This window comes from Telmatherina bonti (assembly GCF_933228915.1).
Source record: "Telmatherina bonti genome assembly, chromosome: 17".
In the NCBI taxonomy this organism is placed as follows: domain Eukaryota; kingdom Metazoa; phylum Chordata; class Actinopteri; order Atheriniformes; family Telmatherinidae; genus Telmatherina; species Telmatherina bonti.
The window spans coordinates 30,955,868-31,100,046 of record NC_136615.1 but is presented as its reverse complement, the minus strand read 5'-3'; the positions used below and the strand labels follow the sequence as shown (position 1 = coordinate 31,100,046).

Here is a 144,179-nt window from a genome sequence, read left to right as displayed (position 1 = left end):
AAAGAAAATTTACATATTAGTCGACTATTAAAATAATAGTCACTGTGGACTCTTTTTGGGTCCTTTCAGGTAATTTTTCGTTAGATTTTCAGCCATTCTGGTGGTTTTTCACCGAATGGGATGTTTCTTTTTTCTGTTGTTTTTTTTTTTTTTTAATAAGAAGGTTTTTATTCAAGAAATTTCAAATTTCTATTTAAATTTTATTCTATTTTACCTTTTTTCCTCAAAGGTCAACAGGTCACTCAGGACAGGTTAGATATTTGATTTTAGGTTACATGTCTGACAATATCGACCGATATCAACATTAAAACGTGATATTGGAAATTATTGGTATCGGTTTTTATTGTTTTAATAACTAAACTTTTACACAACTTGCACATATTTAATATCAAACTCTTGAGCTGCGTCTCCTCTAACTAATTTCAGAGATGTCATGTATTGTTTTCAGATTCTTTTGGAGCATGTAGGACACAAATGGTTGATATCGGTTTTGGAAATTAAGAGTTGGACAAAATCGATATATCAAATATCAGTTTAAAAAAAAAAAAAAAAAAAAGTTAATATCTAACATGCCTCGTCATTACTGCACCAAAATGTCATCTTTGAAATGATTTTTTACTGCTTTAAATCAAATCAAATGTATTTATAAAGAGCAAACAACAGCTAGTTGACCAAGGTGCTTCACAGCAGCATCATACGAGCAGATAAAAACTTTCCAGTTGATGAATTTACGCTGAAATACTCGCACATCAGAAAAAGGTAGAAATCTGGACGCTGAAAGCCAGAGTAAAAAATTCGGTTTTAGGTTGATTTGAACTGGATTACAGACTGACAAGATCTTACAGACAAACTTTTCCACCGTTTAGGAGCCGCAAAAGCTTTCCCCCAAATCTTTCCCTTAACTTTAACACTGTAAATAAATACCTAATTAGTCATTTTCAAATTAAATTGACCCTAAAAATGCTAATTTGACCACATAATATCAGTTTCTATTAAAAAGACAGTGTCTTGTCTGTTATGTGGATTGTTTTTAAATAAAAGAGGTTAAATAATGAAATGTTAAAATAATGCAAATTATTTTAACCTTTTAATACACAGAGTTATTAAAGGGTTAAAATAATTCTAGTAATGACATATTTGGTGGTTTTGATCAGGACTGAAATGGACTGGAAGATCTGGGAAAAAGATATTTATACAACTTTCTTTTTAGGACTTTTTTTTTTATCTCCAAAAAACTATTAACTGATTAATCTGACGTATCGGGACAGAAAAAACACGATGCACCAGATTACATTTTGTTTTTTGTAAATTAAAGGCTGATGGCAAAATAAAATCTCCAGCTACTGAACATTTAATCTGAAAATAATTCATTTTTTATGTTTTTTTCCCCCTAAAACCAGTGACACCATGTGACCAAACTGGTGTTAAAGTGTTAACTTACTGGAGGAATGACATATTTTCTATGTTTGCTCGAGTTGAAGTTGATTAAAAGACGTGAATAAAAACAGCGACCATTTATCGGAGACGTCTTTTCTGTCCTTTAACAACCCCAGACTGCAGGACGTTGAAGTGTCCCTTCAGGTTTGGGAACCAGTATAAACCAGTCATGTTCTCATAACTCGCTTTGCTCATTCTGAAACTAAAACCTGGGTCGTCTCTTCCGGCAGCTTCACGTCGCAGAGCATCCAGCGGGACACCTGGTGCTCCGGTGGCTCATCGAGCAGGACGTCATGCTGGCGGAGGCCGGCAAGGAAGGTGAGTCCACGACCTGCACACGGATCAGATCAGATCCCCAAAAACCAGTTCTCCCACTGTAGGGTTACCTCTCCAGTCTTTCATCGTTATACCTGATAGATGATTGACATGGTTAGGTGGGCTGTAGTCAGCCTTCTTTCAACTGGAAGGCCGGTGGATTGATTCCAGGCTTCCCCTGACTATTTGTCTTAATGGGCAAGACACTGAACCCATTATTCCCCCTGGTGTGCCTATTTGGGGTGTGTGTGTGTGTGTGTGTGTGTGTGTGTGTGTGTGTGTGTGTGTGTGTGTGTGTGTGTGTGTGTGTCTGATAGGGCTGTGACGATATGCTTTTGTCCCGATTTTTTTGTGTGCCAATTCGATTTAAATTGCGATTCTCACAATTCTTCAATATTGCTGATTTTTGTAAAAACAAAATAAATGAAAACAACTTTTTCATTTTTCTTGATTTCAATGAGGAAAAAACAACCCAGTAGCCAGATCATCATTCTGCTGCTATAATGTCCAAGAAGAAAAGAAAAAAGGTCAATAAAAACAATAAAAATGACAAAAATTTTATAATGGATTATTTTTAATTATTTAAAAAAATATATTTTAAAATTGTGAAGCAAAAAAAATCCTGATTTTCGATTTTTCTATTCGATTTTGCCACCCCTAGTGTCTGACATGTAGCATAAAGCACTTTGAGTCATCAACATGACTGGAGAAGTGCTACAAGAACATTTACCGAATCCAGGCGAGCAACAGGCAGACGAAGCCGTCCGAGCGACGCGTTTCCACAGTAACGCAGTTTTCAGACACGCAAATCCGACTTTTAGTGAAACATCTTCCAGGGTGAAGATTTCAGACAATCCAGCTCTGATATTTCCGTGTAAAAAAAGAGTCGAAGTGGCGTTTTTGGCTCACAGCGTCATGATGCTCACCGCCATCTTCGTCAATACCCCATTGGCTCCTTCGTTTCCATGGCAACGGCCAACGTAACAGAGATTGTGGATGAGCGGATCTGAACAGGACGTTTTACGTGGTTTTATATATAACTATACAGCTAGTGGCCGAGTGCACTGAAGATTTGTTTTGGTCATTCCTCTGATTGGCCGGCAGGCTTCAGGGGGCGGGGCTAGATCTGTATCAGTCAATCTGATTAAATGCTGACCACGCAGCAGGGATGGAGTGATGAGGCAGAGGGTCTTACAGTCTGCAAAGTCCAATAAAACAGCTTCACGGAGATAAAAGCTGCAGTCAGATTAAAATTGCTCTGAACTTTGGATGAAAAGGAACGATGAAGTTCTACCTCCCCTTTAAAAAGGTGAAAATAGTTGAGTCCAGACCGGCGACCAAACGGAGTCATGCAGACTCTGCTTAACGTGATCTTACAGCCAGAGGAGGCAGGAAAAATTCTCTCACCAAGAAAGTAAAATCAGGCTTGTTTGTCTCGTTCGTTCATTCGAACAATAAAAAATAAAGTTTTCAGGAAGTTTGGTTCCTGTTTATGTTCATAAGGATCATAAAGGTTAAAGCAACAGATAGCAGAAGCCGGCAGCTTGTCTTGCAGGAGATTTAGTCGTTTTAAGGCTGGTGTTAGGAAACATTTTGGGTTTTCTGGACGTGAGACCAGACGATACTGACAGCATGTAGAAGCCGTTTAAAGCTAAAATAAAATGTAAAAGTAAAACTACAAACATGTGACAGCAGTTAGACGAGCTGGTTGTCCCAGACTGTCGCCGACACACTTTCTGGGGATTCCAGGCAAACAATCAAAGACAACATGAAAAATCTTTGTGTGTTGGATTTATTTACAGTTTGACATAAATAAAAAAGGTGGAAATTAATTTGTTTTGTTACTTGAATGAATGGAAACTGAATGGAGCGTAAAGTAGAATAAATGTAGCAACGGAGTGAATAAAAAAAAAAACCTCAATAGGGGGAAAAAAGCATTGAAAATCCCAAAAACTGTAATAATAATTGGCTTTTAACCCAGTGTGAGTCTGCTCCTGGTCAGTGTGATATATTTTAGTTTTATTAAGTCTTTATTCATTTTGTTTTATTATTTTTTATCTTTTTCATTCCTTGTATGATCTATTGTTTTATTTATCTTGTAATTTTTGGCTCATCTACAGCACTTTGTCCCAACTTTGGTTGTTTTAAAGTGCTTTATAAATAAAGTTGAATTGAGAACATAGGCTGTATATAAAGAGATGGACGAAGCCTCCTTGACGTCACCCGTAGGTTTCTGACAAGCTGAATTGAAGCTCAGTGGGCGGTTCCTACCATCGCCATCTTGGCAGGGGCATGCGCGTCGTCTCACCCGGAAAATACAAACATGGGCAAAGAGGTGGAGCTGAGAGGGGGGGGGTATGAACGTCATGGTGGATGATTGACATCTAACGAACTCCGAGCTTTCTGTAGCTAAGAGCTAACTGAGCTAACCCGGAGATAACGGGAGCTAACCAGCTAACGGAGGTAAGTGGGCTAAAGCTAAGTCACGTTGTTAACCGGCTAAAAACCGCGGTTGTTCTACGTTCTTCTGACTTGAAGCTAGAGATTGGTACCTGTCAATCAAAAGGACACGCCCCTAAATTTGCCAAACTTCGAAATTAAATTACTTTTAAATGGGTGAGTTAGAAAAAAATTCACCCTCCCACAGTTGTCATGAAGGTAAACCTGACCTATAAAGCTAAAATGGATTTTTGAACCAGGCTGTAAACATGTTTATTTCTGCAGTGAAGTTGGTCTTTTTAACATGGGAGTCTATGGGGATTCGCTCTGTTTTGCAGCCCCTAGTGGATGAAGGGGGAACTGCAGTTTTATGCACTTTCGCATAGGCTTCACTTTTAACTGCCGGAGGTTGCCGGAGGTTGGTTGAGAACCGTGAATCTGAACCCTGCAGGCCCAGAGGAAGGAGGACCATCAGTCAGAGCGTTTCCAATCAGATTGATCGGTTATATTTGATTAAACTGAGGGTGTGTCTCTAGCTACTCGTCATAACTCAACGCTGTTGCAGTCAGACGAACCCAAACTGTGCTGCGAGGAAGAGGAGGAGTTGTCATTACCAGTTTACCAGTTTAAATGGGGAAAAGAGCGACAGTGGTTGTGTTACTGGTTGTTGCTCCACCCTGCTGGACCAGTTGCATCTCCGTGGTGACGGATGTTCTCCTCTCCTCTTCTCAGAGCGGTTCGGCAGGATTCTGGTCGACACGGTTGGAACAGACACGATGAAGAGCTGGGTGAAGGTCAACCGAGGAGCCTTGGTGCTGTGCAGGTCAGTGCGGACCAACACACACACACACACACACACACACTAACGTTAAGCCTAACGCCTGCTAACACGTTGCGGATGTGTGTGTGTGTGTGTGTGTGTGTGTGTGTGTGTGTGTGTGTGCAGCCTTCTGAACAGCTGTGACAAATCCGTGTCTGCGGAGGTGAAGGCGGCGCTCAGGTCCATCCAATCAGAGCTCAGCAGCATCAGCAACAATAAAGGCGTCGAAATCCTGCTGGAGAATCTGAACAAGTAGAGATTTAACTTCTAACAGACTGAAGGTGGGCAAAGCTTCGCTTTATCTGCAGCAGGAACCAGAACCAGAACCAGGACGAGGCTGCAGGAAAGCAGAACCTCTCAGGAGGGGGAGTCCACCTGAAACTCTGCTCCGGGATTTCAGCCTCTGAGTTTAACGGGATGATGGAGTCTGGATTATTCGACACACAGATGAACTTCACCACGTCTGTGTTTTATATTTGCAGAAGCAAAATGTTTGTAATTGAACCGGAAGGCCGAGTATGGACATGTTTACCGGGTCGGTTCTGGTTCAGGTCTTTGTAAGAGTTTCTATGTTGATGATTAAAAAAGTTTATCATCTGAAAACAAACTATTATTTTAACAAAAAGATAATTATTCATCACAATCTTTATTTGTAAGGTTTGCTGGAGGAGATTTCATGTTTTCTCTTGTCTGAACCAGAAAACATGAAATCTCCTCCTGGACCGGGACGGTTTGATCTGTGGTTAAAAGCTTTCTGCTCCATGTTGACATGAAGCATCATGATGAGAATCTCCCGTTCCACCACATCCCCAAGCTGCTCTGCTGGATGGAGATCTGCTGACTGGAGGTTCCTGAAGCAACGTTTCTCCATCTTCTGTTGTCCAGTTCTTTTTTTTTTTTTTTTTTTTTTTGTCTTGTCCAGCATTTAAGCAAGCAGACTGATGTTCTGGATGCTGTGTTCTGCTGAGCAAATTTATTTTGCCAAGGGGAACTTTTGTAGATGTAATGATCCCCTTGTATTTCTTGATTCTTATTTTATTTTTCAATTTGTTTTGGATAATAGCTTGTATTACAGAGTTTATGCTGCTGGACCCGACCGGAAAGGACAGGAAAGGGGCAGAAAGAGAACAGAAAAGAGAACATAAAAAAAAAAAAAAAAAAACAACCAAAAGAAAGAGATCAATGCATACATGTATATGCACATACATACCCACCTACATATATATGTATATACACTCGCACATACATTATATATATACATATATACATACATACATACATATACACATGCATACACACACATGTACACATACATGCATACATATAGATATACATACATACATACATATACACATACACACACATACACATACATATACATACACATACACTCACACATATGCATACATATATACATATCCATACACATACATACACACATAAGTACACACACATACCCACCCACACACATAAATATATACACCCACACAAGCCAACTCTAGATTCGTGGAGAACAAAACCGTTGACAATCATGAGGACCAGAAACTAGCAAGTTAAGTCAAAAAGACAGAAAGAGAGGTACCTGCTGTTAGTGAATAAACTTGCTGGATGACTCAGTGACTGTGACACATGCAGAACATTCATGCAGAACATTCAGAGTGGAACGTGTTTAGAGAAGAGTGATCATGCCAATGTGACCCCGCCCGCCTACAGCTAGAGGAAGGCCAGGAGAACCCAGAGACCCGGGTAACCGACAGTCACCCCCAGGTACAGATCCCAACCCCCCCACTCCAGAGCCAGCCATGCATCTGCCCAGGAGGTGGCGAAGGAGGTGCCCAACCAGAGTCCCCCGCAGTCAGGGGGAACAGGCCCCAGCAGGCCCAGGCCGGCAAGGGCCGATCCCGCCGGGCACCGGCCACCTAGGGCAGACAGAGCGCAGGCCCCAGGGCCCCAAGAGCCCGTGAGCAGCCCCCCGCCCCCGCAGGCAGAGGGCACAGCCCACACCGACGGAGGACCAGGATCCCTAGACCGCCACCCAGCGGCAGCCAGGTCGCACCCCAGCGCACCAGCTGCACCCCCGGGTACAGGACACCACCCCCCCACCACCAAACCACACACACAGATACATGCATACCCCCCCCCCCCCCCAACACGCACTCCCCTCACACATATACATGCATACCCCCCCCCCCCCCCAACACGCACTCCCCTCTCAACCCCCATCCACACAACCCTCTGCAATCCATGCACATCATTCATCGCATATACAACCCCACCCCACCTCTACTCACTCACCCATACCAAGTCACACGAACCCCAATCGCCCCCGCCCCCACACACGCTCACCCCCCCCCCCCCCCCACACACGCTCACACCCCGCCACCCCATCCCTCTACTTCTACCCAACCACACATGCCCCACCAAACACCCCTCCACCACCCATAGCCCCCCTCCAAACTTCACCCTCACTCACACATCCCATTCCGCATATACACCCCCCCCTACACACACACACACACACACACACACACACACACATACCCTCACTCCTCCAACACAGGCACACCCCAATACAACCCACGCGCCAACATACCCCTCCACACACATCCCTATCCCCTACCCACCTATACTGTTGTCCAGTTCTGGTGAGTCTGTGTGAACTGTAGCCTCAGTTTCCTGTTAGCTGACTGGACTGGCACCCGGTGGTCTTCTGCTGCGTTCTGGTCCAGACAACTGCTGCTCGCTGGATGTTTTCTCTTCTTCAGACCTTCTCTGGAAACACTGGAGATGGTTGTGTGTGAAAATCCCAGTAAACACTCAGACCAGCAACCATGCTGCGTTCAAAGTCCCGTAAATCTCCTTTCTTCCTCGTTCTGATGCTGAGTTTGACCTTCAGCAGGTCGTCTTCATCGTGTCTACACAGCCAGATGCATTTGGTTTTATTTTTCCTGTGAAAATGTCCAAAAACAAGAAGGCAGAAAGTAAATCAGGCCCGTCAGAAGACAGTTTGTCTTAAAGAAAAGAAAAAAATCGGAGCACTTAAGTGAAGGTTGGATCAGATTATCCAGGAGAAAAGTTTGATGCTGAAATCAGGTTAAATTACAAATCCAGACTCAGCTGTAGGATCTGGTGTGACATTCAGTGTTGCAGGTTTATATTCGGTGTGAGAACTTCAGCTGCAGATGGTTGAGGAGCAGATTAGATCCACAATTCAGAGTAAGATTGCAAATCTTCTGAGGTCAGGAAGAAAAAGGATTTGGTGCTTTCATCAGTCTGTTCTACATAAAGCACTTCCCTCAGCGGCGTCTGTAGCCGTGACATTCCCAGATGAGGAGGGACAAGAAACAAACATCCACTGGAACCTTGAACTCTCAGGGTTAAAGCTGACCTTTGCTTTACGACCTGCTGAAACGCGACTCTGCTGCACAGCTGTGTGACAGAGAGATGAAGAGATGTAGGTTTTTTTTTTACAGAGAGGCCAGATAAACACGTCTCTCTGGTCCAGATGGTGAGTCTTTAACTTCTGATTTATTTCTGCACCGTTGTCCTTCACTCCTGAATCCAGGATTACATGTGAGCCTAACGCGCTGATGGAGTGTGGATGGAGGGAATGCACAGATTTACCAGATTAAATAAACAGAGGATGCTCCAGATTCACTCCAACTGGTTACATAGAGGATAAATTTAGTGGTCTTACTGGGAGAATATGGTCCTTATCACATTTCACACAGATATTTCAGGGTTATCACATTTATTTCAGTCCTGTTGGGGCTCAGAAAAATGGTTTAAAGTGGGGGGGGGGAAACAGCTCACACAATAATATCAGCATTTAAACAAGGTTGAACCCCAGCACACTGAAAATATTCATGTAAATTACTTGTGTGGGTCATTTATTACAGGAAATGTCATTTTTTCTGGTTATTTGCACCAGTTTTCCACAAACATGCTGGCAGAAATCCCACCATGTGCGGCATCGTGGGATTTTATCGCAGAACTCACCAAGATGGTCGATCTGGTTCTTTTTACTTGAAAAAAGAAAAGAAAAAAAAACAAAGGATGAAACTTGCTTTATTTTTCAGTATTCAGGTATTTTTATTTAACACTGAACTGCAGCTTTAAAATATTCTTAGATAAAACATCAGTTTGTCGTGTGTGTGTGTGTGTGTGTGTGATGCACAGTTCATAATCCAACATGAAATCTCATCGCTGCTCAGTAAAATAAAACATCTAGAAACCATCTTTCTATGCGTAACGCTACACGTCTAACCAGCTAAATGTGACTTTCTACTGTTGTTTTGCTGCTCATTTGTAACAATAAACAAACCTTTTCTTTTAAAGAAAAACCTTATTGCTAACCCCCCAAAATGAAGTCATTATCCTGCTCCCGAGGTGATGTGATTGGTTCTTTGGGTTTATGAGTGAAAACAGGATCACTTTAAGACAGTCTCTGGTGGTCTGAGGTGGAAATGTTTGACCTGGAGTCACTTTCTAACTTTTCTCAAACTAAATAAATAAAAACTGAACCTGGATCATGTTGTGAGTTTTTACTTCACTTTGGTCCAAGTGGAAATCCAGGTAGAGAAACACCGGTCGGCCTTCACCTGCAGCTTGTTTATGTCTAGGAAAGAGGATGTACGGCGACTTTTCAGAAGCAGGAGTGAGGAATTGTTCTGTCCTGCTGTTTGGTCCCGGCCCTGCTGTTTGGTCCCGGCCCTGCTGTTTGGTCCCGGCCCTGCTGTTTGGTCCCGGTCCTGCTGTTTGGTCCCGGCCCTGCTGTTTGGTCCCGGTCCTGCTGTTTGGTCCCGGCCCTGCTGTTTGGTCCCGGTCCTACTGTTTGGTCCCGGTCCTGCTGTTTGGTCCCGGCCCTGCTGTTTGGTCCCGGCCCTGCTGTTTGGTCCCGGTCCTGCTGTTTGGTCTTGGTCCTGCTGTTTGGTCTTGGTCGTGCTGTTTGGTTCTCGTCATGCTGTTTGGTCGTGGTCTTGCTGTTTTGTTCCGGACCTACTGTTTGGTTCTGGTCTCTCTGTTTGGTCCTGGTCAAGATGTTTGGTCCCGGTCACGATGTTTGGCCCTGGTCCTATTGTTTGGTTCCGGACCTACTGTTTGGTCTTGGTCCTGCTGTTTGGTCTTGGTCCTGCTGTTTGGTCTTGGTCCTGCTGTTTGGTTCTGGTCTTGCTGTTTGGTTCCGGACCTACTGTTTGGTTCTGGTCTCTCTGCTTGGTCCTGGTCAAGATGTTTGGTCCCAGTCATGATGTTTGGTCCCAGTCATGATGTTTGGTCCTGGTCCTATTGTTTGGTTCCGGACCTACTGTTTGGTCTTGGTCGTGCTGTTTGGTTCCGGACCTACTGTTTGGTTCTGGTCTCTCTGTTTGGTCCTGGTCAAGATGTTTGGTTCCGGACCTGCTGTTTGGTTCTGGTCTCTCTGTTTGGTCTTGGTCCTGCTGTTTGGTCTTGGTCCTGCTGTTTGGTCCTGGTCCTGCTGTTTGGTCCTGGTCCTGCTGTTTGGTCCTGGTCCTGCTGTTTGGTTCTCGTCATGCTGTTTGGTTCTGGTCTTGCTGTTTGGTTCCGGACCTACTGTTTGGTTCTGGTCTCTCTGTTTGGTCCTGGTCAAGATGTTTGGTCCCAGTCATGATGTTTGGTCCCAGTCATGATGTTTGGTCCTGGTCCTATTGTTTGGTTCCGGACCTACTGTTTGGTCTTGGTCCAGCTGTTTGGTTCCGGACCTACTGTTTGGTTCTGGTCTCTCTGTTTGGTCCTGGTCAAGATGTTTGGTCCTGGTCCTGCTGTTTGGTCCTGGTCGTGCTGTTTGGTCCTGGTCGTGCTGTTTGGTTCTCGTCATGCTGTTTGGTTCTGGTCTTGCTCTTTGGTTCCGGACCTACTGTTTGGTTCTGGTCTCTCTGCTTGGTCCTGGTCAAGATGTTTGGTCCCAGTCATGATGTTTGGTCCCGGACCTGCTGTTTGGTTCCGGACCTACTGTTTGGTTCCGGACCTACTGTTTGGTTCTGGTCTCTCTGTTTGGTCCTGGTCAAGATGTTTGGTTCCGGACCTGCTGTTTGGTTCTGGTCCTGCTGGGTCAGTCCAATGAACATTAGAGGTAGCGTGAAGAGCTCGGCTGCTTTCTTTCCTCCACATTGTTGGCAAACCACACCTTGAACGTGATTCTGGGTTTTGAAAAGCTTCAGGATGGCGTTTCCAGCAGCATCTCGCCATCATCCTCCTGCAGGAGGTCAGACAGGGAACTAATGTCACCTTCTGCAGAATCCAGGCTCAAGAATCTGGATTCAGAACCCAGGCGGTCCAGTTTTTAACCCATCGTAGACTTGGAATTTGTCGAAGTGGCCTCCTTCCTGCAGCTTGGGCTGCACGACATCGTCGCAGCACTCTGCAAACCTCTTGGCCGCCCGCTTGATGAAGCGCACCTTCCCGCGAGCCTTGGAGACCATGGCGTACTCGTGGGACTTGAGCTTGGCGTAGTAGTCGGAGAACTTGTTGTAGAGGATGGAGATGGGCATGCCGTTGAGGATGATGCCGAAGGAAATGCAAGCAAAGGCGAAGACGCGGCCAAGGTTGGTCTCGGGGAACATGTCGCCGTAGCCCACTGTGGAAATGCTCACCTGGGAGTGGAAGGGAGGAGATAGCAGCTGGTGGGAAGACTGGAAAACTTTGTTGTTCGCGTTAATGTTTCACTTTGTCAACTTACAGTTGCCCACCACCAGGCGTGCGGCATGGAGGTGAAGTTGGTGCTGTAAACGTCGTACTCCACGCTGTACACCATGGCAGAAAACATGAAGATCCCCATCCCGATGAAGAGCAGCAAACAGCCCACCTGTACGGACATTTCCCAGCATTTTCAATACGTTCTCTCTTCTCTGCGCCTCCGTCTGAAAATACAGCTGATTTAAACTCTGACCTGCTGGTAACACTGCCTCAGCGTGAAGCCGAAGGCTCTGAGGCCCGTTGAATGACGAGCCAGCTTCAAGATCCGGAAGATCCTCATCAGACGCATGATCCTCAGAACCTGACCCAGCTACAGAGAGAAGAACCGATTTTGATGAATCTTTAAACCTCCTTGAGGTTTGAGGTATCCAGTATAGTGAGCCTCCAGTCCTCGAGGCCCACTATCCTGCAGGTTTTTCATGTACTCCTACTCCAACACACCTGACTGAAATGAATCAGTCATTGTGTAGAACTTCATAGGCTGTTGGATCCATTTAATGTGAGCCAGGTGTGTTGGAGCAGGGATACATGAAAAACCTGAAAGACTGATTTTGGACACCCTTCATGTATGTGGTAACCATGGCCATGCCATGGAGGAAAGACATCAGCAATGATCTCAGAGAAACAAATCCAGCTGCTTGAAAGTAATTAAACCGTTTCCAAGTTCAGACCCAGGCCAGGCGGTGAGAGGCTGATGATGAGAAGGACGGGAGCTTCATCTCAGACTCTCCAGGCCTCACTTAGCATGTTATATGTTCAAATTCACGACAGGTTGAACAAGTGTGACTGGTTTGGAAAGGTCGCACAAACCTTATCGGAAACCTTGTTCCAATATCGGAACAAGCGCCTCATGCTAACGGTAAACCACAGTGGTGGAGGAGTGATGGATGGGCTTTGTTCTGCAGCTACAGGACCTGGACACCTTGCACTTACTGAGTATGAGAATCTTCTCTCATGAGGCGTGTAAACTGGGGTTTAAACAGTCAAGATGTGTGGAGTATTGTGTATGCGTGGTTCTCTCCGGGTACTTCAGCTTCCTCCCACCATCAAGATGTGTGGGTGGGTTAATTGCGATAAATAAATGATCAATTCTGTAAGTCATGTAAGTCACTCTAGATAACAGCGTCTACCAAATGACTGTAGAACATAACAGAACAGAATATAACAGAATCATGTTAACTCCTTGTTGCTGTTGTACGTGACGACATCAGCCACGCAGTTGTAATGATCCCGTCACAGTCCAGACAGACCATCATGAGGAAGGCTGATGATGATGGACAACAACTTGCATTTTAATTTAACTAGACTTCTTTACCCTCTCTGTTTGTTTTTACATGCTGTGACTGAATTAGACTGAACTAAATCAAACTGAACTTAACTGAACCACACTTAACTAAATCAAACCAGACTGAGCTGAACTGAACCAAGCTGATCTGAACCAAACTGAACTGAACTAAACCAGAGTGAACTAAACCAAACTGAACTGAACTAATCAAACTTGACTGAACTGAACCAAACTGGACTGAACCAAACTGGACTGAACCGAATCAAACTGAACTGAACTGAACAAAACTGAACTGAACTGAACTAAACTGAACTGAACTGAACTAAACTAAAACAGAACTGAACCAAACTGAACTAAATCAAAGCGGACTAAACTGAACCAACTGAGCTAAAATAAACCAAACCAAACTAAACTGAACTGAACCAAACTGGACTGAATTAGTCTTAACTAAATTAAACTGAACTGAACCAAACTTGACAGAACTGAACTAAACTGAGTGAAACTAAACTAAACTAAACTGAACTAATAATTCCAGGTCGTACTTATGACTTCGCCTACTAATGACCGCTGTCACCTTTCCAACGCTGGCGACGGTCTCAATGTCCTCAGAGTGCTGGTGTATGTCGTCATCCTCGAAGTGCTCCAGGATCATCTGTAGGTAGTGCGGCAGGATGGCGATGAGATCGACGGTGTTCAGCACGCTGCGGCCAAAACACTTGATGTCGGGGGTGGAAATGAGGCGCAGCAGGTACTCCACGGTGAAGAAGGTGATGCAGAACGCCTCCACGCTCTCTCCGTAGAATCTCCCGCTCGGTTGGCCTGACGCTGTCTGCAAACACACATCAAACAGGAATCCTGTTCACCTGCTCAACGCCATCAGTTCCAACACCTCAGCATCACACACACCTTGTACTGCATCTCATCTACTGTGTTGAGCGTCATGGCAACCAGGGACACCAGCACAAAGAAAGAGGAAGCCACGCCCACCAGCTTGGCGTTGATTGAGGAGAACGGCTTCTCCATCAGGTTCCAGATCCTCTTGCGGGCGAACCCGAAGGCCATGTGGTCGTACACCCCCTCGTTCTCCTCCATCTCCAGCTAGAGGTCACAGGTCAGACAATACAAGCCACAGATGTGTCGTTATTACACAAAACGTCACACATTTAAACACATTTCAATATAAGATCCACACAAGGCAGAAACATCTGTCTGAATGTGAGCCAAGAGGAATCTTATCTCCTCCCATCTGGCAAGACCGATTTATAAAGTAGGTCAGATAGACACGGGGTCAGCCGGCAGATTAGGCCAAGATGTGCTCAGAGATCTCTGGATATTTTACTCTACAGCACTGCAACACAACAGTGACTAAATACATCACTGTATAATTTACACAGTCGTATCAGTTGTATCAGATCTCAGGTGACGTTAGTCATGAATTAAGGGACAAAGATCTTTGATTTGTTTTATAGACAGTCTTTAACGTGTTAAGTCCCTCAACATGTTCTGGATGTTGTAATTCCTGCAACGGGGCTATAAGATCAGATTTCAGATTTTCCTTTTTGATAAAGTTTATATTGTATTGTAGGTTGATGAGCCTCACGCGTCCTGTTAGCCTTCTAATGGTGACACGCATTCATCAAAATAACAGATCATTTCTTCTTCAGGACATTTAGAAAGGAAACGTGTTTTTTAGTGAATATGGAAATAGAGTTTCATCCATATCCATTGTGTTTTGACTGTGTGAATGTACACATACATTTATACTGGACGCACAAGACGGATACACAGACAGACAGACAGTTTTGTGTCTTTTGTCTTAAGCTAATCATCCCTTGACGGAGCAATACCACCTGGAATCATGGGAGCAGTGTTGAGTTGTATAACTGATACAAAACCAGTGAAAGATACAAATCAGAGAAAAAGAAGAAACTGACAAATAAAGAAAAAAAAAACACATGAAGAAGACGCAGAAGTTGAGAACAGCTAATAAAATTGTGGTTTTATTGTTCTTCTTCTGTTGTTTTCAGACAGTTCTAAACAACTTTGTAGCGGTACATTACTCTGACCTCAGCGCTGCCCTCTAGTGGATGAACTGCGCCGAGTCAGCTTCTTTGATTGGAATCAGAATTCGTCTTGAGCGTTCACATTTCCCCAAACAAAGCGGATTTTAAGAGCAAACAGACCCGGATTAAAATAAAAACAGGATGATGGAATGCGTCCTAAGATGTAAAATAAAAAAATTAAAAAGAACCAAGACAGTTCTTTGTGTGTGTTTGCATGGATGTATGATTGATGATGACTATTACATGTATTACATATGTTATTTCTTTATTTTTTATTTTGTTCTTTTGTTATTTATCTATTTACTTTTTCTTTTTTTTTCCCCATTTGTAAATTTCTTCCTTTTATTTTTGTAGACACTGCTGCTCCTGTTTTGTGTTACTTTTATTGAGAGGACCCCTTTGAAAACAAGACGCTGCATCTCAAGGGGTTATTCCTCTTATCAATATAAAAAAGGTTAAATCTTAAATTATTTAGTATAATTTACATTATTATTTAGCAGCAATCAGCCTCCGGAACAAGACCTCGACAAATTAATAATTATCTACAACAATATTGAATTTCCCTTTGGGGAAATGAAGTATTTTTCATTCATTCATTCATACAAAAGTACTTTCATTTTTTTAAATCAGGATCGCTCAACAGATCAAGTCAGGAAACTGTCTCAAGGTTTTTGTGTGCTCAACGTTGATGATCGGCTTCAGTAAATAGATGACATCACCAGTAAGACTGGACAGACACAATATTTACTGTTTGACTCGACTCACACAAAGAATAAATACTTTGCAACAGTAAATGTCTGTTTCTTCACTTTGTTTTCTTGGTGTTTGGAAGGAAAATGTTCAGAAGTTTATTTCTTTACCGACATTTTTTGTTGTCTCGTCGTGATCTTTCATATAAAAAGTGAATAAATAAAAAGCCAGCGGGCGTCCCACCTCTGCCATCAGCTGCTTCTGTATCTTCAGCTGCTCGTTCAGCTCGTCCTGCCGCTCTTCGAAGGAGATGCGGCAGCAGCGCTGGCTGTATTTGATCCTGACGCCCCAGTAGTGGATCTCCTCCAGGAAGTTGTAGGGACACAACTCATCTTTGATGCACAGCACTCCAGTTCTGGCCGAAACAGGAACACAGGATGGAGAATTATTCTCACAGAAAAACACGACTTTCTTCTGTTTCCTCTCATGTTTGATGTCAACCTGTAGAAGTTAAAGATGTTGTGGAAGATTTTCGGGTCTCGGTCAAAGAAGAATTCCTTGCTGTGAACGACGTAGTCGTCACACAGGTCCAGCTTCCTGCTGTGGTCCGTGTACGTGGCCAGCCGGCCGATCCGAGTCTTTGGGTACCGGGCGGCTAACCGGTAGGGCAGGAGGTACACCTGGAGGGAACAAGTACAAGTGTTTAAACATTTAGAAAACGCTAAGAGCCGTCCAGAGTACAACCTCAACTCCAAAAAAGTTGGTACACTGTGAAATGTGATAAAACACAAATCCTATAAATCCATATTTTATTCCTAATAGAACAGAAAAAACAAACCAGATGTTGAAACTGAGACATTTTATCTTTTCATGGAACATCTGTAGCATCACCACCATACTGCTGTGATGATGCAGGATGTGGTCCAGCATGGTGGAACCTGCAAGGTCTTCCCTGAAAGAGACGTTGTCTGGATGGGAGCAGATGTTTCAGCATTGATGGAGCTTCCCAGATGTGGAAGCTGCCCACGCCATCGGCACTAATGCAACCCCATCCCATCAGAGATGCAGGCTGATAACAAGCTGGATGCTCCCTCTCCTCTTTAGTCTGCAGGACACGCCGTCCATGCTGTCCACAAACTATTCCACATCTTCATCCAGGTTTCCACTCAGAACATTTTAGATGAGCTTTGGTCCAGAGAAGACGGCGTGTTTCTGGATCCTCTTCACATATGATGGAGCTTTAACCTGCATGTGTGGATTTCAGGATGAACTGGGTTCACAGTGATTTCTGGAAGCTTCCTGAGACCATGTACTGGTTTCCAGTAGAAAATCTTGTCCTGGTTTAGCTTTTGACCTTACCGTGTCCTGTGCATACAGAGATTCCTTCTGATTCTCTGAATCTACACAATAGATTTCAGGATCTTTAAATTCTTCACAATGTCATGATGAGGAACAATTTTCTGAAATTATTCCACAACTTGCAGTTTGTCTCAGATGGATGTAGCTCTGTCCATCTTTCCTTCTGAGAGACTCTGCCTCTCTGAAATTCTCCTTTTAAACCCGGTTATGTTTCTGACCGGTTGCCAGTTACACTAATAGTTGTTTTTATTAGTCCTAATGACTTTTCCAGCCTTTTGTTGCTCCTTTGCTCCTGTTTCATTCAAAATAAGCTCTTATTTCTCATGAAATGATAAAATGTCACAGTTTATGTTGTTTATGATCTGTTGGGAATAAAATATGAGTTGATGAGATTACCAGATAAGTTCATTATGTTTTTATTTACATTTTAGCATCTCAGCTCTTCTGGAATTGGGCTTATGAGCGTAACTTGAGTAACTTAAAGCAGAGGATCTACCGTTCCACCAACGTTGATGTTGAGCGTCAGGTGTTTGGTGGGAGAGCGCAGCACACGCGAAGGCGACACCGGCAGCCGATCATCCACCTCCTCGCGCTCATACTCAGCATAAAGATCGTAGATATCTCTGCTCAGGTCCTTCACAGGAAAATAATCAGCATCAGTTACATCTTCTACACGTGTGAATTCCACAGCATGAATTCAGGACTTTCTGTTTGCAGTCGATTACTTCTGGATGTTTGAGATGTAAGACATCAGCTGGGATGTCATGCACACTGGAGAATCATGTGACCTTAATGGTGCACTGAAACGTTTTATTATCAACTGAAACATTTTATTATCAACAAAACTAAAACGTTTTATCATCAACAGAAACGTTTTATAATCAACAGAAACGTTTTATTATCTGAAACGTTTTATTATCAACAGAAACGTTTTATTATCAACAGAACTAAAAAGTTTTATTATCAACAGAATTAAAACGTTTTATCATCAACAGAACTAAAAAGTTTTATTATCAACAGAACTAAAACGTTTTCTCATCAACAGAACTAAAAAGTTTTATTATCAACAGAACTAAAAAGTTTTATTATCAACAGAATTAAAACGTTTTATCATCAACAGAACTAAAAAGTTTTATTATCAACAGAATTAAAACGTTTTATCATCAACAGAACTAAAAAGTTTTATTATCAACAAAACTAAAAAGTTTTATTATCAACAGAACTAAAAAGTTTTATTATCAACAGAACTAAAACGTTTTATTATCAACAGAATTAAAACGTTTTCTCATCAACAGAACTAAAACGTTTTATTATCAACAGAATTAAAACGTTTTCTCATCAACAGAACTAAAAAGTTTTATTATCAACAGAACTAAAAAGTTTTATTATCAACAGAACTAAAAAGTTTTATTATCAACAGAACTAAAACGTTTTCTCATCAACAGAACTAAAAAGTTTTATTATCAACAGAACTAAAAAGTTTTATTATCAACAGAACTAAAAAGTTTTATTATCAACAGAACTAAAACGTTTTCTCATCAACAGAACTAAAAAGTTTTATTATCAACAGAACTAAAACGTTTTATTATCAACAGAATTAAAACGTTTTCTCATCAACAGAACTAAAAAGTTTTATTATCAACAGAACTAAAAAGTTTTATTATCAACAGAACTAAAAAGTTTTATTATCAACAGAACTAAAACGTTTTCTCATCAACAGAACTAAAAAGTTTTATTATCAACAGAACTAAAACGTTTTATTATCAACAGAACTAAAACGTTTTCTCATCAACAGAACTAAAACGTTTTATTATCAACAGAATTAAAACGTTTTCTCATCAACAGAACTAAAAAGTTTTATTATCAACAGAACTAAAAAGTTTTATTATCAACAGAACTAAAAAGTTTTATTATCAACAGAATTAAAACGTTTTATCATCAACAGAACTAAAAAGTTTTATTATCAACAGAATTAAAACGTTTTATTATCAACAGAATTAAAACGTTTTATTATCAACAGAATTAAAACGTTTTATCATCAACAGAACTAAAAAGTTTTATTATCAACAGAACTAAAAAGTTTTATTATCAACAGAATTAAAACGTTTTATTATCAACAGAATTAAAACGTTTTATTATCAACAGAATTAAAACGTTTTATCATCAACAGAACTAAAAAGTTTTATTATCAACAGAATTAAAACGTTTTATTATCAACAGAATTAAAACGTTTTATTATCAACAGAATTAAAACGTTTTATCATCAACAGAACTAAAAAGTTTTATTATCAACAGAACTAAAAAGTTTTATTATCAACAGAATTAAAACGTTTTATTATCAACAGAACTAAAACGTTTTCTCATCAACAGAACTAAAAAGTTTTATTATCAACAGAACTAAAACGTTTTATTATCAACAGAACTAAAAAGTTTTATTATCAACAGAATTAAAACGTTTTCTCATCAACAGAACATTTTCCAGTTAAAGCTCTTCATGCCATCGGTGCTCATATCATTCCTGCTCAGATTAAACGCTCGTTGAGTCAGAGGTGTTTTTACTGGATCCTCCACCAACTCATCTTTATTTTTATATCAAATCTGTCATTTATTTATTTTAAGTAATTGATTTATCAGTTAATGAGTCACAACTTCATGGTTTACCAAAAAAAAGGAAATGTTAAAAACTTAGGTTAGCACTGTGATCCTTGGAGCAGGCCAAAGTGTCTGACAGGCTGGACACACAGGTCTACATTCAAGGCAATAAGCCAAAAAATCATTTTTCTAAATTCTACACGAAGCCAATGCAGATTATTTCGGAAGCATCAAGCCACGTTTCATTTTAGTAGTATTTTTATGCAGACATTTTTTTTTTTTAAATGATTTTAAAATGCATAATTTTTTTTTACTACTTAAAGCACTTTGTGGTATGAAGTGTTTTATAAATACAATCGAATTTCATTTAAAATTCAATTAGTCAGATTTGTCCCCCTTTTTTTTTTTTTTTTAACATTTTGCACCTTTTTTTTTCAGTCTTTGGACGTCAGCTATCAAAAAATGAAAATAAACAGTCATATTTTTCACATTTTGCTTCCTAACTAAACCAGGGATCCTGAACCGTGGTCATCAAGGATCGGTTTCCTGCAGGTCTTCCTGCTGGAACACACCTGACTCAGACTCAGACAAGCTCTGCACATGTCTGGTAAAAACACATTGATTTGGATCAGGTGCGTTGCAGCAGGGACACTTGGAAAACCTGCAGGAGGACCAGGATCGGGGACCCCTCAACTAAACCAGATGGGACACGTAGAAGTTAAAACACCACCGCAGCGTGACGCTTCGTCGTCGTCATTACCTGCATGGAGTTCCATGGTTTAACCAAAGAGCTGACCAGGTCCAGATCCTGATCTGCTTCCTGGACCTTTTCAGTCTGGCTGCCAGGTTTGTAGCTGGAGAACAAACTCCTGCTGCGAGCTCTGAGGTGGGTGAACATGTTCGCCGCTCGCCGTGTGTGCCGTCTACTCAGCTGGACACGCCTGCACCCCCGACACCATCCGTCCCGCCGTCCAGAGAAAGCATCCTGATGCGTGCGGCGAGACGCAGCGGCAGACTGATGGATGAGATTCTCATCATCTGATCTGGGTGCTTAAAGTTTTAAGCTCCATTATCCTCTTCTGTCCGACTCTTATCTCCTCCCACCGACTCCAACAGCTGCTAAATTGGGTTTACGGCGGCGTGTTGCCGTTTTCCTGCGTGTTCAGGAGATTTCAAACACTTAGACGAGTTATTGGCACACGTTAAGCCGTTAAATGCTTCGCGGGTTTGCATCCAGAATGAAACTCTGACCTTGCAGTTTCAACGCTCTCAGGTCAGGTTAAACTTTGTCACCTTGCTGGATGAGAAAGGCTCAGAGACTGTTGCTAGGTTACGGCAACATCAGCACCACCGCTGCCGAACTTGCAGCTGAAGCATCAGAAGGGACCTGAAGCTTCACCTCAACGTGGAGGAACCTGTCCCACCTGACAGCTTGTGTGAGACGTCTTGTTTCCGTGACGACTCAGAGAAGTGGCAATTAATCCTCGCTGCTGTTAAACAGGGATGATGAAGGGATGGAGCTCAACTCCTCCTTAATAAAAGAGCTCATCAGCTGTCTTGAGGTCCTTGGAGGTCTTGACCTGCTTCCTTCACTTGGCAAACATGGCGTCTTCTGCCCGTCCTCCAGATGTCTGAATCCAGCTGAGACCTGATGGACGACTTGCTGCAGAGAAAAACTGAGCTGGATGCAGAAGGGGGGGGGGGGGGGGGGGGGTCCGAAGAAAACCTTCATGAAAAAACGACTAAAAACACATCGGTTCATCTCTTTATGAGCTATACACAACTTTTGATCGGATGTAACCTCAGCTGGACACAAAACAAGCAAAAATAAATAGCTTTAAAGAGCTTTGAGCTTTAAATTTAAATAGTTAAACTTTGACATTTCTGAAATAAGCATAAAAAAACTTTCCAATCAAATATACATGAAATATCAGAAACAACAGACAGGATTATGCAGCTCTGAACCTGGATATGACTCACATGAAGCCGGAACAGATCGATGATCCACATCCAACCTCCATGACTCTGAAGGTGCCAATCCTGCATGAATTTAATCCCAGTAAGCCCAGTTAGACGCTTGTGGGACTGGAGGTGAAATAGGTCCGTTTTCATTAATACTTTATACTCAGCAGCCACTTCATCAAGCCCATCTTGTGAGTACCAGGCTGGACCCCATTTTACCTTCAGAACTGCTTACAGAACATCATGATGAGAATCTCCCGTTCCAAAGCTGCTCTGCTGCAGTGGTTCCCAACCCAACCCATCTCACTCAAGGTACCCCCTTATATGCATACTGAAAGACCATGGACCCCCCCTGCCCCACCCAGTGCAGAGACCATGCTTGGCTTTATGCTTTCAAAAGTAAGATTTTTATCATGATTCTTGTATTCTGACTTGTCCTTTAACAAAGCCAAAGAAAAGTGAACAGAAGACCTTCCTTTCTTTCCCTTTAAAAGACAATTTGTCAACATTAATCCCAAAAGGCTTCATGTGTTCAAAGCCTCGCTGAACCCCTCTGAGGGAGTCCAGGACCCCAGGATGGGAACCACGGCTCTGCTGGATGTAGATCTGGTGACTGTGGAGGCCGTTGGAGGACAGTGAACTCATCGTCATGGTGATGTGAGCTTTGTGACATGGTGCATCATCCTGCTGGAAGTTTCCATCAGAAGATGCTACACTGTGCTCAGAAAGGGATGGACATGGTCAGCAGCAGGACTCAGGTAGGCTGTGCTGGTTAAACCAGGTCATGTTGGGACTAAGGGGACCAAAGTGGGACCAGAAAACCTCCCCCCACCATTCCACCAGCAGCAGCCTGAAGCGTTGATCCTGACGGCAGGATGGATCCATGTTGTCATGATGTTTCCAGCAGATTCTGATCCTACCATGTGAATGTGGAGCTGAACTGGAGACTCATCAGACCAGCAACGTTTCTCCATCTTCTATTGTCCAGTTCTGCTGAGTCTGTGTGAATTGTAGCCTCAGTTTCCTGTTCTTACTGACAGGAGGGAACCCGCTGTGGTCTTCTGCTGCTGGAGACCATCTGCTTCCAGGCTGGACGTGTTGTGTGTTCAGACATGATGTTCTGGTTGGAACCAGTTCTTACTGGACTTCCTGTTGTCTTTCCATCATCTCCAACCAGTCTGTCCATTCTCCTCTGACATCAACCAGACATTGTGGTTCAGACGACTGCAGCTCGCTGTGTGTGAAAATCCCAGTAGACCAGCCTGCCTGGTAAGTGGTTGGTAAGTGTACATCCAGGTTCTTAAACCGATGTTTCACTTCGGTCATCTGAAGGGTGAAAGCTGCTCTAAGTGCTCAGCAGGTCTGTGGAGTTTTCTCTTCACACGTCGCTCCTCGTGTGCAGCAGCTTGGTGTGTGTGTGGAAGCTTTGTCCTTTGTCTGAACCAGCCTGTCAAGAGTGTCATCCGGCTTAAAACGGTTTTTAGTTGGAGATTCTGCGACACTTTGACCACACATGAAAATACCTCAGGAACTGGATTTTGTTCAAACTTCCAGGTGGGATGAAGTGATAAGTAATTTATCCACACTAACAGGGGTACAGCTCCCACTGGAACCTACTGAACATCTAAATAATGACCTGCAGATTTCCTTTACAACTAAATTCTGAAAAATGTGGCTAGCAGGACCAGGGCCGGATTAAAAGTGCACAGGCCCCTGGGCCCAGAGTGTGCCATGGGCCCCCTTCCCCACCGCAACATTGTGAATGATTCACTAGTAAAAACAACATTTCTAACATCTCTCAGCCAGTGGTACCAACAGCAACACACTAGACACTGTGGTGTAACTACCTGGTTTTTACGTACATTTTATTTCATGTCCAAACTGCTGGTGTTTGCCCAACATGGGCCCCACATGGCCCCCTGCCCATAATGCCCACTGGATAATCCGGCCTTGAGCAGGACCAACGGCAGCAAAGACAGCCATCATTCTGTGTTGGAAACCTCACGACATCTCGGAAAGCCACTGGCTTCAAAGCTTCCGGGATATTCCCTCCCTGGAAACATGGTTTCCCATCCAGACACCATTACAACGTGGAACAACCAGACGTTTGACCCAACAGAACTTCAGCGGAAATGGAAACATGAAGGCCGACTTCAAGCCAAACTGGCGTCCGTGTTTAAAGACAACATTAAACCAGAAAAGGTTTTTATCTCTTAATACGACACATTAAATCTTCAAAACATAAAGCTACTGACTGTTTTGTTTTATTTCCATTATTTTCCTATATTGACTGTTTTATTACATTTCTTGCTCCAAACTGAGTTAAAATTTAATGAGAAAAAAAACTTCCAGGTGGTTTCAGGTGGCAGAAACGTCTCCAAGACCAAGTCCAGGTACCATCGTCTGAACCTCCTCGGATGACCGAGAATCTACAACACACAAGTCGCAGCTCGGAACTCGTGTAAATCTCGTGGTTTGTTGCTATGGAAACTGAATGTGTGATGCAGAAGGAAACAGTTAAACGTTGAAGCTGACTCTTGTGTTGTTGCTCCATCTTATCTCATTTCCAGTTGAACTCCCAGTGAGATTCCCCACTGGTTTATTCATTCCAGCTGAGCGGCATGGAGCATGACGATGTGGTGGCCAGTCAGCGTGACCAGACCATGATGGACACTGTGGACATCGAACGTCTCCTCACAACTGCAGGCTTTCAGCATCTGATGCATTCAGACTTGCAGCAGGAGTCATGAGGGGGTGCAGCATCAGCACCAAACAGGAACGTGTTTCAGCAGCGTGTCGACCATCAGCTGCTTGAGCTGTTGAACTGGGATGTGTCAGGCTCTGCAGGATGCCAGTGGTGGACACAGTCAGTGTTCCAGACTTGGACTCTTTATTGTCCCTTCTTTCCTAAACTCTTCAGCCTATTCTGACATGTTTACAGGAATGTTTATGTGCACGGTCCACATTTATTCCAGACAGAAGCAGCAGAACCAGATATTACTCAAATGAAGCTTCTTTCCCAACATGTTTAGAAAATTCCACTCGCTCGCTCGGTGTTTCTTCTCTTGGCCATGACACTAAAATATACACTGCTCAAAAAACCTAAAGGGAACATCTAAACAACACAATGTAACTCCAAGTCAACCACACTTCTGTGAAATCCACTTAGGAAGCAACACTGAGTAACAATTCCACATGCTGTTGTGCTAATGGAATAGACAACAGGTGGAAATTATAGGCAATTGGCAAGACACACCCAATAAAGTTCTGCAAGTGGTGACCATAGACCACTTCTCACTTCCGATGCTTTCTGATGTTTTGGTCGCTTTTGAATGCTGGCGGTGCTTTCACTCTAGTGGTAGCATGAGACGGAGTCTACAACCCACACAAGTGGCTCAGGTAGTGCAGCTCATCCAGGATGGCACATCAATGCCAGCTGTTGCAAGAAGGTTTGCTGTGTCTGTCAGCGTAGTGTCCAGAACATGGAGGCGCTACCAGGAGACAGGCCAGTACATCAGGAGACGTGGAGGAGGCCGTGGGAGGGCAACAACCCAGCAGCAGGACCGCTACCTCCTTCTTTGTGCAAGGAGGAACAGGAGCAGCACTGCCAGAGACCTGCAGAATGAGCTCCAGCAGGATACAAATGTGCATGTGTCTGTTCAAACAGTCAAACAGACTCCATGAGGGTGGTCTGAGAGCCTGACGTCCACAGGTGGGGGTTGTGCTTCCAGCCCAACACCGTGCAGGACGTTTGGCATTTGCCAGAGAACACCAAGATGGCTCCCTGTGCTCTTCACAGATGGAAGCAGGTTCACACTGAGTACATGTGACAGACGTGACAGAGTCTGGAGACGCCGTGGAGAACGTTCTGCTGCCTGCAACATCCTCCAGCATGACTGGTTTGGCAGTGGGTCAGTAATGGTGTGGGGTGGCATTTCTTTGGAGGGCCGCACAGCCTTCCATGTGCTCGCCAGAGGTAGCCTGACTGCCATTAGGTACCGAGATGAGATCCTCAGACCCCTTGTGGGACCATATGCTGGTGCGGTTGGCCCTGGGTTCGTCCTAATGCAAGACAATGTGAGACCTCATGTGTCTGGAGTGTGTCAGCAGTTCCTGCAACATGAAGGCATTGATGTTATGGACCGGCCCGTCCGTTCCCCAGACCTGAATCCAGCTGAGCACATCTGGGACATCATGTCTCGCTCCATCCACCAACACCAAGTTGCACCACAGACTGTCCAGGAGTTGGCGGATGCTTTAGTCCAGGTCTGGGAGGAGATCCCTCAGGAGAACATCCGCCGCCTCATCAGGAGCATGTCCAGCTGTTGTAGGGAGGTCATACAGGCACGCAGAGGCCACACACACACTGAGCCTCATTTTGACTTGTTTAAAGGACATTATATCAAAGTTGGATCAGTGTGTTTTTCCACTTTCATTTTGAGTATAACTCCAAATCCAGACCTCCATGTGTTGATACATTTGATTTTCATTGATAATTTTTGTGTGATTTTGTTGTCAGCACATTCAACTCTGGAAAGAACAAAGTATTTAATAAAAATATTTTATTCGTTCAGATCTACAACGTGTTACTTTCGCGTTCCCTTTATGTTTCTGAGCAGTGTACTTGAAAGGCCCATTTCTGAATATTTGTCTGAGCGGCGCTGCCTGATAACCGCTAAATCAGCCTCCAGTTACCTCTCATCTCTTCTCTGGGCTCTTTCCAGCCAGTAAAAGTCGGTCCAATGTCGACTTATCAACGATGTGTTTTCTTTGCAGAGTCATGATGGGTTGCTATCCAGTTGATTTGTGACGCTCCAGGCTGGAAATAGAGTGAAATCTGGTCTCCCGGCCTCAGAACGCTGCAGGGAAACGACTCCAGGAATATTTATAACGAACGTCTACGTGCCATAAAACGAGTCAGAATCTGGCGCCGTAAAACTTTGTAACATGCTTGTTACCACAGGATCCTGTAAGAGGCGCATCAGTGATCTTTGACTGGATAAAAAGGTCTATTCGTGCACGTTTGGTGGTTTTTACCGTCAACCCAGTGACCTCTGACCTGCTCTGGTTGGTCTCTGCTCTGGTCATACTGGTTACTTGGATACTACAAACTGGCAACATGTAGCTGGCATGTCTGCATCCTTCAGCCAGGAATCCAGTCCACCCAGTACGGTGATCCTCTAAAGGAGACTCTACGGCGTTGCTGTGGTCTTACGCCCATCTTCACTGTAACCATGGTAACAATGGTAATCCGATCATATCAGACTGGGAACAGACCAGAAAGGACGCCGTACTGTGAACAACACTAGATTAAGTTTTAATTCCAAAGTGATTTTGTGAATCAAGTTTCCTCACAGATACAGAGCTTTTAAACTTTAATACCCCCCCCGCTTCACTGTACAAGGCTATAAAAAGTTCACAGCAACAGCACAAACATACAAAATAGTTTTTACCAAATTCAGTTGTTCCTCCTCTTATTTTTCCTGTTAAATACATCTGAGCTCTGGTGAGACCAGCCCCCCCCCCCCCCCCCCCCCAACGCCGTAGCAAAAGAGATCAGCTTCAAGTCAATGTATACAATCTTATTTACACAAGGAACACTGATCAAAGTGCATCGAAGAGTCCTGATTGACAGTCATGTCTGAGGGGTGAATATTTACACTGTTTACAAATGCTGCAACCATGGCAACGGCAATAATAATAATAATAATAATAATAAATAATAATAATAATAATGATAATACTGTGAGAAAGCGCTCCAGGAGGTGGCGCCGCCAACATGGAACAGAAAACTTGGATATATTAGCTTTCAAAACAAGAGCATAAATATTCACATGGTTGAGCTGAAGGAAGAAGGAGGAGTTAAAGCCTCGGCTCATGGCGCCCAGAAGCCCTCACGCCGCCGTTGGGTCCTGAGAACTACAGACGCCACATTCCCCGCCTTTACCGCCCAGTCCGAACAGGAAGCCAGGAGAGGAGCCAGTCGGAGCGAGGAGACTCGTCTGAGGAAGCCGGCTCGAAGACGACGGAGGAGAAGATGGAGGAGGAGAAAAAGATCCTGAACGCTTCGGCTGCTGAGTGGAAAACTTGACAATTCATGAAGGAATCACGAGAACTTCCTCTTCATCACGGATGATGACATAATGCACTTCAGAAGGCATGTGGTTGCACTGTAAGGGCTGCTGCTGCTACGGACAACCGTTGGCATGGTGATGAGGCTGCGCCACGCGGCGCTACAGGCAGACGTTCGAGGCGGGGGGGGCGAGATGGAAACTCCGGCAGGATCAGGATAAATCGTCGTCTGTGCTCACGATGGAAATCTGCAGACGGGAGGAGCAGAAGGAAGATTCAGACAGGTGTGTGTATGAGATGTGTGTGTGTGAGACGTGCAGCTGCGGGGGGAAGGGGGGAAGGGGGGCTGGCAGCGGTTCGTGGTCATCTTGTGACCATGCAGGCTTAAATTAATCCGTTTAATCCCAGAGAAACTCGGATTACGGCGGCCCACAAGGTGAGGGAGAGAGGAGGTCAAACTCACCGCGGGGTAGGTGTGTCCCACGCTGGCGCCGTGCCGCGTGATGTCAATGTTCAGGTCTTCTTCTGTGGTCTTCAGGTAGACGGGGTTGTCGAAGTTCATGCTCTTCTGGTTCTTCAGCTGCCAGTTCCTCCACATGAGGTATCCGCCGGCTCCGGCCACGGCCAGCAGCACTGCAGAGGAAGCAGGGAGCGGTCAGGCGGGCCAAAGACGGCTCAGACGTAAACAAGCAGCTTGTACTCACACACTGGCAGGACGGCCCAGGCAGCAGCGGAGCCTTTGGCTGTGGAGTCCACCTGGATGGACGAGCTGACGTTTGCTTCTGAAAGAGAGCAGAGAAATGGAAATTAAAAAAATGTCTAAATTCTTCTTGACAATATTCTAGCTGGAAGATTCCTGGCAGAGCCGCCACGAGCCTGAGGAACGTCCACACTTCATTACTTCACAATTCCAGCATTAAAACCGGGAAAAAGTCGCTTCCAGCAACCTGAACCGTATCCGCCGGTCAGTAAAACATCTGGAAGCTGCAGGAGAGACGGAGAGGAGAAACACAGAAGACGAAGAATAAAGGCAGGAGTGGAAACAAAGCTCCATGTCCTGTTACCATGGATACAAAGTGTAAACAACCTGGTTACCAGTCTGTCTTCTGCTTGGGGCACGTGGGCTACATTTCAGCCGCCCCCCCCCTCTCCCGAGGTTGCTTTGCCCAGTATGTCCTCCTGGTGGGACACACCTGAAAGCATCACCAGGGAAACATCCTGATGTCCAACCCTCCTCCTCCTGCTCCTCCTCCTGCTCCTCCTCCTCTCAGGTCTTCTCTCAGAGAGAGAAGCTCATTTCAGCTGCTTTCAGTCCCGCTCCGGTTCTTTCAGCAGCTCCTGACCGGAGACGACGGCAGGAAGACGACCAGTAAAGAGTTTCTCCTTCAGCCAGACTCCTGCGTGCGTGTGCGTGTGTATAAATATGTGAACGTAAATACAGATAGTAAATTGAAGTAGTATGTTGTGACGTGCAGCGACAGAATGGAAAACTAGAGTAGGAAGAGGTGGGAATACCAGGTTTACACTTCTTCCCACTTTTTTTTTTTTTTTTAACTCCTTTTATCTCACGAATTATCAATTGATGAGGAATTATTAATATTTATGATTATTACTTAATCAGTATGTATATGTGTGCATATACATGTGTATGTACAGGTAAATGTATATTTTTCCTTTTCTTTCTTTCATTTGTTCAAAATAAACTAAATTCTTCTCCAGGACAGAACGATGCAGAGTTCGGATGTCTGATGCCGTCACACCGCTACATCCATCCTTCCTGTTAAAAAGGAAGATTTTTCCCTTTTCACCATCAACCCCCGCATCATGCACCCCCCGCCCCTGAGTCTGTGTGAAACAAACGAAGCTGACTGAACGTCTGCTGGATGCCGATGAAAACCATCCGGTTGTCTGAGACGCCGTTTTAAACTCATGTAAACGTTTTACTTCCCTAACCGGTGCAGAGCGGCTCGTCCGTTTCCAGTTGCGTCTCTTCATCTGCATTCATCTCCACCTGATAAGTTCTTTTCCCAGCGTCTTGTTTCCTTTGATGCTCTGCAGAGGAAAAACAGCGCGCTGCTCCCCTCAAACCGAGAACAAACAGTAAGAACAGAGGAAAAGGTACAGCGCTGCTAACCTGAAAGGTTTAAGCTACACGTCTCCTAACTACATCCTCCAAACGTGCATCTCCTGGTTGTTACCAGCAGGAGCCGCTGCAGAGCTGCGTGTTAGAAGTTCAGCTTTCCTTTAACAGAAGCAGACGGAGTCACGCCATCAGGAACGTCGCAGGAGGAGGAAGAAACGCCGACCAGAAGGTCAGCCTGAATAAACGTCACATGAAAAGCTGTTTTTAGAACAATCAGACACTCGGAGCTCCTCGTGTTTCTGATTAGACTCACTGCAAACGGTTTTCACCTCAAGAATGCAGCTGGTGAATTAAAGTTAATAAACCACGTTCTGCAGCCAGTTCAGTCACATTTTTAGTGTTTAAAAGCTTCACTTCCACATCAGAGCTCCTTTACATTCATAAAACAATCAAGGATGAAAATCTCCTCCGAAACAGTTACAGGAAACATCTGACAACTCACAGCTGGAGAAATGCAGATAATTCAGCTAGCAGCTTACTAAGACTGAGTCGGAGCGGAGCAGCAGGGGTGGAATCAGCCTTGAAACACCTCGAGCTACGCAGCCAGTTGTTACAAATTAACTTCTCCAGGTGGGTTATCTGCAGTGCAGCGAGGCCTGAAAGACGTGTCGTTGCCACAGAACAGAGAGGTACAGGCGGGGTTATAAGGACGGCCTGGAGGTTAGAGCACCACGCAGCACCACACACACACAAGCACATCATGCTTTAACCTGGCAGGAGAGCGTTACAATAAATAAAAGCTCCTCTGGAGTCTGCAGGGAGGAAAACCATCCAGCATGCTTGCAGAGAGGAGTCAGGCTTTTACCTTGAGCTGGCTTTACCAGAGCTTTCCTAGCATCCTCTGAGGGGCCGCTGGAAGAGGCGTCTGTCACAGGAAAGAGCCCAGAGTCACTGAAAACATCCCTACATCCACAGGAGCAGCTTTCTGAATGTAGACCGGATCCCAGGAGACGCAGCAGGAAAGCTGCTCAGATGCAAACTGCGTTTTCCTGAAGCTTCTGCTGGTTTACAGGCTGCAGAAGCTGCATGCGGCGCTGCAACATGTTTCAGGATGTTTCCAGCAGCATCAGCACCACCGGCGGCATTAAAACCCCCACAGCCGGACAGACGGACCAGAGCGGCAGACAAGCAGCAGATCGGCTCCTTTCAGGTCAGAGCCAGAGAATTATTCAGTGTGAATCAAGCTGAGAAGCAAAAGCTTCAGCTGATGCGACTCCTGAGGTTTCTGTCTGAAGCAGCTTCAGATTCTCATCCAGCTCAAGATTCACCAAACCAGTAGCCGACTGGTGAACCAGTTACCTTTTCCAACCCAGTGATGTAAAATCCAACGTGCTAAAATACAGGAACTGACTTGAAAAGTACTTTATGCTGCATTCCTTCCATCTTGTTGACAAATAACCTCCATGCTGGGAATGTTTGTATTTAAAGACCCGTTACATAACCTAAAACTCTGCGCCTTGGACGATGACACGGTGACATCAGGTGCATTTCTAGCGCTGTTGCTGCCAGCAGCGTACCGAGGCAGAGATCCCAACACTATATAACTTTTACATCCGTGACGTGACGTTTCGCTTTACGGTATAATAAGGAACCGGCCGTTTTAAAAACACACAAAGTTGCTGATTCAGCAAAGAAACACAAGATTAAAAGAGAGAAAGAAAAAGTCATGGCTCTCTCCAGCCAGCAGAAGACCAACAGGTCAGGTAGGATGCAGGATGGATTAGCCATCGATGGGGGGGGGGGGGGGCATCCTGATCACAGGTTTGGTTCTATAACATGTAAATATGAATAATGTGATGTAAAAGTTGGTTTCCACTCTTTCAGTATCGTTTGTGCTTTTTGTGTTAAAGCTAGCTTGATGCTTTTCCAGCGTCTCTACTGGGGTTAACTGGTTTCCTCCCAGTCCAGCAAGAGGTCCTGAAACCTCTGTTAGGTTTCTGAGAGAATTCTGGAGTTTGGCATTAAAATACAGAAATAAAACAGACTTTTACACACTTCAGTGTTTCACACACAATCAGGACTTTTTTTAAAACTTAAAATTTGAGAAAATCTAAAATCTGTGACGTTTGTGTTTAGTTAACCTTAAACTAAGTAGTTTTATTTGTTATGCAGATTCCTGGGCCTGAAGCTGTGCTGGGGCCCCCGTTGAGCTGAGATCCTGCGGTTCAGAACTCCAACCTGCTTTTTGATCCACGACACACACCAGCCATGATGAGCGTGAGTGTTTGTACCAGCAGGACGAGATCAGCCGGATTCTGCTGCTGCTCCGAGGAAACTGAATAAAGCAGGAGGACTGGACTGTGAAGTGCACATTGGGATCATTTGTCCCGTCTGATCCGTCTCGACCCCCTCTGGTCCTCGAGGATGATCCTGCAGATGTTTCCCTGCTGCAACACACCTGACTTAAACATGAGTCGCTATTGTTTGATCCATTTGATGAGTCAGCTGTGTTGAAGCAGGGAAAGACTGAAAACCTGCAGGACAGCAGCTGGACACACCTGGCTGTAGATTAGAGCTCGACAACAAGCGGCAGCTAACGGGACAGAACACGTCTCTAGAGTCACTGTCTTCCAGCTCCAACGCATGCTGAAGCGTTTTCACCGCAGCTTGTTCATGTTTGCAACTAAATATATCCAACATGCTTTGCTGAATGATTCATGCAACATGTTTACTACATTCTAATTAAAATATAAACAGAAGATTTAAAATGACTTTTTGGTTTTTGTTGAAAATGATCCTAAAGTCCCATTTCTGATGTGTCCATGGCAACAGCGTTTTATTAAACTTTAATCACATTTATTCATTCTGAACTTCTTTCAGTGCTTCAGATAAGATTAAATTTAAATAATTTCAAATTAAAATGTGACAATAAGCCTTCACAAACCAAATTAAAATGATTAACACACTTGTGCAGATAAACACAAAGACCCCCACCAGTCCTATTTTACAGGCGGGTTCAAGGCTTGTCCATATGTTCAGAAAAACAAGAGACCATTTGCTCCATAATGATATCATTCATGTTCCCGGCGTCTACAGACATGTTGGGACCTCTGAATTTATTTCCAGCATCAAGCATGTGGCGTCCGTAACTTCGCCCGAGTAAATGAATAAAAACGGGAGAATTTAGGTCAAAACTTTGAGCAACACGTAAAAATAAACTGGATTTAGTCCGGTTGTCCTGGACTGGACTAAATCCAGCAAGGCTTAGACTAAAATTAGCTGTTCTGCTTCTCTTTGTGTCAGACCAGAAGGAGGTCCAGCCGTTTGCATCGGATGTAAACTTTAAAGGTCCTTCAGGAGGAAATCTGACCCAAACTGAGCGAACACCGCAGCAATCAAACTGCAACACAAACACTCCAAATGCCGCCCCAACAATCCCTCTTTGGTGGTTCTGAGGTTCAGACCTGCAGCGAGGAGCCAGTTACCTTCTCTTGCTAACAGGATTAGAGCTGGTCTACAGACCCATTCAGTCCAGCTGAGACGGCAGCAAGATGGGATAAATACAGTGGCTGGTGGTGTCGCAACGAGCACTGAAGCCCTCAGCAAAAGGCTCAAGTTGTAGGAAAACTGAATGACAGGCGCCCATTTCAACCCCACCATGTGTAAACAGGAGAAATGTGCAAAATAAGTTACTGAGCAGCACCTAAATAAGCATTTACTGAAGTCATACTTCATAAAATCTACATAAGAGTTACAAGAAAAGACTGTTAAGCTGAGGAAATGTAGCTTTTGCCCCCCCAGCAGTCTGGGAAGAGCCTGGAGGCAGCTCCAGATTCCCAACAGCCTGCGAAGAGGCGAGGCAGGCTGCAGCAAAGCTGGAACATTTCTGCAGAGCAGGCAGGTTGTAATCACCACTCGACTGCAGCTCAGCTCTTCTGTTCACTGATCTGGTTTCACTTCCAGTCCTACCAGAATCAACCCAGTTCTCTGCTGGTGAAGATAGTTCAGCTACAAACAGACGGCGATTTAGATGCGTCGTCAAGCACAAGTCATCCGTAGAAGTTTCCAACTCTTCTGTCTGGACGTATCAGAAACTAATCCTGCCAGCAGGATAAAGGAAACAGGACTGAACCGAGGCCACTTCATTCTTATTTAAGGATTTTTCTCTGTGAAAAAGTCTGCAACACTTCAAATATTAAAGCAAAAATGCAGCAAAAACAGTTAAAGTTAACTCATTTATATCAGACAGCAGCTCACCAGCATGTTAAACAGATCACTAAGTAAAGAAAGTTGTATGCATGGTCTTAGGAAAGTATCGATGCAACAGATGCTTGTAGGAAGAACTTTTTTTTTTTCTTTTACTATATATTAAAAAAAAAAAAAGCAAAAAAAAGCAGAAGCAACAAACTTTCTAACGTATACACCAGATTTACATCTTTCTAAATAAAAAAAAACAAAAACTGGCAAACAGTTTTGTCCATCTCAGCGTCTGCAGTGGTTACGCACATATTTGGTCAGTTTCAAAAGAGCTCATCTATCTGGCAACCGGCGAAAGGAACAAACCAGAGAAGACAACGCCGAATAAAAGTAGACGACGCAGAAGTTGACGGGACCACTTAAAAACCAAAAAAACCAAACAAAAAAAAACAAACAAAACAAAAAAACTCATTTTTCTGGTGTTTTTGGACATTTGTAAACAACTTTAGCTGCACATTACCGCTACCAGCCGGTGTCAAAAAAACAGAAGTCCACTCTGAACTCAGCATTGCCCACTAGTGGATGAACTGACATAATTAAAAGTATGGAACAAGTATGGACTGTATATTAAAAAAAAGTATATAAAAGATGGATAGAGACTACGTGACGTCACCTGTAGGTTTCTGAAGAGCTGAATTGAAGGTGGTTCCTACCATCGCCATCTTGGCAGAGGCATGCACGTAGTCTATCCCGGAAAATACAAATATGGGCCAAGAGGTGGAGCTGAGAGGGGGGCTATGAGCTAACCGAGCTAACCCGACTTAACAGGAGCTAACCAGCAAATGGAGGTAAGCGGGCTAAAGCTAAGTGATAACCGGCTAAAAACCGCGTCCATTCTACGTTCTTACTTGAAGCGGGATATCGGGTACCTGTCAATCAAAAGGACACGCCCATAAATATGCAGAATTGAGATTACTTTTAAACAAGGAGTTTGAAGAAAAAAATCACTCCCCCCACAGTTGTCATGAAGATAAACCTGACCTGTTAAAATAGATTTTTGAACCAGGCTGTAAACATGTTTATTTCTGCTGTGAAGTTGGTCTTTTTAACATGGGAGTCTATGGGGATTTGTTTTGGAGCCCCTAGTGGATGAGGAGGGAACTGCAGTTTTATGCACTTCCACATAGGCGTCACTTTTAACCGCTGGAGGTTGCCAATTGATACGGACGTAAGAGGGCAGCAACGTACGACAACCTTTGAGACGGCCGTCTGTGTTTACAAACATATGGGAGCAGAAATGAACCTTTGATCTGTCATTTCAAGACAAACATCCCATCCTGGATACAAGTGGCTGCAACCTAATAAGCCGTGATAGCTGGAAAATCTACTCCATGATGAAACCCCTCCCCCTCCCCTGCTCGCAATCAAGGACAAAAGTTCGTTTTCCACTGGGACTGAATCCCAAGCCTCCTCCCCTCCCACCCCCTTCTTTTCAGACATATCTGTGATACAAAGATGAAGCAAAGCGGTAACAACGTTAGAGGATCTTTCCACAGAAGCGCTGCACAACCTGCAGGAAGCCTCGCGCTCGAGTTGAGCTGAAAACTAAACGCTTGTCCTCTGGAATACGGCGGTGCAGTTGTCAGGGTGATGTTCCCGTGCTCTCTGAATACCAGCGTCTTGGTCTTAAGTTTGAGTCCAATTAGGAGGGTATGTGCAGTGAATTCAGCTGTCAGGTTTCTGTCCGACGCCGCTTCAGTTTGAAAAGGCTAATCTGTGGGAGAACAGAAAGGAGCCGGACGGCTGGAGACCAAAACAAAGAAGGCAGCGTTTCCAAGCAACCTGCACCCAGCAAAAACCGGGAAAGGAGGCATAATGAGGACAGGTCTCCCATTTTCATTTACATGCTTTCAACAACAAACACGATGAATTTATCCTGAGTGAGCAAACCGATACGTCCCATCTACGGGCAACTTAAACTCGTTTGTATCAGTTAAAGAAAAAAGTTAAGAGCCGAGAACAGATAGAAAAACACACGACTATGCTTTAGAGTCAAAGTGTTTCTGCTTGTTTACAATATTTACGCCGTTTGGCCCAAACTTCTGGGCTGCTGTTGTTCTGGATGGCCCAGATTGAACAAAAACAAGTCATCAGACCAGAACTGTGTCCGCAGTACAACCAAACCCTGCGAATACACAGCGAGCCCCAAAGTCCCACAACAAGAGATAATCAGATTATTTACCCAACTTTTGGACTCGCTCCTGTTTCAGACTCCCATCTGGACACCAAGTTTGGTAAGGCTGTCAATTTGAACAAAATTTCAAGTTTTTGTTCATTTGCAGTGTATGAACACACGCACACACACACACACACACACACACACACACACACACACACAAATATGCACGCTACCCACCAAACGTTGGGGAAATGCAACTTTCTGCATGTCAGATTAGGTTTATGGATCGGAAAGCTGATGCCAGAGTCAAACACCAGAAAGGTGGATCAGCTCTACTCTGCAGCTGCTGGTTCATAAAAAGCTCTGAATGGCCAAAGTATGTCAGATCTCCTCGTAAAGTACGACTCATCAAGGCCAGGCTAGCTTACTGTTCCCAGAGCCAAGATCAACCATGGAGGAGCTGCTTTTAGTCTCAGTGGGGAACGCCCCCCCCACTGAGACAGTGTTCACACTGCGGGTTTCATGCTCTAATCACAGTTTCCAGTGGTTGTTCGCATCATTTCAATGTGACCTCCATCACTCTTCGATGTGAAGTGCACATGGCGTTGGAGTGCGGCCATGCACAGAGGAAGACGGGACGTCGCATGCAGCGTTTACAAAAGGTAAATATGTCTAGTGTCTCAGTTTAAATTGTTGTGCAATCAGAACGAAAAACAATGAAGCTAAATGTTATGCGTTTATTGTTTACATTTGATCAGAGCCCCGCCCTTTTTTGCTGTAGAACTGTGACGACCATTACGATAAATCACATAGAAGTCGTAAGAAATGCCGAAAGGCCGCTCAGGCTGAGGTGCTTAAACAATGAGATATGCATCTGTTTCAGAACCGCATGAGAAAGCAGCCAGAGTTGGATTTAGAAAGAAATAAAAAGTCTGATGTCAATCATTAAAATGGAACAGAGCATATTAACGTACGTAATGAACGGACTTAGTAAGATGCTGATTTCCATCTGTAGTCTATTAAAGTAAATCTATAACAATAGATACAGTTGTGTTCATATTTATTCATACCCTTTCATTGAAAGGAAAAAAACAGCTGCCTGTAAAATAAGCTGAAATTGACTAAAAATTTTATGAAAATCACTACATTTTCTAATTCTGGTTCAACAGAAATTTTTTTAAAAAGCAAACAAACAAGATAATTTATTACATATTACGTCACTCAAATTAATGTTATGTTGAACAATCCTTTAATGTTTCCGCTCCAGTCAGGTGTTTTCTGTTCCTCTCAGTCAGACTTCTGCACCTGTTGACAGGTATTTTGTCCCACTGTTCAACAGAAAAGTCTAATTTGTCCAGGACCAACTTTTTTTTTTTTTTCTTCCTTCCCCTCTTTCTTCAACTCAATTAAATTAAAAAAAAGAAGTGTCATATTTTTTAGTAATTGTTCCTTTCAAGTCTCCAGTTTGACTGTTGTAAATTCAGCCTTTTCTTTAATGAAAGGGGATGAATACATATGAGCACAACTGTATATAATACTATAAAATTAAACTTTAAAATCCCCAAATCATTTTAAACATGCACTTTCTAAGACGCGATCTGAGTCACATCTGGGCAAAACGTGCGAGTTTTGACTCACTTTGCCTGCAGTAGTAAAACAACCTGAACGGCAGTCTTAAAACTCATCTGCTGCAAATCAGTCTTATTTTCTATTTTATCATCCTTAAACTTGTGTTTAACACTTAGCCTGGACTTCATCCTTGTTTAAATGAGTCCAATTAGTCTGTCTAGTGTACAGCTCTGCTTTTTCTGTATAACATCAAACCGCGCTGATTGCTTGGGGGTTGTCTTAGCATATAGTAGTAAATGTTTTTCTGGGATCATCTTTCATGAGGTTTCACTAATGCATCAGTAAGACATCTGCCTGACTCCAGCCTTGCTGAAGCGCCATGATCACCACTGATCCTCCATATTTAGGCATTTGGCTCGAGACGCTGGAGCTCGTCGGCCCCTCCAGGTCTCCAGAAGACTGTTGAGTGAAGCTGAAGACTGGATGCAGAGGATGACCTTATTCCAGTCTTCTGTCCAGTCCCTCCCGTCTGAGGTCTCTGCTTCTCACCGGTGAAGGTGAGTTTTAACTGACCAGCCCTTCCTGTGGGAGCCGTATCCAGATGTTTGTGCTGTGAACTCCAGTCTCAGTCTGCTGCTGTGTCGGAATACCAGAAAACACGATTTATCCCAGAGAGAGACGAGCCAGACTGTCACTATGTCATCTTCTGGCTCATGAGTGATGCAACTTCACTTTCAGGTCTCAGTAGTTCCCCCTTCTGCCAGATGGAGCATTGTCGTCCTCACAAAGCAGAATAAGATGTGCAGGAATGGTAGTAAAACTCAGATGCTGATTTAAGAATCAACAGTCGTTTGTTTCCCAGAGTGGTATGCGTAGCTTAGAGGGAGAAGCTCCTTTTTAGTTGTTACACACTCCGCTATGTGTTTATTTCTGGTTTCTTTCTTCATTTGCGACCCGATCACTGTTTAAACACAATTACTTCAGTCTGAAACGTTCTATAGATAAAGTTTAATGAATCTGCTCCTGTAATAATCTGGATTCATTTTCATGTTCATCTCCAGGTTTTCTGGATTCAGTAAAGGCAAAGAAATCTTTAGTTTAAGCAGAAGATTAGTGCCATTATAAAACATCTTGGCCATCAGAATGCAATGATCTCAGCAGACCAGATGACTCGTTATGAGGAGGAAATCGTCTCATGAAATGTTCTGAAGACATGGATGCAGCGTTTACAAATAGGAAGATATCTGGAAAGCTGAACATTTGGCAGCTCAGTGACTATTTGCATTAAAATCTACTGTGGAGACAGAGCAGAGCATCAAACCATCCACCTGGTGGTTGTTACCTGCAGCAGAAAAGAACTAAACTAAGCGCTTGTTTCTGGGGAAGCAGAAGTTGGATCGACAACATGAAGGCCGTCTCCTCCAGCCTGGTGTGGAGGAACCCGACAGATCCCAGACAGACTGGGACACTAACCTGCCACAGTGCAGGCAGATAACGGCTCAGCGACAGGCACAGTCGTCGCACCGCTAATGGTAACTCAGCTGACGACACACACCGACACGAAGGCTAAAAAGGTGACTCAACAGCAAACAGAGGAAGGATCAAACTGACAAAGCAACAGTAAGGATGAGGCATCGAGGAGAAAAACTGGATCCATCACACTGACTCAGCAACAGTTAAGCTGTCAGACGAGCAACACAGAGACGGCTGGGAGCTGCGTGGAGGAAACACACACTGCACCAACATGCCAGAGCAGAGACGGCCTGAAAACACACCACAGTGCAGCATCACAGCAGCTGTAGCCTCCGTTTCTGCTCCAGTGCCAAACCAGTTTGAGTTATGAAGTGGACAGATGGGTTACTGATCAGCTACTGGAAGTTCTACACCTCAGAGCTGATGTCTATAAACGTAACCACGGAGAGGTGGAGCTCGCCCAGTCCTGCAGCGAAGCTCCACTGGTGGATTCCTACTGATCCCAGTCGCTGGGAAGATAATCCGGATGATGAGAGAACAACTGAACATGCTTCTAAATTAACGTTTTCATTAAAATGCTGATCAACTGTTTCCCAGCAACAACAACCAGCCCCGTTTAGCTGCTGCTCCGCAGCACTTCGTTCAGGCTGGAGTTAAACCGCGAGGAGGCAACGGATACGGTTACGCCATTAAACCGGGTTGATGGGAAATGAGAGGAGAGGCGGCGCTTACGGCTCCCAGACATCACCAACCATCACCGAGCTTCTACTTTAGTCCAGTTCGACATCGATGCTGGTTATACTGGTTAGTTGGTGGAAAGTTTATTCAGCGTTTTCATTAAAGCTTCTTTTAACCTGAATTTTTTTTTCTGCCTAATACGGGTTTATGTCCAAACCAACTATTTTACTGGAAAACTTTTACTGAACCTTGGCTGATGCAACAGGAGTGTTTTTGTTGCATCATCATCTTCATCTTCATCTTCTGCTGGAGTAAAGTTTGGTTTCCTGACTCTACAGTTATTGTACCTTTTCATTCGTCTAAAACACGGGGATTAAACCCAGTCCTACGACGTCTGCAATGCAGCAAGTTCTCCGTGTGTCCTTGCTCCAACACAGCTGACTCCAACGAGTCTTTCTGCAGAACCTCAGACCCATCTAATACGATTCAGGTGTGTTGAAGCAGGAATACATGGGAAACCTGCTGGATTGCGGACATTGTGTTGTAGGAACCAGATAAAAACCTCTGGTCTGTAACAAAAGTAGACGCAAAACACTTTCTTCTGAGTTTTCAAATAAAAAAAACCTTTTAAACCGTGTAGGAGCAGAAATGATGCAGTGTGCATGCCGGGCCTCTAGTGGGCAGTGAAACTCTGCAGGCACACACCCAGGTGAGCGCTGTGTGCAGACCACCAAGTCATCTATGCATCCTCTCTGCCGGTATAAATATTCTAACAAAGTTTTTCTCTTCAGCAGACCAGATGAACAACATGGAGGTCCGCCGTTGTTGCTGCGCTTTTCCTGCGTCCAGTGAAGTCTGAGTGGAAGACGACGCGAAAGACGTCACTGTCGCCCAAAGATTCCAGTTCAGACCAACAGACTTGCTCTGCGGTGAGAAAATTTCACTCCGAAGGCCGCTGTCCACTCTGTTTCCATGTCAACGAGACGAAACCTGCTTTCCCGTCTCAGCATTGTGTAAACAGCCTTCAGGTGGAGGGAACTTGTTCTGTTGGCTCTGCAGCGCTCTGAGGACCGCCACTAGCGATGACAGAGGATTTAACTGGCTGGTTTTTAAACTGGTTTAGATGGTCTGATAGGAGATCATCAGTCAGCGGTGGAGGGACCAGTTCCCTCTGTTTTCGTGAATGATGGGAATGAAGCTGAACAAATCAGTAAAAAGTCTTTCGGCTGATCCATGCTCCTACTTTCACCATGAAGTTTGAGTAAAACATCAACAGCGTCCTGCTGGGCGGTAGGCAAGTGTAGAACACAGTAGAGGAGACACTGGAGGTGGGCTGGGAATACTGGGAGCCTCTTACTGGAGGTTTATGGGAAGAGCCAACCTCCTCTAAAAGACTTCAGCCCTCAGATAATCTGCCCAAACCGCATTTCATGAGAAAAAGAGAAAGCACTAGCAAGACGTTTTGTAATCTGATACCAATCAGAGAAATTCAGAGTGAAAATCGGTAATTTGAACGGAGGAGCCCTCAGTTTCCGCTCAGCTTGATGTGAAAACAGATGAAGCTCAGTCGTCTTCCAGTTCGTGGTGCTGGCAGACTGAACGAGTAATCCAGACGTTTGCATCCCGCGTGTGTTTTACGCGCCGCCACTCACCTGGTCTGCATCGTAAGCCGTCGACCGCCAGCTCCTGCCCCTCCGGACACACACAGGAGTATTTGGGCGAATGCTTATTGATCTGCGGCGCGGGGAGACACATGTAGCTGCAGCCTCCGTTCTCACCCTTCTCTGAGCACCAGTTCGTTCCTGCAGACAAACGCTCCGATCAGCTGAACATGCAGACGGGAAATTAAGCTGAAGAGTGCAGAAATGAAGGATCTTCTTCACACTGACCAACTTCAGTCACTCTGGGATCAAAAGCTTCCAAAACTAAATGTTTTAAGCTGATCAGTGGCTTTTTTACTTGGAGGTTGTGTGACCAAACAGCTTCACATGGATCCGACCGGCACTCAGCAAGTTCTTACCGGACAGCTGAATCAGCTCGTGGTAGACGATGATGTCCTGGGGGTCGTTCAGATTGCTGGCCAGCGTCACCACGTCAGAGCCGGTAAACTTGTTGGCGCCGTAGATGGCTTCGTTTTCTCCGTCTGTCCAGAATACTCGGTCCTAGATAAGGAATGACACAAATCTTTTCTGTTAGGCACTGAAAGGCACAAGTCTCTGCACAACATGAAGTCCAGATACGTTTACAGGTTGAGCTAAAGATGTTCATCCCAAGGTCAGCGCTCATTTCAGCAAAGCCGTCACATTTAAAGCTGGGGGAGGAAATGTTGTGGAGCTAGCAAGATGTGAAAGTGGCGCCCTGTCTTGGCTCCTCCTCTTCTGGTTTTGCTCCTTGTGTGATCCAAGGCTTTTTTCTTTCTCGGCTGTTTAGCAGGAGGAAGCAAATAAACCAAGCCGGGTCGGGAAAACCTGTATTTTCTCAGCCATGTTTCCCTTCAGAGTTTCCTCTTCACTACTTTGTATTTTCATCCTAACACGCTGTTTATATGCAGGGTGTGGCTATCAGGTATGCGCTGCTGGAGGGGGAGGAGGGGAGCCGGGAGAAGAAGCTTACGAAATAAGAAATGAACAACTTTATTTCAGCCTGAATGTTTGGATTGGTCAGAGTTTCTACAGATTTACAGTAAACTGAGGGGTCTGACTATGTTTCTTATTGTTCATGATTACAGAATGTATAGACTACTAGCAGGATGAGGAACCACTTCACCCAGAGTAAAATAAAATGTCTGAGCGACACTACCTAGCCCAGCTTTAAGTCTGTGGTTTCAAACCAAGTGCAGTAAAGGTGTGAATACCTCAAAAACTGTCAGAGCGAAGGGATGAGCCAGGTAGTCTGGAGACTGCAGCACCTTCTTCCTGTTGTCCCCGTTCAGATCCACGCTGCAGAGCATGTGCAGCTTGGAGTCAACCCAGTACAACCTGCCTTTGATCAGATCTGCCAGGAACACGGAGAAATAAAGGAGAAGATCAATTAAATAAGACGGGGGAATGAGAGAGAAAAGGAAAAGAGTAGATGGGGCAGAAAGTGAAGAAGAAGATGAGAGTTAAAATCAATACAACATTTGGCTAACAAGGACAAACCAATTATTTCTAACTGGGAGGATGATACAGAGATCCAACGACAGGACGCTCAGTCGCTGACGGGTGGGGTAGATAAAAGCTACATCAACACAAAAATCTGGATCTGAAGATGGTTTAATAAGGGTGGGAATCGAATAGAGAAATAAAATCTGGATTTTTTTGTTTCACAATTTTGAAAATCAATATTTTTGTTTAAAAAAAGTTGGATTTTTTTTTTCGCCAAACAAAAAAAATTTAAATTAAAAAAAAAAAAAAAAAAAAAAAAAAGTCATTTTCATTGTTTTATTGATCTTTTAACTTGTCTTCTTTGGCATTATTGCAGCAGAATGATGGTCTAGCTACTGGGTTGTTTATTCCTGATTGAAATTAAGAAAAATGACCAACAAAAAAAAGTTTTGTCGTAATTTAAAATCAAATCGAGCCGAATAATTTCTCAGTTCTTTCTAGCTTATAGAAGAATGAAGTTAATTAGGAAAGAAGCGCCTTTTGTTACTGAAGTGTGATGAATCAAAAATCTGTGAATTGAGAATCGATTCAGAAATCGAATAGTGAAATGTTTTCTGAGTTTAAAAGCTGCTTTTCAGTCGCTGATTACAGATTAACCAAAAGGAAAACATCTCCAGTGTGTGTGTGTGTGTGTGTGTGTGTGTGTGTGTGTGTGTGTGTGTGTGTGTGTGTGTGTGTGTGTGTGTGTGTGTGTGTGTGTGTGTGTGTGTGTGTGTGTGTGTGTGTGTGTGTTCCTACCCAGCGTGATCCCGTTAGGCCACTGGATGTCGGTGGCGACCAGAACCTGCCGGTCCACTCCATTCATGCCAGACTTCTCGATCTTGGCAGGCTCACCCCAGTCAGACCAGTACAGAAACCTACAGAACCAACACACACTTTTATAACTGCAAATGTGCTCCGTCGACCGTAGAGCAGGAAGGTTTCACAGATCTCCCACACACCCAGACAGTGGATCCACAGCGATGGAGGCTGGTTCTTTCAGGCCTCGCTTGAACAGAACTTTCTGTTTGGTTCCATTGAAGTTGGAGACTGAAATGGTTTTGGTGGCGAGGTCGGACCAGTACAAGTTCTTGTAGATCCAGTCCACTGCGACTCCCACAGGAGTCTGGACGTTGTCTATGACTTTCTTGTGGGTCCCGACGTCACCGCGTTTGTCCAGAACCGTGCTGAAGAGGAAAAAAACAGTCAAACTCATGACGACTTGTTAAGTTTTGCAAACCAGTTCAGGTTTCTGCACAGAGTCGCATCAGAGAGTCAAAACCAAACTCACACGATGCCTCAGGATGTTTAAGGCAAATAAAACCACCATGTGGTACACAGACACTGATCCCTGCTGGTCTACGAACCCCTCAGACGGGTGGAGGCAATGGTGTAGATATGGCAGATCAGAAAGACACCATTATGCCATTAAATATGAGGTTTGATCATAGACTGTGTATATAAAGATGGGCGGAGCCTCCATGACGTCACCCGAAGGTTTCTGAAGAGCTAAATTGAAGCTCTGTGGGCGGTTCCTACCATCGCCATCTTTGTTGGGTTATGAGTGTTGTCTTAGTTGGAAAATACAAATATGGGCAAAGAGGGGGGCTGTGAGCGTCATGGTGGATGACTGACATCCAGTGAACGCCGACCTTTCTGGAGCTAAGAGCTAACAGAGTTAACCTGGAGATAACAGGAGCTAACCAGCTAACGGAGGTAAGCGGGCTAAAGCCAAGTCATGTTAACTGCGGTTCTACGTTCTTCTGTCTTGAAGCGGGAGATCGGGTACCTGTCAATCAAAAGGACACACCCCTAAATATGCCAAACTTCGAGATCGTCACGAAGGTAAACCTGACCTATTAAACCTAAAATGGATTTTTGTACCAGGCTGTAGTAAACATGTTTATTTCTGCTGTGAAGTTGGTCTTAACATGGGAGTCTATGGGGATTTGCTCTGTTTTGGAGCCCCTAGTGGATGAAGAGGGAACTGCAGATTTATGCATCGGCTTCACTTTTAACCGCCAGAGGCTCCGTCCATCTTTCATGTATGGTCTATGGGTTTGATCCCAGTCGGCCCATCTAGGAATACACAAAGAAATTCAGCCAGTTCTGCGAATCCTGCACTGGGAAGTGTCGGTGACACTTCCCAGCGCTCCTCCATGATACCAGATAAACACAGATTATTTCATAAAGCCTTGAATTAACAGGTTAATCCCACTGAGATGAAAGAACTTTGCAGGGAGACACGTCCAAGATGGCAGCAGCACTGTCACGCTAGAATAAACACACCAAGTGCACACTGGGAAGGAAGGCAACAACGCCACCACAACTCTTTAAATTCAAGCTCAAATTGTGGTTTATTCCAAGAATCAGTCACTGAAACACCAAATGTCGTCTGGCTCAGTTCAGTGTGTACTTCGGGGATAGCTTGCGGCTTGTTCGACACATCCACACCTTCTTCTCATGGGGCTCGGAGAAGTATTCTGATGCTTGAGGTGGACGGCGTTCACAAAGCGGACAGTTGTTGCTTCTGTAGGTTTAACTGAGTTTTAACAAAACAGCTGATCAGAGTGGTGAGAAAGTCCAAACCTTTCCAACAGGTGTTGCGTAAAGACACGGACCCGGCCATGTGCACAGCTCGACCTGCCGCAAGTTTCTTGCGGGGGATGAACAAACCAGACGGAACTTTGCTTGTTCTCGCTTCTCATGGAGGATGGAACGAGCTTAACACTTCCGCTGCGTTGGGGGAGGGGTTTAAATCATTTGGCTACAAATCCGCTTCACATACAGGAGGTCATAGATCAGGGATACTCAATCCTGGTCCTCGAGGACCAGTGTCCTGCAGGTTTTCCAACACATCCAATTCAAATCAGACGTGCAGAGCGAGTCTGAGTCCGAGTCAGGTGTCTTGAAGCAGGGGCATTTGGAAAACCTGCAGGACACCGGTCCTCGAGGACCAGGATTGAGGATTCCTGTTATGGATCCTCAAAGCAGCCGTCCCAGGTTCGTGTCCCAGACTAGGGTGTGTTGCTGGGCGTCATACTCCCACCTTCTCCCCGTCTCCCCCCACCTGCTTCCCTGCCATGCCACTGCCATAAAAAGACCCAAACAGCTAAAAGCATTTGCTGCGTTGACCATAAAAAACGGAGATAAACGGTTTTATAATGCCAACAACGCGGTGGAAAAATCCTCCAATGAAGCATGTTTCTACTGCAACATAGGAGCAGAGGTTGAGGAGAGGATGCAGATTAAAATTATCTACTCTGGTTGGGCGATATGACCTCAAATCAACGTCACCATTCAACATGTTCCCTCGATTACAATCAACTATTTGAGTATCGTTTTATTGTTGGCGCCAACAGCCCAATAACTTAACTGGAAGTTTTGGTTGTGAAATATTTTAACAAGTGAATAGTTCAGTTTTAAGGGTACATGAATAGGATGAAGAGAAATATAAATACAACAATCCTGAACTGGACCGAGCTGCAGTATAGAAAACAAAGAATCTGAATGATTATTATACGAGTTACTGGTTCGGTCGGACCTCTGTGACTGGCTTACTGGTGGTGTTTAACCCGACATGGAGTTCCCAAGAGTCCCAACATAAGAACTGCAGGCAGCTCTCTGCTCTGCAACATTCTGCAGCTTGTTTTTAGGTTTTGTTCAGTTGTGACAACCGCTTCTCTTGCACGCCGTCATTTTGGCTTCAATAAGATTAAATTGGCTTTCTGTGTCCGTTCCTGCAAAACCCACAAACCAGATTGTGACAACTCTGAAAGATCAGAACAAAAATAGACTAAATTTTCCCCTTTTTTCTTCTGTCTGATCCAGGTTTCAGCTTTAACACTCCGCAGAGGTGAAACGCTCTCCCACTGGAATATAATCGGCCTTAACAATATTTCCAAAATTGGAGGGGATTTTGCAAAAACATCAAAGCAACTTTTTCTATAAAAGCTCTGGCTAAACCCTGAAGGAGCTGAAGAAGTCTACCTGAAGATGGCCTTCTGGCCCAGATCAGCCCAGAAAATCATCTGCTGGTTGAAGTCTGCATCTAAAGCCACCGTGTTCCTCTGCTGCTCCACGATCTGCGTGTACTCCTTCCTCTCCAGACCCAGACGACGAATATCACGGCGGTTGGTGAAGATCAGGCTGGGCTCCTTACCTGAGGACAGGAGAGGCTTTAAGGCGAGGCAGCCAACTGGATGGGATGTGTGGAAACTGAACATTTTATGGACCTGCTGCAACTTTAGTCTCACACAGAACCCCGCTGGAGCAGTTTGCAGTGCATGACAGAGACTTTGAGCAGCACAATGGTTCCTTTTTAACCACAGAAACAGACAAGACAAAAGGATGACAACATCAGCTGCTGGTACCCAGAAGCTTTCATCCCACTGTAACCAGTAACCGCACCATTTATTTCAGGCTTCTCTGTAAAATGTTGCCGTTTATAGATTGCTGTTGTAAGTAGTTTTCTGGTTATGATTGGCCAGACTGCATCAGCATTTCTCCTCACCACACACACACACACACACACACACACACACACACACACACACACACACACTTTTCCACACGCAGCACTTCCATCTGCATGAAACATTTGCAGCAACTTGCAGAAGCAGATTTATCTCATAAAATAAAATCTTTATGAATAAAACATTTTGCTGGCTTTTATTCCACATGAGAGCGGAAGCTGAAATCTGCTCACATCCACGGTCCTGATGAAAATATGCTCACTAAATACTCAGAGGTCCACCTGATGAATTACTCATATCAGCTCAACACATCCAAGTCATGCAGACATGGTGAGACGACTCGTTCAGGTTCAAACTGAGCATCAGAATGAGACACAGGAGATTTGAGGTGACTTTAAACACATCATGGCTGTTGGTCTGAGTGTTTACTGGGACTCCAACGGCCTCCACAGTCACCAGATCTCCATCCAGCAGAGCAGCTTTGGGATATGGTGGAACGGGAGATTCTCATCATGATGTGCAGCAACTGTGTGATGCTTCATGTCAACATGGAGCAGAATGTTCCCACCTTGCTGGATATCTGGCAACATGAAAGCAGCTCTGAAGGACAGACGGTCCAACCTGGTACTACGTATGAAGGTAATCTCCAGCAGCCTGAAGACCTGTGCTACCTTCACAGCACATCGTTTCATTTCTGTTCAGTCTTTCAGTATCTCCTCAGCAGGCAGACGGGGGAAATAATGTGGTTGGTTAAAGTGGTGTAACTTTACCATCTCACCAAGCCGAGACGTGCACTCACCAACAGCTTTGCAGACACCGGACGCCGGATCCATCTGGTAGCCGTTGTGGCATTCACACTTGTATCCTCCCTTCAGATTGATGCAGATCTGACTGCAAATGCCCGGGTTCATACACTCATTGACGTCTGTGGACACAGCAGAACAACAAAGAATGACAACATGACAGGAGGTACAACTAAAAAGATGTTCAGGTAAAGCCTACAAAAAGGTTGGTTATATTTTATCAGAACAAAATCCCAGGATTCTTAAAACTCTGCTTCTCATGAGATTAAATCAACATATTTACACATTTCTGCTGATCGCACATCTGGGATTGGATTAAAGTGCTTTAAGGCAGCCTGGAGGGTTAATTTCAGATGGGATTACAAACATGTAGCAACGTTTGAGGCCAGGATTGGCTCAATAATCCAGCTGTGTCTGATCAGCACCTCCTCAAAAGAACCTGGAGGATTTCCACTTTCAAGACACAGATTACTGAACAGCCAAAACGCACAACACTGAACAATTCAGAGGCTCCACAACAACAATATGGATGAGTCCGTAAGCCTGAAACCAACCAGCTGCATCTGGGAGTTCTTGGACATGAAGGAAACAAGATATTTTCTGTGTAGCAGGTCTGAAGGAAAAACCCTCAAAAAGTCTGATTCTCCAAGTATGTAATGAACTTTTTCTGAAGATCTTAGATTTTTTGAGAATCTTGTTAAATTAGAATCTCGGGATAATTTGAGAAATTACTGGTTTAGCTGCTGTTTTTATTCCTGCTAAAGGAACGTTAATTCTCCCCAGCGTACCTAAATGTTTAAATACGTCACCGCTCATACTTCCACATTGTTTACGTCGTCATAGTCAGTTCATCCACTAGGGGGCAGTGCTTAGGAGTTCACTTCCATATTTCGACATGGTGATGTAGCGGTAATGAGCCGCTATAAAGTTGTTCACAACCATCCAAAAACACCAGAAGAAAAAATAAATAAATAAAAAATAAATAAATAAAAAATTCTGTTTTGTTCAAGTAATTTTTATATTTGGCAGTTTCCATGCCTTCTTCCTGTTCCTTTTCTTCTCTGGTTTGTTCCTTTCGGCAGTTGCGTGTCACTTATATGGGCCAATACCGCCCCCCCCCCCGTCATCTCCGGTGGTATTACTCCATTCTGTGTCAGGCGACGGATAACCAAGCTCCCTAAAAAAATCTGACTAAATTCCCCACAAACGTCTTCTGCATCAGGCATAAATCAGCTTTAACTAGAAACCTGGAAGTCCTCAGGATCAAACCTGATTCAGTATTTCTAGGCTTCAGATCAGGTCCAGTTTTTTCTACAGATCACTCACCGCCACAGGTCTTGTGGTCGATGAGCTGCAGGCCGGGCGTGCAGTCGCACTCGAAGCCGATCGCCATGTCTTTGCAGATGTGAGAGCAGCCGCCGTTGTTCATGAGACACTCGTTCAGATCTGAGAGGAGAAAATGTGACAAATGGATCAGTCTGAATCCAAACTAAGGAAAATGAAGACAAACTGTATAAAAACGGTGCAACCAGAAGCTCTAGCTCGACATACGAGTGTCAGACACTCCATTCATCCACTCCAGCTGCTCGACTTGTCTGCAGATAAACCAAACCCTGACAGGAAGGTTGAAGAAAAGATGCCAACTGAGATATTTCATGTTTAAGTTTTAACAACGTGAAAAACTATTTCCAATTATTTCTAAGAACCTTTGTAATAAACCTATGCTGTAAACACTTCAGATGAGACTTAGCTCACTGCCAGCAGGGCTTCACCGATATACTCAATATTTTCATACATCATGACTTAGTTGTCCTCTAATTTTAAAACCTCTCAATGACGTTGAGTGTCCAGCAGGATGAAAAGCTCATTTCCTGACTCGGACTGTCCGCCACATGCAGCGTCTGGCCTGCTCCCAAACAACACGAACCGAGATGACTCCCAACTCGCTGTTGTGACTTTGTGGATTAAAAGGCACAAACCTTTAGTCCCTGAATGAACTCTCACGTGGGAGGAGGCCGAACAACTGAGGGAGGCATTAAAAACAAACAGGAACCAGCATGAATGAGACAAATACTCAGTAGAAAAAAGGTTTGTCATTTTAACTGTTTAAACTTTAAGATGTCGTTATATAAATAAAATTAAAACATGGGTTTAAAGTGAAGAATTGGGAGATATGGCCAAAATCTATAACTAATTTTATATCCCTATAACGATATACATGATATAAAACTGTAATGTTGTGTCAGTCATCAGTTATGTGTCAGATGTTGCTAGGCAACAGCAGCAGAGATCTCCTTCCATCTGGGGGAACTCTGGCCGTATGACGTTCCACAGTAAATTCCTGCTGCAGCGTTTGGTCTGGAGTTTATTATGAGCTTTCTCCTCCACTTAATGTGCAAAAGCAGAGTCGACTATTTATTCTGTATTCTTTATCCTGATTCCTGCGCAGGTGATGAAATGAGTTAGTTGTGTTGGTTCCACTTTTTATATCCAAACTGCATCCAGACAGAAATTTCCCCTCTTCTGAACAAGCTCAGTTTTGGTTGGCTGGTCATCTTTTAGTGAATTATCCTGCTCTGAAACATGTCTGCTACCGTCTTCCTCCATGTTTGTTTATATACTGCAGTGTGCATGTCGTGAAGCACATCTTGACGTAAAATACTGCAGTAAACCCCCCTATTGTGGCGGAAACGATAGAAAATGTCTACCGCTTCTTGTGAGGCTCACATCTTGCTCGTCACATCGCCCAGCCTTATGCAGAACCACAGCGTTCACATTCAGTGGGATGAAGACTTTAGGAAATGTGGCGTTTTAATATGCAGTTGCATCATTTTGTAGGGACCAAAGGTACATCTTAGGTGACACTTCAGGCATTTCAAGAGCTGCATGGGTTACCAGGCATAAACTTACTTTGCTTAAGACGTAATTTAACAAAACAGCTGATTCAGATATATTGCTGCTCAATTAATATTAAAAACCAACAGTTTAGATGAGAAATCTGGCTTGAGATATAGACTATACTTGATCACGCAACATTTTCACATGCCTGGTGTTTAAAAAGCAAATAAAAATCTGCAATACTAAGGAATCCCAATTTAAATTGAGTCGCATCCAAAAAATGTTCAAATAAAACCAAATAGAGAAGAAAGCATCCATATGCCCCAGCATGGAGTCTCTCATGGAGCAAAGGTTTTCCATGCTACAGCTACAAATGGGAGAATCCATGTCAGTGACCTGGGATCAAACTGCTTCCGATGAGCCTGAGACGTTTTAAAAACTCACTGCATTCCTTAATGGGCTCGTCGCTCCAGTCGGGACAGTCCCGGACCTTGTTACACACTTTGCTCATGTCGATGCATTCCCCGCTGCGACACTTAAACTTCTCTGGACCGTTGCACTGAGTTGCTGTAGAGAGACATCAACATGAAGCATCAGTTACAAATACCATGAAATTCTAATGTCTGTCTGTCTGTCTGTCTGTCTGTCTGTCTGTCTGTCTGTCTGTCTGTCTGTCTGTCTGTCTGTCTGACACACACACACACACACACACACACACACACACACACACACACACACACACACACACACACACACACACACACACACACACACACACACACACACACACACACACACACACACACACACACACACACACACACACACTATAAAACCGTTCACAGAAGAGTCACCACCTGGATGCAACCAGAATATGGAAATAATTTCCTGTTGGTTCATTCCTGCACCGACATTTCAGCTGCATTTGACGTTAAGGAGCTTCTCATTTGTTAAACAACCATATTGGGAAACATTGCTGCAAATAAAGACTTGTTACCAACTTGGCTCACAGTGGTAACAAAAGAGAGTCAAATATAGGATGAAATATCCCCACTCTTTATTTACAGAACTTAATCAAAAACAAACTCATAATGGGGTCTGAGTGTGTAAAATATCAGTAGCGAAATGCTGTGAATGGTTGTGTGGCCATGTGTGCAATGTTGTATAAAAATGCAACCCAAAGCTTAACAAATCATAATTACTGTGATGGGGAGAGAAATGCTGCCCAGCCAGAGGAAAAAACCCAGGGAGTGAGTCTGGCAAAAGCAGGCTTTATAAGTTAAGCCACTCCCACCTCTGCAGGTGCATTACATTCTCTCCTAATCTAATACAAACTAAGATGGCAGGCCATCACAGACTGCTTTTAATAGTGAAATTAACATGTCCACATGGAAAAGCGTGAACTCAGGGGATTGGGAGTAAACAGGTGTGTATCCATAAGAAAACCACTGAGGATAATGGGAGAAAAGGACTTCAGTTTGTTGGGAGCACAAGGACTAGAATCTGGAGCTGGGAGAAGGTTGTGTGGTCTGATGTGTCCAGGTTCATCGTTTTTCTAGAGTGATGGAGCATAAAAGTAGGAAGCAAGGCCAATGAAGCGATGCTGCCATCATGCATGGGGTCTACTGTACGGTGGGGGGGGGGGGGGGGGGGGGGGGGGGGTCTATGATCTGGTCGGTTCGCACATGTACTGGTCACCACAGTCCACCACACATGGGCCGGAGACAGCTTTGTAGTGGTTGGACTTTCCCATCATCAATGCAAGATGAAAAATGAAGACACACTGGAGAGAAACAGTGATGTGGGACAACGAATGTATGCCGTCAAAGATTCAGGTGGCCGCACAAAATCATCAGTGTGCGTGACTTTATTGTAATCTTACACAAGACTCCATCTGAACGCAGCGAGATTAGCTCTCCCAGTGTTCAGGTGCTAAACAAATAATATGAAGTCTTGAACTTGCTAAACAAACGTTCACAACTTGCCACAGACTCCTGCATTCGGACTGTATGGTCAAGGATCCTCTTTGGCTCTCATCTATCATTAAAAATAAAACTTTATCCATCAATCAAACTTGATTTATGAAGCGCTTTTCCAACATAAAATGTGTGACTCAAAGCACTTTACAGTTTAAAATGAGACAAAATAAACGGACTCATAAAAAGATGAAACATTTAATATCTAAGTCCGAACGACAATGTCTTCTCCAGGATGAAAACGAGATCCTAGATCCCTAGTGGAGAACTAAAGTATCCCAGGGTTCAAGTGTGGGAAAGATGGATGGATAGATGTAAAAACATCTGGTGGCATCTCCAGTGCTGCAAGCTCTGCATCAGTTCTTCTGCAGGGTGTCTGGGTTTCTATGTGAGAACCTCAGAGCAGAGCTCCACACCAATGGAAGCCAGATTAGCCAGGTTGGATATCTGGTTTGGATGCCTCCTGGACTTCCTTTCTAAAAATGAGGTCGTCAGGCACATCCCACCAGAGAAGACTCAGGTAACGCTGCAGGGACTACATCTCTTGGCTGGCCTGGGAATAGTTAAAGGTCCCCCCCGATGAGTAGGAAGAAGTGTCTGGGGAAAGGAAGTTTGAGATTCTCTGCTTAAGATGCCGCCCCTTGACCCGACCCCGGATAAGCAACGGAAAATGGATGGAATCTTAATTTACCCAAAGCCTGAAGGCTGAGATTAAATTCCTCAGCACACCACAAGACTGTGGGGTGGGGGGGGGGGTGCAGTCTGAGAAAGCAGACAGACCCTGATGAAGACCTAGCTGGTCACAATGCATTGTTTTTTTTTGTTTTTTTTAAAAACAAAGGCTTTTAGTAAAACTTCCAAAACTGAGTAAGTTCTCATGACTTCGGCTAAAGCGCACAACTTTGATTCCAGCCGTCGCCTATTTCCACCCAGAGACGAGTTTTAGCAAAGTTGTTCATGGTTGGAGTCTGATCATTTCACTAAGTCTTCAGCACATCCAAAACATTCTCTGGGGTTTACATCTCTCAGACAGCAAATCTGAAAATTGCAGGCTCCCTGAACCTCTCACAATCCAACCCTGTTGAATCACTGCATCGTAACCTTAAAACGTTTCTATATCAGGAAAGAGAAACTACTGATGGCAAAACCTGGCCATCTGGTATTTTCTGTTAGTTGATCATTTAACACATGCTACTGAAACTAAACCAGACAAAACAGCTAAACTTACAGGGTTTTTTGTAGTGTCCATGTTTGTAAAGTGTGTGTTTATGTATTCATCCAGTGTTTGAAGCTTTTTTCATGTGAACATCCTGGAAATTACACAAAAAAAATGAGCGATTCATGTGCAAGTATACCAAAAACATTGTTTCCTGCATGAGCAAAAGGATAAAAATCAAGCTTATTCTCTGCTTTACAGCTGCATAGCATGTCCCAAGTTAAACACACCTGCAGAAGGAAAACAGTAGCACCTTATTAACTGAAAGCAGCCATGTTTAAAAGCCCGTACCGTTTTTGCAGCTGGCTTCGTCTGATCCGTCTGGACAGTCTCGGATGCTGTTACACTGCCTGCTGCCCAGGACGCAGCTTCCATCATCGCATCTGAACTGTTCCAGCCCACAGGTACGCACAGCTGCTGACAACACGCGAGATTACTTCAGTTACACCAAAAGTGAGGTAAAACCCTCAACAAGCACTTCAGTGCAGTCTGTAAGAAACGGTAAAATCCGTGTGTACGTACGACAGTTGGCTTCATCGCTGCCGTCCTTGCAGTCAGAATCTCCGTCACATCTCCACTTCTTATGAATGCACTCTCCTGAACGACACTGCATTTCACTGGCTGAGCATTTGGCGGGCGGCGTCGGGTGACGGCCGCAGCGAGACGGAGACTCGTCGGACTGATCCTTTAAGAAAAGCATGACCATTTCAGTAACTCCATTCCCTTGAAAACATTAAAGTTACTGCTTCTCCATTGTTTTACAGACATGTAAAGGTTTGAGCAAGTAAAACAAAATGAGCTCCAAGAAAAGAAAAAAAAGCCTAAAATGACACGCTTTAAACATTTTAATTAATATAAATGTTTTATTTTTGTTTTGTACTGTCGTAAAGGAAGAAAAAAACATCTGCAAAAGTATGGGACACCTAGGATATTTGTTGGGTCAGTCTGTTGGGGTTATGGCTTGTTTCAAATCATGTAAGCTGATGTAAATATTAAAACTTCTCCTCAGACTCTAACTTTGTCCCAACATGTTCCTCTAACAGTCCTCTGAACATCAACACTGCTGAGGCCCAAACAGAAATCAGGCCGAGCAGCTCATAATGTAATTGGAAGTTCACAGGAACAGCAGTGGTCTACAGGACCAAGACAGAGGACTGCCAATCAAAGCCCTCGTCGTGCTGAAAGGCCCTTCAGGAGGATTCTCAGTATGTTGCCTTACTGTGCAGGACACCTGAACAAAAGACTTTCACTGAAGAGCCAGCAGAACAAAACCTCTGTATCCTTACCACCAACTCTGAATCAGAACTTTACAAAAACATCAACAAGCTGGATGCGCTGCAGACCAATGAGGTCACAGTAAAACACTTTCGCCGTTATGAGAAACATAAAAACCAGCCTTGGGTGGATCAATCCTACTTGGGGCAGAGTTGCAGCTAACGGCAGAGGAAGCTACAGGATAGAAACTGCAGTTCATGCTGCAGTCATCTGATTAAAGCCGCATTACGGCTGGTTTATGACCTCTTACAATAAAATGACTCCATGTAGGCTAACTGATCCTGGTGCTGCTGAAAGACTGACGGCCACAATGTGACCAGAACATGAATACATATGTGTTAGCAGACAGAGCAGCGTTGGCCATTTTTTAAAGGTTATATTTTAAACAAGAGTACTTCCTGGAGTCCTACAATCTGAAAACAACTCCAGGCAGTTCACTGGACCCACATGAGTTATCCAAACACACGCAGTTCCTCCACAATCATCTGATGTAGATTTACTGTCAACACAACCAAATGAGCGTGAAACTGGTTTCCCACAAATAAACACTGCGGGGCAAAGCCTCGACGCATCACGGCCCCGCCTCCACCACCTGACGTGTGATCTGGGTCCGATTACAGCTGAGCGACATGGATCACAGATTACATACCTTTTTTTTTTTTTTTTAAAAACCAAACATACTGCTTGATGTTTTTCGCCAAAGATTTCACATCTGTATAAGTTCACTCTTGTGTCACTGATCTGAGGTTTTTAACAGCTGTATGAAGAACTGAGCACTAGTTTGTAAAACAAGCAAGCTTTAGAAGCCTATTCTTTGTAAATAAAGGACAAAAATAAAGTACTGAGTTAAAAGGGAGATTTTTTTAAACATTTTTTATCATTTTCCTCTGTGAAAGTATTTTTCGTCAGGAACTGACTTGTACGAAGCCTCCTTGTAGTTCCTCATTCAGCTCATTTAAAAAGGTTCAGTAAAATATGGAATACCAACCATTTTCTAAACACAAAAGCTTTTATGGAAATAAAACAAAATGTACTTAAACCATTCCCAGCTACTACATCAGGATATAAAAAGGAGCACGGAGACATGAAAGAAGAATCATTTGGGAAATGAGAACTCAGGACACCGAACCAAAAAGTCTAATATTTAAAGCGTCGGTCTCCCATCACTAGAATATCGTCCTGCTGCACAGTCAGACCAGGATAATGTCATAACGCTGGACTACAGCTTCAATAACAAACATTTTACACATAAGGCATGTGTAAAGAGCTTGGCATGTGGTTTGTTTCAGGGTGGGAAAGGCTTTACAGTGTTCAACTCTTCATACTGAACTTTGCGCTGATTAACCACTGTAGAGATTAACCATAGACTGTATATAAAGAGATGGACGGAGCCTCTGACGTCACCCGTAGGTTTCTGAAGAGCCAAGTTGAAGCTCAGTGGGCGGTTCCTACCATCGCCATCTTTGTAGAGTCATGCGTGTCGTCTAAAAAACACGGTTCTACGTTCTGACTTGAAACGGGAGATCAGGTACCTGTCAAAAGGACACGCACCTAAATATGAAAAATTTCTAAATTACTTCTAAACGGGCAAGTTGGAAAAGAAGTTGACTCCCCCACAGTTGTCATGAAGGTAAACCTGACCTATTAACCAAAAATGGAATTTTGAACCAGGCTGTAAACATGTTTATTTCTGCTGTGAAGTTGCTCTTTTTAACATGGGAGTTTATGGGGATTTGCTCCGTTTTGGTGCCCCTAGTGGATGAAGGGGGAACTACAGTTTTATGCACTTATGCATAGGCCTCACTTTTAATTGCTGGACTTTGCTGGTTGGGTGGAACAGATCAGTCATGAACAGTTTTAAAGTTTTCTCTCTATAATAAATAAAATAAAATAAAATAACCTAAGCTACCAGCTCCAGAACTACCTTCTAGTCTGGGTCCGTCTCCATGCTGCTGCTACAGGACTGGGTGGTGGGGAAGAGGGGGGGGGGGGGGGAGTCTTATAGCCAAGAGAAATGGGGAAACTCATGGCTACAATTGTGATGCAACATGAACCTTTTAGCATGATAAATATAGCCAAATCCTAGATTTCCTGTAAACTTGATATAATTTAAATCTCAAGTCATCATCCAGATGGCAGATAATTAACTCCTGAATCTGAATTAAAACGTAGGTGATCAGGTCAGAATGGGATCAAAAGGCATCAGGAGGGACTTTCTCACACTTTCATCATCTCAAAGTCACAGACTCATGTGGGACCAGAACAATGGAGCGTGAGAATGTGCAGACTGGGGTTTCACAGTAACTGAGTTTGAGGAAGGGAAACTATCTCCTAGTATTATAAATTATCTGTAGGGGGTGTCGTTTGGATCCATTTGTAAACACAACTCACAGGTAGTGTGTGGAAATGGTTCATTCAGTGAAACCTGCTCTGCTGTGTTTCAATCTGAACTAAATGAAGCAAAAAACAAAAAAACAAAAAAACAAAAAAAAAAAGTTTGAGTTTAACTACAGTATAAACAGGTTAGTTGAAAAGAAGCAAAGCTGACTCATATGAGGGGCCGTTTAGGACATTATTCAGAATTAGCCTCCCACAGACACATGTGAAATTTAAATCATTCACACACTATGGTGAAACCTCTCATACATTATACTGAAATCATTCACACACTATGGTGAAACCTCTCATACATTATACTGAAATCATTCACACACTATGGTGAAACCTCTCATACATTATACTGAAATATCCTCTCACACACTATACTGAAATATCCTCTCATACACTATACTGAAATATCCTCTCACACACTATACTGAAATATCCTCTCATACACTATACTGAAATATCCTCTCATACACTATACTGAAATATCCTCTCATACACTATACTGAAATATCCTCTCATACACTATACTGAAATATCCTCTCATACATTATACTGAAATATCCTCTCACACACTATACTGAAATATCCTCTCATACACTATACTGAAATATCCTCTCACACACTATACTGAAATATCCTCTCATATGATAAACTAAATTCACTGTGTTAATTCTTAAATCAAATTTCAGTACAATGTGTGAGGGGCATTTTACTAGTGTGTGTGTGAGAGGTAAATTTCACTTGAAAAGGAAGTTATTTCAGTTGAAACGGAAGTCACGTAGTAGAAAAATTAGCGCAATTTCAAAACAAACCGTCGAAGAAGAAGTGGTAAGCGAGTAAGTAGAGAAAACGCAAATGCTCGTCAGATGTCTGTTCAGCAACCTGCCAACAATCTTAGTGAGGCAGCGGCCTTACTGAATACTTTACTGGCTTCAGCAGAGAGTATCAGAACTCTGTCTAACGCCACAGCAGCCGGACAACCGACAGCAACTCGGAATGAGGACACGCTAACTAGCCATCTAACGTCGCTGTTTCCATCCCGCCAACAAAGCAGTTTATCAGCCGCCTCTTCAGGTCCAGTTCCATTGAGGAGAGAATGTGGACCTCGGTATCAAGCTCAGCAGTGCTTCACTAAATGGTCATCAGGCATGAGGAGAAAAAGGTAAATATTAATTTTAACATCTAGACAGGGAAACTATAAACCACCCCATTTAAATAGAACTGTGGTGTTGCTTTTGGTGCGTTATTGTTAGTACTTAGACACATTATAATATTAGGAATAGTATTGTTACCCAAAATATATATAATTACATATGTAAAACCGTACAGTTTTTTCAGTAACTTGCCTTGTGTCTAAGCTTTGTTCATGGCCATGCAGTAAAAGTTTTTAACTATCGGGTTGCACCCTAAATGTTGTGAGTTTTGTTTGACATTCTGTTAATGTTGTCCTTGACTTAACATGAATGGGTTGTTTTCATGTGTTTCAGAGCCAGGGATCAGCAGCATAATCACTATAACAAGGACATCATACTACTGCCAAATCCAACATGGGACATTGTTTGCAAACAAGGTCCAAAACAATGGTTGCACACACACGGGCACATTCTTAGTGCTTTTGAATTCAGTAAAGCTTGGGACCACCAAACTGTATTAAAATGCATCAGGGAAGGCTTTGGAGACCACATTCCAGAAGATGTTAGGTAGGCTAATGGTCTATTTTTCTCTAACAAAATCAAACGTACTGCAACATACTGGTGTATTTTTTGATCAAATGTACAGTTCACCCCGAAAACCACTTTAAAGAAATCAAAGCATGTTGGCTTCTTTACAATTCATAACAACATTGCTGATTCATATCCATTCTTTGTAGCCTCCAGTTTCTTATGGCTTGTGGAAATAAACTGGTGTCCCCTAAGATCCAGGAGAACCAGGAACTGAATGGATTGCTATTACATAAAGTTTATAAAACAAAAGCCCTGTATGTGAGACCATCAAAAACACTTCTAGTAAGCAACTTTATTCTCTTTACTAAATAATTATGCTTAAAACATTGTACTTTCTAGAAATTATCTTCATATTGTGTATCCAGTGTACATTTGATGAGCATATTAACATACTTTTAATGACTATAGGACAATTCGGAAGACAAAGATCATTCCTGTTTTTTAATATGTGTTTTGTACTGCTATGTGACAGTACAACACACCTATTACACAGTAAGAATTCTTGTACAGTGATGTAGCAGTACAACACAAAAATTAAGTAATAGGAATGATTTTGAATTGAAATTTTCATTGCAGTCAGAGCAAAGATGATTGACAATTTATTCCTTTCATCAATAAGTATTTCTTTTCACATGTTTGTTTAGAGTAATTTTGGTTGTTATACATTTTTTATATTCTGTATTTCTCTTTAAAAGACTACAACTGAAGAAGAAGAGTCTTATATTCCTCCTGATTCAAACTGAAGTTTTGGCACAACTGCTAATGATAGTAATGATGACCTTTTTGAAGTGGATGCTCCACAGAACCACACGGGCACAACGAGCCGCATAACCACAAGAGCTGTTGCACGGTTAAGAAGTCAAAGTGAAGATGGTAATCCTGGCATCACAAACAGCTATAATGATGGGTATGGAACTGACCCCACTGCTGTTAAAAGAAAAAATGTAATGGAGTTAAATGATGAAAACTCTGACAGTTGTGGCAATGACAAACAACCATGGCCACAGTGCAGGCACAAGTGTTCCTGATGATGGAGGTAACCATGCAAGTAAAGATGACATTGCCAGCACAAGTAGCCACAGTGAAAGGAACCATGCAAGAAGTAATGGCGGTGCAGTCCCAGGCACTCAGAGAGCTGATGTAGACTATTCTTCATATTTAACACTTACAGCTACTCTTTCCGATGACTTTTCTGAGGATGAAGACCTCAATCTAGCTATTATCACCAGTTTGGAGAGTCAAAAGTGAGTAACCCTTTCATAAAATGTAAGGTACATGAATAGAAAATTCTTGATGACAATTTTTTTTCTCTGTGTAATCACATTGCTATTATTGCTCTGTAAAAACAGACTGAATCTAGCTGAAGTTTCCCAGTATTACCAGACTAGTATTTTTTCAGCTCATTATGGTGGCACACAGATGTAACCTGCTCAACAGTGGTCATGCTTAGAGGATCAAATGACAATATTTTTCCAGGCAAATAATGACTAATAAGATTACCAATTATACTGTGTAATTTGTCATACAGGATATGACCACAGACATATATTTTTATTTTAAATTTATTATTGATAGCCGTTCAGTTGTTTTACTGTTTCACATTTCCAGTTGGTCAATCAAAAAGTATTACCTATTCATCTCTGCATCTTTTTGCTTGGTATAATTTTCGTGGTTATGTCACATATGTTCTTTACTTAATTGGTTATTGTTTTGCACTCAAACCAGATTTACCTTAATACCTGACTGCTTCATATCATTCTGTTATATTTGTTGTTCAAAGTTTACTTATGTTGCTTTTCATATTAAACTCCAGAACTCCCTTAACAAACTGCTGATAGAAAGATAAGAAGGCTCATGTTTCACAGGGTAATTTCATGACTTGGATGCTGATTCAAGCAGGTAATCCTAAAAGAGCCAGAATTTGTCTAACTTTCATCACTATACTGACTCCTGATCTTTTTGTTAACATGACACAATTTGGGTTAACAGATAATAATCATTGCAAAAATTCAAGAGTTTTTTTTTTAGTTTTTTTTTTTTTTTTTTTTAAAGTATTTTTTTGCGCCATTTTTCTGAATCCTCTTTCTTAGTTTGTTCTTTTTTTTCCCTCTTCAATTCTTTTTAAACAAATGCAGTGCAGAAAAGATTCCAGTTCAAGAGATACTTATGGAACTTTCCAGCAACATAAAGCCAAATCAGCAGTGCAGGTTTAATATAAATCGTTCTGCTGTCTGGGAAGGAGCTGTACGGGGCTTCCGCCGGGTATCTTATGACCCTCAATCGATGATCTATGTAAAATTCTCAGATGACATGGGAAAAAGTGAGGAGGGAGTTGATTTAGGAGGGCCAAGGAGAGAATTCTTGAGACTACTGATGGAGACCATTTCAAAATCACCCATGTTTGAGGGAAAGGAAACCAGCAAAAATTTGGCTCTTTGTAGCACAGGTAATGTATGGTTTTTGTTTTTTGTTTTTTTTTACTGTTCTTGACTGTTGAAAAGATTTTACTAACATTTGATAACACATTGAAATTGCAGTATTAATATAGTTGTCAGTTGTTGTGTCTTTATCAATATTATTACATTGTTTTGCAGCTCTCAGAGAGGATTGGTACTATATTGCTGGCAGAGCCATTTCAGTGAGCTTGGTACATGGCGGTCCAGCACCCAACTTCCTCTCACCAGTGATGTTTTCTCTTCTGGCTAATGGCACTGCAAAGCCTGTCCTAGAAGATATAGCTGACAATGAACTCTTGGAAAAAGTTCAAAAGGTCAGTTTTGGTTGCTTTCTTCTGTTAAATTACATTGATTATTGGTTAATACACTGCAAGGCATGCTACCATTTTCTCCCTCTCTCTCTTTATTTAAATGGACTATTAGTTGAATCCAGAATTACTATTGAAAAATGACTTACATTAATTGGCTACCTCATATCTTTTTTTGTAATTGCTGTGCTGTAATTTATATTTTACAATGTTAAAGTTTCTTGAAAAATTATCATAAGGATAATAATTCTACCATATGTGAGTAGATATACAATACTGGGAGATGTATAATATATGCAACATTTAGATGCTGTTTTGCCCATTCATTTTAAATGGAGCATTAGAGCCACCTCTTTACACAGCTCTTTGGATTGTCCCAGCCACGTACTGTAGCATCTGCAATGAAAACACAATATTGTTACCTTTATTAAAATTTGCAGATATAACACGGTGAAAGCAAAATTCTTGGCAGAACTACATTTTTGAAATGGACATTACATTAAGGATACCCAGTGTACTCTGTTTAGTTAATTATGTTGCTGTAGAACGACTTTTTTATTTGTTTTTTTCCGACACGATTTAGAAATTGAATTGCATAGTCATTTTATTTATATAAAATCAGAAAAATACTGAATATTTAAATAAAGATGATGCTATTTTAATTGTAGAAACATTTGAATTGTACACATATTCTTTAAACAAATTTTATAAACACAATACAGTCTCCCAGTGATGGTTACTGTGCATGCTGTCCTTGTCATGTATATCCTCCCTAGGTGAGACTAAGACAACAACAACAAAAATGCAACTGAGTAATATAAAAATGGTACAATGCTCCCTGGAAAAAGGTCCACCATTCTGGGGCTGCTACCTCAGTCTGCTGTACAGGAACAATTTTGTTGTGCTGGGAAGCTGGCTTAATGACATTAAATCAGATTCTGATTCTGATTTCATTCAGTATCCTAACATTTTATTCTACAGGCGTAACTTATTAAGTGGGAATTAAAAATTGTTTCTTGCAGTTCTTCGATGCCATTGTGTTGTAGTGGTGTCAGAAAAACACATTTTTCCATTTTTTTTTTTATTGCATTTTTAAACGTTAAAAATATTTATATGTTTGGGGTTAATTTGTGTATAACAGATTTTGTATGTGGCTGCAGTACATGGCATCTCACTAACAAATAGCCTATATAACAAGTCTCTACTCCTTGTGATGCCAGGTGTCTGAAAGTGCAACTCTTGAAGAACTTGAGAAGTCAAGGGCACCTCTGTTTGACTACTTGGCCAATGCAGGATGCCTAAGACCTATGCATTCAATAAGAGACAGGGATCTGCTGGTACATGACATAATCATGTTTCAGGTCATCCACAGGGTTCAAGGTCCATTTCTGAGGTATTCAGTACTGTCAGGTTACTCAGAATAGTGATCAGAATTGTACCTGGTTCATGGTTATTTACATTATCTTAAAGACATATAACCTCTTTTTCCTTATTGCCGCAGTAATACCTCTAATTACACATTATTGCAACAGATTCTGTGAAGGACTGAAAACACTTGGGATATTGGAGAAACTCCGAAGCCATCCAGACAGCTTTCGCCCCTTGTTCTGCTATGAACCCAACACTCTGACTGCTGACCAGATTGATGACCTTTTCAGCATTCTTCTGTCTCCAGAAGGTAGCAACAAGAGAGCTGCTGAGGAGCTAGTTGTTACATTCTGGAGAGACTATCTCCAGGATGCACAAGGTATTAAACAGTTCTGTAATAAATGACTTCATGTGTTTCTTTTACTTTGTTGGTCCTGAATTTGGTATGTTGGAAAATATAACCATTGGACAACCAATCAGCAATGTTAAATACCTTAAAATATCCTATTGGGTTGGCCATCTAATAACCAGGCATTAAATTAAAGTATTCATTTGGGGCTTGTTAGGTTTCCTTTTAGAGTCACTCCCTAAATACAATCTTTAAATCTAACTTTGCACTTTTTTATTGTGAGAATGCTCACATTTTTTTAATTGACTGTCTTGACATCAACAAGTGAAATGCAGGCTGTATTATAAAATCATCTTGGTGCTGAAAACAAGTACTACATTTTTAATTATAATCTAATTTTAAAAGTGTGGAGTGTGAGTTGTATTTTACAGGCTGATTAATTTAGCTGTAAGGGTCATGTGATGCAAGTCTGTATAACAGGAAATTGTGTGTGGGATCACAGGTTTGGGTTAGGCCAGAAGAAACTGCTTTGCTTGGTACATGCTGTCGACACGCAGAATGCAGTTTGTTTACTGATATGTAGGAAAACAAACTGGAAAAAAATTGGCTTTTAACTGCAACTGGCAGCGTCTGGACAGTTTATTACAGTATCTATACCAGGTATAAGCATATCAGGAAAAACTTCTGGATCTTAAACATTCCAGTGTCTTAAAGTATTGGCTTCGCCCCTTCATTAGCAAAGAACTGTTAAAAAATATGTGAAAGATAATAAATGTTGTATTAAGCCAATATCATACACTTTTGTGGATTACTATTAATAATGTACTACTGCTGGCAAACTTGTCACTGTACTCCTGCCACAATGTCACCTTGTCACCGTTGGATTTTTAAACACAAAATTATATCTTTATCACCCCAAATCACTGAATGTTTAAAGCTTTGTTTTAAGAAATACTGAAATGAGTTTGTAGACAAACTGTTAATCATGTTTATTTTCTGTTTTTGTACAAGATGAAGAAGGACAGTCAAAACTGGAGAAGATACTGGCCTTTGCAACTGGTGCATCAATGGTACCACCTATTGGCTTTTCACCAACACCTTCTGTTCATTTCATTCATTGTGGCGATGATGACTTCTTCTACACACCAATGTTCCCGATTGCAAACACGTGTGTTAACTGCATTAAGTTGCCACTACATGTGTCATACCAGCTGTTCAAGGAAAAGTTTGACTTTGCATTAGGAAACACATATGGCTTTGGCAGAGCATGAACATATTTGGTTGTTCATGGAACATAAACTTAAAACTTCTATGGTTTTGTTTCATGCATTTACTTGTCTAAGGTTATAGTTATTTGAATAGTTATGAAGACCTTTGATAACAGGTCACATTCACAGTTGTTTAACATATACTTAAGACATATTAGGAAGATGGGGCCCTGTCATGAATCTCAATGGTATACTTTGTTTTTTGTTTTTTTATTTTTATTAGACTGTCTGCATTTCCCAGTCATTCCTCAGTGATTTTCATTGTTCATCCTTTGTGTACTTTTCACTTTTCTTTGAAAAGAAAAATTACTTTTAAAAAACAAGAAAAGAAATAAGTTTATTTAAATGTTAAAAAAGAGAAAACCACACTTTGGAAGAAATTTCCCATAGATCCGTTATCTACTGCAAAAGTGCAAAAGTGACAAAAATACATCTATTCCACAGTTACCATCATTTTCAAGTGGATTAACTTGCTGGATAATGTTCATTGTGGTTTCATTAATGTTTATGTCAATGTCAGGAATTATGACATTGTTATTGGTTTGTAGTTGTGGTAATGGGCCTTCTTCATCAATACCATAGTTATTATCTTGAAGAACATCGTTTATGATTGGATGAATTCCGATCCTGTTAATGACACCTGTATGCCACAGCTGCAGAGGAGTCTGCCCACCTTGTGTGGACAGGCCATGGTTGTTCCACGAGTTTACAAATTCTGTTACTGCACGCTCAATTCTGGGTAAATAAACATAATGCAAACAAAAAAGGTGTAGTTCATTCAAGGAATCTAAAATGCCTTCTTCCTCCATGAAGTTAAAAATGTTTATAAATTGTCTAGACACAACTCTATTGAGTTCTGACCATAGTCTTTCTATTCTTTGATTGTGTACCGAAACACCGGTAATAACACTGTTCAGTCCCCTTCTTTGCAACATAAAATGAGCAACTTGAATATTCTCCATACCATGGTCACATCTGACTCTTAAGGGTAAACCAAATGTCTGTACTCCCTGTAAAAATAATGTCAAGACACTTGTGGCTCTGTTGTTTGAAAGGCACCTCAGATATATTATTGTACGACTGAAGCCATCGATGCAACCGTGAAAAACCATCCTCCATCTGACGAGCTTGTGGTTCCCATCAAAGTGCCTGTTGGAAGAAAGAAATCAAAATCAGTTTGTATCATCATGTATCTCATAATTTATCATTTTAACAATACTGTTGAAATTGAGAATTTGCGCATAATATTAATATGCTTTTCTTTACTAACATTTTAACTGCCAGAGAATAATTTTCACTCCATGAATACAGCATAACAAATAAAAATTATATTTAAATAGTAAATGTTGCCTTTCCAGCCATTTTATGACTCAGGCATATACAAAAGCCAAAACCCACCAATTAAGTCCTGAGACTTTGAAATTATTTCGGGCTAATATTTCAAAAAATTATTTTTGCACAAAATGAGTCACTAAATTGCTAAAAAAAACAACAAAACAAAAACATTCAAACACAAGCACATTATAAATTGAAGTCGAAATCAGTTTGGTTAAATTTTTCAATTTCCTGATTTTTCTCAATGTAAAATCACTAGCTGAATAAAATCCACTAAGTTGCATCTGTCAGTATCATTTCTCTGGACCTAGACTGTATATAAAAGGAAAACCTTCGTGTACGGTCTATGGTCTGGACAGGACCGCAATACGGTTGCCTAGCAACACTGACGTTGCGACATCACAGCTGATAGCAGCACGTTAGTTTTCCTTGGAAGCAATAAAATTTTCTCAGCAGATGTAGTTATTATTAATACTAATTTAAGTTATATAAAAAACCATCTCTAAATTTAGATGATTAAGAATATGGTAATTATATATATATATATATATATATATATATATATATATATATATATATATATATATATATATATATATATATATATATATATATATATAAGAATCAGGAAATATTAGACGCATAGAATTTAAATGCAAAGAGAACCACTGGCGGTTCTAGTGTTAATGAACAATGTATATTTGAAGTCATTCGAATATCATCGCTTACCATAAGTGGTTGGGGGCTTGAACACTGTACACTCTTCTGTGTATAGCATGTCGCCGTCTGAATGATCGCCCAATCGGATCCACTCTTTGCAGACTCTGTCTGACCCTCCAGCGTTGAACCCTTAATCCACGTGATCTCAGGCTGCCAATAACGTACGCTTCACCTGCGTTTGGTGTGTTCTCCAGGATAATACTCACAGTACTGTCTAGGTCTTCATTTGACAGTACCGCATATGTTAAAGGCCGGAGTCCCAGAGTTTGTCTGTGCCGGTATAGGGTTCTCCGATTTATTCCAAAGCATGTTGCGATTCCCTGCCACGTCATCCCAACAGACACGCAGTGATGTATCTGCTCCGCGGTGATGCTATAATGAGGTCGACCAGGACCTCCAGTCTGAGTTGTTGGTGGTGTCAAACTGACACCTACATCAGTGGATCTCTGCCTGGCATCATATTCTTGCAATAAATTTCTAAAACATCCATACAGTGATTCTAGTAGGTTACTGGTATTTCCATGGTCCTGGTCATACATGGACACGGCTGCAATAAACGTAGACAGAGTCCGTGTGTGGTCGTCCAGCAATCTATACAGCCTTTCTTGCCCAAAAATGTCTTCATTTTGCAAAGACTCGATACACCGTAAAGCACAAGAAAAAAAACTTGTAATATCTTCTTCATTTCCTCTCACCTTAAAACATGGAGTCTGAACTTGGAGAAGAAGAAGAATCAAATAAATGGACATTGTGACCAGTGCAATCAGACACTTATGGTTTGTGTTGGATTTCAAGAGGCCGCAATAAAACTCTCTCGCTGGTAGGATGGAAGTAGCTACACAAGCGGGCTATTTAGCATGTCCTGAAAGCGTTTGTTTTGAAATTGCGCTCGTTTTTTCTACTACGTAACTTCCGTTTTAATTGAAGTTACTTCCTTTTCAAGTGAAATTTACCTCTCACACACACTAGTAAAATGCCCCTCACACATTGTACTGAAATTTGATTTAAGAATTAACACAGTGAATTTAGTTTATCATATGAGAGGATATTTCAGTATAGTGTGTGAGAGGATATTTCAGTATAGTGTATGAGAGGATATTTCAGTATAGTGTATGAGAGGATATTTCAGTATAGTGTGTGAGAGGATATTTCAGTATAGTGTGTGAGAGGATATTTCAGTATAGTGTATGAGAGGATATTTCAGTATAGTGTGTGAGAGGATATTTCAGTATAGTGTATGAGAGGATATTTCAGTATAGTGTGTGAGAGGATATTTCAGTATAGTGTATGAGAGGATATTTCAGTATAGTGTATGAGAGGATATTTCAGTATAGTGTATGAGAGGATATTTCAGTATAGTGTGTGAGAGGATATTTCAGTATAGTGTATGAGAGGATATTTCAGTATAGTGTGTGAGAGGATATTTCAGTATAGTGTATGAGAGGATATTTCAGTATAGTGTATGAGAGGATATTTCAGTATAGTGTATGAGAGGATATTTCAGTATAGTGTGTGAGAGGATATTTCAGTATAGTGTATGAGAGGTTTCGCCATAGTGTGTGAATGATTTCAGTATAGTGTATGAGAGGTTTCACCATAGTGTGTGAATGATTTAAATTTCACATGTGTCTGTGGGAGGCTAATTCTGAATAATGTCCTAAACGGCCCCTCATAGACTCAAGCGAAATCATCTAAATCAGGTTAAACAGATCAAAGTTTCTCATGCAGCCATACATGTGCATTTGTCCTCTATATGCAGCTCTTTCAGCACACGGGGACAGCGTGTGCTTCAGTACCTCGTCCAAGGACATTTCGATGCATTGGGGGTGGATGGGAAACACTTAGGACAATCTGAAACAGCTATCTCAGGCTGGTTGTACAGCAGGGGAAGGTGAGCTATAGCACTGATCAGGGTCCTATATACCAGACAGCACTGCACTTCCCAACCCAGCATTAGGAGATAAAACATATAAACACATTTAAACATTTCCACTAAAACTCCTGAATGTAGTTCGGCTAAAACAAGTCAGATGGTAAAGCTCTTTCCTTCCTCCTTTTCTGTTATAACTCCTTCATGAAACGTAGAGAAACGTGCAAACATTTCTTCCAGAGTCCCGATCAGAACACTAAAAAGGAAACTTTACAGGTAAAGTGGATCTTCAGGCAGAAATGAAACTAAAATAATAAAATTTGTTCCAAAACCAGAGACTTGTTTGCAGGAGTTGTGTTCTGAGTAACTTGTCAGGCCAGAATGAATCCTTGTTCCTTCAATTATACAAAACAAACTCCTCTAAAAATCCAACAGCAGTTTCTTCCTGCTTTAACTTTCATTTCCAAGTGTCAGCTTTATTAATGGACTTACTGCATTTAGGAGGAAAAGAGATTCTAATAAAGCTGGGGTAGGTAATGTTGGAGAACTAGCAAGATGTGGCGCCCTGTCTTGGCTCCTCCCCCTCTGGTTCTGCTCCTTGTGTGATCCGAGGCTTTTTTACTCGCAGCTTTTTCCACCAACGATTTTCTCTCTCGGCTGTTTAGCAGGAGGCGGCAAATAAACCGAGCCGGGTCGGGAAATCCTTCCTGTATTTTCTCAGCCATGTTTGCCTTCAGAGTTTCTTCTTCGCTACTTTGTATTTTCATCCTAACACACTGTTTATATGCAGGGTGTGGCTATCAGGTATGCGCTGCTGGAGGGGGAGGAGGGGAGCCGGGAGAAGAAGCTATGAAATATAAGAAATGAACTTCAGTTTGGTCCAAACATTTGGATTGGTCAGAATTTTTACAGACTTACAGTAAACTGAGGGGTCTAACTATATTTCTTATTGTTCATGATTACAGAATGTATAGACTACTAGCAGGACGAGGAACCACTTCACCCAGAGTAAAATAAATGTCTGAGCAAGATTACCTACTATAGCTTGAAAGAGCTTTCTGCTGACATGATGGGTTTCAGGAAAGACTCCAAATGGTTTGTGTTGGACACATCTTTGTGAAAAACAGTGTTCAGAACTATGAAGCCTATCGATGGCCGTTGGACTGGAAACAAGTTTATGGTGGCATTTGATCCAAAACTCAATTTATCATCAAATTGACCAGATCATGTTTACATGTCAGCGGGGATCTTTCATTAGACAGATTTCAGATGGAAGATTTGTCCATTTAGGGTTTTTTTTTGGGCAAACAAGGTTCCCAAAGGGAATCTGACTAGTTACAGTATTAAACAGTCACCCCGACCATGTTTTATAACACTGATTTTTCCTTTGCACAGTAAGAAAGTTCAACTTTTTTTTATTCATTTGTTCATCTAACAATTTAAAGCTCAAGCTGGGCTGTTTGTGTTCGGCGTTTTCTTACGTGGCAGTCGACGTCGTCGTCGCAGACCCAGCTGGACGGGATGCAGCTGGAGTTCCCACACTGGAACTCACTGGGTCCGCAGGAGGACGGGCTGCATTCCAACTCATCCGAGCCGTCTCCACAGTCATCCTCTCCGTTGCACACGAAGTTACGGGAGACGCAACGCCCGCTGCTGCACGTAAACTCGTTCAGGGCGCAGGTGACGTTACCTGGAGACGGGAATACAACTGAGCCTTAGATACGCCTTTGTTTTGTTTGTTTTTTTTAAACAACTTGCTGCATGATACAGGTCTAATTACCCAACCTGAGCTGTGACCTCAATGGCATTTAATGCCACTGGATTGATCTTTAACACTAATCTCCATCATTGCTGAACACTAATGCTTTTGTAGCCAAATAAAAACAGAACAAATCCCAGCAGCCAAGGTCCAGAATCCAGTGGGAAGTCTCTAAGAGCCTTAGGGGCACATTAAATATGCCACATGCAGCATGTCCAACAGCACATCGACCTCTGTGTAAAAACACTGAGCAGACTGTTGCCTTGTTCATGTCAAGTATCCCACAACAAGACCAAATCCAACCAGTCGGCCACCATTTCATCTCTGGAGTCTTTTCTGCATGTCTGCTTTCCCTGATAGAAAACATTTTGATTTACATGCTTCTGCTGCAGCTCGTCTTAGAAAGGTCAGCGCCTAAACAAATGCATCACACTACATGACATTAAATCATCTCGGCACGCAGCTAGAGCAAGACCGTTTCAGGTTTAATGTGGAAAACAAACGTCTGATAGTTCTCAGCAGCCAAGAAGAATGAGCATCTTCCATTGAAGACTTGTGTTTACGCACCCAGACAGTCTGATTACACACAAACATGACACATGAAACTCAAATGTTAAACACATTTCAGCACCAACGTCAAGTGAAGAATCAGGGCAAACTTAAAGAAAAAGCAGCTAAAAAGGGACCTAAAAGACAAATTCTTATAATTTACTGTATTTGCTCCATGTAGATGAGGGGTGTCCCAAGTCCTGCAGGTTCCTCGTGTATCCCTGCTCCAACACACCTGCTGACATTAAATGGACCCAACAGCCAATAAAGTTTTGCAGCAGAACTGATTCATTTGAGTCAGGTGTGACTGGAGCAGGGAAACATGGAAAACCATGCAGTATTGTGGCCTTTGGGGTCCAGAGCTGGACACCCCAGATGTTGAGCATCACGCTCCACATTAACATGTTTATTCAACACACATCATGGATCAGGGTTTTCTGACAATGCTGATTTTAGAATTATTTTTTGCCAGTAAAATACTTTATGCAGTTGTCCTTAAACTTTGCGAGTGTATGATCACATTAAAGCAGATCCAGAGGAGCATAATTAATCATCGACTGATTAACAGATCCTCAAATGTCATTGATTAAACTCTTAAGTCAATAAAATGAATGCATCTTTAGAAAGATGTGGAAGCTGCATGTGAACACATTTTCCAGCGTAACCAGTGAATGAATCCAACTGAATGCCACCACAGTTCATCCTGTAATAAAGCTCTAAACGAGGAAACAATTTACTTTTACAACTTTAAGTCAATAAATGCCAACTTTTCATAATAAAAAAAAAAAAAAACCCAATATAATGCCAATCCTACAAGCAGATGTGATGTTTACAAAACAAAAAACACACTGCTACCAACAATACTTTAAAGTCCAGCTCTGAAACAAATACTTGTATCCCATCAAAAGGCAACGGGACCAGTCAGAACTGGAGTCAAACTATTTTGAGCCATAGAGTCTTTATTATTAATGTGTGCATGATCTGACCTGCATATAAACATCTCTGCTAATAAGGTGAGCTCTACAAGCAGCAGATAAATAAACCAGAGCTTTCTGACTCACACTGAGATGGTTACAGGAAGTTCAAGCCAACATTTCTCCATCTAAAATGAGTCCAAAACTGTTGTGGAGACTACTTGTGTAATAAATGCCTCAGTCTGGTGGTTCAGGATGCTGGTTTATCCCAGTAAACAGCAAGCAGAGGAGAACACAGATCTACAGGAAAATTTGCTCATCTTGTTGCCTTAATTCAGTGCTGAAATGTTTGATTCACTTTTATTTCCATTTGTGATAAACGTGACTTAATCGTTACCACATGAAAACTCTTAAGCTGTTTTTCCCCCCATGTTTCCTAACAAGTCAGCAGCTGTCAAATCATGATCTCTTTATCCAATAACTTCCACAGAATGGTGTTAAAGCTTCACAAATCAAATACAATGATTGGATTAGTCCTTCCTGCAGCAGGACATAAAATCCTGTTTGGAATGCCCTTTAAACACACATCTGCTCACTTTGTACAGCTACACCAGCGCTGGGTGGGTTAGCTTAACAAAAAGACAGAAGCTAGTTTAGCATTTCATACTTTGGGTGTAAATTTCTCAGCAATGCAGAGCTGGTGCAATCATATTTAGAGATATGCAACACGACCACTTGCACCATCTCAACCCACTGGACCACTTTATTATGCAGTAAAACAATGATGGTCTCCCAGTGGGAGTTTATGGCTGCTGTCTTGTTGAGGAGCAGCATTTCTCCAAAGGTCCCATTCAAAATTCACTTTCTAAAAAAGGTTTTCATAAATGTTCTTATCACCTGTACGAGTCTCTAACATGAGAAAATTCTCTCACTTTTTTCACTTTTTCCTTTTGTGACCTCGAAAGTGGAAATACCCACTGTGGACAAGATCAGGCATAGACATTTGCAGCTCTGATGCCATGGCCGTTGCAACGCAAGTGCTCCAAAAGAACTGGTTCTGGTTTCCACTGAAAGAGCCCAGTAAGGACTCATTACATCATCTAAAATACATTTACGCAAATGGACACGTAACCCGAAAGAGAAGAGGAGAAGCGAAACAAAGCTTTCTTCGCTGGTATGAAGATGTTGGTACATGTCCCAATGCTCTTATTTTGGCGAGGCAACACAAAGCAGTTCTCATCTCTGGCTCAGAAAAGAGTTGGTGCCTAAATAAAACCAGTTTCTAGAGCCAGGAGCCGGTGCTGAGGTGGTCAGAAGCCTAAGAACTGGTGCCTGGTCTGGCTCCAAACCAGCTCGGTGGAAAAGGTTCAGACAGAAACCGCCCAGTCTCAGTAAAGTGATTTCTGGAATGGCTGAAATAAAGGACCGCGGCTGAATTTGTGGTAAAAACACTGACACCCAGATGAAGTCGTATAATATGGGAACTTGTAATAAAGAAGGAGGAAAAAAAAAAAAAGCAGGTTCAGCAAAACAGAAAGATCAGCTGGTATAGAAAAGCTCATTCCTGACGAAGCTCCATGTTGGTTTTGTAGCTTCAGACTGAACAAGTAACAACACCTCGCTAAATGGAAAAAAGAACTGATTCAGATTTATAAGTGAATCAAGGTGGAAAGTAACCATGGCTGCAGTCGGGTTGGACACCACCAGAGACAAACACATTCACATGGTGGAAAAACCAAACAGGAACACATGAAAACAATAAAACGTCTGTTGGAAATAAAACAGTCCAACAGTGTGAAAAGTTTCTGTAATGACAAGAAATTTAAATGTTCAAAAGTATCTTAAAAAAAAGTCATGAAACCACACCAGTCCAGGACCACATGCTCATGGGGGGGGGCGGGGGATAAGTGGGTGGGCTGTTTCTCTGCCATAGCGGAGGTCTACTTTGTTTTTCCCTCCTCTTAAAAACAATCACTTGATTACAATCTGATTAGTCTGCGGTTGTTGTCAGCCTGTAGACAAGTCGTCCATCTTACCAGTAAAAACAGGACGACGCTGCTGAGCGCTTCAGAGAACTGCAGTCCTTAAAGGCAACATCGGCAGGTTTGTAAATCCCACAGAAGTTCACACAAGGATTAATAAAAACCAACTGGAACATGAAATTATATCATCCAACCAGTCAACCAAGCCTTCCTCCTGCATCCGTCCTGGTTTCTACGGCAACATCAGTCAAACTCATAGTTAAACCATTTCAGAAGATAACTCATCCAGGACAGACTGGATTCAGGATTTGGTGTGTTTTAGCTTCTTGTGCTTCAATCCAAATATGTTCAGGAAATTATGGATTAAAAGAAAAAAAAAAAAAAGAAAAAAAAAAGGTTTTAAACCACAAGAAGCTGCCTCCACCTACCGCAGTTGACCTCATCCTCGCCGCTGTCGCAGTCCTTCTCTCCGTCACATTTCCAGGAGACGGGGATACACTGGGTGGTTCCTGCTCCACAGCTGAACTCGTTCACACGGCACGTCCTCATGTCTAAACAACACACACACAGTATTTTGTCCATGAGACCATTTCATTCTGAACATGTAAGAAAAAATTATGCCCAGAAGAGCGGACTCCTGCGTAGTGCTGGAAAAGCAAAGCAGGAGCTCCATCAGGTTTGTGACAACCTAGTTACTAATTATATCTAAATTAAAGCTGTTGTTCTAGTGGGACATGAGGGGAAGAGTGTGTCAGTATGTCAGCATAGCTGAAACTTCAGGTTCAGTGTCGACCATTGAAATATTCTCAGGTTAAACTTTTAAAAATCCAACTTTCAGCTAATCAAACAGAAGCGCTCAGCAAAGCCAACGAAAGAGGTAGATGGGACTGCTGAGCAGCGTAGGGAGGAAAACAAATGAAGCTCCGGCAGAACCATGTCACACAACAACAGATAAAACCAAGAATGAAACAGAATAAGTGTCCCGTGCTGGAGACCACGAATAAGGAGAAAAATCTGTTTAGTTACTGGTTAACATAAATATCTGACTCAGCCAATCACAACAGCAGCTCCAGTAACCTCCAGTCACCAGATCTCCATCCAACAGAGCAGCTTTGGGATGTGGTGGAATGGGAGATTATCATGATGCTTCATGTCAACACGGAGCAGAATCTCTGAGGAATGTTTTTAACCATAGAGGGTCCAGATCCAGGAGGAGATTTCATGTTTTCTGGTTCAGACAAGAGAAAACATGAAATCTCCTCCAGCAAACCTTAAAAATAATTATTGTGATGAATAATTATCTTTTTGTTAAAATAATTTTTTGGATGAAGATGGAGAAACGTTGCTGGTCTTACGAGTCACTTCAGCTCCACATTCACATGGTAGGATCAGGATTGGTCGAAACCAAGCAGCAACCTCGGATGGTAAAAAAATGAAGCCCATGTGGAAGTGCCTAAAACTGCAGTTCCCCCTTCATCCACTAGGGGCTCCAAAACAGAGGGAATCCCCATAGACTCCCATGTTAAAAAGACCAACTTCACAGCAGAAATAAACATGTTTACAGCCTGGTACAAAAATCCATTTTAGGTTTAGAAATGTGGCATATTTAGGGGGCGTGTCCTTTTGATTGACAGGTACTAGATATCACACTTCAAGTGAGAAGAACGCAGAACAGCAGTTTAATAGCATGATTTAGCTTTAGCCCGCTTACCTCCGTTAGCTGGTTAGCACCTGTTAGCTCCAGGTTAGCTCTTAGCTACAGGCAAGTTGAAGATTGCTAGATGTCAATCATCCACAACATGTTTACAGCCCCTCTCTCAGCTCTACCTTATTCCTCATTTTTATATTTTACAGGGAGAGACGAGACGTGTGACATTGCCAAGATGCCGATGGTAGGAACTATCCAATGAGCTTCACTTCAGCTCTTCAGAAACCTACAGGTGACATGTCCATCTTTTATATAGAGTCTATGATGGAAACCTGAAAACATGGATCCATCCTGTTTTGGACCAGCAGTTCAGGCTGCTGGTGGTGTAATGGTGGGGGGACATTTACTTCGGATATTTTTTGGCCTTTTAATACCAGCTAAGCATGCTTAAACCACCACAGTGTACCCGAGTATTGTTGCTGACCATGTCCAGGAATTAGGACCAGTCTGAAGCACGTCCAAACTGGTTCAAGCAAGGTGGAAATACTGGAAAATCTTCCCAGTACAAAAGCTGCTTTAAAAAAAAAAAAAAAAAAAAAAATTATTCACAGAAATCACTAGTATTGAGGATTTAAAATTTAGTTAATGTTTAATTTACTGTGGGTTGTTTCTGAAAAAGAAAACATTTTGTTAGACCTCAGGCTGTAATTCTACCAAAGATGTGAATTTTAAAAGCCTTAGATTAAAACCGCTACACAAACAACTTCAAACAGAGGAGACGTGAACAATCGCTGCTCTTGTTGCTTTGCAACAGCTGCTCAAAACAGCAGCGACATAACGGATGAGCTGAGCTGACCGGCACGTACACCAGTGCAGCTATGACTGGAACGTAACAGACGCCTCTCACTCACCACAACACAAGGAGGAATGCCATCTGACACCTTCAGATGACCGTCACTTTCAGTCCAAATGGAAACATGCACACAAGTGTAACATTAAAGCTGAACAATTACAAGTAAACCTGATGTTCATTAAAACAACATTAATATCTCCATTATGTGCCTGAATGGAGCAATTTCTTTAAAGTGGAGTATGTAAGAGTTTCAATATTTTCAAAATAAAATAACTACAATCATAATTAGAAAAGTTTTTTTGAACATGTAGGTTCCAGTCTGTTCATATTTGATGCGTTATTAAAATTACAAGTTTAATTAATGACAAAGCACTTTTTTTTTTTACTGGTAGGCAAACATTTAAGAAGGGTCTTTGTCATTAATTAAATCTGTAATTTAATAACACATCAAATATGGACAGACTGGAACCTACATGTTTAAAAACAAGAAAAAAAAAAAAAAAGAAAAAAAAACTACAATCAGTTTTGTTTTTTTTTTTTTTTGTTTTTTTTTTTTTTTAAAATATTGAAAATCTTACATACTCCACCTTTAAACTAGTTTGTAAAGAAAAAGGGAGCTGCAGACCTCCGTTTCATCGTGTTGCAGATGCAGCCAGAATAATTAATCCTTCAATGTGGAGCACATTTCTACTGACCTATAAAAGACTTCCGTTCCTGGGCCTCTAATCTATCAGTCTAATACACTCCAGGGTTTCCCCATGGTTTCTTTAAAAAAAAAAAAAAAAAAAAAAAAAAGGGCTAGCAAAGAAAGTGGGAGTCAACAGCACTCATCCTTCATGCTGGATACAGCAGGAGACGCTGCAGATAATTTCCAAATTGATTTCTTTAAAAAGCCGTCCGATAACCTGAGAGGTGCTTTATGACTTGTTTAAATGAGGAAAGCATCTTGCAACCAAGTCCCAAATGTTACCAAATCATGGGAAATGCAGCTTTTTGTCTTATAAAGACAGGGGGACAGGTTTTTTTTGTGGCACATGTCAGCACGTAAATGATGATCAGTGTTTTAACAGTTAAAAAGTAATCCTCTTCATAAGTCTCCAGTCCTGTACTGCTGGCATTACAGCTGGGTGGGGCAAAGACTACATTTTACTGAACTGCACCAGTTAGACAATACGACAGACAGATGCAGCTCCTTTAGCTGCGTAAGATAAACATCAAGGTCTGCTACAGCTTCACTTTCTGAACATTTTCTCCACTCAGCATCTCCAGAAACACAGCAGCTGTTCTGCATGTTTAGTATCGTTTAGCACCCCTCGCACTGAAATTGGTGCAATGTTCCCAAAGGTTATTTGAACCAGTTTTGTGTTATAAATACATCTAATGAAAATAAACCAGTGTTTGGTAAAGGCTGCTTGACTGCAGAGTGTTGAAAGAAATCAACTCTTACAGCAGTCCAAGAATCATGTCTACAAAAGTAGATATTCAGGGAAACATCTGCATCCAGATGTGGACGATTTTGCATCGATGCAGCAACCTATTCTACCGCTGCCTGCATTTGTGTGGCGAGATTTAACCTGCTGCAACAGTTCAGTAGATAAATCTCCAGAGAAAGACCTGCACTGAATCTGTTTTAAAACCTTTACTTAGGAAAACTAACAGTAAGCAGACTTATAGGAAATATATTCCCGTCTTACTGGGATCTTATTGAAATCATACAATGTTGCACATCAAAGTGCAAAAAACAGGTTAGCTTAAGATCAACTTCAATGAAAAATACCATTGACAGGCTAGCAGTTAGCATATGCACAATAACTAAAGTGAATGTTTACCTCAAATGTTCTTTGTTCAATTATAAAAAAGGACTACAGGAAAATATTTTCTGGCCATAAAAAACATCTTAAAAAAAGGAGCATTAAACAAAAACTGATTTTTTGTATGAAGACATTACAAAGAAAAAATAAAATAAAGAAAGAAAAAAAAGATGACTTAGTGAAGAACAGGAGGTTGAATTTCAGCTGGAGTCTAACATGACATTTTACACACTGTCTGCTAAGCTCCAGCCTCCTGTTTAACAGCTGGTCTAGCAGCATGTTCATTCATGTGCGTCACCACCAGAGACCGTATATAAAAAGATGGACGGAGCCTCCATGACGTCACCCGTAGGTTTCTGAAGAGCTGAACTGAAGCTAATTGGGTGGTTCCTACCATCGCCATCTTGGCAGCGTCAAAGACTGTCGTCTTTCCAAGAAAATATAAAAATGAGCAAAGAGGTGGAGCTAAGAGGGGCTGTGAGCGTCATGGTGGATGATTGGCATCTAGCAATCTTTTACCTGCATGTAGCTAAAGCTATCCGAGCTAACCCAGTGCAAACAGGAGCTAACCAGCTAATGGAGGTAAGCGGGCTAAAGCTAAGTCACGTTAATTTGCTAAAAACTGCAGTTCTACATTCTTCTTTAAGTGGGAGATCGGATACCTGTCAATTAAAAGGACACGCCTCTAAATATACCAAATTTTGAGATGAATTTACTTCTAAACGGAGAAGTTAGGAAAAAAAAAATACTCCCGCCACAGTTGTCATGAAGGTAAACCTGACCTATTAAAGCTAAAATGGATTTTTGTATCTGGCTGTAAACATTTTTCTGCTGTGAAGTTGGTCTTTTTAACATTGGAGTCTATGGGGATTTCCTTTGTTTTGGAGCCCCTAGTGGATAAATGCCATTTTGATCACCTCCGCATAAGTTTCACTTTTAACCACCAAAAGGTTGCCACTTGGTCACTGCCCTTCTCCTTGCACTCCTCCCTCTCTATAAAAGACTCCAACAACATCAGGGGTCCTCAAAGCGAAAAGGTGGAGAGCAGAACTAAATGTTCAGACATTACTTCTAAATAAAACTGTTGCAGGTGGACACATTGATTTAGAAAAAAAAAAAACCCAAAAAACCCTGGGTTAACATTGGTTTTGTGTTCAAGGGATGTGTGTCACAATAGACAATCTTTGCACACACACGTGTAGCTTTGTCTGTGCTTTCACTACACGATATCTCCACACCAGAGAGCTGCGTAGCCATTTTTTTTATAGTATTGATTTGTCTTGATTTTATGTAAATGGAATAACAAAGTTAAACAAGTTGAAAGTAATTGTGTGTTGATGTGAGTCATCAGGAAATTCTAATTTAAATAGTCAATTCAAAATTAGCTGGTTGTATCCATTGATGACGCTAGAAGCAGCGTGCAGTAACAAAAAAAAAAAACAAAAAACCTTGAGGATGCAACACATTGGCGCATCGCTGAATCGAAGACCACGTGAGACTACTTACGGCAGATTTCCAAGCTCTCATCAGAGCCGTCTTCACAGTCTGGTTCCCCATCACAGTGCCACCGCTTCGGGACACACTGACCATTGCGACACACGAAGTCCACTTCTGCACACGTCTTTTTGACTGAAAGAGGAGAATAGAAGAGGATACATTATCCAGACTCAGTCCCCTGCAAAGAAACATCAAGTTCAAGAAAAACCAATCAGCAGCAGAGGAAAGACCAATCAGGAGTCCATTAAGACTGGATTTTCCAGTCTGCATCTCCGCTTTAAGCCCACTGTTGAGTACTTTTATTTAAATTAAACAGAGACAGATAAATGTACTTAAACATTCAGATCATGTATGCTTTTGAAATGACTGGGAACATTTCAGCTTCATGCATTTTAAAATACAATTTCAGACCAGACAAAACGTGTAAAAACATCTGAAAGAATGTTTAAGATAACTGGACTTTCATTGATGCGATGCTAAAACTATTCCGACGCATTACTCAGCATACCTGTAGATGTTCATGGAGAAATATTCCAGTTAATTGAAGAAAACTGGAGCTCTGTCCAGTTTCTGACTGGAATATAAATGTGGCCGACTTCACTTTGAGTCATGACCAACAGGTTGCAGTGGGACTTATCAATGTTTTTCTTGTTCCGTAAATCTATTAAATTCAGATTCTTATCCATTATACATCTGTGCTTCTCTGTTCAGTCTGGGCTGAGGGTTATATCACTTCTGATTTCTAAAGATCAAGTACGCTTAATAAATTTTTTTTTTTAAAAGTGACTTTTTGTATTAGGACTGCCATAAATGATTGTTTTGTTAATCAACTATTCAATTATTATGGTGATTAGTGGGATCATATATAATCATAAACTGCAGCTGCTTGTACAGAATCACCATTAGGTTCCAGCTTGAGGTATCATCTGAAAACTTTGTGCCATCTAAGAATAAAAATGAACATTTTCATTCAACTTTGAACTTTGCAGCTTGTAGTAAAAAAGGAAAACAAGACACTGGGCCTAAGAAAAAGTACAAGTTTTTCTTCATTCGTCTGTTGCATCAAATTATAACTATATTTTCAAGTATGGAATAGTCCAGTAAAACCAAATAAGGCCAATCCTGAAGCCAAATTACCCACATAAAATAAGTTTTAGCTCACCACTGACGTTACAGTTAGCGGCTAACAATTAGCTTCCCAAGACGAGGGAGTCTGACCAGAAACTGAATCAGCCCAAACGAGCCTCCTCTTAAGAAGCTCGCACATCGCCGTTGTGCCACCATAGAAGGCAAGTTTTACCTTGCCAATTTAGCATTGCACACATTCCTCTTATGTTTTTATAAAATACAGTTTGAGAAAAAAAAACCAAAAAAACAATTCCGCTGATTAAATTTATTCGTTGACTATTTTATTAGTCAATGTGTGATGACTAACCTAATTTATACCATGGTCAGTGAGAATCCTAGTTACAACTGGTGTGCATTATTGTCATATAAACGCACAGTTTGGCGAGTTAAATCACTAATATCCTTTCGTTATGGGGTGTCACCGTAGCAACGCATTGATCAGCTGATTCAGATCGAGGCAAACATGAAATAGTTTATATTTAAGACTGAACAGTCTTTATAAGTTCAGTACAAAAATGGAAATTAACTTATTCCATCAATGCAAAAAAAAAAAAAAAAACCAAACAAAAAAAAAACAAACAAAAAACATCTAATATCAAAGCCAGCTGTATAAAATGTCTAACTGGTGTCTCAGGTCTGAGTTTCAGGACTTTTCCTCCTCTTCTCATTCATTTCCCCCCTCTTGTTCTGTCCTCCCTCCCTCCTCTATAAAATGACCCAGATGAAAAGCATTGGACACACAAACATCCATATTTAGCTCTGCTCTACGTGCCACCTTCAAAGCACCACGTTGTCGTGTGTCCCGAGGGATTCTGGGAAGGCTTGTGGTTAGGCTAAATCAACACTGTAGGTTTCCTCAATGTCACGTGACAAAATGAAGGAGAGCTCAAGTCATAAATCCTATGTGAGATCCAACTGAATTAAATGAAAATAGCCGCTATATATTTTTAATTATTCCAGTCTAGAGCAAAAGTTTAATATTTAAAGACAGCCGCATGAGTTTGCTCTGTAATCTATCAATTCACTTAAAATAGAAACTAAAAGAAAAACAGGCAACAACAACACACGTGAACCTGCTTGCAAACTACAGAAACACGATTTAACGAATACTGGGAACACGTAGCACAGGAAGCCATTAGGCTGACCCTGAATAATCAATTATCCGTTCACCGGGTAGGCATTTCAATTTCATATTAATATTCATTTGCATAAATATTCATGACCAGCTGAAGTGTGGTGCTGGAGTGAGAGAGATTCAACCAAAGTGCCAAATTGTTCCTTCACTTTCTTCTCTGAAACATGCAACCTTCGACCAGCACTGCATCTTTCAGACACGGCTGATGGAAGTGGACTTCCAGTATGTGGCGACCTATTAAATATAGAGGGACAAGTTTTTCACCAGGCTGACAGGGAGCTGGGATAGGGACAGATGTTTTAAAACTTGTATTCACATCTGGAACTACAACATACAGATCATAGCAGTGTATAAGTACAGATTAATTGTTAATTCTGCTAGTCGGACCGAAATGAGTTTTACAAGTCAAATTACAAAAAGTACAAAATATTCCTCCACAACCTTCATATCTACTAGGGGTTTGGAATCGAGGGGGGAGAATTGAATGGGATTTTTTGTGTCCAAAAAAAAAAAAAAAAATTTAAGAAATGCGCGTTTTTTAAATAAAAAGCCATTTTAAATTTGTCATCTTTGTTGTCATTGATTTTTTTTTTTTTTTTTTTTTTTTTAAACTTTCCTTCTATGGCATTATAGCAGCAAAATGATGGTCTGGCTACTGTTTTTTTCCCCTAAATTTAAATAAAGAAAAACTACAAGCAAAAAAAAAAGTTTTGTACAATTTTTTAAGTTTACAAAAATCAGCAATGTTGAAGAGTCGTGAGCATTGCAATTTAAAATTGAATCGGGACCCAAAAAGAAAAAAAAAAAAAAAAAAAAAACCTGAATCGAATAAAGACGGAAGCATATAGTCACGGCCCTAATGTCTACATGAAATTTCTGTAAAAATGAGGAGGCTGAAGGTCCACAACAAAGTTTTATGTGTGGAAAAGTACCACCATGGCCGTTTGCTGAAAAGGCCAGTCTGACCATCTTACATTACCGTAAGTATGTCTGTTTATGGAGAAAACATTTACAGTGGAATTAGCTGATCCATCTCTAGAGAAAAATCCTAGTTTATCCATGAACTTATTTATCATAGCTGCTTATTTTTAAAGAAGCTATGATAGGAGGATGGTCATTACTATCCTTTTCGATGAAATCAGCTGCAGAGCTCACTGCTCCACAATCTTAGCAGTATTAGCTCATTGTAACGCTTTATGTCTCAGCTGTTCAGATTTACCTTCTCTCTCTCCGAGTGGGCACACCTCGGGTCTTAATCAGTTAATCTGTGCTTTTATGCTCACTAGGTTTTTAAATGTTTTATTTACTAAAGTTAATCATCTTCCATTTGTGGGATTTTGTACCCTGTTTTTATATGATGAGCTTGAGTGTCAAAAATATAATGTATAATTACTGGGGGTGGGAAAATCGAATAGAAAACAAATATTGGATTTTTTTTTTTTTTTTTTTAACTTCAATTTTGAAGAATCGATTTTTTTGTTTTAAAAAAAAAATGTATTTCTCAAATATAAAAAAAAAAAAAAAAAAATCCATTATACATTTTCCATTTTTACCGGTTTTGATATATTTACTTGTCTTCTTGGGCATTATAGCAGGTCTAGTTAATGTGTTTTTCCTAACAGAAATAAAAAATAAATAAATAAAAAGCAAAAAAAAAAAAATGTTTTGTACGTATTTTTGTTTTTAATCTACAAAAATCAGCAGTATTTAAGAATTGTGAAATATGAAATGTGAGTCACGCGTTTCAAACTTGTAAAATCCACTTGTACTTTCTGACATGCAGAATTAATCTGCATTTCCACATTAGATCTGTACTTTTTGCTACAGTTTAATACAAAGCTACAAACCTGTACGAGCTCCATATCCTGACCGCTGTGGCAGTCCACAACTAGACTCTCAGGTCTGCAAGTAGCAGAAAAGCCTTTTCTTACAACTCTGCAACCTTTCAGTCAATATCCGTAACAAATGGCTTCATGATTAATCTTTCTAACAGGCTGAATGAGTCGTGGTTTCCACTTATCTCATAGGAAACTCACTAAAGAGAAAAGTGCTTTTCCAGCACGCACAATGTCGTTATGTTTTAATACGTTTGCAGACACAAAGGAGCTTTATGAAACAGAGAAATATAGGATTACATTACAGTCAGGGACGGGCAGCTCTCAACACTTCTGCCTCAGCATGTTGATCCATTAATCTGATTAACTATGTGCTCCAGCAGGAAACATCCACAACCTGCAGGACGGTAGCCCTTCCAGGTTTAAGTTCTGCAGATGACACAGCTGACGTAAAAGTGACACTAACCACATGAACTCTCGTCGCTGCCATCGGTGCAGTCCTCGTCTCCGTCACACTGCCACACGGACTGGATGCAGCGACCGTTTCCACACTGGAACTGATTGGCTTCACAGTCAGTCTTGGTACCTGCAGAGGAAGAAAGTCATGCAGTGAGGAAAACTTTCACTGAACCTGGAAACATATTGCATTAGAGCACCTGTAAATTAGCACAGTAACCATCAAACTTCAAGAAGGCTGGAATACAGAATGAGGGACAGCTTTCCTCAGTGCAGCCTCCCACAGCGTCAGCGACTTCTGGGGCCAACAGGCTTTCAATGTTTCCCTGCTGCAGCACCCGACTCCAATCAATGGGTTATTAACAGCCTGTGCAGCACATAAGCTACTGGAGAATATGTCTTTTAAAATCAGGTGAAATGTAGCAGGAAAAACATCTCAAACATGCTGACGGATGCTAATATTCTGAGACATACGACACATTGTGTTCTCGCTTCATTATCCATGAGGGATCATTACTTATCTGGTCAAGACCAGAGCAAGATATTCCCATTTTGTGGTTCAAATATCCGTCACACATTGGTACTTTCACACGTTTATGTTTTAGCAGGTGAAACGTAGCAGGGAAACATCTAAAAACATGCCAGACAGTGGCTCAGGAGTTATTGAACCCTGTTCCAATTAATCCAACACTACGTATGTGGGGACTCAAACACGCACACACAAAAAAAAAAAAAAAAAAAAAAAAAAAAAAAAAAAAAAAAAAAAAAAAACCCCAGTGGAAACTGCAGATCATAGACAGTATATTGACAAAAATACTGACTTCAAGCATCATAACCTCAAATCCAGCTGCTCGTGTTCAACCCAAACATCAGCAACTGGGAACCAGCATAAACTGTAAAAACCTTAGCTTTTAACATGGTACCATGGTGGATAACTTGCACTCTAGCTTTCCTTCAAAACCCTGTGCCCATCTCCATAGCAACAACAAATACCTTTCAGCTACAACCAAGTTTGATCACAACGGAAGATGATCAGTATTTAAAGCACTAAAGTTCAATGTATTTATAATCAATCATGTTATAGTCAAGCCCCAGGTTCGTTGAAAGCTAAAAGACCGGCAGAAATAGAAACTAAGAAAGAAAAAAGTTATTTAGCAATGAAAACAAATTCTGTATGTTTCACTCAGTCAGCAAACCTACAACAGAAACATCCAAAAAAATAGTTTACATTCATAACCATATCAGTGGCAGAAGGAAGTGTCAATTCATCCACTACAGTGTGAGGCTGGAAAACTGGCGGCCTCAAATGGATGCGAGCGGAGCATTTGACTAGAACAATGTCCAGTTGACGCAACAACTCAGCAGTTTATTAAAGAACTGGCTTTTCTTTGTGTTCAGGATGAAAAGTCTCCAAGTGGCAAAACTTGTTTGGCTTCAAGCGGACAGATGCTAATATTCTGAGACAAACACATTGTGCTCTCGGTTCATTACCCACGACTGATAGTTACTTATTCGGTCGAGACCAGAGCAAGATATTCCCGTTTTGTGGTTAAAATGTCTGTTACACATTGGTACCTTCACATGTTTATGTTTTAGCAGTACTGCAAAAACTACAGGTAGTCAAAATGATTCAAACCCCACTGCGAATTACACTCACTGGCAAAATGTACAAACTAGCAGCTGTTTGCAATAAACAAAAACGCCAATAAACAAGAAACATTGAGAAACCACTTAAATGTGTTGAGCAAAGTCAAAAAAGAAAATATGACTAAATGAGACAGTTGTAATCATAGTTTGCAAGTTTTGAGATCGAGAAACAGTAACTGTGCGTCCATTACATATTTTTGCAAAATAAAAGTTAATCTCGTTTGGGTGACGAGATTTTGAGAGAATTGCGGCTTTCGCAAGTTAGCCACAAAGCATTATTTGGAGATATTTTTACTAGCTGTGGAGAATTTTCTATGGCTTTTCTAAGCTTTCTCTCTAAAACGTTATAAAAAAAAAAAAAAAAAAAAAAAAAAATGGTTTACATTTTGCGAAATCTTTCTACATTGCAACGTCTGAAAAAAAAAAAACCCACCTCATGCACGCGTAAAAACTATTTAGCAACATTTCAGACTTTTTTTTTTTTTTTTTTTTTTTAAATTAAATGAGGACGTTTCAATAAGCGGTTTTATTTTTAATTGCAATATTTAGTTTTTGTGCAATTTTAGGTGTAATGGAAACACCTAGTGGCTACCTACCAGAAAGAGGAAGCCATCATAGCTGCTAGCTGCTGCCCCTAGTATAATACTGGACCTCCAAATCACTGTTGCCAACTCCCCAGTAAAGAAAATGGCTATTGGCTGTTCTAAAAGGCGCTAGAATCGCCATCTGCATGTAATGGACCTTATCAAAACCACCCTAAATATGTTTAGTACCACAAATAAACCTTTTCTGTTGGTTATTGCTTTTTTTTGCCACTGTAACAGGCTATCATTTTGAAAAATAATTTTGAATACCATTAGACCCACACTGTATCAATCAGCTTTGTCCTGATTTGTTCAATATCAGAATATCAAAATTTGACCAAAGGATTGTTAGGTTGTGTGGAATGGGTAGCTGAATGTCCAACCCTCCTCCTTTATCTGGGCTTGGGACTGGCACAGTGACCCAAAAGAGACACTTCGACAGATTATTTTTGTAGTTTTCTTAGTTTTAGTTTAGTTTGTTTGAGCTTTAGCTTGCTTTGGGTTGAACTATTGGAAGGCTTTGCTTGATGGATGTTTTTTTTTCTAAATAGAGTTTAGTATAGAAATCCGCCTTATAATACAGGCAGTATGCCCTCATATTGTCGCCAATAAACAGCTTCAGTCAGCCTTTGAATTCAGGATTTAATCCCCAGTCCTTTCTGTACTTTCTAGTGTACAGTTTAGACTGAGACAGGATGAGCTAGATAAATGTTTAGCTTGTGTCATACACACACAGTGGATGACGTGAGTAAGTGACAGAGGCTGTGAATCAAATCAAATGTAATTATTTTGGTGTGATGTGAAACTATGCAATTTACATCCCACTCTAATCTAGCGGCAGATTTTCACATGCGCTATTCATTTTGACATACTGTGTATGTGGAGACGTGAAGGTGTTCTCTGACTGGTGCACCTGCAGCAGGAGCGACTGGCAACAGTGCTCCAAATTCAGGACCAATGACCTCAAGTTTCTGGACTTGATTCCTGATTTTGAGAGAAAATTCTAATTAAGTCGTAAGTTTCACTTCACCAAAATTTGAATAACTAAGAATAACCTTGAATTTGACAGGACACTGGATAGTTTAGCCTGTGGAAAAGATTAAGTTACTCTTTCACTTCATTTAAAATCTGTTTATTTTCTCTAGCTTATCTTAATTTGCACATCAGTTTTCTGATCTTTTGCCTGCAGTCTATTAAAAACTGAACAAGAGCAAAAACAGGATGATGCATTTCACCTTCAACTCAAAACAATTTCCCAAACTAGAAAAGTGTTTTTGCTTCATTGTGGAGCACAGTTCATCGTACTGGAGATAAAAAATAAACTCCCCGTCTTAAAATAACAGTGTGACCTTGAGGCCTCATTTAGTCTGGACTGGTGCAGGTGGGTAAATGGAGCACAGTGATGATCGAAGCAGCAGAGCTCCAAGCTAAATCCCTGCCACTGAAAAGGTCAAAAACACGTGTTCAAAGTTAAAACTGTTGGAGAAATGCTGCCAGACTCGATGCTACGAGCGCAGTTTTAAAGGCCTCCGCCATGCTGACAGTAGCTGAAACAAACGTAAAGACATCCTAGATCAGAAGAAAAGTTTTGGGCTTCGTAATCTGCCAACACACATCTCGAACTGTGGGACAATGAGACGATAAAGTCATAAAACAGACCAACTCTACAGACCTGCCATGCAGTCAAGGCCATTTGAGCATTTCATGCAGAGCTAACGTTTGAAATAAATACTAAATATTGCAAATGTCAAATCATCCTTTTAAGACATGGTTCGCCACCTCCGATCATGCAGCAAGCTTCAGTAGATTTCAGACTTGTCAGATGTCACAGCAGTCAAGTAAGGTTATCTTAAAAATTAGATCGCTGATGAACTGAGAATACAAAGGGGTTAGGTAAATAGGATGACAAGGATAATGTAGTCACAAGACTGGTCCAAAAAAAGACAGACCAAAGCAAAAAGTTTCCCCAAGAAAAGGCTCAAACGGAGGGAGGAATGGATAAAAATAATAAAACCAGAACTGCAGTCAGTAGATCCTTTGTTTGCTTCCGGCCCTCACAGGCGAAACATTGACCTCCTGGGCCAGTAGTTTGTGGTTGCCACATAAAAGAAAAACATTGTCATTCTTATTCTGTAACAAACGTGCAGTTTGAAGGCAGATACTGAAACATAACAGCTGCCTGAGATAAAGTTGTCAAACCCTGAATCAATCAAAGTGTAGAATATTGTCAAATTTGCTCCTGAAGGGGGGGGGGTTGGTTTCTCCCAACAGATCAGTAGTTTGAGATTTTCTATATTTCTCAAAAAAAAAAAAAAAAAAAAAAAAAAAAAAGTACACTATACTGGTTTTAGGTGAATAAAATTAAGAAGCACCTGTTGCCGTTTGTGTTTGAGCATCAGGGTGGAAATTTACTGGCTGACAAATAAGGAGCATCACCTCAAGACCAGAGGAGCTGCAACCAAAAACCACCCATCATGTTTGATTTCCACTCTTCAGAGGAAGATCGTTCATCTCATGACGGTGTGATCTGCTTTCTCCACTAACCTGACTTTCTCCCCGGAGTCTGGACCAAATGAACAAAAACACTGAAACACGTTGAAGAATGCAGATAGACTGTAAATAAAAAGATTGATGTAGCCTCCGTGACGTCACACGTAGGTTTCTGAAGAGCAGAATTGAAGCTCGGTGGGTGGTTCCTACCGCCGCCATCTTGGCTGGGGCATGCGTGTCGTCTTGCCCAGAAAATACAAATATGGGCAAAGAGGTGGATCTGAGAATCGGGGGGGGGGGGGCGCTGTGAGCATCATAGTGGATGATTGACATTGAGCGAACGCCAAGCTTTCTGTAGCTAAGAGCTAACCTGGAGATAACCAGCTAACGGAGGTAAGCGGGGTAAAGCTAAGTCACGTTGTTAACCGGCTAAAAACCGCGGTTGTTCTACGTTCTTAATTGAAGCGGGAGATTGGGTACCTGTCAATCAAAAGGAGACGCCCCTAAATATGCCGAATTTTGAGATTACCTTTTAATTGGGAAGTTAGAAAAATAAAATCCCCCCCAAGTTATCACGAAGGTACGGCGTCGACCAACATCCATCAACAGGCTGTTTTGTATGAGGCCAGATCAGGCTATACTCTGAAATACACACCATTACACAAATGCACACACTGGTTTACAAATAAGAATTGAGGTACACTTGTGATATATATTCACAGATAATATGAATTGCTGAACGTGCATTTACAACCTGCTTCTCATTTGTGAACATCTTTGCATTTGAGAGAGAAATCTGTATGGTGGATTTTGAGACTCCCTGACATTGCAGGTCAACAAATGTCACCATTGGTTGACAAATCTGTCAAATTTACAACTGACGGATTAATCAGTTAACCAGGTGATTTTTTTTTTTTTTTTAATACACACACACACACACACACACACACACACACACACACACACACACACACACACACAGAAAGTATGAAGACAATATGCAGACCCCCCCAATCCAGCCATCCGTTCACATTGCTCAAGATATTTGGTTTATCACCCATAAATAGTTTGAGAAGCTCCTTTGTTACTTTTTATTTTCATTTCTTTATTCCTTCATTCCTTTCTTCTGCTGGTCTGACTTGATCAATGTTGAACATTTCAGTATTGTCAGATTTTGTACCAATTTACTATCCTCAGACTTTTAATGGGAACACTTCATGTTCTAAGTAAAAAAAAAAAAAAAAAAAAAAAAAGTACTTTAACAGTAAGTCTGATACTTTTTGATGACAGCAAATCAACAAAGTAATTTACTGTCTGAATGAACTAACAATAGATTAGCACAAAACCATAGAAACGCCTCCACACAAAGACCTTACTGGTGTACAAGCATGTGTGTGTCTGTGCTACCTTGTGCATGATGTGCTCGCAATGTGAATCTGCCGGTCACCAGTTATTGCCCATGAAGCTGGAAAGTTAAAGTAGAAAAAAAAAAATCCCTACTTTTGCATTTTAACCTTCTGGTTTTCCCCATTTAAACCTGGCTCTGAGTGCAACACTCACTTCTTCCTCCACCAGTAGTTCAATTTTCTCTGCACAAATTTCCCAGCAACAGCATCCAATGCTCGATTTGTGTAACATTTATTTCAGACTATTTCCGCCTACATCTGCATACGGAGGAAAGCCGATAGTCCTTACTCATCAGATCAGCCAGACCCACAGTTTATGTACAGTTAATGCTGATGATGCAGGTGGGACCACGCAATACCCTCATGTACACAAACTCTTTCATGTGTGTTCATCTAAGACAAAAATGTCAACTGGAGAATCAAAAAAAAAAAAAAAAAAAAAAAGTAAAGAAAAGCTTTCATCACACCAAGAAAAGTTTCCATCAACTCGTTTAACTGGATACAAACAGCATCCGAACATGCCGGCCGTTACTCTGAATCCAAGCTGATAACTGGGAGAAGAAATCAGGAGTTCAGGTTGAGAAATGGGCTTCATACGTTTAGATGCAACAAACAAAACCAAACTGCATCAGCAGGAAATGATCCATCCCTAACAGTACCCCCCCCGGGCTATGACACCAGTGTCTACACAGAAACCCATTGACTTGCTATCTGAAAAACAGCACTGCCTGCACTTTGATCAAGTCAGCACAACAGACTTCAACGCCAACCTCAAGCAAACAAACTCGTATAACAAATCCCCCTTTTCCCTGCGGTGTCACTCTTTCAGACGACGCTTCAAGCCTGAACCCTCTGCACTGCTGCAAGAGGAGAAAGTCTAACAACTCCACGTGGAAAAGCTTGTCAATGAACATTTTCACAGGATTTATTTTAAACATAGCTCTAGAAATTTACAATGACAAACAGCTTGAGGATAAAGACGACGATGGTTGAGGTGGATTTCATCTCTGTGCAAATTAGCCTCAAATTATTCTTATATATTAATGGAAATAAATGTAAAAGTATGGAAAGGGTTCAAATCAGTTTGAATATTGATAAAGACCTTTTAAAAAATAAATAAATAAATAAATAAATAAAAAGGGGGGGGCATGAGTTTAGAACAGGCGGCCTCTCACACAATCACTTAGAAAGTAGTAGTGATTTAACAAAAAACACAGATTAGACAAGCGTGCAGATGCAATGAAGCGGCTCCAACCAGACATAGAAGATCATTGTGTTTGACATAAATGCCGTCACACTGGGGGTCATGGTAATGCAGTTTTCCCCAGTAACAAACGGTTGCAGAGCACTCCTCCTCCTCATCCTCATCCTGGCCACCACTCCGCCCACTTTAAGAACCAAGCGCACCCCCACACAGCAATGGCTGAGGATCTAGGTCTAGCATTGCATCACAGCAACCATGGAGGAGGAAAAAAAAGACAAAAAAATCCATTTTTAATCAAACTGCTGCGCCTCACGTCGCTGGCTAATTTGCGTGGGGTTTTATTCAGTGTGTGAGTGTGTATGTGTGTTGTGGAGCTTGTTTTTTCCTACCGAGAATAAAAAGAGGCTGTGATGCTTGTGTGTGTGAAAATTGCAAGCGCTACTTTTGATTCAGCGCCCCCCCCTCTCTCTCTCTTAAGCCATTTTTTTTCCCTTTTTCCAGGAGATTGGAGAACAAACTGTGCAACACAAGCAAACAAAAACCTGACCGTGTTTAGTTCTGGGAGCCACTGCATCATTCAAACACAGCAAAACTGGCTCTTAAATGGGAAATTTCTCCATCAGAAATACTATTGTCACCAGAACTAAACCTGACTTGCACACAATAATCAGTTTTATTAGCCAGCAAATAACACTTAAATGGACTAGTAAGGAATAAGCAGGTTAAATATATATGTTATGCAAACAGTAAAAACCAAATGTGATACTAAATAAGGAGCATTTATTCATTTTAATAAACTATTTTATTAGTGATTAAGCTGAGTTAACTGCAGGAAAACACAAGAAATCCATTAAAAACTGCTCCACAAGTATTACCAGCTGCTAGTAATGACTTAAACTTGGCCACTGCTCACAATCAGGCCCTTTTTGGCTCCTCTAGTAGGCAATTTGCCTCAGACACTCCTCAAATGCTGCCAAACACCCACTTTTAGTTGTTTTGAATAAAATCTGTTTTTTTTTATGTTAATTTGTTTTTCCCCCCCGATTTTGCCCCCTTCATTGGCTTACACGTCAGGAATAAATACCCATGTTCTGCAATGGGAAGAGAGGAATCCCACAGTGGAAGTAAATTACAGAACAATTCCCATTTTCAGGCTGAAGTTAATTGACCGCAGGTCTAATTAGTCAAGTGAGCCGCGACAAAATAAGCAACTCCAGCCGAAGGGGCCCTCTTTGAGCCCCCTTTTTAGAAACATAATTCACTTAAAACCGTAGCTAAACCAACCAATAAATAAAGTGCATGAATACAAAGCCGATTAATACAACAGAAATGACTGAAATGTGTCATTTTAAGTCTTTTTAGCTGGAAACAAACGCAAGGCTGATTAGCACAAGGATAAGACAAGCCACGGTCATTCAGTCAAGGTGCGGACAAGACAGGTGCACAGCTCGGTTAACGCTAGCTAACCACCGCGTCCAAACCCACGCGCAGGGAACACAAAACTGATTTCCACGGACTTAAAACACATGATCTGAGTCTTACCGTGGACGTCCACGCTGTGCTGGAGACATATTAGCATCGGCAGCAGAAGGATCCCCGGTGTGGACGTGACCATCTCTGGTAGCGTTACGTACAGCTGCTAGCCGAGCGCTCGCGAGCTGCCTGCCTTTCCTTTGCTAGCTCGCGCTGACCTGCTTGGTCTTTGATTGTGCCGGTTGATTCACGCGCACAATACGCATAAATTACGTGGAAAATAAAGGGACTTTTTACGCGTTTTGTGTCTTAAAAAGACGCTCAGCGCGAGCGGGGAGCACGCAGCAGCCGGTTGGAAGCGAAGTGGCACGCGCGGCTCAACACTGCGTCCAGAATAAACGAGGCGCAGACCACGCGCCCTTTTATTACGTTTTTTTTTTTTTTTTTTAATCACGCGCCGGTGCGGTGCGCTGCGGTCGGTGCGGGTTTCCGTTCCGACCTCCCGACCCACAATCCATTTCCCTTGAAGCCGGCCGGGTAAGGAGCCGTCGCCGGTTCGCTGGAGCTGCTGCGGCGGTGTCCGTCACAGCTGTGTCGGCTTTTTCCTCCTCCAGCGCGTCTGAAGCGAAATGTTAACCCTTCATCACCCTCACGCGACTCTAAACCCTCACTTACATACATTCTGCTACTATTAAAATAAATTATTATTATTAATTTTTTTTTCAATTATTGTAAATAATTACTAGTATTAAAGAAGTAAAACAGTATTAGAATATTTAAAAAAAACAAAAACAAACATTTTTTCATAAAATATGTTTCATAAAAATGGCTTGAAATAACAGTCTGCATGAGTTGAAAACTTTAAAAACTAGAAATGAACCACCATCACCACGCTTTTTTGTAATTATACTTTTATTTAACTAATTAAAGCTCTTTTGCATTTTTAAGGGGGTCTGCAAAGAGCAGGTCTGGAGGCTGAAAGCCTAAGGGACCCTCTTTAAAGCTTGCTTTTCTGAGAAGATCACTGAGCTCAGTAAAAAAAAAAATCCAAAACAACTACAAAGAATCATAAACAGATTATCCTTAAGACTCTCAAAATGACTGAAAAGAGGAAAGTATGGCCTCAAAGAAGCAAAACATCAGACACAAGAAGCAGAAATTAAATTAACCAAAAGAATACACATAAAGATGGTAAAAGATTACTCAAACAACCATGAAGGCACAATAAATGTCTCCAAAAACAACCATCTTATATGAGAATAGGTTAAATATTGTCATTCTAACCAATTAATATCTGTTAAAAACATGATAACTGTTAACTTTTTGTAGTACTGTTTGATTAAACTAATAGAAGCTCTATTAGTTTAATCTATGCTGGTTAAATGAGGGGCTTAAGGACCCCTCCTAGAAACATCCCTTAGAAGATCACTGAATTCTAGTGAAATGCAAAACAACCACAAAACCCCTGCGAAAATAATTTACAGAAAAAAAATATACAATCAAACTGACCCAAACAGGAAAAAATCATCTTATAGAGGTAAAAATAAATAAACAGGAGACTTGCAAACAAATCCAAAGCTACACTGAGAGAGGAATGATGCAAAACAACTACACAGATGAAACAAATGCATCCAAAACAAGAAAACTTATATTAAAGGAAATGTTTCCATAAAAATGACAATTTCCCCTAAATTCCCTCACTGCTATCCAAATTCAACCCAAAAAAATCATAAAAACATTGAACAGCGTGAGCATTTCGCATTAAAGACAATTATAACCATCCCGCAGACTTAAATTTATTTGAAAAAAGAGTTGCATCAGAGACCAAAACTGTCACAAAGGAAACAAAATCATTTTTAAAAAGACCCAAAATGCCATTAAATTAGTCCATCAATGCACAGCACAGGGTTCAAGATCAGGAGAATTATCCTAAAGAGCTTTTCCTAGAAAGCAGCAACGTTCTTATTATTTTTCTGCTAAACCTCAGAAGGAAAACCCAGCTAAACTCTGTTGGGGGGGGGCCCTTCCCTGTCCTCTCAGCTTGTTTGCTGGTTGGGAAACAGCGCCCCGTGTGGCAACATGCTGTAATTACAAGTTAATTGCAGCACAGAAACACTTCTTTGTTTGCAAATAAAAAAAAACAAAACAGTTTTTATTGACAGTATTTCAGGATAAATTATGGCTGCTTTCAAATAATGAAATCCCAAATGCTTTGATTTATCTCACGGCTGAAGATCAGGTTTATCAAGCCTGAAAGCACCAACCACGAGTTGTTCTGGTTTGATTTCCAGCTACTTTATGCCAACAGATGAGTCATTATTCTCCTGTTGTCTGTCTGATACGTTTTTTTTTTCGTTTTGATCACGAAGCTTTGGGGATTTCTGGAGGGCTGCAGACCAGCAGGTTCCATACCCTCTCACACACTTCTTATCAGAGGATTGAACCGCATCTTCGCTGATGGCTGCTAATGCACCCAAAGGCTCATTCTGCCCCAGATTCTTAACACACACACACGCACACACACACACAGACACCACTGTATAGTCATGCAGGAGGAAGTGTCGGAGCCTTTCTGTGGCTGTCTCTGTCTTATCAACTTCTCCAAACATACAAAACCTCCTTATTGCAGCCTTTGTTTCATTCTAGATCTGCAGCTGTGGAAAATCTGTGTTTGTAGGTTTTCATTCATTTTTGTTCTGCAGGAAGAACGATAGCCTGCGTGAACAGTTCCTGGAAGTGGTCTACATGAGAAACAAGGAAAATATCCGACTGAAACAGGACCTGAGAGATGAATCTGAACCTTCAGTTAATCCAGAAACGAGGGATGCCTCAAAACTTTCAGCCCAAAACAGAAGGAAATTAAGCCCAAATAAATCTGGTTGTTTATTCCCACATGCCCATAAATGTTTCTTTACCTAAACTTTAACTTCACTTTACAATCTGAACATTAATTATTCTTAAATCTATTGCTTTAAACATCCAGTAATGAGTTAAGAATTTTTTTTTTAAAGAAACAGTCCCAGTTCTTGGTTCTGAAGTCCAAACTGAGCATCAGAATGAGGAAGAAAGAGGATTTAAGTGACTTTGAATGTATGATGAATAGTAAAAAAGTTCTATTCTATTCTATTCTATTCTATTCTATTCTATTCTATTCTATTCTATTCTATTCTACTCTATTCTATTCTACAGTCATTTAGCAGAAGCTTTTATCCAAAGCGACTTACATATGAGAGTGAGAACAACACAAGCACAAAATCAAACAGTAGAGGACATTGTAGGAAGATGCTAGTGGACTGTCCAGCTGGACGCAGGTCCTTGCATGAAGTGCTACAGGCTTTTTTTGTTTGTTTGTTTGTTTACTCCCTTCCTACCATATAAAGTCACCTATGTTACAATACAAAGAATTAATATCATAAAGTTTGTTGCAAAGAACTGGTCTAAGTTCTCCAACTTTCCACTAAATGTAGCTATATTAAGTGTTGAAGTGCTCCTTGAAGAGCTGAGTCTTTAGCTTGCTCTTAAAAGTAGACAGGGACTCTGCAGAGCAGACAGCGTTTGGGAGATCATTCCACCATCGTGGCACAACAGAGGAAAAGAGTCTGGCTGGTGATTTAGTCTCACGTTGTGGTGGTAACACGAGGCGTCTTTCACTGGTGGAACGTAGCTGTGGAGAGGGAGTGTAGGCCTGGATTAGGGAGTGAAGGTAGACAGGAGCCCTTTGAGTTACATTTAAAACAGACAAATAAACCTTTGTGGTATGTGTACATATATGTATATTTATATATGTTGGAAATCACCTTCAGCTTACTGGCCAGGTGATCAGACTGAAATTATCGAGGTGAGTACATAACATTGTTCTTTTTAACAGTAGAATAAACCACACTGGGAGTTATAACTTGTGCGCAGACTTATACAGTATCTCTTCATCATTTCAGTTTTTCTGTGGTTCGGCACCTTTAACTGTTTGATCTTGTTTAGTTTTCCACTTAAAATTCACACAGACTCACCATAACTGGACAATAGAAGATGGAGAAACGTTGCTGGTCTGATGAGTCTCCAGTTCAGCTCCACATTCACATGGTAGGATCAGAATCTGCTGGAAACATCATGACAACATGGATCCATCCTGCCGTCAGGATCTTCTGGTCCCACTTTGGTCCCCTTAGTACCAGCATGACCTGGTTTAACCAGCACAGCCTACCTGAGTCCTGCTGCTGACCATGTCCATCCCTTTCTGAGCACAGTGTAGCATCTTCTGATGGAAACTTCCAGCAGGATGATGCATCATGTCACAAAGCTCACATCACCATGACGATGAGTTCACTGTCCTCCAACGGCCTCCACAGTCACCAGATCTCCATCCAGCAGAGCAGCTTTGGGATGTGGTGGAACGGGAGATTCTCATCATGATGTGGTGAAACTGTGTGATGCTTCATGTCAACTTGTTGGATCTGTGACACCAAGAATCAAAGCAGTGCTTTTTACCAACCTGGTACTAAATAAACAGTAAATATTCAGCAGCACAGAGCAAGGCAGATAAAGGACTAAAAAAAGAGGATAAAAAAAAAAAGAACTCTTGCATTCTTTATTAATCCATGCCCCAGAAAAGTTTGGTTTTTCACATTTTCCGTCTCATCTTGTAAAATTCTGAACCCACACTGAGTGTTGATATCTAACAGCCCACATTTATACAGCAGAGGGTTTCACGCAGCCTGAAGATATCAATCCATGCTCAGGCTAAACAGCTTTCTCATCTCGCAGAAAGCTGTGGGAGCTCACCACAAGCTGACGGCGCTCGCTTAATCACGGCCAGATCTGGGCCAAGTTTCTGTAGATGCTCGCAGCCGAGAGGGAGCATCTTTATCTCCAGTGTGAGGGAAGAAAGCTGGGCAGAACGCAGTCTGGAGGATTATTACTCCCTCTCCTGAGATCGCTGAAGAAGAAACAGAGAGGAGGAGATCCGATCTTATTACACATTTACTCATTAGAACAAATGACCTCTTGGCAAACTCGTCATTCTGTGAACCAATCAGCAGCAAAATCCTCTTTAATCTCTCAGTAAATGAGAAGAACTACCAGTAATAAAAGATGAAAATAAAGAAAAAGAAGAAGATTTGTTGCGATGTTTTGATAAAGAATCATGTGAGGATGGATTTAAAGGGAGAAACCCGTAAAAAAGTTTGGAAACCTGCCGCGTCTGTGGAACCGATGAGCAGTTCAGGACCACAGACAGCGACGGTCAAAGCTGCTTAAAGGTAAGATTTTCAATATTTTCTAAATAAATTAACTAAAAAAATAACTACAATCATAATTAGATAGTTTTTTAAACATGTAGGTTCCAGTCTGTCCATATTTGATGTGCTATTAAATTACAAGTTTAATTAATGACAAAGACCCTTCTTAAATGTTTGCCTACCAATAAAAAAGAGTGCTTTTTGTCATTAATTAAATTTGTAATTTAATAACGCATCAAATATGAACAGACTGGAAACTACATGTTCAAAAAAATGATCTAATTATGATTGTAGTCATTTTATTAGTTAATTTATTTAGAAAATATTGAAAATCTTACATACTCTACCTTTAAGGGCAATTCCATGCAAATGTCAACCTCACCATGAAAAAAAAGTCACCATGTTTAAAATAAAACCTATTAAAAATATATCATCAAGGTCAGAAATACTTTTGATCATAATAGTCATGCAAATATATGTTTTTACTCATTAAAACAAGGAGATGTCCTAATTTATTTGTACTCAAGCCCTTCCCTACAAAATGATATCAAACATGTCAGTCTTTAAAAGAAAAATTCACAGTTTTCATCATTTGTTTAGGGAGTCTGAAAAACTTGTCTATTTTTGTAACATCCATAACGCTGGATAATTTGTCACGTCTCTCAAAATCCAAAGGCTCAAAACATTTCCATCTGCAGGCTTATCTTTATCCCAATAAGTGTAACTAAGATATGTTTATTCTAATTCAAATCAATGGCTTTTTAATGTTTAGTTTATTTTCTAATTTTCTATCTGAATGTAGCATCCATAACGCTGGGATTGCCCTTAAACTCATCTGAAGATGTGGGAGGAAGGGAGGATTAGGTTGGCGGCCTGTCTGCTGACACGTTTACAGCAAATGATGTTAACTCTGATCATCTGCTGCGTCGCCTGACAGAGAAACGCTCCGAGGAGAGATGATGCCGCCAAATTCAGTCCTCTGATGCGGATCTCCACCTGTTTCCAGGAGCATTCATATCTACAGACACTGAATCTGAATATCTACAGCATGACCTCTTCCTCTTCCTCTTCCTCTTCCTCTTTCTCCATATTACTGGAGCTGAAATCATGCCTCATATGTGAGTGTTTAAAGCAGCAGCAAGTATGACCGTTCACTCTCCATTTAAAGGTGCTCTGTGCAGGATCTACTGACATCTAGTGGTAAAGATAAGAAATAACATCAAATGCAAGGCACGGGTATGAATGGACGGTGGCTGTCAGGGGTCAAAAGTCTTTCAGCCACGAAGACGTTTTCATCTGTGAGTGGATCCCCGACAAACTCCCACTTCGTTTGCCGTGTAGCAAAGGGTAGAGGTGTGGATCCTTCACTGAGCAGCAGAATGAGCAGCTGAGGAGGACCTCTTGAAGTTTCTATGAAGCAGAGCAGCTTAGGTCTATTTTTATCTCCAGACTTTGGGTCATTTTGAGGTAAATGAAGTTTTCAAAGTAAAACTAAAAGCCTGCTTTACTGTCGATTCAGCAACGTGTGCAGGACAAACAGAGCATTGAAATTACGGTGCTCTGAAACGTAAAGCGATGAAACAAACACAAGTCCTTTAAAGCCAAGTCGTTAAAACACAAAAATACACAGATAAAGCAGATTACAGTCAGCGCAAAGTGTGTGTGTGTGTGTGTGTGTGTGTGTGTTAATACAGAACAAGAAAAAGTTCCCTTAGCGTCTGGTTAAAGTGGCTGTGTGCTCCTTCCTGAGGTGTGTGTGTGTGTGTGTGTGTGTGTGGAAGGGGGTCAGAGCAGGGACAGAGTCCAGCATCCTGACAGCCATGAGAGCTTTACAGGTGTACATGGCGGGGGGTGTACATGTCTTGCAGAGAGGTGACTTATGATCTTCTCAGCTGTTCTCGTTGGAGGGTCTTCCTGCAGGACCTGGAGCAGGCGCTGTGCTACACGGGGACGCTGCTGGTCAGGATAATCTCCATGGTGCATCTGTAGGAGATGGACAAGATAAGGGGCGGAGCTCCAGCCTAACTCACTCTGCAGAGGAAGCAGAGGCGCTGGTTGGTTTTCTTGGACACTGATTTGGTGTTGATGGAGACCAGGAGGGATCCTGTGTCATGTTCACAACCGGGAACCTGCTGCTCATTTTGAAGCGTAGCATCATCGATGGTCGCAGGTAGACATGCTGGGGAGCGTTCTGCTGAAGTCCACGTCAATCTCCTTCATCCTCTCCATGTTCAGAGAGAGACTGTTGGTTCTCGATAATCAGATTAAGATCAGTTCTATTTGCCAGCATGGGCACCAACAGGACGACTGGACAGGACTCCTGGACAGGACTCGTGGACAGGACTCGTGGACAGGACTCATGGACAGGACGCCTGGACAGGACTCCTAGACAGGACTCGTAGACAGGACGCCTGGACAGGACTCGTGGACAGGACTCGTAGACAGGACTCGTGCACAGGACTCGTGGACAGGACTCGTAGACAGGAGGCCTGGACAGGACTCCTGGACAGGACTCCTGGACAGGACTCGTGGACAGGACTCGTGGACAGGATACCTGGACATGACTCCTAGACAGGACTCTTGGACAGGATGCCTGGACAGGACTCGTGGACAGGACTTGTGGACAGGACTAATGGACAGGACTCATGGACAGGACGCCTGGACAGTACTCATGGACAGGATTTTTGGACAGGACGCCTGGACAGGACTCGTGAACAGGACTTGTGGACAGGATACCTGGACAGGACTCCTAGACAGGACTCTTGGACAGGACTCGTGGACAGGACTCATGGACAGGACGCCTGGACAGGACTCATGGACAGGATTTATGGACAGGACGCCTGGAAAGGACTCGTGAACAGGACTTGTGGACAGGACTTGTGGACAGGACTCGTGGACAGGATACCTGGACAGGACTCCTAGACAGGACTCTTGGACAGGACTCGTGGACAGGATGCCTGGACAGGACTCCTAGACATGACTCGTGGACAGGACTCGTGGACAGGACACATGGACAGGACTCGTGGAGAGGTTTCTTGGAAAGGACTCATGGACAGGATGCCTGGACAGGACTCGTGGACAGGACTTGTGGACAGGACTCGTGGACAGGACTCATGGACAGGACGCATGGACAGGACTCCTAGACAGGACTCGTGGACAGGACGCCTGGACAGGACGCCTGGACAGGACTCGTGGACAGGATGCCTGGACAGGACTCCTGGAGAGGACTCTTGGACAGGACTCCTGGACAGGACTCCTGGAGAGGACTCTTGGACAGGACTTGTGGACAGGACTCCTGCACAGCACTCTTGGACAGGACTCGTGGACAGGACTCCTGCACAGGACTTCTGGAGAGGACTTTTGGACAGGACTCGTGGACAGGAATCCTGCACAGGACTCGTGGACAGGATTCCTGCACAGGACTCTTGGACAGGACTCCTGGACAGGACGCCTGGACAGGACTCGTGGACAGGACTCGTGGACAGGATGCCTGGAAAGGACGCCTGGACAGGACTCGTGGACAGGACGCCTGGACAGGACGCCTGGACAGGATGCCTGGACAGGACTCCTAGACATGACTCGTGGACAGGACGCCTGGGCAGGACTCGTGGACAGGACTCGTGGACAGGACACCTGGACAGGACTCGTGGAGAGGTTTCTTGGACAGGACTCATGGACAGGATGCCTAGAAAGGACTCGTGGACAGGACTTGTGGACAGGACTCGTGGACAGGACTCATGGACAGGACGCCTGGACAGGACTCATGGACAGGATTTGTGGACAGGACGCCTGGACAGGACTCGTGAACAGGACTTGTGGACAGGACTCGTGGAAAGGAATCGTGGACAGGACGCCTTGACAGGACTCGTGGAGAGGTTTCTTGGACAGGACTCATGGACAGGATGCCTGGAAAGGACTCGTGGACAGGACTTGTGGACAGGACTCGTGGACAGGACTCATGGACAGGACGCCTGGACAGGACTCCTAGACAGGACTCGTAGAAAGTTCTCGTGGACAAGACTCGTGGACAGGACTCGTGGACAGTACTCATGGACAGGACGCCTGAACAGGACTCCTAGACAGGACTCATGGACAGGACTCGTGGACAGGACTCGTGGACAGGATGCCTGGACAGGACTCGTGGAGAGGTTTTTTGGACAGGACTCATGGACAGGATGCCTGGACAGGACTCGTGGACAGGACTTGTGGACAGGATGCCTGGACAGGACTCGTGGACAGGACTTGTGGACAGGACTCGTGGACAGGACTCATGGACAGGACGCCTGGACAGGACTCCTAGACAGGACTCGTAGACAGGACGCCTGGACAGGACTCCTTGACAGGACTCGTAGACAGGACTCGTGGACAGGACTCGTGGACAGGACTTGTGGACAGGACTCATGGACAGGACTTGTGGACAGGACTCCTGGACAGGACTCGTGGACAGGACTCCTGCACAGGACTTCTGGAGAGGACTTTTGGACAGGACTCGTGGACAGGAATCCTGCACAGGACTCGTGGACAGGATTCCTGCACAGGACTCTTGGACAGGACTCCTGGACAGGACGCCTGGACAGGACTCGTGGACAGGACTCGTGGAAAGGATGCCTGGAAAGGACACCTGGACAGGACTCGTGGACAGGACTCGTGGACAGGACGCCTGGACAGGACGCCTGGACAGGACTCGTGGACAGGATGACTGGACAGGACTCCTAGACATGACTCGTGGACTGGACGCCTGGGCAGGTCTCGTGGACAGGACTCGTGGACAGGACACCTGGACAGGACTCGTGGAGAGGTTTCTTGGACAGGACTCATGGACAGGATGCCTAGAAAGGACTCGTGGACAGGACTTGTGGACAGGACTCGTGGACAGGACTCATGGACAGGACGCCTGGACAGGACTCATGGACAGGATTTGTGGACAGGACGCCTGGACAGGACTCGTGAACAGGACTTGTGGACAGGACTCGTGGAAAGGAATCGTGGACAGGACGCCTGGACAGGACTCGTGGACAGGATTTGTGGACAGGACGCCTGGACAGGACTCGTGAACAGGACTTGTGGACAGGACTCGTGGAAAGGAATCGTGGACAGGACGCCTGGACAGGACTCGTGGAGAGGTTTCTTGGACAGGACTCATGGACAGGATGCCTGGACAGGACTCGTGGACAGGACTTGTGGACAGGACTCGTGGACAGGACTCATGGACAGGACGCCTGGACAGGACTCCTAGACAGGACTCGTAGAAAGGACTCGTGGACAGGACTCGTGGACAGTACTCATGGACAGGACTCGTGGACAGGACTCCTAGACAGGACTCATGGACAGGACTCGTGGACAGGACTCGTGGACAGGACTCGTGGACAGGACGCCTGGACAGGACTCGTGGAGAGGTTTCTTGGACAGGACTCATGGACAGGATGCCTGGACAGGACTCGTGGACAGGACTTGTGGACAGGATGCCTGGACAGGACTCGTGGACAGGACTTGTGAACAGGACTCGTGGACAGGACTCATGGACAGGACGCCTGGACAGGACTCCTAGACAGGACTCGTAGACAGGACGCCTGGACAGGACTCGTGGAAAGGACTTGTGGACAGGACTCATGGACAGGACTCGTGGACAGGACTCGTGGACAGTACTCATGGACAGGACGCCTGAACAGGACTCCTAGACAGGACTCATGGACAGGACTCGTGGAATGGACTCCTGGACAGGACTCGTGGACAGGACTATTGGACAGGACTCGTGGACAGGACGCCTGGAAAGGACTCCTGGACAGGATGCCTGGACAGGACTCGTGGACAGGACTTGTGGACAGGACTAATGGACAGGACTCATGGACAGGATGCCTGGACAGTACTCATGGACAGGATTTTTGGACAGGACGCCTGGACAGGACTCGTGAACAGGACTTGTGGACAGGATACCTGGACAGGACTCCTAGACAGGACTCTTGGAAAGGACTCGTGGACAGGACTCATGGACAGGAGGCCTGGACAGGACTCATGGACAGGATTTATGGACAGGACGCCTGGACAGGACTCGTGAACAGGACTTGTGGACAGGACTCGTGGACAGGATACCTGGACAGGACTCCTAGACAGGACTCTTGGACAGGACTCGTGGACAGGATGCCTGGACAGGACTCCTAGACATGACTCGTGGACAGGACTCATGGACAGGACTCGTGGACAGGACACATGGACAGGACTCGTGGAGAGGTTTCTTGGACAGGACTCATGGACAGGATGCCTGGACAGGACTCGTGGACAGGACTTGTGGACAGGACTCGTGGACAGGACTCATGGACAGGACGCCTGGACAGGACTCCTAGACAGGACTCGTGGACAGGACGCCTGGACAGGACGCCTGGACAGGACTCGTGGACAGGATGCCTGGACAGGACTCCTGGAGAGGACTCTTGGACAAGACTCCTGGACAGGACTCCTGGAGAGGACTCTTGGACAGGACTTGTGGACAGGACTCGTGGACAGGACTCCTGCACCGGACTTCTGGAGAGGACTTTTGGACAGGACTCGTGGACAGGAATCCTGCACAAGACTCGTGGACAGGATTCCTGCACAGGACTCTTGGACAGGACTCCTGGACAGGACTCGTGGACAGGACTCCTGCACAGGACTTCTGGAGAGGACTTTTGGACAGGACTCGTGGAAAGGAATCCTGCACAGGACTCGTGGACAGGATTCCTGCACAGGACTCTTGGACAGGACTCCTGGACAGGACGCCTGGACAGGACTCGTGGACAGGACTCATGGACAGGATGCCTGGACAGGACTCCTAGATAGGACTCGTGGACAGGACGCCTGGACAGGACTCGTGGACAGGATGCCTGGACAGGACTCCTGGAGAGGACTCTTGGACAGGACTCCTGGACAGGACTCCTGCACAGGACTCTTGGACAGGACTTGTGGACAGGACTCCTGCACAGGACTCTTGGACAGGACTCGTGGACAGGACTCCTGCACAGGACTTCTGGAGAGGACTTTTGGACAGGACTCGTGGACAGGAATCCTGTACAGGACTCGTGGACAGCATTCCTGTACAGGACTCTTGGACAGGACTCCTGGACAGGACTCCTGCACAGGACTCCTGGACAGGACACCTGGACAGGACTCGTGGACAGGACTCGTGGACAGGATGCCTGGACAGGATGCCTGGACAGGACTCGTGGACAGGACTCGTGGACAGGATTCGTAGACAGGACGCCTGGACAGGACTCGTGGACAGGATGCCTGGACAGGACTCCTAGACAGGACTCGTGGACAGGACTCGTGGACAGGATGCCTGGACAGGACTCCTAGACATGACTCGTGGACAGGACTCGTGGACAGGACGCCTGGACAGGACTCGTGGACAGGACTCGTGGACAGGACACCTGGACAGGACTCGTGGAGAGGTTTCTTGGACAGGACTCATGGACAGGATGCCTGGACAGGACTTGTGGACAGGATGCCTGGACAGGACTCCTAGACAGGACTCGTGGACAGGACTCGTGGACAGGATGCCTGGACAGGACTCCTAGACATGACTCGTGGACAGGACGCCTGGACAGGACTCGTGGACAGGACTCGTGGACAGGACGCCTGGACAGGACTCGTGGAGAGGTTTCTTGGACAGGACTCATGGACAGGATGCCTGGACAGGACTCGTGGACAGGACTTGTGGACAGGATGCCTGGACAGGACTCGTGGACAGGACTTGTGGACAGGACTCGTGGACAGGACTCATGGACAGGACGCCTGGACAGGACTCCTAGACAGGACTCGTAGACAGGACGCCTGGACAGGACTCGTGGACAGGACTTGTGGACAGGACTCATGGACAGGACTCGTGGACAGGACTCGTGGACAGTACTCATGGACAGGACGCCTGAACAGGACTCCTAGACAGGACTCATGGACAGGACTCGTGGAATGGACTCCTGGACAGGACTCGTGGACAGGACTATTGGACAGGACTCGTGGACAGGACGCCTGGACAGGACTCCTGGACAGGATGCCTGGACAGGACTCGTGGACAGGACTTGTGGACAGGACTAATGGACAGGACTCATGGACAGGATGCCTGGACAGTACTCATGGACAGGATTTTTGGACAGGACGCCTGGACAGGACTCGTGAACAGGACTTGTGGACAGGATACCTGGACAGGACTCCTAGACAGGACTCTTGGAAAGGACTCGTGGACAGGACTCGTGGACAGGACTCATGGACAGGACGCCTGGACAGGACTCATGGACAGGATTTATGGACAGGACGCCTGGACAGGACTCGTGAACAGGACTTGTGGACAGGACTCGTGGACAGGATACCTGGACAGGACTCCTAGACAGGACTCTTGGACAGGACTCGTGGACAGGATGCCTGGACAGGACTCCTAGACATGACTCGTGGACAGGACTCATGGACAGGACTCGTGGAGAGGTTTCTTGGACAGGACTCATGGACAGGATGCCTGGACAGGACTCGTGGACAGGACTTGTGGACAGGACTCGTGGACAGGACACCTGGACAGGACTCCTGGACAGGATGCCTGGACAGGACTCGTGGACAGGACTTGTGGACAGGACTAATGGACAGGACTCATGGACAGGATGCCTGGACAGTACTCATGGACAGGATTTTTGGACAGGACGCCTGGACAGGACTCGTGAACAGGACTTGTGGACAGGATACCTGGACAGGACTCCTAGACAGGACTCTTGGAAAGGACTCGTGGACAGGACTCATGGACAGGACGCCTGGACAGGACTCATGGACAGGATTTATGGACAGGACGCCTGGACAGGACTCGTGAACAGGACTTGTGGACAGGACTCGTGGACAGGATACCTGGACAGGACTCCTAGACAGGACTCTTGGACAGGACTCGTGGACAGGATGCCTGGACAGGACTCCTAGACATGACTCGTGGACAGGACTCATGGACAGGACTCGTGGACAGGACACATGGACAGGACTCATGGAGAGGTTTCTTGGACAGGACTCATGGACAGGATGCCTGGACAGGACTCGTGGACAGGACTTGTGGACAGGACTCGTGGACAGGACTCATGGACAGGACGCCTGGACAGGACTCCTAGACAGGACTCGTGGACAGGACGCCTGGACAGGACGCCTGGACAGGACTCGTGGACAGGATGCCTGGACAGGACTCCTGGAGAGGACTCTTGGACAGGACTTGTGGACAGGACTCGTGGACAGGACTCCTGCACCGGACTTCTGGAGAGGACTTTTGGACAGGACTCGTGGACAGGAATCCTGCACAAGACTCGTGGACAGGATTCCTGCACAGGACTCTTGGACAGGACTCCTGCACAGGACTTCTGGAGAGGAATTTTGGACAGGACTCGTGGACAGGAATCCTGCACAGGACTCGTGGACAGGATTCCTGCACAGGACTCTTGGACAGGACTCCTGGACAGGACGCCTGGACAGGACTCGTGGACAGGACTCATGGACAGGATGCCTGGACAGGACTCCTAGATAGGACTCGTGGACAGGACGCCTGGACAGGACTCGTGGACAGGATGCCTGGACAGGACTCCTGGAGAGGACTCTTGGACAGGACTCCTGGACAGGACTCCTGGAGAGGACTCTTGGACAGGACTTGTGGACAGGACTCCTGCACAGGACTCTTGGACAGGACTCGTGGACAGGACTCCTGCACAGGACTTCTGGAGAGGACTTTTGGACAGGACTCGTGGACAGGACTCGTGGACAGGACTCGTGGACAGCATTCCTGCACAGGACTCTTGGACAGGACTCCTGGACAGGACTCCTGCACAGGACTCCTGGACAGGACACCTGGACAGGACTCGTGGACAGGACTCGTGGACAGGATGCCTGGACAGGACTCGTGGACAGGACTCGTGGACAGGATTCGTAGACAGGACGCCTGGACAGGACTCGTGGACAGGATGCCTGGACAGGACTCCTAGACAGGACTCGTGGACAGGACTCGTGGACAGGATGCCTGGACAGGACTCCTAGACATGACTCGTGGACAGGACTCGTGGACAGGACGCCTGGACAGGACTCGTGGACAGGACTCGTGGACAGGACACCTGGACAGGACTCGTGGAGAGGTTTCTTGGACAGGACTCATGGACAGGATGCCTGGACAGGACTTGTGGACAGGATGCCTGGACAGGACTCCTAGACAGGACTCGTGGACAGGACGCCTGGACAGGACTCCTGGACAGTACTCGTGGACAGGACTCGTGGAGAGGTTTCTTGGACAGGACTCGTGGACAGGACGCCTGGACAGGACTCCTGGACAGGACTCGTGGACAGGATGCCTGGACAGGACTCCTAGACGGGACTCGTGGACAGGACTCCTAGACAGGACTCGTGGACAGGATGCCTGGACAGGACTCGTGGACAGGATGCCTGGACAGGACTCCTAGACGGGACTCGTGGACAGGACTCCTAGACAGGACTCGTGGACAGGATGCCTGGATAGGACTCGTGGACAGGATGCCTGGACAGGACTCCTGGAGAGGACTCTTGGACAGGACTTGTGGACAGGACTCGTGGACAGGACTTCTGCACAGGACTCTTGGACAGGACGCCTGGACAGGACTCCTAGACGGGACTCGTGGACAGGACTCCTAGACAGGACTCGTGGACAGGATGCCTGGATAGGACTTGTGGACAGGATGCCTGGACAGGACTCCTAGACAGGACTCGTGGACAGGACTCCTGGACAGGACTCGTGGACAGGACTTGTGGAGAGGTTTCTTGGACAGGACTCATGGACAGGACGCCTGGACAGGACTTGTGGACAGGACTCGTGGACAGGATGCCTGGACAGGATGCCTGGACAGGACTCGTGGACAGGACTCGTGGACAGGATTCGTAGACAGGACGCCTGGACAGGACTCGTGGACAGGATGCCTGGACAGGACTCCTAGACAGGACTCGTGGACAGGACTCGTGGACAGGATGCCTGGACAGGACTCCTAGACATGACTCGTGGACAGGACTCGTGGACAGGACGCCTGGACAGGACTCGTGGACAGGACTCGTGGACAGGACACCTGGACAGGACTCGTGGAGAGGTTTCTTGGACAGGACTCATGGACAGGATGCCTGGACAGGACTTGTGGACAGGATGCCTGGACAGGACTCCTAGACAGGACTCGTGGACAGGACGCCTGGACAGGACTCCTGGACAGTACTCGTGGACAGGACTCGTGGAGAGGTTTCTTGGACAGGACTCGTGGACAGGACGCCTGGACAGGACTCCTGGACAGGACTCGTGGACAGGATGCCTGGACAGGACTCCTAGACGGGACTCGTGGACAGGACTCCTAGACAGGACTCGTGGACAGGATGCCTGGACAGGACTCGTGGACAGGATGCCTGGACAGGACTCCTAGACGGGACTCGTGGACAGGACTCCTAGACAGGACTCGTGGACAGGATGCCTGGATAGGACTCGTGGACAGGATGCCTGGACAGGACTCCTGGAGAGGACTCTTGGACAGGACTTGTGGACAGGACTCGTGGACAGGACTTCTGCACAGGACTCTTGGACAGGACGCCTGGACAGGACTCCTAGACGGGACTCGTGGACAGGACTCCTAGACAGGACTCGTGGACAGGATGCCTGGATAGGACTTGTGGACAGGATGCCTGGACAGGACTCCTAGACAGGACTCGTGGACAGGACTCCTGGACAGGACTCGTGGACAGGACTTGTGGAGAGGTTTCTTGGACAGGACTCATGGACAGGACGCCTGGACAGGACTTGTGGACAGGACTCGTGGACAGGATGCCTGGACAGGACTCCTAGACGGGACTCGTGGACAGGACTCCTAGACAGGACTCGTGGACAGGATGCCTGGACAGGACTCGTGGACAGGATGCCTGGACAGGACTTTTAGACGGGACTCGTGGACAGGACTCCTAGACAGGACTCGTGGACAAGATGCCTGGATAGGACTCGTGGACAGGATGCCTGGACAGGACTCCTGGAGAGGACTCTTGGACAGGACTTGTGGACAGGACTCGTGGACAGGACTCCTGCACAGGACTCTTGGACAGGACGCCTGGACAGGACTCCTAGACGGGACTCGTGGACAGGACTCCTAGACAGGACTCGTGGACAGGATGCCTGGCTAGGACTCGTGAACAGGATGCCTGGACAGGACTCCTGGAGAGGACTCTTGGACAGGACTTGTGGACAGGACTCGTGGACAAGACTCCTTCACAGGACTCTTGGACAGGACTCGTGGACATGACTCCTGCACAGGACTCATGGACAGGAATCCTGCACAGGACTCCTGCACAGGACTCGTGGACAGGACTCCTGCACAGGACTCTTGGACAGGACGCCTGGACAGGACTCCTGCACAGGACTTGTGGACAGGACTCCTGGACAGGACGCGTGGACAGGACACCTGGACAGGACGGCTGGACAGGATGCTTGGATAGGATTCCTAGATAGGACGCCTGGACAGGACCCATGGACAGGACTTGTGGACGGGATGCCCGGACAGGACTCCTGGACAGGGTCCGGCTGAGGTGAGCTCGTCCGGCAGGTATGAGAAGAAATAAAAGACAGTTTCTGGTTCCATTTTTCTTTTGATTTTTGTACATCTTAATGTGTTTTGTGGAACTTCGGACACTTTAACTGGATAGATCTCACATCTAAAGTTGCTAGGCAACAGAGGACTGGAGCACTTTGACGATTTCTTGTACACTAGGTGGGCTGTTTCACTTCACAAATGTTAGCAGCTTCAGAGAGTCCAGACTATGTCAGAGACTCTGCATGTAGTCTGAACACAGACCCTGAACTGGGACACAGATACGGTCTACGTGTGTTCTGTCTTCTTCTATGGTCCTTTTTAGGTGCAACTTGTTTTTACAAGCTTCTACTGGCGCCAAGGCTGCCTTTACCTACTGTTGGGCCCCTGGGCGGAGAGGTTTTGCAGGCCCTGTCCATGCCTCCAAATGTTCTTTAGTTAAATAAAATAAACAAACAAACAAAAAGAAACTGTTGCAAAGGTTCTGGGAGCCATGGAGAAACGACTACAGGTCTCCTACCGAGCAAGAAATCTGGGTGCAGTGATGACCTCAGTCCCAAACACAAAGTCGTCTTCGATCAACTTTGGGATCTATAATCGGGGTAAAAGAACTGGTGTCCCAGCAGGACCTGGAAAAACTAGTCCAGGCTCTCACCCTTAGTCTTTTCCTTTCACACCTTCACCTTCTATGCTCCACATGTCTGGAACAAACTCCCAGAAAGCCTCAGACCAGCTGGATCATGCAGGTTAGAGACGCTCTGCTGCACCATTTCCTTCAAGCTGGAATTTTTCTGCTTGGTTCTGTATTTAATACTGTTTTATCCCATTTTGCTCTTTTGTTTCTCCATTTTAGATGATGCTTCTTATTCTCTAATGTTTCAGTGTTTCTGTAAAGCAGAAACACTGAAACATCACCTTGCTGTTGAAGGTTGCTGCACAAATAAACTTGCCTTTCTCATCCCAAACGGTCTCTATCAATCACCAAACACACCCTGCAGTTTTACAACTCAGAGGTTCTCACTTTACAAACAGTCATTTGTCCTTTTAGAGACACCGTAGTGAAAATGGTGGCAGAAATACGCCAGCTGCCGTGTACTTTGGTCCAGGACCATTCAGCATTCAGCAACAGGACTTCAAAGTACATCGGAATCCTCTTGACCCAGTGTGAACCTGGCAGACCCCTCAGGTCATCTGGATCCGGTCTTTTATCAGTTCCTAGAGACGGAACCAGACACGCCATGAAGACATAAAAGGCTATGAAACAGACGGTAGATGTTAATCCACTTTCTTCTTAATTTCTTCTCAATGTACTTCTGTTACCTTCAGCCTTAAACTATAAATAAATATGAGAAAACAATTTAAATAAATGTTCTTTCAATTAATTTCATTTCATTTTTTGATTTTATTCAATTTAAAAATGTTTCATTTAGTTTTTAAATGGAATTTTCAAACACATTTAATTTATTTTAAAAAGATTTAATTAATTAAAAATATTTAATTTAATTTAATTTAAAAAATATTGCATTTCCTTTTTCATTTTTTAAAAAATTTTCAAACAAATGTATTCATCCATTCGTTCATTATCCAAACCGCTTAGTCCGATTAAGGGTTGTGGGGAAACTGGAGCCAGGTACACCCTGGACAGCTTGCCAGTCTATCACAGTAAACAAATTTAATTTGATTTCATTTTTAAATATTTTATTTTCATTTTAATTTAATTTAATTTAATTTAATTTAATTTAATTTAATTTAATTTAATTTAATTTAATTTAATTTAATTTAATTTAACCATAAAACTAAAAGTTAATATAAAATAGTCCTTCAATTTAATAACCCACTGGCCCTATTTTTTTTAAACATGAGGGTTTCACTGATTGCACCCAGTAAACACTGATCTAGTCTGTAACTTTTGCTGTAGCTGCAAGTCTTCGTCTTCAACTCACAATTCAGTGATAAAAAAAAATAAACTGTTTGGAAAGTCCATTACTCATGAGTTATTACTCTAAAATAGTTTGCTTTTATTATGAATAATGAAGAATTATGTTAATTTCTGATAATGTATGAAGTGGATGATTTTGTGGAAAACCAGGAAGAGCGGCGGCTGTGGGATGACAGCGGGGATCTAATAAACAAACAAACAAATAACATGTTGTTATTGTTAAAGAAACTCAGATTCTGGTTAAGTTTTTATTTTTTCCAGACTAGATAAAAATGTAGATGTTAAATCTTTCCTTTGCAGACCCCAAGCTGTCTGACGAGATGAAGGATGTGCTCAGCTGCTTCCGGTGGGATTTGATCCATTCCATGTGTTTGGATCTGGAAGTTTTCCCTCCTGCTCCCGCCTCCCCAGCGGCATGGCAACCCAGTGCTGGCTGATTAACCATCCACTCACAGCTGACTGCACTCAGACCCTCTACCCTCCAGACTCAGCCATCCTGTGTTGTTCTTCTCATTTTTCTTGCTCTGCCTGGTTCCAGTTTTCAGACCAGTTTAGATTTTGTTTGTAGCATCACACTAGTATGACGCCATGCTGGGCATTGGATCTAAACCCTCATGCACAGGGGTGTTACTCACCAATTCAGGTGAGTAACACTCACCTGAATTGGCTGGTCTGCTCTAAAACTGCTGAACCGCACCGGGCCAAACCAAACTGGGTTTTAGTTAAAGATGTTATGGGGTCGTGAACTTGAGGGTCACATGCATAGTGACAGGAAGTAATAATATGCTGTTTGAGAATGAAACTATGTGCAGCACATGTAGAGAAGAGGCTCAAGTATAGACCCCTGCGGGACCCCGCATGATAACAGAGATAATTGGGTCTCCAACTCCAGTCATCAAGCGCTAGCAGGTTTTAGTGTTTCCCAGATGCAACACACTTGATTCTAATGAAAAGCTTCTCCAGCGACTTGTTGTCATCTTCTGCACCGGCCTGGTGATGAGCCAGGGATTTGGGCCAGGTGTGTTGCAGCAGGAAAACACTACAAACTGCAGTATGGGAGCTCTCCAGTTGGAGATCCCTGATTCAGACTAAAAGGGCATTTTTCCTCCCTTATGTACGTAAACAGAGACACTGTCACACATCACCGCCCTTGTACTTCTATGCATCTTTTGCGTCGCCATGGTTACTTAGTTTATCCACTATTTTTTTTTTTGTTTTTTTGTTTTTTTTTTTTTTAAAATTCAAGACATTATTACATGGGTCAATTTTTACAAAGTGTAATCATGAAGATGATCATTAAAAAGGAACAACAACAAAGAAATTAAACATTATAATATAAGGGGAATCAACCAGTGATGTTTTGTACAGTTTGCACAGATGTAAGGTTTTAGTATGCTTTAGGTTAGTACAGTTCAATTTTTGGATCACATGAAAATAAGTAGGAGTTTGCATGTTCTCCCCGTGTATGCGTGGGTTCTCTCCGGGTACTCTGGCTTCCTCCCACCTTCCAAAACACATACATGATAGGTTAATTGGTCACTCTAAATTGCCCCTAGGAGTGAGTGTGAGCGTGAGTGGTTGTTCGTCTCTCTGTGTGTGGCCCTGCGATGGACTGGCGAGCTGTCCAGGGTGTACCCTGCCTGTCGCCCAAAGCCAGCTGGGATAGGCTCCAGCTTCCCCGCGACCCTGAATTGGAATAAGCGGTTCGGAAAATGAATGAATGAATGAATGAAAATAAGTACATAGATCCAATTTTTTGAAGACAGAAAAAGAGGGCATTTTTTCCAAGTATTTCATTTTATGTATGTGAAACTTTGCTAAAATAATCAGCAAATTGATTATATGGGACTCATTTTTGGTGGATTTAGAATTTCTAAAAATTAGAAGCAGCTCAAATGTACGTCGCTCTGGATAAAAGCGTCCGCGAAATGACCATAGAATAGACTAGAATAGAATAGAATAGAATAGAATAGGTCAGACTCGTTTAAAAGGAAATCCTTTTCTCAGCCCGAAGATCGGGCAGAGGGGACCCTGCATCTCCTGAGGGGACGCTTCGGGCTGGTAACGTTCAGCACTCGTGGGCCAGGTGGAGACCGATGTGTCTGGCGGTTCTGTCAACTGAGGACGTGGAGGACGTTTACATCTTTGGATTATTGGGGATCGGGATTCTGCTGATTGGCGCTGGTGGAGTTCTGATCTACCTCAAGACCTGTGAGATTCTGGCAACAAATGGCAGGCTGCCAGAATTCTGTAACGGTATGTGCCAGGCTAGCAGTGCACAGACTCTTGCGTTGACCGGACTCGACCGTAAGCAGAATGCCAGTCTGGTCAATACTGGTCATTTGGCCGAGGTCCCGGAGCTGGTCCGCAGGATCGATAACAACATGGAGAAGATGTCTGCTAGGTCGGTGGAAATTGACCCCTCCATTTGGCTGTCTGGAGCTGCCTGCCTGAGATCGGCTATGGACTCAAGGCAGAGGGCAAATTGTTTTCCTCGCCTGGAACCCAAACAACAATCATATCTGGAGTCAGCTTCCCAGCGGCCTTGGGCCGGCGCAACCCCCCCATGAGAACGGAAGAAGACATGTTCATAGATGCTCTGTCCCCCCTCCACAATTGCCCCCAGTCCCCTCCCACATGACTCACCGCCTCCCTGGACTTTGTGTGTCTTGTCTGAGTTTGTGCTTCAGTGTATGAGGTTTTTTTCTCTGTATGTCCTGACCGCGCCATTATGGCGCAGCCCAGAGTTACATGACCTTTTTTTCCTCGACCCCCCCCCTCTCTCTTGTAAGGCAGTGCCGGTAAACTAGCTGCACGGCCTAAGCTTAAGCTTGGTTCTGTATTGCTCTTTTGTCATGAATGTTACATGTCTGTATGTCTGACCTTGGAGGAGCTGGCTTGAACTCTGAATTTCCCCTCGGGGATGAATAAAGTATCTCTGATTTGATTTGATTGATTTGATTCCTGGTCCTCTTCTTCTTCTCTGGTTTGTTCCTTTGGCCGGTAGCGTGTCAGCTACACAGCTCAACACCTCTCCTGTTGTGCTGGACAAACAACATTCACAGGATTTGCAGACTGTGTGTATGTACATATGTATGTTGGTGGGTATGTATGTGTATATACGTGTATGCATTTATCTCTTTGTCTTGTTTTCTCTACTTTCTTTTCTGTAAAGTGCATTGAGTGGTCTGCATGACTAGAAAAGTGCTATAGAAGTACAAGTCCATTTACCATTCACCATCTTTCTGTCCTTCTTCTGTCCTCTCCAGTAAACTCTGTTATACGATCAATTATCCAAAACAAATAGAAAAATAAAATAAGAATCCAGAAATACAAGGGGATCAGTATATCTATAAAAGCTCCCTTTGGCTAAATAAATTTGCTCAGCAGAACACAGCATCCAGATCATCAGTCTGCTTGCTTAAATGCTGGACAAGACAATTAAAGAAAAAAAAAGGATTTACAGATTGAACCGTCTGTCCATCTGCGTATCCTTCTCCTGTGTGGAGGATAATCGAACCTTAGGTTCTCAGAACCAGGTCCGATGTGTCCGATGATGGATTAAACTATGCTCTAAACTGCACTAAAAACATTGTAAACCACTGATTACGTACTGTAATACATACTTATACAGGATAATATTTTTTTTTGCATATACTAGTGTTGTGTGACTCTTAATGTGCTGTGACTTCTTGTATTCATCAATATAAATATACAGTAAAAAGAGGCTTTTTGCATTTCTTTATATTTTTTCAACATATAATTCTGTAAAAAAACAATAAATTTAAATTTTTACAGCTGTGCTTTTATACAGTAAATAAAAAACATCTTTCATATAAATATAGAAGCACTTTACAGATTAGAAGTCAGTGCTGTACAAACAACATTCGCAGGATTTTGCTGATATTTTTATGTTCAGTTGAAAATGAAAACTTGTTTTTCCTACATGTACAACATATATTGTTAAAACATTTCCATGTTCTGCAAACTTTCCATGCAAACAAGAAGACCTGCAAAGTGCAAGAAGGGCTAACACTCATTCATTCATTCTTACAACGTCTGAGCTCCAGTGTCTCTGCATCTTTTTGAGGTTGAGACTGATCAGAAAATCTGGTGTCTCTCTCTTTTAAATGAAAAAAAGCACCTGTTCATTATGACAAAGCTATTAATAAATATTAAGTATTTTATGAAACAAGATTATAACATATGTATTTCAATACAACACCTTAAAATGATCTGCTGCATCTGAACATAGTTTGATTAGAGGCTGATGAGACAGAGGACTTCACAGGACTAAAGCGGCCATCTGGTGCTCTAGCGCCACCTAGTGGACAAAATGAATTACATCCTTTAACTTTCAGTCAGATTGTGCTCCATAATTTTCATTGTTTCATGCCAGTTCTGGAGAATGTTGTCTCTAAACTAGAGCAGATATTTGATTATTTAGTTGTTTGATCAGTCACAGAGTTATATAGATGCAATTAGTAACGATCAAGAGTCTAGTTGGTCCAATATGTCCCTTCCCAGCATATGTAATTGAGAAAGGCAATGATTTTTTTCTTTGGTGATGAGCTGTGTTTGTGTTTGCTGCTTGTTTATGCGTTCAGCAGTTCAGTGGGTTTATGTAAGGCTTCTGCAGGCAGAGTGAGCCGTGGTGAGGAAGAGGATGGCTGTAGTAGTGTTCGATCAGATGCGCCAGGTTGGAGAAGGTCACATCACTTTCCAGATAAATGCAGTCCCCCTGTTGACGATGACAAAGACACTTTATCACGCTGATGTTACGAGTTTGTTTCTGCACAGAATGATTCACAGGTCTGCTGGCAGGTTTTTACCTCTTGAAAGAGTCTGTAGTTTCTGGCTTTGTTTATACTGACGTCCCAAACCACCAACACCTGGAAGATACACAGCAAACATGTTACGAAGGCTTCTTTGTTGACTGACAGAGGCAGGAAGCATGGCGAGATATGATGAAGACTAAATCATACACAACGTTATTGTTATTATCATTATTATTATCATCATTATTATTATTATTATTATTATTATTATTATTATTATAACGAAACCAACTTAACATAAAACTCACTGTCCCTTCTCTTCACATGTTCTATGTGTGCATTATTTCTGTTTTTATTGTTTTTTTTTTTTTTTATATCTAGGTTTTACAATTACGATTTTTTCTTTCTATTTTTTGGCTTTATAAAGAAATCCATATCTTTTCTTTTCAAAACTTAATTCATCATCATTTAAAAAAGATCCTTTTTTTTTTTTAGAATAATGCATGTATGTTGTAAAATAATATATAATATTAATTATAAATATTATATTATTGTTATATTAATTCCCTGTGATGGACTGGCGAGCTGTCCAGGGTGTATCCCGCCTTTTGCCCAAAGACTGCTGGGATAGGCTCCAGCTGTTTCTACCTAATTTGTCATCTTCTTATAAAAAAAAAACCTGGTTAATTTTTTCAATGTTTTTTAAAGCTATTTATACACCTGATTTTAAAAAGACTTTATAAGTCATGTTATCTTTTTTCATTTCTAAAAATTACATTTCTTTTCTTTTTTTTTTTTTGTTTTCTAAAAAAATAATATAGGTTGATTTTTTTTACTCATTTAATTCCCAACAATCTTTAAAAATATTTTTCTTTTCCTTTTATAACTTTTTGTATGACTGTATTTAAAATAAAATATATCTGCCTTTCAGAAGTTAGACATTTTTCTGTTTTTTATAACTATGTTCAGTATGCTGAAATTTGCTAAACCACAAGCTTTCAGTCTATCAAACTGTGTGATTTTTGGGTATTTTTATCGATGAAACTAATGAGATTGAATTAAAGATTTAAAGTCTTTGTGACAGACGGCTAGTGATAATGATGTAGTTTAAAACTAGTTTGCTGACGTGAGTTATTTGTTTTTTTTTAAACTCTTTAATGATCCAATGGTCAGTTTTAAGTGGCTTCATGAACACACATTGTATTTAAAATCACAGAAACACGAATCTAGTAATTATCATTGTTATTTCATATTCATGTGTGTATTTGGTAAAGTATTAAAGATTTTAACAAAAAGACTTTTTCAGCAGAATTTTCTGTTATTTTCCCTGTAATTTAAAGACAAAGCAGCCTTTTATTTCTTACCTTTGATGTTTTGGTTCCTGAGTTTCTGATGCCGTACAAGCCATCCTGCGGAGTAACGGAGCTCTCTCTGAATAACCTACAATATGAACGTCAGGAGTTACATACTGGTCATACAAGGAAAAACTGTTGCAGGCAACTGTAAAGATGCATCTAATGATTTAAATAAGGTGCCACAGCAAGATTCAGCCACTATGGGGCAGAAACACTCAATAAAGGAGTACCACTGGTTCTACTGAGGAGCTATTTCAGCCCTCAGATCCATACACCAGCGCTGTCTGTACAAAAATAAGCTATAAAAAGACAGTTTTGAAAAGAAAAAAGAGGTGGATGACATACTTTTCTACAAAGCTTGTTTCAGTTGAATCAATGAACACAGAGTCTGGCAACTGCACCTGCAAAAAGAAACAACAAATTAAAATGTAGTTATTTTCTTTTATTTGTTCCATCTGGAACAAAATGCTCCAAAAAAATGATCTGATTTGACGTGTTTATAGATCAAGTTTGTCCAAAGTCAGTCCTCTAGGGCCGATGTCCTGCAGGTTTTCAATGTGTATCTCTGTCCCAACACACCGGGCTCACATTAATAGGATCCAACAGCCTATGATGTTCTGCACAGTGACTGCTTAATTTGAGTAAGATGTGTTGGAACAGGGATGCATAGAAAACCTGCAGGACACCGGGTCTTGCAGACCGACTTTGGACACCCCGGTATAGATGCTAATTCGGCAACCTATGTGAAAGGTAACTTTATTATACATCATTCTGGCCTTTCTTACGTTCTCATAGTCATCGTCAGAATCATCTTGTCTGCTGTGCATGGCTGAGTTTAGTTTCTTCCCGAACTCGGTGGGCGTCTCGTCCCCCAGTGAGCGGAAGCTCTGGCCTTCTGGAGATAATCTTCTGACAAGAAAACATGTTTTACTGGGGCAGTTGTTTTTTAAAGTCACTACATTTCTACTTCAGTTAAATCGATCAATTAGCTACAATTAAAATTCTGTTCATATTTGAAGAATTTTAAGAGTATTTGAGCTTACTGAAGAAGTGTTTCTGGCTTGGACTTGGTTGGAGGCAATGTTGGCTTGTTTATTGGTGGAGGTGGTCTTGGCATTCCTGATCTGCTGTGTAGTCCAGCTTTAAGTAAAGAAGACACCGGAGGCTTGTCCGGTATGAGTGTATTGTTGGGTGACAGAGAGGACCCGCCAGAGTTTCCAGACTGTGGAACTGGGACACCTGGCTTGCTGCGAACACAGCTGTTTCCCAATGACTGGGTTCTCCCAGTAGTCATGGGGCAGTGGGCCGGACCATTCAGAGTCAACCTGGTTGCTAACTGCTCGCAGATTGGCAGAGTGGCAGGCGAATGGATAGTCACCACCGAATGAGAACCCCAGTCTCTTCTGTCATTCCCAGCCCCCCCAACAAACGTTGACCTACTTTGAAGTGTTTTCTTTGAATTGGGAGGAGGAGGTGGAGGAGGTGTGGTAGAGGAAGGTTTCTGCAGAGGGGGGGTGAAAGGTGGTAGAGACATAAGACTATTGCTGAATTCTTTATGAAGTGGAGACGGGGGAACAGTGGGTGGAGGCTTTTTGGGGAGGGGACTAGCTGGGTTTCGGTGCTGTTGGGGGCCAGGTGGTGGCATGACCTTTTGGAAATTTGGACTGGAGTCACGACGAGGTGGATATGTCGCTGGCACCGGTGGGGGAGGGTAGGAGGGGGGCGGCCCTGTTGGTCGACCTGCTGAAGTTTACAAAAAAAATGACAAAATAACACATTTTCTTCTGACAACTTTTCACTTTTCTCAAATTTTTTGCAAAGTGCTTGAATATCCACCTGTAGATGGTGGAGAACTGTTGCTATCTGGCTTCAGATAGTCTTCCTCTTCTTCATCATCATCTTCATCAACATAATCTTCACAGAGAAATAGGCAAAGATCATCCATGTGTTATAATCATGCAGAAAAAGAAGATGCTTCCTTTAAACTCTACCATTTTACACATCAGGACTGCTTGAAATATCACCTGGTCCTCATTAAAACAACCTCACATGAACAACAAGTGATTTTACACCTTGTGATAACTTCATGACCAAAATGTAAGTTCACCCTCCCCCTTCCATAAGAATGAAGACGATATGATCAAATGCACCTGGTTAATGTATATAAACCAAGTGTATGACCTCTAAAAGTGTAGAAGTTACATCAGTTTGCTGATTTAGGGGATTCAGGTGTGTGGTAACACAATGCCAAGGAGGAAAGACATCAGCAATGATCTCAGAGAGACCCCAAGATCTCAGTTTGCATGTTAACTGTTAACATTCATGACAGTGAAATTATGTCCGTGTCTAACCGATCTTCTTATTTTAAGACTCTGTAATGGCCAAATAAATCTTTATAATGGTTTAATAGTAGTGTGTTTAAATTCTATTCATGAAATTCTTACCATCATCTGTGGAGTCAACAGGATGTTTAATATCCATGGGCCTCTCAATCGTTCCATAGAAGCTCTCTGTATCTGAGTCTGAGTCACTAAAGCAATAAAGAAAAGAAAAAACATTAGGGTATATTTTAGGAAGATTTTTTTCTGCTGTTGTTACTTGAGAGAACAATATTTGCCTTGGTTAAGCAGCTACCTTGTTTTTGTTTATGTTTTTCTTTCTTGCTATAAGCAGTTTTGCTAGCTTTAGCAAAACTGATGTTAGCCACCTTTCCTGTAAGAACTACCTTGCTTAGATATACATGTAATACCATTTGCTTTACTGCTTCCAAGCTAATTTGGCTAGGTTTGGCTAACACTTGGTGTTAGCTCCCTTTCCTTTAAGAACTACCTTGCTCAGATACTTTTAGTAGTGCAAGTTATTTTCCTGCTATAAGCCTGTTTTGCAAGCTTTAGCTAACACTTGGTGTTAGCGACCTTTCTTGAAGTTTCACAAGTTGTCAAGTTGTCACAGGAGCTTTTATGTTTCTAATAAACAACAGAATACCTAAATAAGTAATTTTATCTTTGGCTTTTTATTTATTTATTTTTTTATTTACTTATTTTATGTCTGTACTCATGTCATCCCTTGGTCTGACATTTAGCCTAATGCTAGCATTAGCCATCATGGATTTAAAAGTGATAAATGGCAGCATTTACCCACATCATCTCACAATGCTAATTTGATAATTAAAATCTGTACATTGAACAAAAATACCTCTCAAAAATATTTGCTATTCAGAAGAACAACCTGTTATATTTCTCTCAGATAATAATGGACTTTATTACTGAAACAACTTTCTCTCTTTGTTGACTTCAAGGTAACTTATTTCTTCATGTTTTATTTCTTTTTATTTTTGATGTTTTTTTTTTTTTTTTTTTTTTATCAATGTACATCTGTCTGTGCCATCTTTAATAGAAGTTCTGTAAAATTCAGAGAGATGTAGGAGAAATAATTTGAGGTGAAGATTATTTGTAAAAATTCCAAAAGCTGAACAGTTTTTATTACTCCAGAACAATACGACAAAAACCAATCATATGCTGATCCTTGTACACTGGTCAGTCCCCTCCCATGTGTTCAACATAACCTGCATGAACCAGCTATTAGATCAGATACAAGAGCCACTTTTTCTTCTTCAGGGCTTCCCAACATGCAGATTAGTAAATAACACAAGAGAATGTATTTCAAATCATCTGGAAAAAATGACTTCTATGGATTTCTTTTAAGGCTGTTTCAGTATCTGCTGCAAAACGACAAAGAAACTCTGCCTGCTGGACCTCCTGATCTGTGCAAAATTCCAAGACTGATAAAATAACTTGCACATTTGTTGACAGAGCATTTCTATATGATATATTGAGTTGTAATCAGTAAATTACAGTTTTTTTTTCAAACACAAAGAATAGATAATGATTTTTTTACTGAGCTCACTTTGGAAGATGAGGGTCTTTTCTGTCATTATAGTGATCTATTTCCCTTCGAAGGTATCGCATCCATTTCTGTAAAAAAAAAAAAAAAAAAGAAAAGAAAATGATAATACCTTTAAATATTGTTTCTGGTATTCAAATAGCAAGAAAAAGTCCTAAAATTTGTAATACAGTTTTTTTTAAAAAAAATGTCATTTAAAGGTTTAAAAAAAATTGGGTTGAGTTCATAATAAATTCCCCGTGTGAGAGGGATTTGGTTAAAAATTTCACCATCTGTCTTTGTGACTATGAAGCCGAGCAGCGTGTGTGTCCTCACCTTCCTCTCATCCTCACTGGCTGCAGAAAAGAACCACGTCCGGTGTTTCTTACTGAAGTGGACAATCTTAAAAGGGAAAACATTACTGGATGTTGTCTCCTCTGCTGCTCTCATCACTCTGTGGAAATAAAAAGGACATGCTCAGAACTATTTCTATTCCTTATAAAATATTGATAATTGGAGTATATTAATAAACTACAGTCATTAGGTAAATTCCTTCCAGCAAATCACTGAAAAATTAGCAGCAGCGTTGTGTGTTGGTACTGACAACATCTTTCAATAAACAGCCAAATCCCTGCTAAACATGTGCATGCTTTATGCAGAAATACATATTTATTTCAACATTTAATGTTCAGAATGTGTAAAAGTGGAATGTAGAAAGCAGTGATCCAGGACATCTTCAGTAGTTTTTGTTAGGGAACTAAAATGTTAAAACAAAGCAAACAGGAGCAACTTTTACCACAAAGCATAAAAAGCAAACCAATATAAATATGGTAAAACATTGGTAAATCACGGCACACATGGCAGAGGCGGCTCAGAGCCACAACAATGCGTCATTTCACATATCTGATCTGTTTTCCACAATCAACAATTAGTTCTCTCAGATGTGGCGGCACTTTGTGTCTCCTCGTATAATTTTTTACTTCATTGTTGAACCTTTTAAGACAGACAGGACAACTGAGATTCCTTTCTGACCTAACTTCCATTTATGCTCCTCACAGAAGACGGATACACAAGAAACCGCAAAGTTTCGTTTATCTACTTATAACTCAACACTGCCCTCAGTATGAACTGACTAAACAACCACTGGAATGTAAAAAAGTACATGGAAGTATGAGGGCAGTGATGTATGATAACACTTGAAACGGATGTACCTGTTTAGATACATAACGGAGCATAAATGGTCCTTTAAAGGTTTTTTTTTTTTAGAAATTGTAATGTACCACGTATAGCCAAGCTACCTTTGGGATTTAGTGTTGCCATGTTGGGAACATTTACCTCCTTTTGGCATTACAAGCCCAGATTTAGAAGAAAAATTGAATGGTTCATATGCAGCATGCTGCATTTAATATTAATATATCCCTATAATATTTATATCTATGATCCCACATATTCTACCTGCACCTTTTGTTATTATTATTAATATTCTTATTATATTCTTCTTATTCTTATTATCTTGTCACCTGTTACAAAACAAAGCTGGTGGTGTTTACAACTCTAAGCAGGTTAAAACTGTTCAGCAAACCTAACCTAATCATCTGGCATTTGTTTGAAACGATTAGCTAACAGAGTAACGCTTCCACACTCGACGTTAATCCAAATAAATCAACTAAATTTCACTGTGAGATCTGAATCATAGTTTTTATACTTTAATACACCTGGCTGATGAAGCGATCATGTAACGTCTGAGAAGCGAGCTAAAAAACACATTACCCATCAAGGACTCGTGTTATGATGCAGTCATGCTAACCTGTTGTAGCCGTTGAGCGAAAACGCCCCCTGTGGCGAAGGAGAGGTACTGCTTTTGAAGTAGTACACACACCCTTTGTGGATGATGATGTACCTCAGTGGCCCTGTAAGACATACAACACAGACCAAAATGTTTTTGTAAATGTTTCTCATTATGCTTCATTTAGGATAAATAAAGATAATCCAACCAGATGTGGAATCATTCATATATCATTAAAATTTCCTCACATTTCATGAGACTGAACTGGCTTCCTCCCTTTTTGTGGAGGTATCCTGCGTTGGTAACACCTCCCGGCATGGTGAGGAGGTTCTGAGCCCCGATGGCTCGCATCGGCACCGGCCAGCACATCTCTGGGGACGACATGGTTCTACGAGAGAGCAGGGGAAACGGAAAGAAGAGTGAAAATGGGGAAAACAGCCACAGAACATGATGGAAATGAAGAAATTGTGCATCCTGAAAGAAATGTAGCTGTCAAAGATAAAGGACTCAAGATGCAGCTCAGTGAGGAGTTTTCTGATCGCTTCCTGTTCCCATTGACCTTCTCTACTAATCCCTCTTGATTGTGTTGACCTTAATTTCAGCCGTCTTCTCCTTCCTGAAGCAGCCTGTAAGTGACTCAGGTGGGCCTGGAGGTGCTGCCTACCTCCCGCTGAGCCTCTTGGTCATGCTCTGAACAGCAGCGCTCTCCCTCAGCAGGCTGACTGTAGAAGACAACACCGTGGAAGCTAAAGATGGCAGGACGTCCATCACGGAGACGGCAGTCAGGAAGGACTTTCTTTTCTGACTGTCCTGCTCGGGTTTGCTGCTGCGCCTCATCAGATCCAAACGGAGATGGTTTAGTCCGTCTGACTTTCCGCCTGCTCCGATCAGACTTACTTTCCACGTCGCTCGTCGCAGATGCTTTTCAAGCCTCCCTCCCTCCCTTTTTCTGGCTGCGTTTGTTGATTTTCATCTACCCCACTCTAGACTACACTCCCACCCCCCACACACACCACACACACACACACACACACACCACACACACACATAAACACAGACGAGCTGAGACAGTATGCTGCACACACGCATGCACGGATTCATGCATGAACACACATTTTGTTGAGTCAGGAAATGCACAGCATCCTGAGTCCTGCAGCTGGAGTTCAAGACAGAGAGTAAAAATGTGTGTGTGTGTGTGTGTGTGTGTAAGCAAACCCAACAGAAAGAAAAACTAAACAAGCTTAATGAGGGGCTTCATCTTCTAATGCATTTTTATGTGACTTCCAGTTTATCAGCAGCATCAAGTGACCTCAGACGGAAAGAGGGTGTGTGTCCATCTCTGCCTGTGTGTGTGTGTCTTTGTGTGTGTGTGTGTGTGTGTGTGCATACTTTGAGAAGTACTTTGTGGGATTTTTTTTTTTTTTAAATGAAAGCATCCACCTCTTTACATGCGATAAAAAGGTTCTTATCTCTCTAGTCTGCCAAAGGCTCAGAGTATTTCAGATGAATCAGGTCGTCGCTGTAGACAAAGGTTATGAGAACCGTCTGATCTGCGAGGAATGAACAAATAAAGAGAGGAAGAGAAACACCTGCCCACCTCCAGCGTCGTTACAGAGATGCATTCCCCCTCTTTTCATCCCACTATAGGAAAGATGTGATCACTCTGAAGCACGTTCAGGCTGTGAAACCAGCTGCATGATGTCCTCTGACATCGGCTTCTCCGGCTGGACGTAAACATGCTTAAAACATCTAAAAGTTTTACGTCTGAACTTCCAGAAGCTAACATGAAAGATGCATATTTAACATGTTCTACATGTTCTACAACCAACAGTGAGCTGTAAAATGTTGATCGCATCTTGTAACCATATGAGCCCTGCACCTATTTAAGCCATCAGCTTGATAACTGCATTAGTTTACCTCTGCAAACACAAGCCACAGCAGCGACTGCTAGCATGCTTTTAAAAAGGCAGATGTGCTCCTGGTGGAGGATAAATTAAGATGGGACATGGCACAAACGAAAAGTTTTCAGGCTTGCCAAAAAAAAGAAGAAAAATCTGAATATTCCTTCAGAATGACGCAGCGGTAGCTTGAAACTTCTTTCAGATCATAGAACATTATCTGTGCAGGGGCTAATTAGAGAGGTTTTAGTCTCCAAAAGGTCCGTTTTGACTGGAAGAGAACAAACCCTAAAAAAACCACTTGGCTCAAGAGTTTTCCAGGTGTTGCCGACATCCAGCATGTGAGCACGCAGTTCACACGTACAAAATCAGCAGAATGTCTCAGAGCCTCCCAGCCCTACAATGCCATCTCTTTCCCCCACTCTCACATGTGAAAGCGGCTTGGTGGCAGAGTGGTTAGCATTGCCGCCTCACAGCAAGAAGCCTCGGCTGGGGGAGGTTTAAACAGTGGCCTTGGTGTGTGGAGTTTGCATGTTCTCCCCATGTATGTGTTGGTTCTCCACCTTCCTCTCACCATCCAAATGTGAGCATGAATGGTTGTTTGCCTCTCTGTGATGGACTGGTGACCTGTCCAGGATACACCCTGCCTCTTGCCTGATGATTACTGGAAAAGACTTCAGCTTCTCTGCAACTGAATTGGACCAAAAGCTTTTGCCATTATAGATGTAAACTATAAAAAAAATCCCACTTCAGTGGGTTTTAGGTGCCTATAATTCATGCTACATGTGAAAACTTTGACTAAATCCAACTAAATGCTTCACGTAAACTTTTTGTGAAGGTCAGAAAACACTTGACATTGAAAACACTTGTCCATTGATGTTTCTGACCCCACTGTCTTACTGAACATATGAAGACTTCATGAGGGAATCCAAAGTCTATCATGTGGTTTATTGTCTCACTCATGCAGTATTTACTGATAAGCAGCTAAAACAGACCCACACACAGATAAGCACATATAATTCTGCAATAACTATACCTAAACTAAGCATGAGCAAAGTCACCGGCTGCTGAACACTTACATGAGATATCCTCAAGTCTCCATATGCAACACACGAAACACAAAGCCAGCAGGCAATACTGAGACACGCCATTTCATCATTTGTATGTTTTTCTAAGGAAGTGGCCTAAAACTGCCCACTGACAGAAGGACGGATTAGGATCTGGTAAATTTGAGGGTGGGATCAGGGGTATTCACACATCTCTGCTTTCACCTTTTGAAAAAAGTCGTCTGGTTTTCTGACGTTATCCAAAAGGAATGTGCTTTTGAACTTCAAATCTGCCTCACCTCCTTTACCTCCATGTTTTTCTTGCAAATCTCTTCATTCTGTAGCCCTGCTGGTGTTTGTGAGCCAGAGACGCGTATCAGCGAGCTGCTGTTTGACAGGAAGGAAAGCGCAGGAGCTGCTCACGTACCAGACTCATTCAAACACATTTCCTCTCAGGACACACACACAATGTCTGGGCTGCACTTTGATTCTTAAATCATATTTTTTTAAATGCCAATCTACCTGAGACAAAACTGAAACCAGCTCCAGCTATGGGGAATGAGTGTATCAGGTTCATCTGAGCACTAAGATGACTGATGATAACTGAGGAGGAAGGAATTTGAGCAACTGGAGGATGAAGGGAACTATAAACACAGACTATCTCAAAGAGATAATGTGGCTTTACTCAGGAATCTCTTATGCAATGTCTAAATCAGTCATATTATGGGAATCTTCGCGTGGAATTTGGAAGGTTTTGAGAATATTATGTCTAAACTGGGATGCTTTCATGTGTAAAAACATCACTTTTGCAGTTTTCTCATTTCACTGAGTTTTGTCCATTCAGAGACACCATAGAAAAAACTGGCGGCACAAATATGGCTGGTGCCATGTATGTAGGCCCATAGCAGGTAGATATAAGATTAGATACCAAAAGAAAGTTTTTAATATGTATATATTTTTGCCATTTATCTTTGATTTTACTACAAGCTTCACCTTTAACCAATGACATAGTGATGTATAACTGTAATAAAACAGCAACAGTGAGCTTGAAATTACCTTTAAAGCTAAAATACTGTTGTTTCTAGACTATTTCATAAACATTGTCACATCAGGCTCCTCTGCAGAAGTGGTTGTCAAATCTTGTGAGCTATGGCTCCCAAGATAAGATGTTGTTTGTGATAATGTTGATGTTTGTGACATCCACTCTGACACAATGACCTGATTAATTGACCTGATTAATTGTGTGATATATCAGATGGGTCATCCTGTAGCCTCCTCTAAATGTAAAGCAGGAAAACTGTCTGAATCTTCATAAATAAGGAGTATAAAGTGTTTTTTTTCTGTATTTGGTTCACCATTGTGACATACAGAAAATAATCTTCTCTCACTGAGGTAATGCTAAATTCAGATTTTTAATATAACGCATAACTTTGTTGCTTATATGCCAGTGTTAAAAAAAAAAAAAAAAAGTGCTAATTTCACAGATTTATCTCTGCATCAATAGCTTTGTTTTGAAAGCCCTGATAAAAACCTCAAACTTATTGGATAAATGTACATTTTACATTTATTTTTACAGTTATCTGGTGACCCCCTGAAATTATCTTGGGACTCTCACAGGTTTCCAGACCCTCAGTTTGAGATAAATCTTTTCTGTGGAAACAAATCAATAAAATGAGATTTTGAGAGACAGAATCCAATGTTTTACTCTTCACTGATTATAGTTATAAAATTGAATGTTATTTCAACACACATGACAGTATAAGCTGATTTAAAACTACACATAGTGAGATGTTTAGTTGATATCAGTCCATTGTGTATTTTGAGAGCAAGTCAACAATATGTGAAGTAGTCTTTCATAGAAGTTCACTCAAGAATGAGTTTGGAGAAGTTGTAATACAATAAAAGATATTAGTTAAACCGCTAAATTAATGCTATCAGAGGCGAACATTTATTTAACACCTAACAGAGGTGTTGAAAATGTTAAAGGTCTTTAAAATAATGCCGCCAGTGACATATTCCTCCTAGAAATGCCCAAGAAAGTTGTAAAATCAAGCTGAAATGGGAAGCATCTGCTTGTGGGCTTTTGGATGTTAGATAAAAAACCATAAAACAAGTATAACAGACAGAGTAGCTGACAGTGAATCTGCCACTATGAAGCTTTGGGACCATTTCAGCCACATTAAGCCATTATGTTTCAATTAGCAACATGCTAGCTGAAGCCCTGATGTTGCTAAAGTAGCTAGCAGAGTGTATAGCTAGTAGCTAGTAAAGTAGCTAGCTTTGTGTTATTAACTTGCGAGAGATATGATGTAAATGTTGTACTGCTGATTCTGAACGATGAACTTTTTCGATAACATATTATTATTAATGATATTAATGACTATTGTCCACTGTAGTTGCTACTGGACTCAAATCAATGATGTTCATGGTGAAGCTACAGGTGTAGCTTCAAGCATTAGCCTGATTGTATTTACATGATTATCAGGTCAACCATGCAGGGTATTTGGAATATACTCCATGCTATACAAGCTGAAATTTGCCAACAGATGCTAATTTAAACAAATAATGGGTTCATAACTTATACTATTTGAATAAAAACAGATTACTTTAAATTTACATTTCAAGGAGTATGCTTCAAAACCTCGACTGAAGCAAGCTGATTTTTCAAACATTTTTCTGCTCCAATTATTAGTGCACTAAAATGAGAATGCTGAAAAGGATCTAAAAAGTTATTGCACGTCATTTTAACCTCATAGCTACCTTTATGTGGCGCAGACAGAGAGAGAGAGAGAGAGAGAGAGAGAGAGAGAGAGAGAGAGAGAGAGAGAGAGAGAGAGAGAGAGAGAGAGAAGGTTCCTCGTTGCAAACGTCTGCAATGAAAATGTAAATTTTGACGCCGGATTTGTTCCACACTGTAAATGTGAAACACCTAAAATTAAAGCTGTGAAGGTACAATTCTTCATGTTGACTTCATTTCCTGTGTTTTTAAACACCTAATCCCAGTTAGCATTACGTATGCTGGCTATAAAAATAAGTAGTTTAAATTTGGGTAACTTTTTTTATTGCCTAAAAACCCCCTCTCTGTTAAAGTGCATCAGCTTTATTTATAGATATAGATACAGAGAAGTTATTCGGTCTGGTACTATATATTGATTAAGATAGAAAAATAGATAGATGGCCTTTTGATATTATTTATTACTGTGAAAGTCGTAGATACTCACTCTGAAAAAAGTGAAGTGAAGTTAATATTTAAATGCTGATAAAGAAAAAATGTTTATGTTTATGTTATGTTATTTTACTAAACATAATGGAAAAAAATCACCTTGGACGATGTAAATATGAGTACTAGAAAAAAGTAAAGTTTATATGAATACAGATGTGGTTTCTGCAGAGACCTGTGATGGACAGATTGTTCATATGAGTCTGATTCCAGAAATTACCTGCAACCCTCAGTAAATTTAGCTCTTTTCCAGTGTAAACCAGTAGAGTAAAACTGTTTTAAATTTCCATTTGCACATGTCACAGAAGATATGAACATCTGCTGCATCACGGCACAGATTTCCACAGCTGTCAGGTGTCGGACTTAACTAAATAGAATGTGGCAAACCAAATTACATGACTGAGACTCATACCTAACGTTTAAGCTCTCGGTCCTTTCCTTAAGACCCTTACAAATGCACAATGTAAAGGTCGTAGCTAAACCACCAACCCAACTGCAGCAGATGCTGTCCGTGAAACAGACATGCAGCGGCGTGTTTGTGCCTGTAGCTCATTTCCTGTTCCCCATCACACGACCACAATGGTCGCAAATGTTTCTTCTTCTTCTTTTTGTGTGTGACTTCGGTGTGCAGGTGTGAATGCATGATAGAAAGTGAGGGTTGGTTTATATTAATTCAGGTTTTCTTTTCCGCTTCAGCCCGTGTATGGATCTGTCGTTAAGGAACATAAAGATGGGTTTCCTCCGACTGACACGCTGTTTTTATAAGACCTGGTTACTGATGGTTTGTTTTCACAAAGCGATGTTTGTAATGTTGGTTTGTGAGTCAGCTCAGACTGAAAAACAGGCCGGAAGCGACCAGATAAGATCTACCATCGCGTCTTCTCCAAGACGAAGTCCTGCTCTGACCTACCAATCAAAAACCTGACTTTTACTGTGTATTTTCCGTACATACTGTAACCCTTATAGGTCATTAAGGACTGTTCTCTCCTTTCATGTCATTTTCCCCTCATTTTTTTGGCCATTGTTGTGGTTTTCCCATCACAGTGTCAGAGAAAATGTGTTTCTCTTAAAAAACTTTGGCATTCCAGTTTTAGTTTTATGAAAAACCTGCCAGTGTTTTGTTCTTTGTGTTGTCCGTAGATGATGCCATCCAGTTGGTTTACTTTGAAATGAGGATGGGGTAGAGTTTATAAGATTAATTCTTCTTCCTACTCCAATTTTCTTTTCTTTTCTTTTTTACATGAAATGTACTACAATGGGTGTGTATGAGTTGTAACTCTGGAGTATATTTTCTGTTATTGTTTTTTGGGTTTGCCAATATATTATGAAAAAGACTGCGATGGACTGGCGAGCTGTCCAGGGTGTACCCTGCCTTTCGCCCAAAGCCAGCTGGGATAGGCTCCAGATTCCCCACCACCCTGAATTGGATTAAGTGGTTTGGAAAATGAATGAATGAATGAAAAATAGAAGAGAATAAAAAATGTTGAAATGAAATGAAAAATCAATAAGACACTAAAGACAAACTTGTTAAACTTTAACATCAATCAAGGACTTTTCCTTAAAACTGACATGAGAACTTTACAGAATCAGGTGTTTTTTGCATTTCTTATCTCAAATGAGTAATAAAGGGAACAATACACACCAAGCCCAGGACAGAGCTGTACTCTTCCTACGATCAGGTGTCCTGTGTTTGTGCTGCTGAAACAATCAGACCTTATTCTTGGTCACAAACCATCTCTGTCATGTCGGTAAAGACTCTACTGTCTGCATGTCTTACATCTTATTAGCGCAGCTTTTATTTGTGTGACTTCTGACCAAATGGGACATGCGATTCTTCGTATCCTTATAAACAAACCTAAGGCTGAACCAAAACAGAAAGTTAACTTGCACCTCGGCAGTATTAGTAGACTCCCCTGCCGTACTCATAGAAAGCAAGAATACTTCAGCAGGTTCTGTTATTCTAGCTTCCTGTGTCCAAATATGGTAGATCCTGTCAACAGGAACCACAGCTTTGTCGCACTTCCATGATAACAGCAGGAAGGACTCCTCTCAGACCAAACATCGCCACACATACCCATCACCAGAAATGTGTCTTGGTAAAAAACTATATTTATTCCCTGTCTAAAGTAACAATCGGGCAGAAACACAGTCAGTAGATAAAGAGACAGGAAGAGAAAGTGTTGAGATGTGGCTCTCTGACCGCAGGCCCACCCTCCTTCCTCCTCAAAACAGGAGTTGAAAATGAGAACAGACTTCCTGTAAAAGACCCCTCTTTCTCTAATGCAAAACCTGCAGCGGCCTTTTTGCCTTTCATGATTAGCAGATTTTCCAGATTGCTGCTGATCCAGGGCTTGTTACTGGGAAAGCACCTCACTGCCCCAGCGGGGACGATGCTGTCCACAGAGGCGCTGATGTAATCTGTCACATACTCAGTCATGATGTAGATGCCCCATGTGGTTCACAGACGGTATTTTAGTCTGCTCAGAGTATCAATAAGTGCACAGGTGGAGGCGAGGAGAGTCGCTTGATCTTCCAAAAGGAAACAGGATGGAAGACCTGTATTCATCTCCAACATTACTGTAAAATGAATGCAAAACCTTTTTTTCCTCATATGAAGCAGCTGACAGACTGTTGAAATGTTGGAAATGTCACAGGATTGATGATGTGTTTGTTACCTAGCAACGATTAAGCTCATGATGTCACTTCCACACATATGATGCTACCAGCTTTAACAACAGAACAACACAACAAAACTTTCTGGGAAAAACTTACATTCATGTGAAGATTGTCTCGTTGAAATGTCCACACTATTTATTCAGGCTTTTTAATGTTTATTAAAAGCTGTTATAATAACAATTAAATGACCTATAAATGCAAGCAAGGACTTTGCTCAGGGGTTTCTGGTAATTTAGCTCCATTGTCTGTGCAGGGACTGACTCTATGTCCACCAGTCCAGGTCCACCTCTGTCAAAACTATTTGTATATGTCAAGTGTATATAAGAGCATACATACATTTATGGTAAAATAACAATGAATAATTATAAATAACTATGTACTATTAACAGTATTTAACTTAAATTGATGTTTTTATGTGTTTTTAATCACATCTAAATGAAAATAATGACAGTTCTAACATTTTTTTGTGAAATAAAATCACAATTTCCTTAAAAAGTGGAAATTTTATGCATTTTCGTGGCTTTCTGTGTTAGCTGTTTCTTTTTCTCTGTTGGTATTTTCTCATATTAAAAAAACTGAAACCATACAGAATAAACACACATGTTTTACACTGTGGGATAAGCGCTGCCGTTCCTCCACTTTTTAACTTTTCACTTTCATGTTCATGAATATATACTTTCCAGTCACAGCGCAAGAGACCGGGATATGTTACTGCAGACATGTCTTAGCCTGACAAATAAAACTGCATTCTCTGTATTCCTGTTGTGTCTCTGTTAGTGCTTTAAGGTTGTTTATTTTCCATGTAAACAACCTCACATTTCCCTTCAGAAGAGTTACAATAACTTATTTAAATTTCCTTCATTTTCTGTCCGTTTCCTCCCGTCCTAAATCGTCTTAGTTTCCTCTTGGATTCGTGAGATTCATGTTCTCAATCAGGTGATCCCACTGATAAAAATATAAGTGAGCCAAACAGCCTCACCCAGTTTTCAATCCAATCTGGGTAGCTACTGTGAGAATTGCGTGTGTGTGTTAGAATAATGTTAACACATCTTTGTTTCTGTGGTAATATGTATGTGAACAGATGTGACTAAATGAGTCAGAATCAGATTCAAAGTGTCTCTACAAGCACAGGTTAGCCAAGACAAGACAATCACATAACCGGACCAGCTATTCATTCACTTTCTACACCGCTTAGACCAAATTAGGGTCGGGCAAAAGGCAGGGTACACCCAGGACAAGTCGCAAGCCCATCACAGAGGGACAAGCAACCATTCATGCTTACATACACTCCTAGGGAGAATTTAGAACAATCAATAAACCTAACATGCATGTTTTTGGATGGTGGGAGGAAGCCGGAGTACCAGTAGAGAACCCATGCAAGAACATGCAAACTCCACACAGAAAGATCAGTTTAAACCTCAAAAGCTTGAACCAGTGACCTTCCTATTGTGAGCCTGCGGTGACGACCACAACACCACCATCCAGCTCTGACCAGCTTTTATCATGTTAAAATGATACATTAGGAAACAAAACAAAGGCTTTAGGTCTTTTGGGGCAGATAAGTAAGTTTTTTCTGTTGTTTTACACATCTGCTGTCCTTTAAGTCCCACAGCGTTGTGATTTTTTTCCAGTACAAAAGTTTACTTTTTTCAGAAATATAAAAAGTACAACAACAAATAAAAGTATGCTCTAGTATCATAGGACAGCATCTAAACTTGTTCTATGAAACATTTAAATCAGAAAAACATGCTGAGACTTGCTGATAATATAAGATCTGTTCAGAGTATGAGCTTCTATCATGCAAAAGAAGAAACCAGGTTCCAAAGTTTAATAAGTAAGACTGGAAAATTCTTATATGTATATCTGGCAGTTCTTAAACTAAACTTATGTACATCATGTATAAGTGAGCAATTTTTCATGTGTGTACTGTTTTAGTATTGTAATGTATAAACTGTGTCTATTGTCTATGTATAGTTCTGTGTACACGTGTTGCTGATGGGACACAATACTCATTTGAAAGACTGACAATAAAGGTATATTGCATTGCATCGTATCGTATTGCATCATATCGTATCACATCGTATTGTATCGCATTGTATTGCATTGTATTGCATTGTATTACATTGTATTGCATTGTATTACATTGTATTGCATTGTATCGTATCACATTGTATGGTATCATATCGCATCATATCACACATCACATTGTACCATATTGTATCTCATTGTATTGAATCGTATTGCATCACAATGCATTGTATTGTCTTCAGCCTTAGGTTTGTACAATATTGTATTGTATCACATCGCATTGTATCGTTTCGCATTGTATCGTATCACATCGCATCGTATCACATTGTATTGTATCGCATCGCATCGTATCACATTGTATCATATCGCATCGCATCGTATCACATTGTATCGTATCGCATCACATTGTATCTCATTGTATTGAATCGTATTGCATCACAATGCATTATATTGTCTTCAGCCTTAGGTTTGTACAATATTGTATTGTATCACATCGCATTGTATCGTTTCGCATTGTATCGTATCACATCGCATCGTATCACATTGTATTGTATCGCATCACATCGTATCACATTGTATCATATCGCATCGCATCGTATCACATTGTATCGTATCGCATCACATCGTATCACATTGTATCGTATCACATTGTATTGTATCACATTGTATTGTATCGCATCACATCGTATCACATTGTATCGTATCACGTCGCATCGCGTTGCATCGTACTGCATCATATTGCATCGTATTGCATCGTATTGCATCGTATCATATCACATTGTATTGTATCATATTGTATGGCATCATATGGCATCATATCATATTATATCACATTGTTTCATATTGTATCTCATTGTATCGAATCGTATTGCATCACATTGTATTGTGTTGTATCAGTTCGTGTCATATTGCATAATATTGCATTGTATCACATCTCATAGTGAACTCATTCATGACTGTTTATGCTTCTAAAAACCATTACTAACTCCTTGGCAACTCATTACCAACTCAATGAACTTTCAGTGCCTACATGGCCTAAGAAATGTCAAATATGAGTAAAAATGTCCAATATATGGATTAAATTAATGCAACACAACCACATTATCCACTGCAATTAATCATTCATTCATTCATTCATTTTCCGAACCGCTTATTCCAATTCAGGGTCGCGGGGAAGCTGGAGCCTATCCCAGCTGGCTTTGGGCGACAGGCAGGGTACACCCTGGACAGCTCGCCAGTCCATCGCAGTGCAATTAATCAATGTAATCTAATTTGCCAATTAACCCATAACATTAGCTCATAAATGAACAAAACTTGAAAGGATGTTGTAATCACTGACAAATATCACTGCTGAATCCATCAGAGTCATGCTAATTCTTGATGATTAACACAGATGTGTCTTAGAATAGGATGTGACCCACAGTAAAAACCTACTTTTGTGTCTTTTGCAATGTTGTTACATAACGTTCAGGCTCAGTTGTCAAACCAGACCTACTGAGTAGCACACATACTCTTTCATATTGCCCTCTCTCTGCTGTTTGCTTTACCTTGCTCTGATCAGGAAATGTTGGTTAAAATAAATATCTTCTTTTTGTATAATTTCCAGCAATATGTCATGCTGTTTGGGACACACATTGGCAGGGATGACAGTATGTGTTGTCACTTCCACTGAAGTGTAGGCATTGCTCTCCACACTACTGGACCTTATGTCTATTTCCAGAAAGGTTTCACATCTACTAAAAAGTCAGAAAATGCTGTTACTTTGAATTGTGCTGGGCTAAAATGCAGATTTTTCTGCATCGTAGGAATGCAGATATGTTCCACAGCAGAGTACAGAAGTTCTGGGTAAGACTGTCAGCAACATTTCCAATGTAAATAAAAACATCAAAACATAATAAACAGGCAAAGGCGGAGGGAAATCCGTCCATTGCTTCACTGGGCTGCAACACGGAAGAAACTTCAGTAAATCAAAACACTAACCAATGAAGATTTGATCAACCTCCTGATAAAGGACACCTGATAGTCAAGATGACAGCCATGTTGATGAGAGGAACCACTAGTTTCAATGAGATAAAACCAAGCAATGAGATACTCTTTCACTCCATCAAAACCAGGGTTGGTCTGGACCGTCATGTTAACAGTGCAGAAGGGAAAATGAGATGATCAAAAACTCTGTGACAAACTCAGGAAAGACAAGGTGGCACAGACTTACATGAATTCTCTTTGTTCCCGTATACACATCCTGGTGCTTGGTTTGGTGCTCCGTGCAAAAGATTTCTTCCTTAACGAAGGAGCGGACATGCCAGCGGACACAACTGCAGCAGCATGGGGCAATAAACCACCATACTTTTCAGCCCCTCATGGGAACAATGGATGGATGTAATGTACGTTAACAGCAGACTGGTTAAAGTCACAGGTTCCAAAGCAGAGAAGTATCTAAATGTAGAGACGTAGGACTAAAGAAGGAAGAACAGATGTATGAACGACTCACTGGAGTTTGGAAAATGAAACAAAATAAAACAACAAAAAGCGTAAAGTAAGACGAACTGATAAAACTGTCAGCTGTGTCGATTAGGAAGTCTGCTGGTGCTCTGAAGCCCTGATACTCCACCAGATGTTTCCTGACAGGGGACTCCTCCTTCAGGCTTGGCCTCTGATTGGATGGACAACTTTCTCATGTTCCTTCCTGCTTCGTCTGAGATAATACGCCATTGGCTGCCAGAAACAACCCACACCACTACACACACGCTTCACACACTCGGACACACAGGACCCATGAAAGAGGTTAGGGGACTTTCCATCTCACCAGGCTGGAAACGTATCGGTCAAACGTGCACATTCACGCACAGACTTCTCCAAGCTGAAATGAAACAAAGCAGCTGGGGTTTCCACTAACCCTAAACCTAACCTGCTGTCTAGTTTTTTTAAAGAATTTAATCAAACCTACTTTAAATTAAAAATAATGAAAAAGCCAATAAATAAATAAATAAATAAATAAAAAAATTATGTGCATTTATTTCCATTGAAGTACTGAAATAATAAAATAAAATAAAATAAAAAATCAAGTGTTGCATTTTGTATTGGGAGATTTATAAAAAAATCATAATAATTGTCTTTAGTGTCTATAAATCATAATGATAGTGCCCTGCAATACAGTGGGGATCTGTCCAGGGTGTACCCTGCCTTTCACCCAAAGACTGCTGGGATAGGCTCCAGTTTCGCTGCCACCCTGAATTAGATTAAGCAGTTAGAATAAAAAAATGAATGAATGAATAATAATAATAATAGCAGGTAATTAATTTAATTTGACCTTGATCTGTCTTAATTGCATTTTTTAAAGCACAGTTATTATGTTTGAGCTTCACAAACAGCTAAGTTATGTTATGAGTTTTTGGTGGAAACAAAATTACTTTTTTAAGTTTGTATAAAAAAAAAAAAAAAAAAAAAAAAATAAAAAAATATATATATATATATATATATATAGGGGTATACATATATATATATGTATACCCCTCCCTGAGCCGTCACCTTATCGTGGTGGAGGGGTTTGTGCGTCCCGAAGATCCTAGCAGCTATGTTGTCGGGGGCTTTATGCCCCTGGTAGGGTCACCCATGGCAAACAGGTGTCTAGGGGAGGGACCAGACCAAGCACGGCTCATCGACCTCTACGATGACGACCAACCTGGGCATGAATGTTCCCTTGCCCGGACGCGGGTTACCGGGACCCCCTCTGGAGCCAGGCCTGGAGGTGGGGTACGAGAGCGAGCATCTGGTGGCCGGGCCTTCGCCCATGGGGCCCGGTCGGGCTCAGCCCGAAAGGGTTACATGGGCCCCACCTCCCGTGGGCTCACCATCTGCGGGAGGAGCCGTAGGGGTCGGGTGCAGTGTGAGCTGGGCGCCAGCAAGGGGCGGGGACCCTGGCGGTCCGATCCCCGGCTGCAGACGCTGGCTCTAGGGACGTGGAATGTCACCTCTCTGGTGGGGAAGGAGCCTGAGCTTGTGCGCGAGGTTGAGAGGTTCCGGCTAGATATAGTTGGACTCACCTCGAGGCATGGCTTGGGCTCTGGAACCAGTACCCTCGAAAGGGGCTGGACTTTCTTCCACTCTGGAGTTGCTCATGGTGGGAGGCGCCGAGCAGGTGTTGGCATTCTCATCAGCCCCCAGCTTGGTGCCTGCACGTTGGGGTTTACCCCGGTGGATGAAAGGGTAGTTTCCCTCCGCCTCCGGGTGGGGGGGGGGACGGGTCCTGACTGTTGTCTGTGCTTATGCATCGAACAGCAGTTCAGAGTACCCACCCTTTCTGGAGTCCTTGGAGGGAGTGCTGGAGGGTGCTCCTTCTGGGGACTCCATTGTTCTGCTGGGGGACTTCGATGCTCACGTGGGCAATGACAGTGAGACCTGGAGGGGAGTGATTGGGAGGCATGGTCCCCCCCCTCTGAACCCAAATGGTGTTTTGTTATTGGACTTCTGTGCTCGTCATGGATTGTCTATAACGAACACCATGTTCCAACATAAGAGTGTCCATATGTACACCTGGCATCAGGATTCCCTGGGCCACAGTTCGATGATCGATTTTGTAGTCGTATCGTCGAACCTGCGGCCACCTGCCTTGGACACTCGGGTGAAGAGGGGGGTGGAGCTGTCAACTGATCACCACCTGGTGGTGAGTTGGCTCAGGTGGTGGGGGAGGAGGCCGGTCAGATCTGGCAGACCCAAACGTGTTGTGAGGGTCTGCTGGGAACGTCTGGCTGAGTCCCCCGTCAGAGCGAGCTTCAACTCCCACCTTCAGCAGAGCTTCAACCATGTCCCGAGTGAGGCGGGGGACATTGAGTCCGAATGGGCTGTGTTCCGTGCCTCTATTGCTGAGGCGGCCGGCCGGAGCTGTGGCTGTAAGGTCGTTGGTGCCTGTCGTGGCGGTAATCCCAGGACTCGTTGGTGGACACCAACAGTGAGGGCTGCCGTCAAGCTGAAGAAGGAGTCCTATCGGGCCTTCTTGGCCTGTGGGACTCTGGAGGCAGCTGATGGGTACCGGCGGGCTAAGCGGCATGCGGCTTCGACTGTTGCCGAGGCAAAAACTCGGGCATGGGAGGAGTTCGGCGAGGCCATGGAGAAAGACTTCCGGACGGCTTCGAGGCGATTCTGGTCCACCATCCGGCGGCTCAGAAGGGGGAAGCAGTGCTCCATCAATACTGTGTACAGTGGAGGTGGGGAGCTGCTGACCTCAACTCGGGACGTAGTGGGTCGGTGGAAGGAATACTTTGAAGACCTCCTCAATCCTACCAACACGTCTTCCGATGAGGAAGCAGAGCTGGCGGACTCAGGGGTGGACTCTCCTATCTCTGGGGCTGAAGTCGCTGAGGTGGTCAAAAAGCTCCCTGGCGGCAAGGCCCCGGGGGTGGATGAGATCCGCCCGGAGTTCCTTAAGGCTCTGGATGCTGTGGGGCTGTCCTGGCTGACACGCCTCTGCAGCATTGCGTGGACATCGGGGGCAGTACCGCTGGATTGGCAGACTGGGGTGGTGGTCCCCCATTTTAAGAAGGGGGACCGGAGGGTGTGTTCCAATTACAGGGGAATCACACTCCTCAGCCTCCCTGGTAAGGTCTATTCAGGGGTCCTGGAGAGGAGGGTCCGCTGGATAGTCGAATCCCGGATTGAGGAGGAGCAGTGTGGTTTTCGTCCCGGTCGCGGAACAGTGGACCAGCTCTATACCCTCTTTGGGGTCCTGGAGGGGGCATGGGAGTTTGCCCAACCAGTCTACATGTGTTTTGTCCTGCCTCAAGTGGAGAAGTTTAAATATCTCGGGGTCTTGTTCACGAGTGAGGGAAGGATGGAGCGCGAGATCGACAGATGGATCGGTGCGGCGTCTGCAGTAATGCGGGCTCTGCGCCGGTCTGTCGTGGTGAAGAAGGAGCTGAGCCAGAAGGCGAAGCTCTCGATTTACCAGTCGTCTACGTTCCTACCCTCACCTATGGTCATGAGCTGTGGGTCGTGACCGAAAGAACGAGATCTCGTATACAGGCGGCTGAAATGGGTTTCCTCTGCAGGGTGGCCGGGCTCACCCTTAGAGATAGGGTGAGGAGCTCGGTCATCCGGGAGGGGCTCAGAGTAGAGCCCCTGCTCCTCCGCATCGAGAGGAACCAGTTGAGGTGGCTCGGGCATCTGGTCAGGATGCCTCCTGGATGCCTCCCTGGTGAGGTGTTCCAGGCACGTCCCTCTGGGAGGAGACCCCGGGGAAGACCCAGGACACGCTGGAGGGATTATATCTCTCGGCTGGCCTGGGAACGCCTCGGGATCCCCCCCGCAGAGTTCGCAAATGTTGCTGGGGAGGGGGAAGTCTGGGCTGCCCTGCTTAGGCTGCTGCCCCCGCGACCCGACCCCGGATAAGCGGCAGAAGATGGATGGATGGAGATATATGGATATATATATATATATGTATGTATATATATATATATATATATATATATATATATATATATATATATATATATATATATATATACATATATATATATATAAATAAGAAAATAAGAATGGATGTTCACGTTGTTACTTAACTCCGCTTTAGATCGGTGGGTTGGGAAGGGTTCTGATTGGACAGAGGGCGAACGCGACGTATTGACGTCTACAGGAAATAAACAAAGATCGCTTCCTGCTTGTTGTTTTTTCACTCCCCCCACAGTTGTCATGAAGGTGTACCTGACCTATTAAACCTAAAATGGATTTTTGAACCAGGCTGTAAACATGTTTATTTCTACTGTGAAGTTGGTCTTTTTAACATGGGAGTCTATGGGGATTCGCTCTGTTTTGCAGCCCCCAGTGGATGAAGGGGGAACTGCAGTTTCATGCACTTCCACATAGACTTCATTTTTTACCGGCTGATCAGTATATTTGCTCATTGTCACATGGTTTCTGCTCTTCGGTTTCAGGGAGGAAGAGTTATGAAATGACTAAACCAGTACTGGCACACAGACTAGTGAGGTTCTAAGATATATTTACACAAATCTTTTTTATGTTTATGTTCAGGCTAAAGTTAATGCAGCTGATGGCTAACTGTAGCAGTGTAGCATAGCTAACCTTAGCTGAGCTGCTAGGCGACATAGCTACACATGTAGTAATGTTTGTAAATGTAAAAGCAGCATCACAGGGCGTTTAGAAGTGTTTAAGGCTGACTGAAAAAGAATATATTAAAGTATATAAATATAAAGAAGTCAATATCTTAAAGTTTAGATGATAAAGTTTAGTTAAAACTGGCCTCTGAACAAGTACCTGACTACAATTCATCCAGTTACTCTGATCTTAGCTTTGCTACACAGCATGTGTAGTACAATGTTTTTGATCTTCAGCAACATTTTAATGTGCAACTCTGAAATCATTTCAGTCTGACCGACACAAAGCTGTAACCACAGGAGGGGTTAGCGAAGACGCCGCTGCTCTGTGTGTCATAAGAGTCCACATTTCATACCACCACAGCATCCGTTCGAAGCTCATTTTGAACAATAAGAACATCTCCACATCAACATGTCGTCTGCTTTGCTTCCTCACATTGCTTTCTACAAGGACGTCTTGTTTTCAGTTTGAGGAATTCAGCTAAAAGCTGCTGAAAAAGTTGCTAAATAGGTGGGGTTAAAAATTCCCCGCATCACGTACAGATTCTGGGTTTTTCATGGCTACTTCTCTCCCATCGTTTCTACCTGCCTGTCCTGCATCTTAATCCAGATGAATCTCTGTAAAGCTGCTTTCATTTTCATCTTTTTCAGCTGTTTCATCAGACAGAAAACAAAAGATTAAGTTGTGACAAAAAGCAGCTTATTCAGGCTACATTTATTAAACCAAATCAGGTTCTTAGATTGATTCATTCATTCATTTTCCCAACCACAAGGCAGGCGACACTTTGGACATGTTGGCAGTCCATCGCAGTGTTCTGACTCGTGACTGATTTTCTCAATGGGAGGACTGGGACTTTTGATAGACACCATGTAGCCAAT

The 144,179-nt window shown here is 42.6% G+C and overlaps 4 protein-coding genes across 7 annotated transcripts in view; 1 reads left to right on the top strand and 3 right to left on the bottom strand.

Annotated features, from left to right (window-relative positions):
• Nucleotides 1-5,599, top strand: part of pum3 (pumilio RNA-binding family member 3) — a 15,352-nt gene extending 9,753 nt beyond the window's left edge. For both annotated transcript variants that reach the window (XM_079256179.1, XM_079256178.1), the window contains exons 16-18: nucleotides 1,668-1,755; nucleotides 4,924-5,014; nucleotides 5,138-5,599. In XM_079256179.1, the coding sequence (XP_079112305.1) occupies nucleotides 1,668-1,755; nucleotides 4,924-5,014; nucleotides 5,138-5,267 (309 nt within the window). In that variant the 3' untranslated portion in view covers nucleotides 5,268-5,599. The remainder of the gene's footprint in view (nucleotides 1-1,667; nucleotides 1,756-4,923; nucleotides 5,015-5,137) is intronic.
• Nucleotides 5,600-11,289: 5,690 nt separating this feature from the next.
• Nucleotides 11,290-20,612, bottom strand: LOC306768158 (potassium voltage-gated channel subfamily V member 2-like; the record flags this gene model as incomplete). The annotated part of the gene is made up of 9 exons (XM_079256390.1): nucleotides 11,290-11,622; nucleotides 11,709-11,834; nucleotides 11,919-12,035; nucleotides 13,585-13,839; nucleotides 13,917-14,108; nucleotides 16,007-16,178; nucleotides 16,265-16,443; nucleotides 17,619-17,756; nucleotides 20,475-20,612. The coding sequence occupies 9 exons, from the start codon at nucleotides 20,610-20,612 to the stop codon at nucleotides 11,290-11,292; spliced, it is 1,650 nt and encodes a 549-aa protein (XP_079112516.1).
• Nucleotides 20,613-27,222: 6,610 nt separating this feature from the next.
• On the bottom strand, nucleotides 27,223-94,355 carry vldlr (very low density lipoprotein receptor). 3 transcript variants are annotated; one of them, XM_079257061.1, is made up of 20 exons: nucleotides 93,862-94,355; nucleotides 84,999-85,118; nucleotides 80,444-80,566; nucleotides 75,054-75,176; nucleotides 70,903-71,111; nucleotides 54,883-55,045; nucleotides 54,652-54,774; nucleotides 51,613-51,735; nucleotides 49,657-49,776; nucleotides 48,327-48,452; nucleotides 47,043-47,214; nucleotides 44,015-44,239; nucleotides 43,812-43,930; nucleotides 42,782-42,921; nucleotides 41,948-42,089; nucleotides 41,580-41,729; nucleotides 30,697-30,756; nucleotides 28,453-28,530; nucleotides 28,212-28,381; nucleotides 27,223-27,996 (listed from the first exon to the last, which is right to left on the bottom strand). In XM_079257061.1, the coding sequence occupies exons 1-20, from the start codon at nucleotides 93,932-93,934 to the stop codon at nucleotides 27,961-27,963; spliced, it is 2,595 nt and encodes an 864-aa protein (XP_079113187.1). In that variant the 5' UTR covers nucleotides 93,935-94,355; the 3' UTR covers nucleotides 27,223-27,960. The 3 variants fall into 3 exon arrangements, with proteins under 3 accessions (XP_079113187.1, XP_079113188.1, XP_079113189.1); XM_079257062.1 differs by lacking the exon at nucleotides 30,697-30,756; XM_079257063.1 differs by lacking the exons at nucleotides 27,223-27,996; nucleotides 28,212-28,381; nucleotides 28,453-28,530 and adding an exon at nucleotides 29,598-30,066.
• Nucleotides 94,356-118,091: 23,736 nt separating this feature from the next.
• sh3bp2 (SH3-domain binding protein 2) lies at nucleotides 118,092-138,539 on the bottom strand. The gene is made up of 13 exons (XM_079256389.1): nucleotides 138,407-138,539; nucleotides 125,575-125,714; nucleotides 125,348-125,450; nucleotides 123,877-123,994; nucleotides 123,565-123,632; nucleotides 122,103-122,188; nucleotides 121,495-121,572; nucleotides 120,702-121,401; nucleotides 120,444-120,567; nucleotides 120,004-120,059; nucleotides 119,668-119,743; nucleotides 118,358-118,417; nucleotides 118,092-118,266 (listed from the first exon to the last, which is right to left on the bottom strand). Exons 1-13 carry the CDS (start codon nucleotides 138,493-138,495, stop codon nucleotides 118,129-118,131), a joined length of 1,836 nt encoding a protein of 611 aa, XP_079112515.1. The 5' UTR covers nucleotides 138,496-138,539; the 3' UTR covers nucleotides 118,092-118,128.
• Nucleotides 138,540-144,179: the final 5,640 nt, after the last annotated feature.

Bases quoted from the DNA above. Each gene is read 5' to 3' on its own strand.
- vldlr (XM_079257061.1), bottom strand. From the start codon at position 93,934: ATGGTCACGTCCACACCGGGGATCCTTCTGCTGCCGATGCTAATATGT. The intron at 44,240-47,042 runs GTAGACTTCTTC...TTTCCTCTTCAG, and splicing joins GGCCAGAAGGCCATCTTCAG to CACGGTTCTGGACAAACGCG. The intron at 41,730-41,947 runs GTAAGAACTTGC...GTTTGTCTGCAG, and splicing joins CGAGCTGATTCAGCTGTCCG to GAACGAACTGGTGCTCAGAG.
- sh3bp2 (XM_079256389.1), bottom strand. From the start codon at position 138,495: ATGTCCGCTCCTTCGTTAAGGAAGAAATCTTTTGCACGGAGCACCAAA. The intron at 120,060-120,443 runs GTAAGAAAGGCC...TTCTTTTTGCAG, and splicing joins CTGACGATGACTATGAGAAC to GTGCAGTTGCCAGACTCTGT. The intron at 118,418-119,667 runs GTAAGAAATAAA...TGTATCTTCCAG, and splicing joins CAGGAACCAAAACATCAAAG to GTGTTGGTGGTTTGGGACGT.